The sequence below is a fragment of the Nuphar pumila genome, chromosome 2, assembly GCF_984573655.1.
Source record: "Nuphar pumila chromosome 2, dmNupPumi1.hap1.1, whole genome shotgun sequence".
Classification (NCBI taxonomy): Eukaryota; Viridiplantae; Streptophyta; class Magnoliopsida; order Nymphaeales; family Nymphaeaceae; genus Nuphar; species Nuphar pumila.
The window spans coordinates 85,138,378-85,282,556 of record NC_143250.1 but is presented as its reverse complement, the minus strand read 5'-3'; the positions used below and the strand labels follow the sequence as shown (position 1 = coordinate 85,282,556).

Genomic DNA, 144,179 nt, shown 5'->3' with positions numbered 1-144,179 from the left:
TTCCCATTTTTCAGGAATAGGACTCTTCTTTTTTTTATTCTTTTTTTAAGTTTAAATTATATTTTATTCCAACAAATATTTTAGAATTCCATTTAGATACTCCGTAAAATTTCTGAGTAAGGAGTCAAGTTATCAAAAATTTCAGATAAAAGATTATACATTATGAAATTTTGCACAATAGAGACATCGTTCACTGCTTAAGCAAAAAGTTCACGTATTCACAAAAATAAAGGTTCTGTACAAAAGAGAGGTTTTTTTTTTTAAATTACTGAAAAGGGTCTGAGTTTTTTCTGATTAACTCAAAAAATTACAGAACAATCCCTTTCAAGTTTGTATTAATATAGAAATTATACTTTTATTTTTTAAATTTTTTAGAAAAGTGGTTGTCTTGCATAATGCCTCATATTAATGAACTATGTTTATATTGCTTAAAAACTCCATGATCTGTGTGTTTTGTGTTAGAATTGCATGTTAAACTAGTTTAGAAAGTTTAAAACTAGTTGATCGAATTTTTGCAATGGTATTTTTAAAATATTATTTTATCGTTGAAAGTGTTTTGAAAAATCACCAATCAAGTAATAAAACCGACTTTCCATTGTCGTGGTGAGTACGGATTGATCCACAGAGAACGGGATACACTCAGATTAAATCGAACAATTACACTTTATTGATATCGAACTTGTTCAATTACAGAGAAAAATACAATGCACAGTAAATTGAACAAGTTATGAAAAGGAGAAAGCGACGAGATGACTCCAAAGCTTTACGGAATATGCTGAGAACTGCAACTTTGTATCACCTGCAAAACACAAAAATGAAGTTAATTAAACTACCTTGATGATTTAAAAATGGTTAAGCCTATGTTAATACTAAATGTAACTACGAATCTAATTTATACGGAAAACGAGAATTTACCTGAGCTAGCTCCCTAAACTAATTATTCTCACCCTGAAAACATCTTCGGACTAAAATTAAAATCATGATAAACTACTAAAAATCAAAATTAGAATGACTACGGAAATCAACTAAGTAAATGATTATTTTATCCTTGTTGTAGTGCAAAATGGATTCTGATAGGTTTTCGCAAACAGGGAATTTGAAGGGGCACCCGAAATCCAATTTTAAAGATTTTTCTTTCGTTCTCTTTCTGATAGACTCATGAATCTGTCAGACTTTACAGAATTAAAAAACTCATCCGAAATCTCTGGATATAAGTGTTTCAAGTTCGTAGAAAAGTTGAAAATCGTTCGTCCCAAAATTTTAAATCGCGAAAAACCTGATTTTGGAAAACGCTTAAAAGGCAAACCAAATCGACTCAAAATGAGCTAATTTTTGGTTTGCAGACAGTTAACATACTGATGAATAGAATAGAACAATAATTTTGGAAAAACTCAGAATATTACCATGAAATATAACTAGTGTAAATTAGTATAAAATTCTGGATTTGCATTCAATACACTATTCATTTGTCAAAATCCAATGTTGCATTAACTACTCAATACACTTGCAAAAACAGACTTGAACTATATCTAAGGTGAAGTCAATACTTACTAAAATATTCTATCAAGACACCTAATGACAATGGGTACTTACCAAAAGCGAAAATGAAAAAATCAAAAGGTAATTGATCTACTTAAGTCAAATCATTATATGGACATTAAACTAATGTTGAAGAAGACACACAAGACTTACCTAAAGGGACACAAGGCACAATTTGAACATCAACACCAATTCAAGACTTTCCCTAAAATACTTAATGAAAACATTATACTAGGCTAACTAATTCATTGAAAGAAAGTAAAGTTGATAAGTGACGAAATTGGAATCGAGGGAGACTCATAACCCACGTACCTTGAAGAGGTATGGATTCCTCAAAGGCAAACTCGACAACCCATAGGGGGTCCACTCTTTCCTCAATTACAACTCACGAATTTGGAATCCCCTCACTCACTCAAAAATGCCACTTAGCTTGAAATTCCAAAGAGACTCTTCTTTCAAAATCGAAAATACTAACCTTATATTAACTTAAACTAATTACCTACACTATATAATATCAAATATAGCTAATATCTAACCTACCATGCCATGCTAACATCGGCTAACATGTGACTAAAGTTAATTAATGCTAGCACACAACTAAGCTCATTTGTACACCCAATTCCATTAATTAGACCAAAGCTAAAACTAAAATGCTCACAAGCTAGCAGATATGCCAATGCAATCTATTACTAAAACAGAAAATCCACAACCTAATCTAAAGCCTAATATGCCAATCAAATAACATGTAAGTGCATCTAAAGACTAATACCCAAACTAAAGAGGTAGGAAACAACATTCATCAAATATATCACACTACCACTAAATTATCTTACTGATTATATTAAAAACTACCAAAACTAATGCTGGAGCAGAAATCAAACAGAAATTAATAATATAAATCATTTTGTGCAACACCCCCAAATCGCCTAACACGAAACCACATCTAAGCCATGCGAAAGTAGGACTGCACTAATACCCGATGAAAACTATCTTACTATAAACTAAGTACACTCACTAACTAGCAATCAAACACCTACCAAAATGATGCTGCAATGAAAGTTAACAGATAATCTCCTCTACCTAAACAACACACAACACTTAATTCAATTGACAGGAACTAAGCATAAGTAATATAAACACTAGAGCTAACCTAATTCGTATACCATATTCAACAAATTAAGAACTGGAAATCCAATTGAAACGCATACTGACTTCAGCAATTTAAGCTACTTGCTAATCAACTTAAAACTCAGTTAAATTACCTATATCAAGTATTGGACGCCTAACATCAAATGAACCAAAGTCGGCTAGAAGGACTCTAGCCGGTTTGAATGTGATTTAAGGAAACGACTCCAAATAAAATCCAAAATGCCAATAACACAGAAATTATAAGAGAAGTTGCATCTAGACTCGATCTACAGTGTGGGTCGACACACCAGCTACTTACACTAAGGTTGTAACAGTCTAAAAACACATACAACAGAAAATAAACAAAACACGCAAATGGGTTTTATGCTAAAAGAAATGAGAAAAGAAGACATACCGTATTTTGGGATGTCCGACGAATGAGGAGGTAGGGGGTGAGCAGAATTTGCCATGGGAATGCACACCCAGACCTCAATGATGCAGTCTAATCTCTCTTTGTTGCAGTTTGCAGGAAAGTGCAGGTGGAGCTACTTCGAAAATGGCGTGAAGGTTAGTGGCTATGGGGGATGCAGAGAGCCAGATGGTGGAAAGAACCGGCTAATCCCTCTTGTGGTAGACGACACCTCAAGAGAGAAGGGAGTATCCAGTAGCTACTCTTACCTGCAAAACAACAACATGGAGTATTAGGTTCAGCAAAGAGGGAAAGCAAGAAAGATGTGGAAGGAGGGAATGGAAGGAGACGATAGCGGCTATGGAGGGCTTGGCAAAGCCAAGCAACCCAAAGAAGAAAAGTGGGGCGACTTGTGAAGGAGGAAGACGATGGCTGGAGTGAGACTCAGTTGGGGGAGGCACATTCTCCAAGGCAAAAACGAGTTTAGGGTTTTTAAAACTTGTTTTTATAGCCCAAACCCCATTTTTCACTATTTCCTGAAAGAGGATTAAAAATAAAAGTATTGTTGGGCACCCTTTTTGGAGAGAGTATTTAGCAATTAAGTTCAAATTCGTGAATGGGGCTAATATGAGTTGGATTGGGTACGTTTCGGCCCAGATCCGAGGCTCAAATGGCCTTTTTGGATCCAATATGTCCCGGTTTGCCCTGAGGTCCGACCCGTTTCACTAAAAATGTGATATCTCTCTCGTTTTAAGTTTGATTCAAACAAAATTCAAACTGTAGCTCAATGACATCCAAATGCATCTAAGTGAGGGTTCTAAACCTATAAATGATGTATTTATGTAATAAAAATATATTATATTTTTTAGTAGAAAATGCATCATCACTAGTTACATTTATAAATATTAGTTGAAAAATATTTATTAATCTTAATATTTATTTATAATTAGGCTAATGGCAAACCGAATAGTGATGATTGAGTTGTCTAAAATTGAAAAACTCAATGGGATGAATTTTAACATGCGAAGGAGGAAGATAGAGTATTTATTAACTCATGATAAGGCTCTGCATGTACTGAATAATGTGAAACATTTACTAACTAATAAATCTAATAAAGAAGAGAAGAAAGCTTATAATAAGTTTATTGAGGAAGACCAACTTGCTCGAACAACTCTTCTAACATTCATGCAAGATGACCTCATTCGAGTATTTTAAATATTTTGACACCGCAAAGAAAATGAGGAAGGTAGTTAAAAAGAAATATGATATGATTTCAGAAACTCACATCCAACTCCTCTTGAAATAATACAACTTATGTAGGATGAAGGAGTCAGACAATGTAGTCGATCATGTGAATTGTATGTTAGTAATGGCTAAGGACTTAGTCATAACTGAAAATGATATTCCTGAGCAAATGCAAATATCCACATACTAAACAGCCTTCCTTCAGCTTGGAAGATGGTGTCAATTTTCATGAAACTGAAGCAGAAAAGTCTCTTTCTAATTAAGCTCCCTCTACAACTGATTCTTGAGCAATAACACATTAACAAAGACAAGAAAAGAGAAATCATGAACACACAAAAGTCCTCTGCAACTTCTCGTAGGCTCAAATCTAAGGGTTCATTCTTCAAAAAATTTAAGAAGAATAAGTTCAACAAGGGATGTACAATGCAAACTAAGAACTCTAAAACTACAACCAAGGGTGCATGCTTTTCTTGTGAAAAAGTTGGGCATTTCAAGAAAGATTGCCTAAATAGGTCCAAGAAAAAGAATCCAGAAAAATGAGTAACTGGAGAGCGTGGAGTAATCTGCACTGTATCTAAGTCACTGATCATAGATGACAATTTCCCAGGATGGTAGATTGATTCAAGGGTGACGTAACATGTAGCCAAGACAAAGGAAGAACTTGTGAAAATAAAGGAGCTGAAGCCTGGAGATCACAATGTGTATATGAAAAATAATACCTATAGTGATGTGGTCATAATAGTGACCTACATGCTCCAAATAGAAGGGACTAGTTATAACACCCCTAAAATTTCAACCTTAATTATTATTCAAATATTAAAATTTTGAGACCATTTTTTTTATTTTGATAAGTAAATCAGATCTTATAATGCAAAAACAATTTTAAAAATAGTTAAGACTTTGGGCAGGATTACACTAAAGATAACAATCAACACATTTCAAACTACATACAATGTAAGATTGAAATATGAAGAATTTTAATTTTATTTCAAATCAGAGTATAAAAATAATAGTTTAGTCTCTACATGATCAAGTGTTTAAAAAAAATCATGTCTATCAAGATCGTAAGGTAAGATTGGACCCTTAAGGATGCAACTCGACCAGTCCTTCACTCCAACTACTCGTCATACTTTGCCTACATTACATGTTCCTCATAAAATGGGGTTAAACCCACTAAAATGTGGTAGAGCAACCCAAACTCAAACTTAAAGAAAACATATCAAACATTCAAGGGTAAAGACATGATATATTATTCATCAATCATCAATTGATAGACAAGGGAACAACGTCCCATGAGTCATTCATTTCAAGCATTCAAACATAAAATATTTAAAAACATTCCATTACTTAATATTTCATTCAACCTTAACTCACATCATAAAGCATAATTCATATGCATTCGAAACATACAAGTCATTGCATAAATATATATATGAATCTAAAACATTCAAATCATTGCATCATTTTTATATGCATTTATAATTCTTATAAATAATATGTCAAATCATATTTGACCAACACACACATGCTTTCTAAGTAAATTAGTTAGATATTCATGATCCACATCAATCATGATACATAGGTGTGATATATTCACTCAGACAATCATAATGCAATCATTTGTAATGAAACTATGTAGGCGTGATATGTCATTTACCTAATAAGTTAAAACTAATCATTTATAGGCGTGGTATGCCATTCACTTATACGTTAACATGAGCATCACAACCATAACCTTATATCAAAATAAAAAATCGATAAAGGTCTAATTCTTACATTTGAGCTCAGTATATAATCATGCTATAACAGAAAACTCAAATCTATAGATTTATAACTGGCTATCTCAATCAACTCAAAAGATTATCATGATTTATCATAATATTTTATTTAATCATATAGATATTCACAAGATCCATGCCAAATTACCTGATTTGGAAAATGTACAACCTCATAAGGAGTTATCCCCCTAGATGGATGGTTTGTCTGGTCTTGGATAATGCATTTTCTTGCAGGAATATATCATCTTCGCGGGCTATCTGCCCTTGGATTATGCACTTTCTCATAGAGACTTATCGTTTTAGCCAAATTACTTGATCTAGTCATACACACCTTCGTAGATAATCATTTGGAAAAAATTCCTCAACGAGTACCATATCCAGTGAAAATCATTGTCATACATGCATTAATACAATTGACCACTTTCAAGGTCAATAGTCACCAACATGGGATAAGCATGTATACAATCAATATGCATCACATCATACATCACTTCATATAACATTTAAATAATAAAATTACACATTTAACCAATAAGGTTTTATACACCATAGTTCACTATTGATGTAACGCCCCAAATATTTAACTCAAAAATTTTGAAATATTTTTTTTTCTTAAATCACAGCGGAAATATTTTATTAATCCCTTGGTCAAATAATTTGGGCGGGTTACAAGTGATAACACAAACTCAAAATCATTAGGCGGATTTAAGCTTTGCATTGAAATATTACAAGTCATAAATAATACAATTAATGAATCTAAAGTCAAAGTTCCTCAGGACATCCACAGAAGATATGGTCTCATGGCACTGTCTGCAGCAACGATCGCAATTGCTCTGATATCTTTATCTGTTTCTTGAAAAATAATGATTCAAATGGAGTCAGACTACACCTCGTCTGAGTAAGAAGCATAATATCAATATGAATGTGTTCAGTGTCATGTGTACAAGTATATATGCAACACATTTGAATAATGATATGAACTGATAAAATTCATGTAAGTTCCATGAGATTCACCCAATACAAAGCAACTCGTTGTTTAGTATATAAAGGAAAACATTAATGAGAGATGTATCATATGAATGAAAGTTATAACGATTTGAATATAAAGGAAAAACATTATTAAGCTACACATCAAATGAAGGAAATCACCTTTATACTATAATAATTGCAATATTAAGGAAAGCATGAATAAGCTATGAATCACAATATCAAGCATTGTATGCATACTTGAAGACTCTCAAATGTGTTCTCACTTTATATTTCTCTTGTTAATTATCATGTGGGTACGCACAGGCATTCAACATCGTAGCGGACCAAGACCACATGGGGGTCTATTATTTAATAACCTGTATGATTAGCCGTACGAATATCCAAAGGGGACAGTTCATGACTGAAAGAGTATTCCCCAATGGCTAGAACTAGAATTAGGATGCACCCTGAAAACTTTTGCAGAAGACTTGGATCTACCACCTAGGACGCATTGGTAGTCCTGACCCCCTAACTCCGAGGACTGGGAACCGGGTGAGACGCCTAGCTCTCACAAAAACATAATTGTCCCACGAAGCTTGTACCATCTACTCTCTCCAAGATAGAACATGGGTCCGGTAACACACACCGCCTTTCAGATATGCCCAGAGCCATGAGAAACTGGTAACATATATCATTTTTAGGTATACCCAGAATCTTGGGAAACCGGTAACATATACCATCTTTCAGGTATACCCAGAATCCCACATTTAGGTTATGTGTGCATATTTTTCATTCTTGTTTGTTTTTGTGTGCAAGTCATTGCACCACAGGTGATTTCCAAAATCTCAACCGACACTCGGGATGATCTCAGTGTATGCACATTACCTATCGAATGCCCAATAGGCACCAACTATAATTTCTCAGAATTTTGGCTCAATTCTGAGCCAAGTACTTATACTTACAACATTTTAAAGTTTCATTTCTGAGATCGAGTGTATGTTTCGTACCCCACTGATCATGCATCATAAGGCATGTCTCAAGTACAATTTTTTATAAGTGCTTGTATGGCACTACAATTTTCCTGTAAGACTGCAAGCTCGGTTTTGAGCTTTCACATGATCATGGCATGGAAAACGTCCTTTATTATGCAATTTTTTGCAGAACAAACATAGATCAACCGACACAAGACATGTTATAATATTTACATGTAATCATGATGCAATTATATGCAAATCAATTAGCATCATAAGTGCCCATATGGCACCACAAGGATTTGGCATGCTCAGTTTCAATCGTGTACTATCGTGCCCTTGTATTTTTTCTTATTTGTGCAATTATAACAAAAATGTGCATTTAACAACAGGCAGTTCATGCATTGAAACATTGGTCGTAACCTTCATATGTCAATTACATATAAAACTATGCACGACATGAATACGTCATGGATATCTCATTCACTTGCCACATTTATCAACATATAACATTATTTTCATAAGCATATAATAAAATCATCATGTTATCTAAACATGTGCACTAAAGTGAGCTTTTACCATAGCCAATGTATCTATATAATAGTAAATCTCAGACCTACTCTGAGTATGTGCATAATAGTGAATCTCAGTAACACATATTTTATAAGCAAATCTTATGGCAACTTCAGGTTTATAGTAGATTTGCAATATGACCGTCATAATTTAGATAGTAGATTTGTATTCATCGCATATCTTTATAAGCTTCAGTATGGCTGTCATGATTTCAAGGGCAGACTCATGTTTGTAACAGATTGGCATATGTTGCCATATGACAGTCATATATTCAACGACAACTGCAAGTTCATAGCGGATTCGTATGTACTGCAACATGACTATCATGAGTTCCATGACAGGTTTAAGTTCATAGCGGAGATGCACTTGCTGTAACTTGACTACCATGAATCTGATGGCAAGCTTATGTTCACAGTGGAGTCGCATATGCAGAAGTATGACATTCACATATGCGATGGTTGGGACATGGTCCCAGCCGACTTTGTTTATACCACTACAACACACACACGTTATAGGCCACAGATCTGAAATTTTCAAGATTCACCGTAATACACGTCATGTAGGCAACTATTTTGAGATCTAGAAATGTTTTGTGGACTGATTCAATAATTTGCATGCAGATTGTGCGGTCGGATCTGCACAATCACGAGGTATACCAACTAACCTCTCATGTATATAGGTTATTCACATGTTGGGACATTTTTTTTCTAACAGATTCGTGTGTGCAGGTTGTGTGGTTCAAATCTACTTGTTCTCAAGATCCACCGTAGTACATGACATGTAAGTATGTTATTCACATGCTGGAAACAACCAATGATACCTAATTTAAAACTGTGACCGTTTGGAAATCCAAAGTTGATGAAGTATCTAATCTAGATAACAATCTGGTAATAAAAAAATGACTATAATCTAGGCGTTTGAAATCTCTTCCCCTTTCACATTTTTGACCGTTTGTTGGGTATGACAGACCCTTATCAGCTACAGTCGTAGCACTAGCAGTGTCATCCCTCCTCGGTCACCTTGATTCAACCCAGTAGCACAGGTCTGCTGTGAATAATAGGCACGACTGAGTAGGTGTACGGTTATAGGTAGCCGGTTGGGGGTATGCATCATCCAGCCGGTTCACATCCTTTTTTTTTTACTCACCTAATACCCACCCAACAAGCTTGTTAGGTGTGTTAAGGCCATGCATTTTGCTATCAGCCACTCCATGGCCCATGGGCGTCATACTTAACACTATATCTACCAACGGGAAATCACATTCAATAGATTTAAGTATAGAAACACATTAGGGTACATGTATATGCAAAACCAACTTTTCATTAATATGACCACACACTAGCGTGCAATGGACGTGAGTATGCATCATGGTGAAGGTTATATGGTATCACACCCTTTATATTTATTTATTTTTTTGTGATAGTTTATATGTGTGTGCAGGTCGTGTGACAAGACCTGTACATAACAAAAAGATTAGGCTATAATTTGCATGGAACAACGTGTTGTAATACTTTTTTTTTTAATACTAGCACTTGTAAATTCTTCATTTGGGTATAACTATGAAGATTAATTGTAAGGATGCTAGCATATGCAAAAAAAAAAATTGTAAGTTTGGTACCAACAATACAGCTCAAACTTATGCGTAAACATAAATTATGACTCAAGTAGATTAACTTAGCAACAAAAAATGACTAGATAGGCATGATACGGTCCTTGCACGACACGAGAGAAAGTTGAACACATGATCCAACTTTCACACCCTCCCCCTGTCAAGGTTGTGCCTAGCCCATGGTTGCTATCTGTGCCTAGATGGTTGCCACCCATGGCAAAAAGTAAATTCAGGAAGCAATATGGGGAACATGGATCAGAAAAAGATGTAAAATGAGAAGTATTTAAGAAGTCTTCATAGAAGGCAAGTTGAACATATGAAAGAATGATCATATTGGGGGCAAGGTTGGGAATAAGCTGATCTAGGACTCAGTTTGAGCACACACATTTAACAAATGATCCAAGTGCTCAAGCCTTAAAGGGATTAGCGGAAGCTCAACAGACTCACTAAAAGCTTGTAAAAGTCAACATAATGTTCTTATGGTACCTGTATGTCTTAAGTGTAATGGAGGTCATAGATTGCAAAGTTACTTATAGATGTACTAAGCTCATGAAACATCTGGGCTGAACTCAAACTCAGAAAAGCAAGCTCGATCTTGCTCAAGTTACCAAGCAGCTATGTCACATGGATATGGCTGCAGATACGATGATACAACCATTTAAAATAATTGCTTCCAATATCATTAGTATATAAGACGACACGGTACGAGGGCAAAAAATGGAGTATTCATGTGATGGAGCCATTTGGCTCATTTACACCCATATGCTGGAAAAAGGAAAGTCTGGAAGCATAAATTATATGATTCTTAGGTACTACAAAAATCCAGTTTGCAAAAATTTATCAAGCAGTACAAAGGTTCTTCAGCACTCCTCAAGCAAGATAGACCGACCCCTTACTACAAAAAATTTCAGCAACCACTAATTAACGATTTAACGTCCAATAACATGATGGTTCAAATAAAAATTCTAGACGTTCAAGCAACAACAAATTTCAAACTTTAGAGAAACCATGGCTGCATAACTTCATATTTTCCTATATTTTTTTTTAAACAATAGGCTGGATACGTGTACTCCATGCCACTAAATACACGCATAAAGATAAAATGCTCTTACCTCAATTTTGAAGAACCGTGCTTCGGGAGAACGGTGTCGCTCGTCTTTATTTCCGGTTGGAGCTTCTCTTCGTGAGAGGTCTAATGGTGGTCAGGAAAGTGTTTAGAGAGAGAGAGAAAAAAAAAAGAGAGATGGACGATGGAGTAAAAGTTGAACTCACGTTTTTTCTCTCAATGCCCCCTTCTTTTCCCTATTTCATCTCCCTAAAAGTAGCCTCTTTCAAAACTTTTTGAACTCTTGGAACATCCCACACATCCTCCACGATTTTGTGGTTTGAGTTCATTTACGTTAACATCCATTACCTCCTTGAATAGATTTTTCTCTAACTTCCTTTCTTTTCACTTTTGTGGTACCCCTCCATTACTTTTCGTGGGATTCCCTTAAAATGTTGGAAAAGCGAGAGGAGTAGCAACTCCTCTCATGTTTTTCGTGGACGGGTGGCTAAAAGATAGGGATGCTTTTAGCCTCCACGTTTTACCTTTTTCAAAAAGATAAAAATGCAACTTAATTCATGTAAAAAGAACCCAAGCACACAGGGGAGCTTAAACTAAGGACCATCCCCACAAGGGCAACATACCCCACCACTGTACCATATTGCATTTCATTGCAATTAGTGCAAAATTTATTTTATTTAAACTTGTCTGGGCCTATTTCCGATTTTTATGTAAAAATGAAAAATATTTTCCTTTATAGTACATGTGTGCGCACAGTGGGTTTTGAACCTACATCAAACCCCAGGGGGTAACAAGCCTTACCACTACACCACACTCTCTCTTGTTGTAAGTTTTGTCTAAATTAATTTAGATAAACTCTTGTTCAGCGTTCTTCCCTAAACGGATTCGCCTTTTCCAAGTGGATTTTTTCGACTTTTCTCTCACACCTATGAAACTTCTTTAATTGTTCTTCGGTTCTTGAATAAGGTTTCACAAGATATTTGAATCTATCGAGATCCAATTGCAATCGGGTTGGGATTTGGATCTCAAATCCGAGTTGGGTCTAAAATATACTTTAGATCTTCTAAACTCTCTAACTAGATTTTTGGATCTCGATTGAGATTCTATCATATTTGGATCCATTGAGATCCAATTGAATTCAAATTAGATTTTGGATCCATCCAAGGTCTGAATCCAATTGCCCTAACTGAATCCAATTATTGGATTCATTTGATCTTATTCGGATTTAAGATCCATTTGGATCAAATCCATATCATACTATCGTATTCATTTTAAAGAATTTTAACATTTATTTATTTTGATAATTACCAAAAATTTGTAGGTTTTACAATTGAACTTAAACATTTATCGCATTCATTCATAATTTCACATCACATGACATTTAAATTATATCATATAGAAGCATATTATCCTACACATCATATCATTGCCACAAGAAATATTGTATTTTATAAATTAAACCTCGCAGCATGCGTAAACAAAACATAAGTTCTATGATGCATACGTGAACATGCATATTTTATAATACGAAACAACTAAACCTCAACATAATAGCTCCTACATATTTCAAGTTTTTATACAGGATAAAAGTTATATATGCATATTTTACCACCTGAATCAATATGCAAAACAAGTATTTTATCCATAATGTGTCTCACACATAGTATATATATTAATATCATTCACACAAATTATGATTCATCTATGAGAGCATGGGATGTATCAGTCCATGCATAATGGTATTTGCATAATTCTATCATAAATATGATTCTATCACATGTGCTTTCATGCATGATTACACAATTATTATTTCATAATAGCATTCAATATGATCATGTCAAATACATCAATTTATGCAACATTCATTCACACAAATGTATGTTCAAACAAGTACCTGCAACAAACACACTCTATATTTCGCTATCTAAAATCATGACGAGCATGATCTCCTGAACCACATCAAGAAAAATATTTTTATTCTCATACATTCAAATTATGCTCAACATGATCTCCGAACTGCAATCACAACAGTCCTAGATATCCACAACTAAGTGAAGTGTGAAAGCATGAAGGTGTTGCATACAATAAAATAAATTATTATGCGATGTATTTTCATCACGTATACTTACCACAGGTGTTTACCCGATTTGTATTTCGCATTGCACTGCATTCAATGCACATTGACTTATAGTCATTTTGATACTTAGCATAAGTACCGCATTTTGATATTTTCTGCACTCAAATTAGTTAAACATATAGGCAATCATAGCATTACTAGAGATCCACAACTATATAGGATATGTACGTATAACTTGTATTTGCAATTCAGTTAAGTATTTAACGCAATAACATCATGCTTATACAATTAGTGCCTAAACATGCTCTCTATAAGTTCAGTTAAGGAAACTTACCTTAATAATGTGAAGAACAATGAATCAAAACCCAAAAGACTGAGGGGTTTTGAAATTCACAAAGACCGCTCAAGCTAACAAAGCATCAAATACTCGGTGTGCAATCGAAAATGCCAAAGGCTTCAAAACTGGGGGCATATATTGGATTGGCTAGAGTGTTTTGCATGCTGACTGGACTCTCCATGACGATTAGATGCAATACAAGGTGTCTGAGGCAATGAGCCAACAATATGGGGCTCTCCAGGATTGATGGCGGTACACAAGCCACCCAAACTCTTTTTTTTCTTTTTTTTCACAACAAAAGAATCGAGAGAAAGGGGAAGAGCTGAATGGCTCTTACAGAGCTGCCGAAAAAGAAGGGAAGGAATAGGGAGGTCGGCTGACCTTTAACCAGCCCCCGAACAGAGGAAATCAGGCAAGAAAAAAAATCAGAGGAAGACGAGAGGCCAAGTGGCCCTCATACCTACCGAAAGTACCAAGAAAGGAAGAGAGTGGGCAGCCCTCTGATCTGCTTAAAATAAAGGAAGTGCAGGGAGGAGAGGTGACTACCTCCTTCATGCTGAAAAAATAGAGGACACTGGCGGCAGGGAGACTGCGGCCCTAAAAGTGTAGGTGGTGATGGTGATAGCGATAGCGGCCTGCTAGCTGGGACCTCTGGTAGTCGACTGGCAATAGTTCGGTCGCTCAGTTCAGCAGGGGAGGTTGCAGTCGTGACATGAAAAAGAATTAGAGAAGGAGAAGGTGGTGGTGCCACCATAAAAAATCAAATGGAGAAGTGCAAGAGGGCACCCACTCTGGTTGTGTGGACTTTTGAGTGGTATGGCAAGGGGTGGCACCCATAGTAGTGCTGGTGGTGGAGCCTCATGATGGCATCAGTGCCACTACGAATGAAAAGGAAAACAAAAGAAGAAGAAACAGAAGGGGAAGGGTCGACCCCTCTCATTCTTGGGAGAACAAAATGGGAGAGAGAGAGGAGAGAAATCTTTACTTGGATAGATGATGATCGATAATGGGGTTCCCACCTGCAACGAGAGAGAAAACAAAGAAGAGGAGAGGGCGAGTGGCCCTCATACCTACCAAAAGTACCGAGAAAGGAAGAGGGCAGGCAGCCCTCTGGTCTGTCGAAAACAAAAGAAGAGCAAGGAGGAGAGGCGATTACCTCCTTCCTGCCAAAAAAATAGAGGACACGGGCAGCAGGGAGACTGTGACCCTAAAGGTGTTGGTGATGGCGGCAGCGGCCTGCTAGTTGGGACCTCTGGTAGTCGGCTGACAATAGTTCAGTCGCTCGGTTCAGCAGGGGAGGTTGCAGTTGTGGCTTGAAAAAGAACTAGAGAAGGAGAAGATGGTGATGGAGTCACGGTGGTGGTGCCACCATAAAAAATCAAATAGAGAGGGACAAGAGGGCACCCGCTGTGGTGGTGTGGACTCCTCGGTGGTGTGGCAAGGGGTGGCACCCATAGTGGTGCAGGTAGTGGAGCCTCACAATGGCATCGATGCCACTACGAATGAAAAGGAAAACAAAAGAAGAAGAAACAAAAGGGGAAGGGTCGACCCCTCTCGTTTTTGGGAGAACAAAATGGGAGAGAGAGGAGAGAAATCTTTACTTGGATAAATGATGATAGATAATGGGGTTTCCATATGCAACGAGAGAGAAAAAGAGAAGTGAAGAGAGAGAGAAGAACGAGAGGAGAGAGGAAGATGATGACGGCGGAGAGCATCGGTGCTCCACCTCTGCGTCACCCTTCATCGCGAGGGCTTGAGGGAGGGATCCGTAGGGGAAAAGGGAAAACAGAGAGGGAGAGAGGAAACCCTATCTCGTGCATGCAAGAGATTGAGAGAACAAATAAAAAAATAACAGAAAAACAACCTAAAATTTTTTAATTAAATATTTGGGGCTACTTAGGGTTTATAGCTTGCGAGTAAGGTTTCGGGTCCGGATTCAGTTTTCACCCAAACCGCAAAACAACAACACTAAAAAATGAAATTCCCAAAATGCATTATTAAATAAAAAATTTAAAATTAAATTTAGAAACGCTAAAAAGGACTTAAATTGTCTTTTTTTAAACTAAAAAATTTTTAAAGGTTTGCTTTAGTTTAAAAATAGCCAATTTAAGTCCTTTTTAGGGTTTCTATATTAAATTTTAATTTTTATTTAATAATTTCTTTTGATAATTTCTTTTTTTTTATGTTTTCAGGTAGTGAATAAACGACCTTGCGATGGCAGGAGGTTGTGATGGGGACTGAGCCAAGCATTTCTCAATTTTTAGACTTGTTTTAGATTGTGAGTATTTACAAGTGCTAAAGACTCTGATATTCGTTTAATTTGAGAAGATTATGTTATTATTTAATTTCAAGTGTAATGGACATTTAATTATTTATGGATGTTTAATTTTAAATTTGAAGTGTATTTGAAAAGGGTATGATAGGACTGTAATACACAAAAGCTTTTATCCTGTTTGAATTTTTGTTGTAATTTTATAAAACCATTTAAAAAAAATTTATATAATTTTACCAAGTTGTAACACCCCAAAAATTTTATCTTGAAAATTGTGTAACTTTTTTTTGAAATGGCTTTATAAAATTATAGCAAAATTTTGAATGGGATAAAAACTTTGGTGTATTACAATCCTATCATACCCTTTTCAAATACACTTCGAATTTAAAATTAAACATCCATAAATAATTAAATATCTATTACATTTAAAATTAAATAATAACATAGTCTTTTCAAATTAAACAAATAGCAGAGTCTTGAGAAGTTGTAAATGCTCTCAATTTAAAACAAGTCTAAAAATTAAGAAAGGTGTGGCTCAGTCACCATCGTAACCTCCCGTCATCGCATGGTCATCTATTCACTACCTGAAAACATTAAACAGTAGTAGAGTTACTTAGGGTTTATAGCTTGCGGGTAAGGTTTTGGGTCCGGGTCTGGTTTTCACCCAAACCACAAAACAGTAACAATAAAAAAAATGAAATTCTCAAAATAGATTATTAAATAAAAATTTAATTTAATTTAGAAACCTAAAAAGGACTTAAATTAACTATTTTTAAACTAAAGAAAACCTTTAAAATATTTAAGTTGGGTGGACCCATTGGGTCCAACCCGTATAGAGTTTGGGTCCATTTTAAAATCCATAAATTATATTTTTTCTAAAATTTATTTCTTTTCCCAAAATTAAATATTATATTTTGCTAAAACAAAACAATTATTCTAATTCTAGATAGTTTGTGGTTTTAGTACTTTAAAAATTCATAATTTGTTGATTCAAATATTTTTTCATGAATTATTTTATGACCAAAATACCCTTTTGATAGAATTTCTTCTGAAACTACCAAAATACATCTAGTTATGTTCAAAACACTTTGATAACACCTTGATGAGTCATAATTCACTAAAATAAATAGTTTTAATGATAGATTAAATATTTTAAATAGTACTTTTGATTAAAATAACCAAAATACCCCTTGGTTAAAAATTAAGATTTTTAACTTGCTAAATTTATCTAGTAAATTCCAAAATTTGATGATATCACACCAATATTTTATAAAACTCTTAAAAACATGTTTTTGATTAGAAGTAATATAATTGATTGTTAAATATCTGAAATAGTTTTAAAAATACCAATTTTACCCTTATTAACTAGAAATGAGTAATTGAGCATTTAAACACTAACAAATGAAATTTAAAAAATAGAAACACATTTCTAACTCGAAGATAAAGATAAATTCTTTATTTATTAATAATATCCAAAATTTACAAGTTTTACACTAGTCTACTAGTAACAAATATACTTTATGTACCTTTCATGAGAAAGAATCTTTTGAAAAAAACAAAGTATATAAAGTACATTTGTCATGAAAGGTACATAAAGTAAATACACTGAATGTTTATAATTGAAAGATTATTTCTCATAAAAGGTACATAAAGTACACTTGTCACTTTTTCAGCATCATGGTGATAAGGTTACAATTGAAAAAAATAAAAAAGTGAAGCTCATAAGTTGCTATGATGCTGACCATAGTCTATTTCGTTTGAATGTAACTCTTTTTATAAGTAATACAATGAATGTTTCTAGTTATATTAATTATGCACTTAATGTGATGCATATTTATGACACTTAAGGTTAGTACATGTAAATGTTAACAAAATGAAAAAAATAATTCATATGAGATTATTACATTCTCTTAAAAATATAAAATTTGAAAGATGTAAACCATGTGTATCAGGTAAAATGACTATACAACAATTTCCTAAGGGTAGTACAACATGTGACTTACTAGTTCTAGTACACACGGATATATGTGGGCCCTTAACAATAGAAGCACACGAAAAGAAATTATATTTCATCACATTTATAAATGACTACTCGAGGTATGGATACATCTACCTAATCTCTAAAAAATCTAAAGCTCTAAAAAAGTTTAAGGAATATAAACATGAAGCTGAAGGATTATTAAAAAGAAAAATCCAAGTTATTAGATCTGATAGAGGAGGTGAATATAACTCTGATGAGTTTAAGACCTTCTACAACGATAATAACATAAATCCTCATACAACTATGCCTTATACACCTTAACAGAATGATATAGCAGAAAGAAATAATATAACCCTAACAAATATGACAATATCCATATTGGCACGTGCAAATCTTTCTAAAAATTTTTGGAAAGAAGCAATATGCACTGCAATGTATATTCTAAATAAAGTTTCTTCTAAGGCTGCAGAGCTTATACCTCATGAGTTGTGGACTGACAGGAAGCCAGACTTGAGTCATCTGCAAAAGTAGGGGTCACCTGCTCATGTGTTGATTCTTAATCAGATGATGGACAAGTTAGATAGCAAGACTATCAAGTGCATCTTCATGAGGTACATAAAGGGATCAAAGGGATATCGACTATATAATCTTGAGAAATAATTTATACATAGCATAAAAGTAAAATTTTTAGAAACCAAAGAAAGTGGTTTTGATACTGAAGATGATGGAGTCCTTTTGGATATCATAAATAATTCTGAGGTACTTACTCAAGAGTTAGAGCATAACGATCCAATTTTGAATAATGAGCAAACTTCACAACTAGTAACTGCACAAAAATAGAACAAGAACTCCTTTATCTTATTTAAATGATTATTATACATTTTTTAGTGAGAAATTATGTTATTTCATGGACTTAGATGAAACTCTTGATAACTTGAGTCTTGATGATGCACTTGCTTATAATGAATCTGAACATTGAAAGAAAGCAATGAAAGATGAGTTGGACTCCATAGAAAATAATAAAGTTTAAGAACTAACTATATTGCTTAAAAGATATAAGGCAATTGGTAGTAAGTGGGTTCTAAAAAAAAACTTAAGGTAGATAGAACTATCAATAAGTTCAAGGCAAAATTAGTAGCAAAAGGCTATTTTCAACGAAAAAGGATTGATTATGAAAAAACTTATTCTCCTGTAGTAAAAAATGGATCTATTTGTATTGTTTTGGCATTGGTAACTTATTTTGATCTTGACTTATATCAAATAGATGTGAAAACAGCCTTCTTAAATGGTGAACTAAATAAAATAATTTTATGCAGCAACCAGAAGGTTTTGAAATTGATGGTTAAGAGAATAAAATATATAAGGTAAATAAATCATTGTATGAACTTAAGCAGTCACCAAGCCAGTGGTATTTGACATTTCATAATGCTATAACTAAATTGAGTTATGATGCAAATAGTCTCGACCACTATTATATACCAAAAATAGTGGAAATAAGTTTATTGTGTTATCCTTCTGGGTTGATGACATATTAATTATAGGAAATGACATAGACATGATAAATGAGACAAAATCATGGTTAAGTTCTTAATTTGAAATGAAGGATATACGTGAAGCCTCATATATCATGGAAATCAAAATACAAAAAAATAAAAAATCGAGATTGTTATGTCTAAGTCAAGAGAAATATCTTGATCACATTTTAAACAATTTTAAAATAAAAAGTATCAAGGCAAAATATATTTTTGTAGTAAAAGGCCTAAAGTTAACTAAGAATGATTATCCAAAAGAAGGACAAGAAAAGTTGAATGTTCTCTATGCTTAGGCAATTGAAAGTTTGATGTATGAAATATTTTGCACTAAACCTGATTTAAGCTTTGTTGTAAGTCTAGTAAATAGATATCAAAGTAATCATGAGCTCCCTCATTAGAAAACAATGAAAATAGTTTTTCGATCTCTAAAGAAAACTAAGGAACTCGAGCTATTCTATCAGCCAGATAGACTAAACCTTGTGGGTTATTCAGATGACGAATTTGGTAGTGATAGAGATGAAGCAAAGTTCACCTCTAGTTATGTATTTATGTTAGGAAGTGGGGCAATTGCATAGTTATGTAAGAAACAAAGGTATGTGACACAACATACTCATGAAGTTGAGTATATTACCTATACCATGACAATCACTTTTGGTGTGTGGATAAATCACTTCCTAAATGAGTTGAAATTGGATATTCTAAAAGATTCGGTTCAACTTTATTTTAATAATAAAATTGCTATAAGATTGATTAAAACAAGAGCAAATTGCTCTAAAAGTAAGCATATTGAAGTTAAATATCAATATATTCATGATATGCTTATGAAAGATAAAATAACAGTGGATTATATTCATTCAGGTGACATAATAGCATATCCACTAACTAAGGCAATCACTGAGGATGTTTTCACTAGACATGTGAGTCAGATGGGACTAAGGTATGTCTAAGTGATGAGTGAATAAGTTTACATAGACTGTGTAAATAAAATATCAATAAAATATCACTCAAGGTTTCAGTTGAAAACAAGCATGAAAACCCATGATATCTCTTATGACCAAGTGAGAGATGTAAGATCGTGTAACCATAAGAGGACTGTTGAGAGAGATGTAAGATCATGTAACCATAAGAGGACTGTTGAGAGACAATTCCAACGGTCACTCTTTCACAATGGTTGCAACTGTTCAAGCATATAATAGTTAAAGAATGAAACTAATTAAATTAAAATTACAAGATAATTAATATACATTAATATATAGTTATATGTATGAATCTCAACCCAGAGAAGAATTCAACCCTTTCCAGGTTTATATAAGGGCTCTAAGAAGCCAAGAATGATACACGTGTGAATTCATACGCAAGGAAAGAACTGTGCAAGAGTAACAAAGTTCTTTGGGTTTATAGAGAAACAAGCAAAGAGTATACCTCCCTAGCAATTATTTCATCGTAATATAATGCACTGATACTGATTGATTTGGTGTTATTTGATAAATTTGCAACCCATATAATGCTCTCTTCAGTCTACACACATTGCCTTCATTATCAACAATTCTTTGAGGTAGCTCCATATACACTTCTTTCATCAAGTCCTCATTAAGAAAGGCATTTTTCACATCCATTTGCCATAGTTCGCATCCTCTTGTTATAGCTACTACTAGCAAGGTCCTAATAGTAGTCATTTGGGCCACTGGTGCGAAGAATTTAGCAAAGTTTATCTCATATTACTCACTATATCCCTTTGCTACAAGACAAGCCTTATATCTTTCAAGAGACCCATCTGCCTTAGTTTTGATCTTATACACCCACCTGCAACCAACTACCTTTTTCCCTACTGGTGGTTCAACCAACTCCTATGCTTTTATTCTCTCCAAGTGCTCCGCCATTGCCTTTTGCTACTCTGGATTTGATGCAGCCTCAACATAGGATTTTCGTTCACTATAGGACTAAATCATAGCTAGAAATGCTTGATGAGAAGCAGAGAAGAAATTATAGGAAACAAATCTAGAGGGAGGAATAGAAGAACAGAAGATCTAGAACTCCTACGTACCTGAGGAACAAGAAGAGACAAAGGTTCTGACTCATGAGGATCGACTTGGAGGATCTCGAGACTTGGCTTGGGCAAGGGCTCTTCCACTGAATCATGTTGCTCCAGAAAGGGTTGTGCATGAACCTCTAATGGTCTTCTACCATATGTGACTCATTCCTTGTCATTTCTTCTCTCTGAAGTCCCTGTCAAAGGCACCAAAAAGGATAAGGTAGACTCCATAATCTTATTTGACTCATTTTGATTATAGAATGATACATGTTTCCAAAAATCTACGTGCCTTGATGTCCACACTTTCCTACTTCCAAAATCCAAACATTTATATTTTTTTTGTCCTTTAGAATATCCTATAAAACAACACTTGACTGCCTTAGGGGACAACTTATCTCTGAATTATTGAGGAATTAGAACAAAACATATATTCCCAAATACCCTCAGTATGCCATAATATGATTCTTTCCCAAACAGTCGCTTATGAGGAGAGATCTTCCCAATTACCTCAGAAGGCATTTGACTTATCAAGTGAGTAGTTGTTCTCACTACTTCTGCCCAGAACTCCTTAGGCATTCCACTGTGCTATGGTAGTCTTCAATATATGTTTGTTCTTCCTCTCTGCTACTCCATTCTGTTCTGGAGTATAAAGAGCAAGGACATGATTTTTTATGCACAATCCCTTTCTCAAGCATAAATTTTTGCACCTCATTACATATTCTTCCCCTAAATCAGAATCAGAGTTGCCAGTCGGGAAAGCGAGAGCGGGAAGCGATGCGATAAGCGGAAGCGGGAAGAGAGGCACTTGCAAAATTTTAGGAAGCAGGAAGCGCAAGATGACTTAGAAGCGAACCAGAAATCATCTCAGAAGCGAACTGGAAGCGAGGGAGAAATGAAAAAAGAGAAAAAAGTAAGAAATAAAAAAAAATAAGGAGAAGCGCGCTTCCCCACACATTTCGAAAGCACCACGTTTTGCGCTTCTAAAACGCACTTCGGGAAAGCGCGCTTCCCCATATTGAATGGCATTTCTGATAACTGTCAGAATGTAGGATTTTTATTTTCACTACAAACTGAGTCTCAACTTACACATAGAATCTTTTAAAAATATTAGCCAACTCACTCCGATTTTTCATAAAATGAACCCATGTATATCTGAAAAAATCATCTATAAATGTCTCAAAATACATGGATCCTCCTTTAGACAATACAGGATACTGGCCCCATATATCGAAGTGCACTATTTCAAAAGGACATACTGACTCAATTTCCTTAAGACCGAAAGGAGAACATGACTCTTAGATAACCTACAACTCTCACAACACTTTACATCATTAGAGACTCCATACTTAAAGAAAATCCAAGCAAAACAAAGGATAACAAAAACTGAAGTCTAGAACTTGACACATGACCGAGCTGTTGATGCCACAACACTGAGGAATTTAGAACTACAGCACCAGCTCTATTCCCATCATCTTTCCTTTGACTCTAATCCAACTGATCCAGAAAGTAGAGATGTCCTATAGTGGACTCTTAAGAGATACCCTAGCTCTTATTGATAGTTAGTTAGATCCCTCACATACTTGTCAATTACCAAACATGACATTGCACACGCAGTTCATACATCAAGTCAGTTTCAGCATGCACCCAATTCTGTTCATATGAGTACAATGTTGCATATAGTGCAATATATCATGAATTCCATCAATAATGGGATATTCTTACCCTCTAACTCTTCTTTAGATTTAATAGCATATACTGATTCTAATTAAGAAAGTGATCCAAATAATTGTCGCTCAAATCACCGATTTTTGTATTCTTTAATTTCATAAAAGTGTAAAAAGCAACAAAAGGTATCTCTATCGTCAACTGAAGCTGAGTATCAAAATATAGCTTCTACCACTTCGGAGCTCGTGTGGTTGAGACAACTATTGGAGGACATGGGAGTTCATTTGATGGAGCCATCCAAATTGTGTTGTGACAACAAGAGTGCAATCTACATCGTGGCCAATCATAAATTTCATAAAAGAACAAAACACAAAAATAGACTGCCATTATATTCGTGAAGAGTTCTTAAAGAAAACTATTTATCTACCCTATGTGAATTCAAAGCACCAATTGGTGGATTTCTTCACCAAGGCTCTTCTTCTCCTAGATTTCATTTTTTCCTTAGCAAACGTTCAATAGTGACACCATAAGTTTGAGGGGGAGTGTTAAATATTGTATTTTATATGTATATATGCTATATATATGTTATATATATATATATATATATATATATATATATATCATAATCACAGATATCGACGATATTTTCAAAATATCACAATATTAACACTGTAAATTAAGCAAACCATAATATAGGTAAAATATCATCAAATTGATAATATCGAGATATTATCAATTAGTTTTACTTTTTTTTATTTTTATTTTTTGTCTAAACATGATATTTTCTTACTTATTTTTGTTATTTTATATTTTTTAAGCCTTGATATTTTCTTGAGATTTATCACCAAACCTATAATATTGGGAGAAATAGCCTCGCCAAGATATAGTCAATACCGATATTTGTGACTATGATATGTATATTATATATACATATTTCTTTAGTAAACTATATATAGGTATAAATGTAAATTTTTTTTGTTTTCTTTTTCCTTTTTTTTGTATTTTCAATACGGCTAGTTTCTGGCTCTCTTGTATATATAATGGGATCTCCCCATTCTTTTAAAAATGTATTATTCTTGATGCACTTTCAAGTTAAGAAAATATTATTTTTATATTGTGAGTGTGTGCTTATCCCTCTGTGAGTACTTTGTTGCACTTGTGTTCTTCTCTATTGTGTACCATTCCATTACAGCAACTAAATGTTAACAATGCATCTTCTGCCAACAATGCTCAAGAAGACTATTATGACCTATGTCACATGGGTGCGGGTGCGGGGATGCGGCACTTCCAAAAAACCCGGTTGCGGGGGTGCGGCAAATATAATATATATATATATATATATATATATATATATATATATATATATATATATATATATATATATATATATATATATATATATATATATATATATATATATATATATATATATATATATATAGTCCAAAAGTTGGACATAAATGACCCTGGGTGCGTTGACTGCACCCAGGGTCAGGTTGACCGCATCGGGTGTGGGTGCGGCACCTAGTTGAAGAATCCCTATGACATATTAAAAAAAAATTCTTGGCAAAAAAAAAAATTTAAGTCCGAAAAAATGGACCAAAATGATCATGGGTGCGTTAACCGCACCCAGGGTCGGGTTGACTGCACCCGGTGCCGCACCCGCATCCACGTCGCGTCAACGCGGGTGCGGCACCCTGCTAGCCGAATCCTTGTGACATAGATTATGGCTCTTCTATATAGTCTTAATACTAAAGGCAAAGAGAGAGAGGTGACTATACTGTTGAAAGCAATTTATGGGTTGATATAACCCCTAAAAACTTGGTTTAATAAGTTAGTAAGAGCTCATTGTGAATTTTAGTTATAAAAGAATAACATGAATGGAACCTTAACGACACAAGCAACTGGCATAAAATTCTTTATCGTCCATGTTGACGACATTGTTGGAACCAAAGATGACAGTGGATAAATTCGGTTAGGAAAGGCACTGGAATCAAGCATTTGACATCAAAGATTTGGGAGACCCTTCACTATTTCCTCGGTATAAAAGTTCCAAAAAAGTTCCAAGGTGAAGGAGCAAAGTCATAAGTCATAACCCCTCCACACAACTATATCACTAATCTGCTCAAGAACAGGTACATTATAGAGCGAAGTTATGGATGACCCGATAAAGACAATCTATAACTTAGAATTAGACGAGAATTCCCTTGAAAATATCTGCATGTACAATAGTGGATAGATGGATTTCTTATCTAACCATAACCAGATACTGCCTACATAATTAACCCAGTAGCGACAAAAACATCTTGACTGCTTTCATACTCGGTCTGGCTCTTTCTTTCATGTTTGAGAAAGTATGAAATACCCTCAATATTCCTCTTACAACCTGGAAACATTAACAGGAGAAGTCAAGGGGCATGGAGCTCAGTTTTTGCCAAATCGTTCTCTCTTTGTTAAATTGCATAGTTATAGAGGAACAGTTTTTTTTTTCAAACTAATTTTTTCTATCAAGTATGACTCATTGCTACAAACACCTTTAACAACTTTGTTGTTAATACATTGAAGTTTTCGAAAAGAGAACATTAGAAACAAATTAAATGGGGTTTCTGGTACTTTAATCAAAGACCAATACTCTTTGATATATTTCTCATCTCTAAAGAAACACATGATTTTCTAGTTTCTATAAACAGCTTTTAGCTAATCAAAAGACTTATTTTGACATTTTTATTATGCCTTTAAACTGACTTCACCAAACTTGGCATGCTAATGGCCCGACAGTGAAAACAAGGGAAGATGGTGCCCCGACTCATCCTTTGATATTACAAACTTGCAAAAAGAAAAAAAATCAAGCACAAATTTGCTCAAGCTCAAATATGTTATATGATGAGTTTGCTTGCAAGCTTCAACAGGCTATAACCCAAGTTATTAACGAGTGAAGTGTTTACAACAGCTGCCTGCAAGTTAAAAAACTCAATATGCAGCAGTCCTACTTAATATTAAGTCCTGCAGTTCCAGCAATCATCTTTCATTTCCATCTATTTTTTCATGAGGAACATATTACCTGATATCCATCTCATGTCCTAAAAAGCTTAAAACCAGATTTCTTAAGATTGTGGATTATCATCCTCAATACAGCAAATTCACTATATGGAATAAGATGTCATACTATTTACACTATGCACAATCACAGGTGCATATGCTGACACTCACAGACTCACTATCAGCATGCATTGCATAAGTAATATCAGGTCTTACTATGTTATCAAATGCAATTATCTAACTTAACTACGCATCCCTAGGTGATCAAGCAACAGGCTTGTTGGCTAGAGTTGATATTAATAAAGACTAGTCAAGGTAATAGAATACCAGCATGTTACAATAGACAATCACTAACAAAACAGGCAAATCATTTCCTATATGATTGGTCTACTGCTAGATTATGAGGGGTAGTTACATCACAATTCCCAGCTTAAGAGACAAAAGGGTAAAAGTTGGAACCATGAACCTTGTATAATATCTTACAAAAAAAATTACAAATGAAAGAGCAAAACAGAAAGACAAAAGGTAGCTAACCCTATCTCAATTGTCATCTAGTTTACAGAAACACCTTCCCTGCTTAAACTTAAGAAATTCCAGAGATGATGCTTCACTCAAATTGGTTGAATTAATGGCTTAATATTCTTGTTACAGTTAAATTTGTCATTCATCATGTAATACTTAGGTTTAAATATGCACTCCGTACTGTTGGTCATGTAGTTAGACTGATTAGTGATACTGTTTTTATATGAAAGCATAGTGATAGATGACAAAAGTGTAGAAGCATCAACTGCATGAAACAAACTCTACATTATATCCTTGTCACACTCAATTTGTCATTCATCAAGTAATAACTGAACTATTTAAGTTGCACTCTATATTATTGGCCTTGTTGTTAGACTGATTATTGGCAGTATTCTGTATCAAAGCATAGTATAGAATTTATAGATGACAAGCATAGAACTATCAACTTCACAATGCAAACTATACAGCAAGCAATATAAATTATTCACCAACCCATGTGGACTTTTGTATGACTTGTTTTCCCATTTTCACCTGACGTATCCCATCTTTCTGATTTTGCATTGAAAAGGCAAACCCATAGATGACTTAGCTCTAGGTGACACTCCAATTGTACAATAGAGCCTTATGCTTTTGAAAACAAAGGTCTTTAAGAGATAAGCAAGTGCTTCAACCAATAAACCCACATAAGATGTGGATCATTTGTTGCTGTGTCCCTTAGGTAGAGGAGAACAGAGAAAGTGGAATTCCATGCCTGGGGATTTGGGCGGTGGGAAGGGACTAAGTGATCCTTTGTTACATCCTGTTTTTGTTGACAAATTATTCACTTTTTGGCCTGTATATATATATATATATATATATATATATATATATATATATATATATATATATATATATATATATACAACAACAACTATGCCTTCATCCCAAAACAATTGGGGTCGGCGATATGAACCAAAAAAGAAAATCATTCTGGGTCTGCCACATGAATCATTCTCCTCCAATCATTTCTATCCAATGCCATGTCCTCGGTGAGGTTCAAAGCATTCATATCCTTTCCTATCACCTCCATCCATGTCTTCCTAGGCCTACCCCGACCTCTTTTAACTAATATATTCTCCCATTTCTCCATCCTTCTAACTGGAGCATCATTAGGCCTTCGCCGAATATGTCCAAACCACCGTAAATGATTCTCTCTCATCTTATTTTCAATGGGTGCAACGCCTACCTTCTTTCATATCTCCTCGTTCCGAATCTTATCTTTTATTGTATTTCCACACATCCATCTCAGCATACGCCTGTATATATATATATATATATATATATATATATATATATATATATATATATATATATATATATATATATATAACTTATATTTTTATGTACAGCTTCTTCTAATAATGAAAGGGGACCTTCCCCCAGCTTGTTCATTGAGAAAAAAAAAGTGTTTAACCAAATACATGATCTTCAAGAACTTTCATCTTTGCATTCAAGTGTTCAAATGTTATGGAATGTCTACTACCACATCTACAACTGTACACAATCACCAACTAGTTATAACCATAGTCACAAATATTGGTATTGGCTATATCTCGACAAGGCTATTTCTCGTGATATTATAAGTTTGGTGATAAATCTCGAGAAAATCTCGGGGCTTACAAAATATAAAAAATAACAAAAATAAGTAAGAAAATATCATGTTTAGACAAAAAATACATAAATAATAAAATAAATAAGTACAAAGTGTAAAATAAAGAAGAAAAACATATTTAAAATGTAAAAAATAAATAAAAACAGTAAAACTAATTCATAATATCGCGATATTATCAAATTGGCGATATTTTCAAAATATCACAATATTTTACTTATATTATCGTTTGCTGAATTTACAGTGATAATATCGTGATATTTTGAAAATATCGCCTATATGTGACTGGTTATAACACACACTCATTTTATTTAGCAGATATCCCTTATAATAAGGAAATCTTCTTCCTGTACACGAGTTGAAGGCACAAATAAATTTGTTTTATTTACATTACATGACATCAGTGTATCAAACAGAAAGTATTAATTAATTTTCTGAAGAGTTCTAGATATTTTCCCAAAATTTGTAAAAGATGCATTTGAACTCCAAATTTCATTTGAATCAAACTGTATATGGCTATGCACCTTATATCACTTTATGAATAATTTTACAATCTCTATGAAAATCAAGATTCATCATCCATAATCAATGCCTCTGGCATCACAAAAATTTTACAAAGGAATCTAGAGAGAAGAAAGCTTGGTTTCTTGCGCATTGACAACAGCAAGATGTTGGCACTAATTAAAACATTAGTCTACTCACTGGAGCTTGACAATATGATGCCAATGGAATTAAGTCGCTTATCACATAACGAGGACAAGGGTAGGCAGCATGATATGGGTACAGGTGGTACAATATGAAAAACTTTTGACAATGAAAAATAATGATACAGTCAACTCCAAGAATGTGCATGATAACATGCATATGCACTTTTCACTAAATCTGTGAAACCTCAGTAGTATACGTCTTAGATTCTTCAAGACCATAGGTTAAGAAAAGGTGGTTTTTATGTCTAATAGGTTAAAGAATAAAGGATTTTGTGTCTAATAGTCCCAAACTCCCAGTAGGTGTACGCATATGTGTATGAGTTTGTGAAAGCTACAAAAAAAAACTGCTAGAAAGCATCAACTTAGTTTCTTGCATTGTCTCCGATATGATGTGCACCTAGCATGTATGGAAAGAAGAGTGTCATGTAGACACTCTTTCAACAACCTTCGAAGAGGATATAGTCCTGCCCAGCATTTTTCTGTAAAGATATTGATATGACCCATCCCATACATCATCGCAGATTATGTACTAGCATAAAGGTTCTGTTTCCAGTGAATTGCACTTGTATGACAAATGAATGATGTGCATGGATGTGTATATTACTATATGAGTTTAAGCTTATGTTTGAACAATATCTCACCAAACACATGCACCTAATCAACCAATGATTAGGAAAAAATGATGGACCATGATATGGAGGTGGAGAATCCAAAAGATAATCCTTCTGGTTTTCTTGGAGCAATAGTAAGACATAAAGGAAGTAATGGCCCGATGCATAAAAGCCAATCAGATCTGCCCTGTGTCAATGTCATTCCCCAGCTATCCTCTGTAATGAAATATGCGGAAAAGCAAAGAGTGCACTAAGCACTTACAACATTTACTAATGAACAAACAAAGAGGGGCTAATACCCAACCCACAAGAGACAACACAACATAAAAATATAAATGCCTCTTATTGAAAGAGAGAGAGCTCTCAAGAGTAAGAAATACAAGAGGGGAGCACCCCTATTTATACACAAGAGAAAGAGAGGGAGAGGGCCAAGAGGCCTTAAAAGGAGAGCCACCTAGGGGGCTCCCCATGTAGTCGTTGGGAGCCCCCAACGGTCACTAATGTGACCGTTGGAGGCCCCATCGACTACATGGTGGGGCCCCTTTTGAGTGAGCAAAAAACAAAAAATAAAAAATACATTTTACAAAAAATAAAGAGAAAAATAAACTAAGAAAAACAAGTACCCCTATCGGGTACATGTGAAATGACAGAAATACCCCTATCGGGTATTATATATATATATATATATATATATATATATGAATTACATATATTTTAACACCCTCCCTCAAGCTTTACGGGGATATAACCGAAAGCTTGTTAAGGAGAAACAAAAACCGAGGAGCCGCAAGAGCCTTAGTGAAGAAGTCCGCCAACTGGTACTCTGATGTGACGTAAGGTAGTGCTATAGTTCCTCTTAGGAATTCATCCCGAACGTAATAGCAGTCCATCTCAATATGTTTAGTACGCTCATGGAAGGTGTGATTGCTTGCAATATAGATTGCGCTTTTGTTGTCACAACGCATCTTCGAAGGAGTAGAGATGACAATGCCCATATCACTGAGGAGGCTTCTTAGCCACACAAGTTCCATGGTTGTAGTGGCCATAGCACGATATTCTGCTTCCGTCGAGGACAATGATACTTTGTGTTGCTTCTTGCATCTCCACGAAATCATAGAGTCACCTAAGAAAACACAAAAACCGGTAGTTGAGACACGGTCATTGGGATTTCCTCCCCAATCTGCATCAGTATAAGCAATTAAATCAAGTGACGAGGCAGAAGAAAGAAAAACTCCCTTAGTTATGGTATTTTTGATATATCTTACAATCCTTAAGACTACACTCATGTGCACGGTTGTAGGTGCATGTTGAAACTGACTGACAGAGTGGACAGCATGAGCAATGTCTGGCCGTGTGATGGATAGGTAGGTTAGAGACCCAACAAGTTGCCGGTAGGGAGTAGGATCCTCGAGAGGTGTTCCATCTTCCAACCTTAATTTTGCATTGATGACTTCTGGGGTTTCTGTCTTCTTGTCATCGGCGATACCCGATTTGGAACAGATGTCAGCAGCAAGTTTCATCTAAGAGAGAATGTACCCTCGAGGAGAGTACGCCACTTCAATTCCTAAAAAATATCTTAAGAAACCAAGGTCAGACATATCAAAATTTTCTTTCAAAACCTTTTTAATATCATTAATGCCTTGCTCATCACTTCCTGTGATGATCATATCATCAACATAAAGTAGTAAAATAACTACAGAAGACCCTGCACTTTTCACAAACAAAGCAGTGTCAGTATAACATAAACGAAAATTTAAACTTGTCATTACATTACTAAATCTATCATGCCAAGCCTTTGGAGCTTGTTTTAAACCATATAATGCCTTTTTAAGTTTAAGAATTTTATTTTTACCAATACATACTCCTGGTGGGGGATCCATGTAAACTTCTTCATTTAATTCGCCATTTAGGAATGCATTCTTAACATCAAGTTGATAGATAGGCCATTTCTTTACAGACGCAATAGCAATAAGAGTCCTAACACTAGTCATTCTAGCAACAGGTGCGAAGGTTTCTTCATAATCTATACCATATTCCTGAGCATATCCTTTAGCTACTAATCGTGCTTTATAGCGTTCTAATGAACCATCACTCTTGGTTTTAATTTTGAAGACCCATCTACATCCTATTGATTTCTTTCCAGTGGGTAACGAAGTTATTTCCCAAGTTTTTGCTTTTTCAAGGGCACTAAGCTCTAAGTTCATGGCTTCAACCCATTGGGGAATATTTTTGGCCTCATTATAGTATGAAGGTTCATGAAATGAATGTAATGCAATTAGACATGCTCTATATCTAGGAGTTAGGGACTCATAGGAAACAAACCTATTTGGAGGATTGGAGATCCGACTGGATCTCCTTAAAGATGTTTCTTCAATGTCGGATCCTTGAGAGTATTTTTCTAAGGCACTTATCTGAGTTTGTTGACCACGCCTAACATATGTTTGGATTGGTCTATTATTCTCATCTACAGCATTATCAAGAGGGATTTCCTCTAGGTCATTCAAAGACTCATTAGAGATTTCCTCTTCTTGAGGAGTCTCATCTTCTTGAGATAGAAGATCAAATAAAAAAGTATATTCACTTTCATCAATATCTTTAGTTTTCACAAAACCATTTTCATTTTCCAAAAATGTTACATCTTTGGATACATAGAGTTTGTTATTTTTCAAGTCAAAACATCTAAAACCCTTTTGATTTTCTCCATAACCCAAGAAAACGCATTCAATAGCTTTAGGAGATAATTTGTCCCGTTTATGAGTAAGGACAAAACATTTACATCCAAAAACTCTTAATCTATTGAAGTCAGGTGTTCTTTCAAATAGTTTTTCGTATGGAGATGTATTTTGTAAGGATGAAGATATCATTCTATTTATTAAATAAGTTGAGGTTAAGGCCGCTTCGGCCTAAAAATTCTTTGGAATTTCTTTGGAAATAAGGAGTGTCCTAGTGGTTTCCATGATATGTCTATGCTTTCTTTCGGCCAAGCCGTTTTGTTGAGGAGTCCTAGGACACGATCTTTGATGACAAATCCCATTTATTTCTAAATAGTTTTGAAATTCATTTGATAAATATTCTCCACCCGAATCGGATCTAAGAGTAGAGATATTACTTGAAAATTGATTTTTAACTATCATATGAAATTTTTTAAAAAACTCTAAGACTTCGGATTTTAAATTGAGAAAGTAGATCCATACATACCTAGTATAGTCATCGATGAAAGTGACATAATAGGAGTACCCTCCTTTAGACATGACAGGGGAAGGACCCCAAACGTCCGAATGGACTAACTCAAAAGGTCTTTTGGATACAAAAGTCCGGTTTGGAAAAGGAGTAGATTTCATTTTGCCAAAAATACAATTCTTGCACACAAAATGTTTCTCATTACAAAATTTCTTTCCAAATGGAAAGGAGTACATTTTTGAGAAACTTGGATGTCCAAGTCTTTGATGCCAAATATCAATATTTTTATCTTGGACATGGTTACAAAAAGAGTTAATGGGGAGTTTCAAGTTGCTCATGTAATAGAGATCTCCCCTTCTATGGCCTTGCCCAATCAGCTTCCCGGACCGGAGATCCTGTATAGAGCAATCCTTAGTTGAGAAGGAGATTTTACATCCATGATCGCATATTTGAGCAACAGAGAGGAGATTTAAATTAAGTTGAGGTACAACTCTCACGTTTGGCACAAAGAAGTCTTTTGAAAAGTTTAAGGTTCCAAGACTTTTAACTTGTAAAGATGTACCATCGGCAGTTGAAACATAGGAGTTTTTAAAGTTATTACATAAATCGGAAAGCTCATTTTCAAGGGGGGTCATATGAAAGGAAGCTCCAGAGTCAAGGATCCAAGACGACATACCTGGAGGAGAGGAGGAAGCTACGGCGGCACCCGAAGTTGATGGAATCTTGAGTAGAGTTTGTAGTGCCTCCGATAGTTGAGCAAGAGAAAAAGAGTCCGTTCCTTTGATTGCTTCCTCTTTCTTTTGAGTAGCTTCTTCAACGAAAGCAACTTTATTTTTTGGTGCTTCATTCAACTTAGGGCAATTAGGTCTTATATGACCCGGTTCTTGACAATGATGGCAAATGGCTTTTCTGTAGTTGCCATTATAGTTATTTTGTCTTCCAAAATGTGGAGGTTTGTAGGTTTTCATATGGTTGCCGGGTTTGGATACGGCCAAGATATCATTTCCTCCTTTAATCATGCCAAGACGGGTTTCTTCTTGGCATATTTCGGCTATGGCATCTTCCAAGGGAAGAGGCTTTGATCTATGTAGGAGGGAGGATCTCACTTGTTCATATTCGGGCCTAAGCCCATGTAAAAATTGGAAAAAGTGTTCTTTTTCCATTTGTTCTCTCCTTAATTCCACATCTATACTAGAAACCCATTTTGGTTCTAGTAAGGATAGCTCATCCCATAGAGGGCCAAGAGTGCTAAAGTAATCCCTAACACTCATTTCTCCTTGCTTGATAGTCCGGATTTTTTCTTGAAGAAAGAATTGATGAGCAAGGTCTTTTTGTGTAAACATACCTTTCATGAAGAACCATGCTTCATTTGCCATCCTAAATTTGGCAATGTTGGCGCAAATCTTGAGCTCCACATTATTCATGAACCAAGCAAGAATCTTGGCATGCTTACTCTCCCAATCTTCTATTTTAGATTGGTGATCTTCAATGGCCTTTATGCGGGCATCTCCTTCAAGAGCTTTTTCTTGATCGCCTTCCATCTTAGTTAGTTAGAGTTGTGGTTCCAGAATGGTGCCCATAACGTATCCCCAAAGCTTTTTCCCTTTGAGGTTGTTTTCCATGGCGGCGGCCCACATCATGTAGTTGGAACCATTGAGCTTGAAGGAGAGATCAATCTTTTGTTCTCCTTCCATAACAACCACTTACAAGAGAATATCAAGGAGAGAGAAACAAAGAAAACAAATATAGCTACACCACTAGCTATATTAAAAAGAAGAGCATACACAAGGCTCTGATACCATGTAATGAAATATGCGGAAAAGCAAAGAGTGCACTAAGCACTTACAACATTTACTAATTAACAAACAAAGAGGGGCTAATACCCAACCCACAAGAGACAACACAACATAAAAATATAAATGCCTCTTATTGAAAGAGAGAGAGCTCTCAAGAGTAAGAAATACAAGAGGGGAGCACCCCTATTTATACACAAGAGAAGGAGAGGGAGAGGGCCAAGAGGCCTTAAAAGGAGAGCCACCTAGGGGGCTCCCCATGTAGTCGTTGGGAGCCCCCAACGGTCACTAATGTGACCGTTGGAGGCCCCATCGACTACATGGTGGGGCCCCTTTTGAGTGAGCAAAAAACAAAAAATAAAAAATACATTTTACAAAAAATAAAGAGAAAAATAAACTAAGAAAAACAAGTACCCCTATCGGGTACTTGTGAAATGACAGAAATACCCCTATCGGGTATTATATATATATATATAAATATATATATATATATATATGAATTACATATATTTTAACATCCTCTTCCTTTTCGACAACTATGAGAGAAAATTACGTAAGCATTCAGCTAAGATAACTTCCAACATACCAAAGAGGAAACAGTCACTAGACCAGCTGCAAACAACAGAATGTTTTATTAATAGCCCATCAGTCAGTCAATATCTTAACCTTGAAGTTAAGATTTATCAACACCACCATAAGAAAATAGCCACATTAGAGAGAAGATAAAAGACAAAAGTAAAACCATAATATGACATAAAACAAATGGAGTTCATAACTGCTCGCCATAAACAATTTCCTGAGCAAATCTTCAGAGAGTACATTCTAAGAAGCAAAACAATTCTAGCAAACAGAAATTTAATACAACACGTCAGGCATTTGAGAAAAAATCTTCAAAGAGAAAAAGACCCTGCTCGAAACTACTGTTCAGGAATATGTATCCTATACCACTTATCACCTCCCAATAAATGGAATATCTCATAGCAGCATGGAATCCAAAATCCTTTAAAATCTGGGAAGCATGTTTTATGATATAATGGAGAAGATCAGTCTCAGGCTCAAACAAACCTACTGGGCCTACTCTGCCAGCTTCACCAGCCGATGAAGGGTACCCCTGGCCACTCTATTTCCAGGATCAATTTTCATCACCATCCTCAAGTCCTCAGCTCCAAGCCTGTATTTCTCAGTGCTTTCATACAGAAGCGCACGCTGAAGTAGTACCGCAACATTCTCGCCGTCGTGGTCCAGGACCTGCATTTTAACAACCTGACACACTAAGACTAATAGTATGGACACAAAGTCGCGGCCGAAGAGATTTGAACTATATAACACAAGCACACGTAAAACCTAACAACAACCAATACACAATACCTTGGAACAATCTGCAATAGCCTTCTTATACTCTCCCACTTCTTTATAACAAGAAGCTCTGCAAGACAGAACCTCCACATTGGATGAATCATCGCCCGCTTTCTCTAGAAGCGCCATTGCCCACGACAGCCATTTGATCGCATCGGCGAACTGGCCCTGCTTGTAGTTCTCTAATCCCTTTGACTTCGCCACCGAGGTAGTCACCCCTGAAGGTGGTTGTGGAAGCCCTTCAAGCTCAGTGGTCGTTCCCGTATCAACACTCCCTCCGAACTCCGATCCGAGGCCCCAATCATCAACATCCGAAGGCGGTTGCAGTTGGTTGGCAGCACCTTGAGCTGCTGAAGCAGAGGATGATGATGAAGACGATGAGAACAACATGTCCAGAGGATCAACACCTCCAGATTTACCCACCGGTACTTGTGAGTAGCCACCTTGAGTTGGAATTCCAAAAGAATCGGACGACTTTGGAGTAGAAAATGAAGGGAATGCTGGTGATGGATTGGTCACGGCAGGGACATGCTGGAATTCCCCAAATGCCGATACGAAATAGGAATTATTCGCAGAGGCACTCGATTGTTGCGAAGCAGAAGTAGGCCTTCTGGAGGCGAAATCCGCCAACGAACCGAATGGGTCACTCGCCGTCTTCGCAGAGGACGAAACACCAGCATTCTTCTTAAGCTGATCCATAGGCACAGAACCAGAATTGCCGGAAGGTCGCCAATTGCCCGTCCCTAACGAACCAAACGGATCTCCGCTCGACGTCTTCGCGAACGAAGAAGCACCATTATTCACTTGATGGGTCTCTGTCGCAAAAGCCCCCAAACTCTCAGCAGATCGCGAATTGGTCGACCCCAAAGGATTCGGTTTGGGAAGAGATCCTGCCAAATTCCCCATAGAAAAAGACCCTCTAGGAGCCGAATCCTTCAGAGGAGCACTGGAGCTCTTCCCCTGACCACCAAGCGAGGCGCCGACGAGATCGCTGAACAAATTTGGATTCGTATCCGCGACCGCCACCCGGCTCGCCGGCTTCGAAGCCAAAGAATGGATGGGTTTCTGCGACCAACTCTTGCCAAAGATGTCACCCACCATCGACGTTGGGCCCGAGAGGCTCCCGATCCCCGCATCCTTCGTTCCGAACTGCGCCAGCCGGACCGCAGGAGCAGGCTGGTGAGTCCAGGAGGGCTTGTTCGGCCCTGAATACGGCGAGGTTCTGGAATAAGAAAACGAAGAAGAAGAAGATGATGACGACGAGTACTGCGTCTTCTGATCGTTCAAGGAGTTGGAAGATTGCCGATTGGGGAGTCCGAAATCGAACTCGTAGTTCTTGAGGGACGCAGCGGAGGGCCCTCCTCCCATTTGGGCACCACCGTAGTTCATCCTTCCGGCGTTCGAATTCATGATGCTCACAATTTTGGATCCAAACGCTATAATTCTCAGACTTGGGGGGAGAGATTCATCGATTCACAAGAAAACATCCAAAGAAATTCACACTCTAAATCCATCCTAATTTATATATAGCGACAATCACAGAATCAAGAAAAGAAAACGAACGAATCTTGCAAAAAAAGGATGTTGAAGAAAAAGAGAGAGAGAGGCTCGATCCAGCTGTCTCTGTCCTTTCAAGACAAATCATCAGACACGAGAGCCGCGTCTTCGGCGGTCGGGTCGGGTCTGGTCTCATAAGACCCGGATTCGGAAATCTCGACTCTGGCCTCGGTGTGACGGGGTTGGAGTGGAGTCGTCATATTCTTGACTGAGTCGGTTCTTGCGTTGAGTCGTCCCTTGGTCTTAGCCGAGTTGGCTCTTTGTTTTCGGGATACAAGCCCACCCAGTGGACCAACTTAGGGGTGTCATCTGGTCAAGTTTTATCCGGACCTGATGCATACCAAACCCCATAGGGTCAAGGTTTGGTGATAAAGAAGGAGATTCAACTAAAATCCAGTTCTAACTCAAAGGTCTCATTAATATATGAAGCAGGGTACAGTTTGTGAAATACTCCAATCTTGACCAAATAGCTTTTTGAAAAAATCTACCTTTGAAAACAAGATGTTTCAAATTATTTTCAAGTCAAAATTAGGTTTAGTGCATTATTGACCTTGAAAACAACATCTTCGATGGTTTTGAACAAAAGATGAATTAAATTAGAGTCTTAGCTTTTAAGTGAGACAAAAATCAGTTTGATCCAATATTGGAATAAGGAGTTATGATAAAAAGAGTAACTTAACTGACCAAAATCCTAATTTTAGGTAAACCCTGTATTAAGTGTATTTTTACCAAAAAAGTATGAGCTCATCAAATTGTCTTAATTTGACACTCATATAAAGAGTTATGGTCAAAACAATGTCATAATATATCTGAAGTATGACCCGATTTAAAATATAAATATCTGAATTTCTTATATTCAATTGCTATTTTTTTTTTGTAAGCTCCGTCAACGCCCTTAGATTCTTATCTTCTTAGAAAACCTTAGAAGCCACTTAAAAAATTTACACCCTTTTTTCATAGATAAGTCTTTTTAATCTCTTATAGATTGCTTTCACCTTACATTTATTGAACTTGTGCAGTTTCAGGTTGCTTAACTCCTAAGCTAGGTAACTTCAACCAATAAGATTCAGCCTAATAGCAAAAACCAATTAGAAAGATATTTCAAAACTTTAAACGATTATGATATAACTCATCAACAAGTACATACTTATGTGTTATACAATCAAAGCTCAAGCTCTGTGGCACCATATCTTTAGTAAGGTTTTGTTTATTACAAATTTTTATTGTTTAGATTTTAATAGTAACAATATATTTTTAATAATTGTTCACTAACCTAGCATGTATAAAACACTTAGACATTATCAACACGGGACATTTTGGGCTTCATCAAATTCAGCAAATTTATAAAGCAAGGTTTCCTAAGTGGTTTAGAAACCATGTAAGATGAGAATTTTGTATTTTTTACAAATTTGATCATTTCTTAGTTCATATAGATTGATATTTTTAATTAGAAGTATAATTTTTTTAACAGATTCATCAACTACGTGAAGGCAATGGGAGTGAACAGGTTATCGATGAGCTTATATGGCTTTCTCAGTATCCTCACAAGCATGCACGAAAATATAACACTTTTCTAATTCTCACCCTAGAGAGAGAGAGACATGTGCACCCGAGAGTGGTATCTCACATTTGGCTCTAAGATAGCTTAGTCCAGCCCTCCGGTTGTATTCATATTTATTTAGTTGAGAACATGTAGATGAAATATTTTTTTATCTTGAAATATGTTCTCAGAGTTACCAGAGATCAACGGCTTCTTTTATTCTAAATTTGTATGAAGTAAAGCAGAGTTTTTCATTTTATGCAGCAACGCGGCAGCCCCATGGCTGCTGACAGCCACTCATCTCAATATTTCTCAACTCATCTCAATATTTCTCAAGACGAAGACCACGCCCATCTCGAGAAATGCCAAGATGGGTGGCTGCCAATGGCGCTGCATCATGCACTGCTGTTTAGGTTTCATATAAAACCAAGAGAAGAAGGATTGAAGTTTCAAAATAGTGTTGTTGTTACTGCACAAATATCTACATGTAGTTGGTGATGTTACTATGGAACTATCGTAGAGATCATCGAAATATAATATCATGTTGACATAAGTTTGTTTTATTTAAATATGAATGGATCGATATTGTCAGTCGATGTGCCAAGGGTATTAAACAAGATGATTTTGGTTTTACACTTGTGAATTTTAAATATAGATGCATGGAAAATGGATTTTTCATATTTACATCTCAGGTAAAATAAGTCTTTTATGTGCAAGATTACATTGACATCGACTGACAAATTGTTATTAGAATAAGACTTAAAAAAAATTTGAGATGGGTAGACAACATGATGATGAAGATGACTACATAGTGATACTAGCGATAATTATATTGAAAATGAGCTATACAACATTCAAATTCTAGAAACTATTGATGTTGATATTGACGTACCTTGGGTTAAGACAGATGTGCCCGAAATATTTATTGACGATGCAACCATTGCATTGACCCCATCGATTGTTTTACTGCATTATTCTTATGATATATCGCACATCATCATGCGTGCAATAAAGAGTAATGTATCATGTACGTGAAGTTGTACTTTTTAAATTACTTAATTTTTTATTGTTTATTGCCTAACATCTGTTTTGGTTAATTAATTATAGCTCACGAGGAAAGAAAGAAACGTGGCCCAACCCGTGCTCTTACCACGATAATATTGTCTCCAAGAATGAAACACCATGTCTCAATAAATAAGCATGGGCAACCTATAAGTCAGGAAGCACAATTTTTTATTTAATTTTTTAGAACGTTAGCAAGAAATCATGAAAGAACACTTAATTTTGTTAGTTGGAAGCAATTACCTCATAGTTATGTGTGGCATCTTGTGTTGTATGTATAATACATGTTCTTAGATTATGTAAAATATTTAAGTATGAATGTAATATTGATTTATTTGTATTTGATGCAGCAAAGTTATGATATTCCCGACTTCAGGGGAGGTTGGGTGATGAAGTTATGATATTCCTGACTTCACTATATTTTGTTAAGTGACTGAATTGCTCATCAGCTTTCATGTTCGAACAAGAGCAGTTTGGTAATGCAGCATTGTTTCATGTTTCCACAGGTGTCGACGATTACTGCTTGACAATGGATGGTTCAAAGAGATCTTGCCACCTACTGGGTAGCTTTGGCTCAGGGCAGAAGGTATACGATTTAGAAGGCAATATTGATGGCGTCTTCTATATAAGTTTCCACCCCAAGGGATTGCACAACTCAGGAACACCTAGAGTGAAGGTACCTACTCTTCAAGCAACATAAGAACATCTCAGTGCTTGTAAATACAATTGAGACGTTATATCATTATTAGTGGTCCAAGCACAGTGAAATGTGTTTAGCAGGTCTTGTTCCATGTGATTCGAGTAGTGTCAAGATTGTAGCTGTATTTTTTTATTAATATATGTAGAGAGCTTTTCTAGAGTGAAGGTACTCATAGGGGTGGCAAAACCTGACACGACCCGCCAACCCGACCCGCCAACCCGCCTCTTAGGCGGGTTCGGGTTGGGCTTAAGCCAACCCGTTTAATAAACGGGTCGACCCGCGTAACCCGTTTATTAAACAGGTCGGGTTCGGGTTGAGGGTATGCCAACCAGCCAACCTGGCTGACCCGTTTAATAAACGGGTTAGGCGGGTGGGTCAACCCGCCAACCCGTCTGCCAACCCGTCGACCCGCCAACCCGACCCGCGAACCTGACCCGTGAACTTGAGAACCCGTTTACACTACAACAAAGCAGTAGGTTAGCGACGACCACATTCCGTCGCTAATCCGTCGCTAACATGGTTAGCGACGGATTAGCGACAACGAGGCGACAGTATGCTTACGTCGCGAATATTTCGACGCTAACTGGCGAAGGAATTATTTCGTCGCCAGGTCCGTCGCTAATTGCGACGGAATAACGAGCGCTATATTCCGTCGCCAATCCGCCGGTACTCAACGTCGACCACCGCTTGGCGACGGCTTTACTTCCATTGCTATGCCGTCGCTATATTAATATGAATAGCGACGGATGGTTCGCGACGTAATCTTGGCGATAAATTGTAAATAATTAAACTTCTTAATTTTAAGGTGGAACGATTAATTGTTGTAGATTCTTGTTATATGAATTTTTTTGTGTGGTTTGTTTAATTATTTACAATTCAACAATTACAATTAAGAAAAATAAAAAAAATAGAACTTCTTCAACACAGTCCTCTAATCATCGCCAAGATTTTGTGCGTCTTCTTGTTCATTGTCTTTATCTGTCCCTTCAGCTCCACTACCCTTATTATCGCTAGCAGCCTACACAAGAAAAGAACAGTCAGTATTGATAAACAAAATATAATGAAATAAATTATACACTATATGTGATTCTATCATGTGCTCATGTGTGATCTAAGGCAATAAAAAAACTCTATATGTGATTCTATCATGCTCATATGTGCTCTAAGGCAGTCAAAAAATTGAATATGTGATTATAGCATGTTCATATGTGTTCTAAGGCATCTAAAAAAACTCTATATGTGATTCTACCATGCTCAGATGTGCTTTAAGGCAGGCAAAAAACTATATATGTGATTCGATCATGCTCGTATGTGTGCTAAGGCAGTAAAAAATTTGAATATGTGAATATAGCATGCTCATATGTGCTCTAAGGCAGGCAAAGCCAAAAAATTTATATGTGATTCTATCATAAATGATATATAACATGTTTATATATGTTCTAAGGCAGTCAAAAAACTCTATATGTTATTATAGCATGCTCATATGTGTGCTAAGGCAGTCAAAAAACTGAATATGTGATTATAATATGCTCATATGTGTTCATAGGCAGTCAAAAAACTGAATATGTGATTATAGCATGCTCATATGTGTTATAATGCAGTCAAAAAAACTTTATATGTGATTCTATCATGCTCATATGTGCTCTAAGGCAGACAAAAAGTTTTATATATATATATATATATATATATATATATATATATATATATATATATATATATATATATATATATATATATATATATATGTGTGTGTGTGTGTGTGTGTGTGATTCTATCATGCTCATATGTGTGCTAAGGCAGTAAAAAAATTGAATATGTGAATATAGCATGCTCATATGTGCTCTAAGGCAGGCAAAGCCAAAAATTTTATATGTGATTCTATCATAAATGATATATAACATGTTCATATGTGTTCTAAGGCAGTCAAAAAATTGAATATGTGATTATAGCATGTTCATATGTGTTCTAAGGCATCTAAAAAAACTCTATATGTGATTCTACCATGCTCAGATGTGCTTTAAGGCAGGCAAAAAACTATATATGTGATTCGATCATGCTCGTATGTGTGCTAAGGCAGTCAAAAAATTGAATATGTGAATATAGCATGCTCATATGTGCTCTAAGGCAGTCAAAAAACTGAATATGTGATTATACCTGAGAGGGACCTGGAATCGAAGATCCCCTATCCTGAACAGCGGCCTTGATCTCATTTCGGAGAAAGGGGGCGACGGTGTATTGAAAGTAGTTATTCAGTGATTCATTAATGATCTCGCGTACATCATCACCAGAAAGAATAGTCGGCTGCTTGGAGCTTATGTCGGCGCAAGAAGTCGGTGAGCCGTAACTGGAAGAACCAATAACTGGTGAAGTGTTCATATTACTCCCAAACCCGAACACGCGACCTTTTTTTGGTTCACCTGCTGCAGTCACCCATGCTGTAGGATCAAATGATGGATGCTGAGTAGCGTCTTCGCCATATCGCTCTACCATCTGTTGCTCATATGCCTCCTACAAAATAATGTTTAAAGTATTCATTAATAATTAATGATAACATTATGATAACTTGCATATATATTGCAATGATTATTAATAGAATTAATACATACCGTTGTCGTTCTCGCCTTCTCTGATACGAAGACTCCCGTGGTCTTCCGTTTATGTGTTTCTACAAACACATCCTTATATGGTACACTGCCTCCTTTTTCTGCTTCCTGCGAAGTTAAATGACAAAAGATTTAGTACACAAGTTTGCAACAATACTTATAAAATTAATATTATATATTGATGAGTTACCATTTTCTTTAGGTGGCTCCCAAATGTCTTAGATCCATCTGTGTGTAGATGGGCTTCGGGCATCTTCGATCGATTTTGTGAAGCCTTCGCAGAGCGATTTTTAAATGCATCTCCCGCCCACTTATCGCACATTTCATCCCAGTAATCTCTCCTGATAGTAATAGGACCATGGCCCTTCCACAGTAATGGATCATCTACTACGCCAGATATTTTTTTTGTTGCAGTCTTCATAGTGTGCAGCATGTCTGCAAATCGATTGGCAGCCACCTTCTGCCACACCTTCCTTGCATCATTTTCTTCCATCGTAGTTGCGAAGCGATTCGAAGCCTACAAATATTTTCAGAAAGTTAGTAGACATTGCTTAAATAAATTAAATATGAAACACATTAACTATGAGGAACAACTGTATACCATGAATGAGGACCACAATCTGTCTAACACCTCCTTTGGGTACTCTTTCCATTGAGCAACTGGTCCTGGTAGATGTTGAAGAAGTGAATTCCTAATCTCCCGTACTACTTCTTGTGGCTCAAACCTCGTGCTGCACATGAATTGTTACACAGTAAATATCAATATAAAATATTTAAAAGATATGCAATAATTTAAAACAAAATACTTACGGTCGATTATCGATATACACTATTCGAATGAGTCTTCTTGTGCCAGCCTGAGAAGACCCTGTTTCCTGTGTTGGCTGTTGACTTGTGTGATCAACTGGTGTAGGTGGGTCGTGTACAGGCGCAACATCATCTGTAAAAAAATACATTAGAAATTCTCAGAATGTGCATTTGAACTAATCAAGCATCTAATTAGTTATATGATATATCTATCACAGGAGCCCGTGAAGATGAAGGCTGAGCCTGACTACTACTGGATGAGCGACCACTATAACCTCCACGAACCATATTCTAACAAATAACATATGTCATACAATATATTCAAATAATTCACATCAAGTATTACAATGCAATCAAGTCATTCACATCAAGCATTGCAATGCATTCAAATAATTCAAATCATTGGCATCAAGTATTGCACTAATTCAAATCATTCGTTAATTGCATAAATTATAATACATTCAGATAATTCAAATAATTCACATCAAGTATTACAATGCAATCAAGTCATTCACATCAAGCATTGCAATGCATTCAAATAATTCAAATCATTGGCATCAAGTATTGCACTAATTCAAATCATTCGCTAATTGCATAAATTATAATACATTCAGATAATTCAAATAATTCACATCAAGTATTACAATGCAATCAAGTCATTCACATCAAGCATTGCAATGCATTCAAATAATCCAAATCATTGGCATCAAGTATTGCACTAATTCAAATCATTCGTTAATTGCATAAATTATAATACATTCAGATAATTGAAATCATTCACATCAAGTATTACAATGCATTCGAATCATTCGTATCAAGTATTACAATACATTCAAATAAAATTTATGATCATTCACACCAAGTATTGCAATACAACTCACATCAAGTATTACAATGCATTTAAATAGAGGTTTGTAGTATAAGATTTTGCTCACTAGCTTGAGAATTCTTCCTCGTCACTAGTTTGATTTTCTTCTTCTTCTTCATTGTTTGCCCATCCACTTGGTACATCATTTGGATCACATTCCTCTATGAATGTTTCATCGGCCAATGGAGATATGACATGCATATCATGCGCAACATCGTGACCATAAGCGAAGTCATAGACATCATCTGATTGATAGTAATCACTGTCTTCAGCTAACTCATCTTCCTGTAACTGATCATACTCGGGGTATAGTTTGGATTTCACCTTGCAAACTGCCCACCATTCATTTCTATCTGACTTTTTTATACTCAGATATGAAGTATAATAAACTTGTTGAGCTTGCGAGGCTAATATGAATGGTTCATATGTTCCAAACCTGGATTTATGATTCACCTCCACAATGCCTGAAGCTTTGTCGAGTCTTGTTGCAGTTGGATCAAACCAATGACACTTGAATATCATAACCCTGTTATTCATGCCTAAGTAAGTCAACTCCATTATTTCCTCTATAACACCGTAGTAATCATGTTCATTTTCACCGTAGCTGCTACCCTTGACACACACGCTACTATTTATCGTTGATTTGTTTATACCGTAGTCTTTTGTATGGAATCGATAACCATTTACGATATACCCGTTGTAGCATTGCACAACTTTGGTCGGACCATTTTCTAAATCACATATTCCTTGATCTTTAACATCACCATTGTGAACCTACGCACAAACATAAACAATGATTGTGATCACGATCAATTAAGTAACTTAGTGTTGTTTATAAGTACAAAATTTATGTTAGCTTCTTTATCAACTGTTTCAACCACTCCACAAACTTAGTTTCACGTTCTTTTTGTACTTCTGCATCAGTGAGATGTGAAACTTCGTTTTGCAACTCTAGATCAAATCGTCTGCAAACCACAAATACTTATATTACCGAGCCATGTATCCACATATAGAACATAAAAGGATTTATAATTGAGTTGCATATACATATACTTACTCGATGTATGGGTCGATCGCTGAGCAATTAAAAAGAATATAGATGTGTGTTGCATCTTGCTCTCGATCTGTCAATAGCCTTGATCGGCAACTACCAAATGCATGCCCAAGTGGTTGAAATATCGACAGCTTGTCAGCTACAGTTACTTGTTCTCCATCATCGTTACGGGGCGGGCATGTGTAACGTGTTGGAATATGAGGTTCGAAGTACATAGATGAGAAATTTGAAATCTCTTCTAAAGTGTACGTCTCACAAATAGAGCCTTCTACTCTTGCTTTATTACGAACCTTTTTTTTTAGGTCGAACATGCATCTGACAAGAATATACATTTCAAATTTTAAATATCTGTCACTAAAGAGACAAATATAAAAAAATATATACCTTTCAAATGGGTACATCCATCGATATTGCACAGAGCCACCAACCCTTATTTCATATGGCAGATGTATGATCAAATGTTCCATAACATCGAAAAATGCTGGCGGAAATATCTTTTCTAACAGACAAACAGTGGTGATGACAGAGTCCTCGAGATTCTTTACATCTGATACAACGACCTCCCGTGAGCACAATGTTCTGAAAAATCCGCTCAACTCAGACAATACCCCCCATATAGGTTTGTCTAACATATCATGGAATGCTAGGGGTATCAATCGTTGCATAAAGATATGACAATCATGGCTCTTCAACCCATATAACTGTCCATCGTCAATCTTCACAGCCCGAGCAATGTTAGAGACATATCCATCTGGAAATCTCAGTTGTCTCAACCATTGACATACATGTTTTATTTGATCAGGTCTGAGAACGTACTTCGCCTTTGGTTTCAGTACTTTGCCATTATACTCTTTGAGTTTTAATTCTGGTCTTTTACATATTAATTTTAAATCCATACGGGCCTTCAGATTATCCTTCGTTTTTCCTTTAATATTCATTACTGTATTGAACACATTATCAAACACATTTTTCTCTACATGCATCACATCCAAATTATGTTGTATCAATAGGGTCGGCCAATACGGTAGTTCCCAAAAAATAGATTTTTTCGTCCAATTGTGATCCTTCCCAAATCCACGGAAGGGTGTAGGACTGCGGGCATCTGTTAATACATCTGGAAAGTATCGCAATCTTCTTAGAATCTCTATGCCAGACAATCTTGAGGATGGACCTTCTGTTTCAGTTGTGCCTGCTTTAAATGCATTCTTTTGACGTCGGAACGGATGATCGCTGGGTAGAAATCGACGATGACAATCAAACCAGCAAGGCTTCCTTCCATGCCTCAATCTAAAAGCTTTGGAATCCTCCATGCAGTACGGACAAGCCAACCTCTCATGTGTGCTCCAACCAGATAACATACCATATGCAGGGAAGTCACTGATTGTCCATAGAACAGCGGCCTTCATGTTGAAATTTTGTTTTTTGTAGGCATCATACGTGGTAACACCGTCATCCCACAGTACTTTTAATTCATCAATCAATGGCCTTAGATATACATCAAGATTTTGGCCAGGTGAGGTCGGACCAAGGATCAACAGAGACAAGAAAAGATTTGGACGTTTCATACACAAGCTTGGTGGAAGGTTGTATGGAGTTACAAATACTGGCCAGCATGAGTATGGAGTTGATCTACCCCCAAATGGATTAAATCCATCTGTACATAGACCGAGTCTAACATTTCGCACTTCCATTGCGAAGTTCTGATGAGTACGATCAAAGTGCTTCCAAGCTTCAGCGTCAACAGGATGCGTGATCTTATTTTCATCGTGTCGAACTTTATTTGCATGCCATCTCATGTGTTTAGCTGTCTTTGAAGACATATACAATCGCTGCAATCTAGGAGTGATAGGAAAGTAGCGGAGCGACTTGTATGAAACTTCCTTTGATCTCGTGCTACCATTGCCTCTTGTCTTTGGCTTGAACCGAGGATGCCCACATGACGAGCATGATATGTCGTTTTCCTGCTCCTTGAAATACAACATGCAGTGATTTGGACAAGCATCAATCTTTTTGTAACCCATACCTAGAGCGTTGACCATAACTTTCGCACGATAGAAATTTTGTGGCAATTTCTCATCTTTAGGCAACATACTCTTCACAATCATGCACAAACGGTCAAAACATGATTGACTCAAATTATACTCGGACTTCAAATTCATTAGTTGAAGAACTGCAGACAAGATAGTGTGACTCTCACAACCGTTCCAAAGTGGCTCATCAGCATCTTTAAGTAAATCATAAAATCTACTAGCTGCATCGTTTGGTGATTCTTCATCTACGGCAGTTCTTACATCACTAGAACTCATAGCAGAACCCAGTTCTGTTCTTGCAGCATCAAATATCAAATTCGTATATGGATTATTGTGCACCACATTCACCCGTGCATCAAAATCGTTTCTAAATTCTTCTCCATGAAACATCCAGTTCTGATAATCACTCACAAAACCCTTCCTGTATAGGTGATGTCTAACGCCATGAGGTTCTACAAATCGATTATTCTTACAAATCTTGCAGGGACACCTAATCCGACCTGTGGGATCTATTGTACTAACACTCGCCGTTGCAAATTCAATAAAACTGTCAACATCATCCATATATTCATGCGATAACTCATTGTCCACTATCCTACGGTACATCCATTCACGGTTTGCAGTCATTATGTCGTATGATGTTACGAATATTATCCTAACGAATTAAGAAAAAAACAATCAGAATGCTACGATGAAGAAAATATCAAATTTATCATGCAATATACTATGTCAAACAATAACAAGAATTTTGATGCATGCATTGATAACTTAATATTTTCATGTGCAAACTATTAATGACACGATACAATCATTTGAAGCATGCTTTTATTATAAAATTTCACATGGAAGTCAAAATCAAATTGAAAGTAACTACATGCAAGCATGGATACAATTACATCAAACATTACAATACATCATAATCATTCATATCAAACAAATGGCAAACATGTACCTGCAGCAAACACACTTCAATATCTCACTAACTACTACCATGCTTAGCATGGACTCCGTACTCCAAAAATAAGAACACCTCCATATTCCTACATTAAAATCATGCTCAGCATGATCTCCGAACTCCAACAAAGCAATCCTAGATATCAACAACTAAGTGAGTGTGTGAACAATAAAGTGTTGCATTCAATAAATTAAATAACATGTGATACGTTTGCATCACTTACTCACCACGGGTATTTACCCGATTTGCATTATTTTTGTCATTTACTTACCACTGGTGGCCGAGCACGAGTTGGTTTCGTTGAAAAATCTGCACAAAAAAATGCAGTTTTAAAAAAAAAACTCGCCACAAAAAAAGGCAGTTGTTCCGGCAAGGGGTCGACTCCCCTGCTGTTCCGGTAGAGGGTCGACTCCCCTGCCTGTTCTGTCATGGGGTTAACCCCCTGCCTGTTCCGGCATGGGGTTAACCCCCTGCCGGAAAGGCAGGGGGTCGACCCCCCATGCCGAAAACGCAAGGGTTAAACCCCTGCGTTTCCGGCATGGAAGAGGGTTAAACCCCCCGCCTTTATGGCAGGGGGTTTAACCCTTGCTGGAAACGCAGGGGTTAAACCACCTGCGTTTCAGGCAGGGGGTCGACCCCCCTGCCGGAAATGCAGGGGGTTAAACCCCCGGCCGTGCCGTAAAGGCAGGGGGTTAAACCCCCTGCCGTAAAGGCATGGGGGGTCGACCCCCTACCGGAAAGGCAGGGGGGTTTAAACCCCCTGCCGTGCCGTCATCCCTTTACGGCAACGGCACGGCAGGGGGTCGACCCCCCTGCCGGAAACGCAGGGGGTTAAACCCTCTGTGTTTCCGGCAGGGAAGGGGGTTAAACCCCCTGCCGTAAAGGCACGGGGGGTCGACCCCTTGCCGGAAAGGCAGGGGGTTTAACCCCCTGCCGGAAAGCACGACAGGGGGTCAACCCCCCGTGCCTTTACGGCAGAGGGTCAACCCCCCATGCCGGAAAGCACGGCAAGGGGTTAAACCCCCTGCCTTTCCGGCAGGGAAGGGGGTTAAACCCTCTGCCGGAAAGGCAGTTCCGGCATGGGGGGTTGACCCCCTGCCGTGCCTTTACGGCAGGGGGTTAAACCCCCTGCGTTTCCGGCAAGGAAGGGGCGTACAGCGTGAAGAAGAAGAAGAAGAAGAAGAAGAAGAAGATGCAAGTGATTACCTGCGCGTCGCCGGGCGGTGGCGGGAGGTTGACGGGGAGCGGCAGCTGGCGAGCGGTGGACGGGGAGCGGCGGCGAGCGGACGGTGGCGAGAGCCGACGGGCGGCGGGAGGGAGCAATACAGCGAAATAGGGAAAAGAGAAAGAGGGATGGGATTAGGGATTTACGCGACATTTAGCGACGGCTTAGCGACGGAATGTTTCCGTCGCTAAGCCGTCGCTAAACCAAAATACCAAAAAAGCGACGGAATATATTCTGTCGCTACGCCTTCGCTAATTAGCGACGGATTAGTGACGACAGAGTTCCCTCTCTAAATCCATCGCTAAAATGGTGTTCTTGTAATAAAAAGTAGCGACAAAAAATGCAGTCGCTAATCCGTCGCTAAGTAGCGACAGATTAGCAATAAAAGTTGTTTCCTCGCTAATCCGTCGTGAATTAGCGACAGATTCTATCTCTAGCTAATCTGTCGCTAATTAGCGACGGAAAAAATCCGTCGCTAATTTCCGTCGCTAATTAACAATTTTCTTGTAGTGTTACCTGACCCAACCCATTTATTAAATGGGTTGGCGGGTCATGTCCGGTTACCCGTTTATTAAACGGGTCGGGTTCGTGTTTGCCACAGCCGACCCGTTTAATAAACGGGTCGGGTTCAGGTTGAGGTATGCTGACCCGCCAACCCGTCGGGTCGACCCGCCAACCCGTCAACCCGACACGATTGCCACCCCTAGGTACTCATCTCCAGAAATGAAAAGATGGATGGGTATCAGGCAGGTCCTTGCATGCCCACCATGTAGTGATGCTGCATATAAAGAATATATTTTATTTAAAAAACAAATAAATTTTTTTACTGGTGCAGTTTTAAACTGCGCTGGTAAACATTTTTTGCTGAAGGCCTTTAGTGACGTGGTTTCTGCTCCATAAAAAATTGTTTACTGGTGCAACTCTGCACCAGTAAAAGTTCTTTTCAATTTCGTGAATCATTTTTGCTGGCTTAGAACTGCGCCAGTAAAAGAACTTATAGATTTTGCGAAGCATCGTTGCTGGTGCAAAACTGCGCCAGCATTAAATTTTTGCTAGCACAAAACTGTGCCAGTAAAAACCAAAATTTCTAGCGGTGTAAAGTTGCGTCAGGAAAAGCATTAACGGCGATGCCTTTCCTGGCGCAACTGCTGACGCATTCTTGCGTCAACAAAGGTTTTTACTGGCGCTATTTCTGCACCAGCAAAAACCATTTTCCTTATAGTGTGGCCACAGTTGGTTTGGCGGCAAAAATTAACACATACTAACCTAACCGTGAGCTTGTATCTAATGGTCGGGTGTAATGCAAAACCTGTAAAGATTCAAGAGTAGACTCTATCAAACGACGCATGGTGCCCACTATTCAGGCAATGTTTTTCTCATATAGAAAACACTGAACCCTACACTATATCTGCATCGTTGCTTGGCAACTTAGGGAAGCCTTTTAGAACTAGAAAGCTTTCATGGAATAGTTTCTCCAGGACAAAATTTGCTGAACTTTGTTCATTTGTCTCTCTTAAGGCTAGAGCATCAAGTCCTAGAGAAGGAATGTCTTTTTTTCGCCAAAAAATTGGAATGACAAGAAACTGCATATACCAAAGGGGGCTCCCCTTGTCTGGCAGGAGCAGTTAGTGCACGTCACCTTGTGATGGGACGCTGAAAGTTCCAATCCCAATGGTATATGGTTGTATAACTGGTAAGGGTCTGCCTAACCCCAACTTTCTGTAAAAAAAAAAAATGTATACTTGAATACCTCTTCATCTGTTCAGTATGGACAAAATCTCTTCTGGAACCTCTGTTGTTTTTCCCTTACCTTCTAATTGTTAGTCAGATAGAGAAACAAAGTCGAGAATTTTGGATTTAAAAATCCATCAAAGAATAAAGGATCACAATGCATGTTCTCACTAATTCGTTGAAACAAAATGGAAAATATAACTTAATGTGAAAGCGTACCTAAATCCATAAGCTCTTATGTAGATTGTTGACAGGTATGATCTTCTGGAACCTGTATACATAGTCATTTTCCTTTTTCTAAACCTAATAAGAGAGGGACTGAATTCTTTTGTTGGTTATGGGGAAACTGAAGAGAGGGTCATTATATAAGGTTTTGAGGACCATAACCTAATGTAATTAGGTGTATGTCTCCAATTCAGCCCATTACAGAATTATAGAAAGAACAGGTCTCTTCACATGGTGTACCATACCATATAAGATATCACAAGGCGCAACTAAATTCGATCACATAGATCGGGCCTGAACCTAAGACAATTTTACAATATGTGGTTCAATGTATGTAGGCTCACACAAGTTTTCTAACAATCTCCCACTTGGGCCATATACGTAACCTTATGATCACACATTATAACCTTATGAGATAAAAAATAATGTCTTATCAATTGATATCTCTACCAATCTGGTCAATTTATCATGTCAACATAGAATGAAAGTGATCTTTATTACAAATAATGTAATTGGACACATCAATGATCATGTATATCGACATAATCAAATGACATGGATCAAGTATGGATGTGAAGCATGAAAATTACATGTAATGTGATCAAACATGCCTATTTCTAACTGATCCTTCCTAAAATCTTTAGTGAGATCACAACATAATGAGTACAGAATTGAAAGTTTAACTTTATACCAAAATGAAAAAAGGAACTTTATTATATCATAAAACGTCTAAATACAAACTCCCACTAAACCAGCATATCATAAAATGATAAAACACCCATTCGAGGATTATGCTTGTGAAAGACCTTGGGCGGCAAACCTTTAGTATGCAGATCCGCAATCATGGAGTTTATGCCAATATGTTATATCAATATCTAACCATTCTGCATTTTTTCTTTAACAACAAGGAACTTAATGTCAATATGCTTTGACTTCAAGAAACTCATGTTGTTATTGGAATACAACACTGCTGAATTATTATTATAAAATAACTTTAGTGGTCTTTCAACATTATCCAAAATCCGCAACCTTGTGACAAAATTATATAGCCATATCCCATGATTGGATGCCTCATAACAAGCTATGATTTCTGCTACCATGGTGGAAGAAACAATGAGTGTCTGCTTGGCACTCCTCCAGGAAACAACTACCCCAGCCAACAGAATAACATAACCTGATGTAGATCTATGATTATCTTAGCATCTCGCAAAGTCAGAATTAGAATACCCATTGATCTCCAATTGATCTGACTTCATGTATGTGAGCATATAACCTTCTGTTCTCTGCAAATACTGCATAACTCGTTTGGCTGCTTTCCAATGTTTCATACCTACGTTACTAAGATATCTGCCTAACATCCCAATAATGTACGCTAAATTTGGATGTGTACATACCTGAGCATACATAAGACTCCCTACAACAGATGCATAGGGAATCTGTTTCATAACCTTAATTTCAGATTGGTATTTGGGGTACTGAGCAAGACTAAACTTGTCTCCCTTAGCAACAGAAGTATCCCCTGGTTTGCAATCCTTCATACCATATTTTTTTCAGGATCCTTTCGATATAGCTCTTTTGTGATAATCCAACCCCGAGAATGGTCTTGATGTATTTGGATCTCTAATACAAAAGAGGTATCCACAAGATCTTTCATCTTAAATTTTTTTGTCAGAAATCTCTTGATTTCGTGCAATATGCCTATATCATTACTGACAGGCAATATGTCATCCACATACAAAACCAAAAAAATATATGTACTGCCACTAAACTTATGGTATATGCATTTATTGACCGCATTCATCTCAAAACCAAATAAGAGGACAACTTGATAAAATTTATGATACCACTGACGAGAAGCTTGCTTAAGTCAATAGATGGATTTCTTTAGTTTATAAACTATTTTCTTGGCATCGCCTAAGACAAAATATTATGGTTGAACCATGTATATTGTCTCATCAATGTCTTCATTAAGGAATGTAATTTTAACATATATTTGGTGCGGATCTAAATCATAATGAGCCACAAGTGCCATCATTATCCTAAAGGAGTCTTTCGTAGAAACCGAAGAGAAAGTCTCTACATAGTCAATGTCTTCCCTTTGAGTAAACACTTTGCAACAAGACATGCATTATATCTTTCTACATTATCCTTTGAATCTTATTTAGTTTTAAATATACATTTGCAACCAATGGGTTTCACACCTACAGGTAATGAGACAAGATACTACACGTCATTGTCTCTCATGGATTTAATCTCCTCAAGCATTGTTTTAATCTACTTTTGAGAGTTAGAACTTTGTGTAGCTTGATGAGAATTGATTTGATCATCTTTCCTTAAGCCAGTATCACCCTCATGTTCTTATAAAAAGACAATATAATCATTTAAAATTGCCCTTCTCCTCTCTCTACTAGATTTCCTTAATGACACTGGTTCTTTAGGTGTTTCTTGAGGTTGTTGAGTTTGAACTTTAGGAGTAAAGGCTTAATTTTGGATAGAGAGATCTAAAGCATTGCCTTGATCTGAATTTGTGAGAACGATGTCAGAAATAACAATCTGATCATTGTCAACCATAGTTGTAGAAAAAGACTCTTCTTCAAAAGCAATGTCTTTTACCTTGTCACTCTCCCCAAACTCATCACCCTCAAAGAAACAAGCATTTCCTATTAAAAAAAAAGACTTATTCAAAGGATCATAAAACTTATAGCGCTTGGATCTTTCAGAATACCCAACAAAATAACAACTAACTGTTCTAGAATCTAGTTTCTTTTCATATGGCTTGTAGGGCCTAGCCTCAGCTGGACATCCCCAAATATGAAAATGTTTCATACTAGGCATTCAGCCTACCCACAATTCATATGGGGTCTTGGTTACTATTTTAGAGGGTATCATGTTCAAAACATAAGTTACAGTCTTTAATGTTTCTCCTAGAGGAACTCAGGTAAAGTAAAATGAGAAATTATACTCCTTACCATATCCTTAAGAGTCTTGTTTTGTCTCTCAGCAATACCATTCATGCTAAGAGCACCTGACATGGTATACTGAGTGACAATCTCACATTTCTTTAGAAATTTAATAAAAGGCCCTTGGTGTTGTTCAACTGATCTATCACTGCCATAATACTTACCCCTATGATCAGATCTGATGGCTTTAATTCTTTTGCCAAGTTGGTTTTCAATTTCAACCTTAAATTATTTGAATACAACTAGGGATTAAGACTTTTCATGAATTAAATATAGGTACTCATAACAAGAATAGTTGTCTATGAATATAATAAAATATTATTGATCATTCCAAGAAGCTATAGAGAAGGGTCCACAAATATCTGTATGGATTAGTTTTAAGACGTTTGTTCTCCTTTTGGCACCTAATTTTCTCATGTTTGTTCGTTTCTCTTTTATACACTAAACACAAACCTTAAAGTCAGTGAAATCAAGAGAATCAAGAATCTCACTTGATACAAGCCTTTCAATTCTTTATTTAAAAATATGACATAAGCGTTTATGCCATAACAAAGTAAAATTCTTATTTGTTAATTTTCATTTTGTACCACAAGAACTTAAATGCAAGGTTTCATTAAATGAGACAATAGTATTAAGCAAATAAAGGTTATCAACCGCAAATAAAGAACCAAACTCAATAGGATTTGAATCAAGAAACTATTTAAATTCATTATTTCTAAATAAACAAAAATAATCGTATTTATTTAAAATAGAAATAGAAACAAAATTCTGCCTAAAAGATGATACAATAAATGTTTTTTTTAAATCTAAATAGTTTTTAGTATTTAAAAGCAACCTAAATGTCCCTATTGCCTCAACTTCAACTGTTTTGCCATCGCCTATATAGATAAATCTTTCAACATCAATTGGCGGTCGACAACCTAGGCAACCCTTCATAAACATACTTATGTGAGTGGTAGCACCAGAATCCATCCACCAAGTGTATTCGGGCACAAAAGTTAAATTAACTTCAGAATAAACCAAAGTAAGTAGTGTACTTGTCTTCTCACGCTAAGCATGATACTTGGCACAGTCCTTCTTCATGTGACCCTCCCCTTTGCAAAACAAATAACTAGGCTTTGGGTCCTGATGTCTTTTATGTATCTTCTATGATTGAGGGTGAACAACAACTTCCTTAGTCCTTTTCTTTTTCTTAAACTTGTCCTTAAAGGTTACTGCCAAATGAGCACTCTCACTCTTTTCTTGCTTCATCCTATCCTCTTCTTGTATACTATATGAAATGAGTTCATTAAGAGTTTATTTTTTCTTCTAGCAGTTATAACTGGCTGTATTGTGTAGGAAGGGATATCAAAACCAAGTGCACGAGTAAGTCCTCAGGCAACTCTAACTTTAGTGCCTTGAGTTTTGAAGCAAGATGAGACATCTCCATAATGTACACCCTAATATTTTTTTTACCCTTATACCTCATTGAGACAAGACTCAAAAGAAGAGTGCTTATCTCAGCCTTTTCATTTTTCGCAAAATGCTTTTTAATTTCTTTAAGAAAATGTTTGGCACTTACCTCTTCGGACATGGTACCCCTGAAGGATTCAGGAATTGCATGTTTCATGATCATGAGACTCATGCGATTAGATCGATCCCATCGCTCAGAGTTCATTTTATCCTCAATGAAACTCCTATCCGTAAGAGCAGGGGGTTGATCTTCTCATAGAGCAAGATTCAAATCTATGCATCCGAGAATAATCATAATATTATTTTTTCAGCTCTTAAAATTAAAACCGCTAAAAATAGGGATGGAATTAATGTTTGCAGATATCGTAGAAACAGAGATATTAACTGAATAAAGAACAAACAAGCTCACGATTAACATATATTTTCATATGCATTAACACAAAATAACATATTAAAACAGTGGTGAACCCCATCACAAAATACCCAACACAACATTGATATTTAGTCTTTAGACAAAAATGTCAACTTATAAGTGGTACTCTCAATACAGTAATCAAATATGGACAATCAGTTTTATCAAACAATGAGCCTTTCTTTAGACTGACTCGTTATTCACATAGAAAATTAAATAATTGTCCCATATTTATTACTGAAAGTATATATTTGGGTTCAGCCAAATAGTAATCTTTCTTTGAGCCAATCACTATTCATCTGAACTGTAAACATACAATCATCACAATATTCTAAAATGAACTAATCTACACAACAGAGGTTACTTTGGCAACATATTGATTCAATCAATCCAGTTTACAATATTGGAACCCAAAAATTTCAAATATTACCAACGTTCAAATATGTCAATACATGCATATGAAAGTAAATAAAGCACAATCATAGCATGCATGGGCCATAAATAACTGAAAATGGCCCTGCCAAAGTGAACCATAATATGCTCCAAAATAGCCTTATGAAATCCTTATTTATCAATTTTTTTTATATATATAAGGCATAGTGCACGGGTCCGGCCAATCGGGCCCTGGCCGGACCCACTTGTAGGTCCCATAAGCTTGTATGACCCAGAACGGGTCAGACCCAACACACTGAAAAATTGGGTGCATGCTCAAAACAGTTTGACCCGATAATCCAAAATCAGATGCAAGCCTGCGTAGTGGATCGGGTCTTGACCAGGCTCGATCCACATAATACTCGTATCTGACTCAGTTCAGCTCCTTAACCGAATGGGGCTGAACCGGGTCATCAGGCCTCATCCTTACAGATATGTATGTCGATTTGATCCCAGATTGGGCACCAAACCAGCTGGTATCCTAGTGGAGTCAAAACCCGATGAGACACAGGGCCAAATCGGTCCTATGCCCAATGCCTTACCCGACCCGACTCTATACAAGGCACCAAACTGGTTTGGATTAAAAAAGAAGCATATGCCCAACACACACTGGACTGAACCAATCCAGTGCAACATATCTAGACTGCCAAATAGCCAAATCGGATAGTCCTTGTTGAGCACACCGAAAGGTCACTTAATCGACTCTGTATAAAAGCCCAACCTGGTTTGCTAAAAAGTTGAACCGACCAACCGACAGAATCGACTGAATGCCGAATCGGTCCACTCGATAGAGTCGACTGAATGCCGAATTGGACCGCTCGATAAAGTCGACTGAATGTTGAATCGGCCCGCCTGACATAGCCGGTCGAATGTGTGTTGAACTGGCTTGCACCCAATGCCTTACCCGAATGACTTATCGAACGCTGAAACCCATTGATGGAGTGCTGAACCTGGCTGCGACTGTCACTGATCTTCGGAGGATGCTAGTGATGGATCAATCCAGCCCAGGATGCCGGCAAACACCCACAATCCGGTGAACGACCGAAACTAAAAGTTGATGGCTATCAAGAATGGCTCTGTATGGTGTGATCGTTGCAAAAAAATTTCTTTCCCTTTCTCGCCTTTTTCCCTTTTTGAAGAGAAAAAAGAAAGAAACAAGAGAGAAGAGAAAGAAAGAAAAGAAACTCTTTTGCAAGGTCTCACTTGACCTTTATTTGAAAAAAAAATGAAAATTTACTCACCTCCATTTTGAAAATTTTGCAGAAAAAATAGAGAGACGGGATTCACTCGTCGGTACGAGGTTCAACCATACCATGGGTAATTGAACCAAGGATTGAATTAATGTCTTTTGCTTTGCCTAAATTTGTCTAAGTGATTATTCTAAAATTCCTAAATGCACATTGAATCATGCTTGTGCAATGAAAAATGTAAAGATATATGCTTTTGAGAAGATGCTTCAAAAACCTTGGATTTTTTCAAGTTATTTTGAAATGAGTTTGGAAATATCTTTGAAGAAAATGGTTCAAAAACTGAACTTGATTTGAAAACTGAAATTTGAATCTAAACTTGAAATTTGGGATTTGAAAAGGAAACCTAAAATTCTGAAATTGAAATCATAATTGAGATCAAAGATTGGAAATAAAATAAGAATTTGAAGATTTGAAATTAAAAGTGGAATTTGGAAAAGAATGAAATTGAAAAATAAAGTGAATTCTTGAAAAATGGAAATTGGAAATAAGAGTTGAATTTGGAATTGATTTGAAATTGGAAATAGAATTTTAAAAATAAAAATTAAATAGAAATTCAAACTGGAACCTTGAATTGATTTTGAAATTGAATTTTAACTTTGAACTTGAAAATGAATTTGGAAATTGAAATTGAATTTAGAATCTGAAATTGAAATTGTAGTTAAAGTTGAAATTCAAAGAATAAACTTAGAAATTGAAAATTTAAAAATTTAGCATAAACCTTGGATTTGAGAATAAAAGATGAATTTGAACTTGTAAATAGAAGTTGAAAATGATTTTGGATTTAGAAAATGAAAACTATATTTGAAAATTTATCTCAAAAATCACTTGGAATTTGGAAGATGATTTGAAATAATTTGAAAAAGAATGCAATTTTATCCTAAATGATGAATGCTTTGAAATTTATTTAAAGATTGGAATTTAAAAGCATATTTTATTCTTTAAGAGAATTGAAATAAGATTACAATTATAATACATTCATGACTATGGTCACAAATATATTATAATATAATCTATATTTAAATTCTAATAAAGAATAAAATAAATTTTGGTGCCTTTATAGGATTTAAAATAAAATTAACTTTTGATATATCCATAACTATGGTCACAAATATATCTCAAGATACTTTATATTTTAAATTCTGATAGAGAAAGAAAATAATTTCAGAAAAATATGATGATTTTTAAAAAAGACCTAAGTGGAGGTCAAATGTTATTCCATAAAAGGTAAAAACCCTAAGTATTGTTTACATTTTGACTATGACCATAAATGTGAATCATTTACTTAAAATTATTTATCTCTTATTAGAAAGGTGCACGTGTCATTCGTGTTTCACCATTGTGGATTTTTGAAATAAAAGTGAAAATAAAATATGATAAAACAAGCAATCATGAGAATTATATGCTCATACATTATATTTTAAACTGAAAAGATAAAATTCTCATTAATATCTAATTATTACAGGCTTGAATTGAAATTGAAATTATAAAAAATCCTGAAAGAAAGTCTAAATCCTTCATATTTTCCCTGCAAAATGAATTAATACAAGGCAAAATGCAAAATGTAGAAGTAAACGGAAAATACCATGCTAAAACTGATGTGCATATGATCATGTTTATACTAATGAAGAAATGCATGTGGAATTACCTAAGTGTGATGCATGTATTTAACGAGAAAATGCATGTGAGGATGCATGTATTCATAGAGAAGTGCAATATATATATGCCTAAGGGCAATGCTTAGGCCTAATGAGAATGCACATGTACTGATATATAGAACATGGACATGATTGAATATATATACAATTGGATATGCACGGTACATAGGCTGGACTGAGTATATGTGTATAATGCATAGACTGGACTGATCACATATGTAACCTAAAACATATGTAGTGCTGGACTGAGAAGAGGGTAATGCACATGAAAAGACATGCATGTGATGAATCATAAGTAATTTCTAAAGAAGAAGATGCAGAAAACATAGTGCAATGTGATTCAAACAAAGAATGGATCAGAGGTATGACATGCCTATGCAATGGGATGCAGAAAATTACTATAGATACACAACAATTTGTAGGTGTAAGTTGAAGTGCAAATGATGCTGATGGGTAGGTGGGCCGACCAATACAACAAGTGCGACAATGAAGTGCTTGGGTGCAGATGCCTAGGTGACAGTGGTGTTGCTATGGAGAAAATGTGATAGTGAACAGGAGATAGAGGTGCTTATACAGTATATGGCAAAAGGTGCATAGATATTGCGTACAAAGATGTAAATGAGTATACAGCTAGTGAAGGTGTAGAGGCCACAACAATCATTAGGCTACTGTGCTTATGGATGCACAGTGAGCTATAACAGTCATTGGGCTGCTGTGCTCATGTTCATAATAGAACAAACCATAATGTGAACGAACATGCTTGGTGCTAAGTGAAAGAAATGCAAATGCAGCAAGTATACAAAGTGTTGTGTACATATGTAGTCATAGGGAGATGTGAAAATGTAGTGAAGGGTGTTGAATGGTTTAAGGCATTGCTGTGGATGTTGTAGCAGTGCAAATGAAAAGTGTTGTTGCTATGAAAGTGCTTGTGAAGGGGGGTGCAGGAAGTGATGTGAATACACAGCAATGTGCAGATATGAGTGCTGTGAAAACATCAAATAAGATATAGGAATGGCGGGGAATTGATTTCATTTAAACACCATGGCATAGACCCATCTTTGAAAAGATGTTCAGAGTTCAAAATGCTTTGCTCTCCACCATCAGAGTGAAGTTGAAACTCTCCAATCATACCAGAAGCATATCGCAAGATGGCTTCCTTTGGCCCAAAATTTTCAACAGTAACAGTCAAAAAGCCTGACAACACTAGATGAATCAGTAAATCTAATTAGTGGAAAAGATTTAGACATTGGTGGCCTATAGCCTTAGCTGTGGGATTGATCGATCTCCTTCAGTCAATTGGGGAAAACCAGAGGAAGAAAGAGAAATAGGGAGAAGAAGAAGAAGAAAGGAGAAGTAAAGGGGAAGAAGAAGAGAAGAGAGGCTGAGAGAGAAAGAAGAAGGCGATCGATTCAGGTGGAGAGGTGAAGAGGCGATGATGATCGATCGACCCCCACGGCTCTTCTTATAACAGAAGGCTGTTGGGGGGTTTTACAAATTGAGTCCTTCATTTTTCGAAATTTTCAGAAATAAGGTTGTGATTTACAAGGTTTTTCAAAATAGTGTAAAAGCTATATTTTTTGAAATTTTTTTATATTTTTTTAGAGAGATTCTAAAAATAAGAGGGAAATACAATGGATTTTAAGAAAATGGGGTCCAAACGAGGTTTTTGGAGTATTTTTGTAAAATATTTGTTTTAAAAAATTGAGTTTTTTTTACAAAAGAAGATTTTATGAAAACACAAGGTTAAATTTTAGAAATTAGGTTTCAGAAATGGGTCCGGATCTGATATTTTGAGAAAATATTGAGTTTGGATCTTGAATTGAGACTGGATTCAGATAAAATATCTGAGAAAATACAGAGAGTTTATTTTTTTGATTTTTTGAAAAATAGAAGATTCGGGCTCATAATTGGATTTGGATCTGAGATTGGGTCGGATATGGAAATTGGATTTGGATTTCGGATCTTCAACCAGTAAATCCGAGAAATGAATGGAAATTGATCAGAAGTTGACCCAATTATTCAGAAGTTGGGGGCCAGGGGCAAAAAGGGAATTTTTGACTTTTTTTGAAAAATTTATGGTGTTCACATATGGTCGTCGAATCGATTACCTCTTGCGATGGCCCAAAAAACAAAACGGCCCCAGATGCCGACAGACTCGAGTTTGGAAAGGGCGATCACCCTCCTGTCGTCTGGTAGATAGAGCAGATGGTGTCCAATCGATGAAGAGGTGAACCAAATGTTGACTGTCGTTGTCTCTCGCAAGACTCTTGGTAAGGGCAGAATCCAGCCCAGGATGCCATCTGACAGGCGGACTCTAGCGGACGACCGAACCCTTAAGCGATGACAGTCATGAATGGTTGGATGGGAGCCGACAGACATAGCATAGCCAGCGATGGCCAAAATCAACCACAGATGTCGGTGAATACGCATGTCTACTGTTGTCCCCGTCCGGTAATCGGTGAAAGAGAAGGGCTCGACGACCCTTCCGGTTTGGAGGTCTAAAAAGGGAAAGGGTCTAACAACCCTTCCGATCTGGAGGTCTGAAAAGGGGAAGGACCCGACGGCCCTTCCAATCTATATAATCCAGTATGCCTAAAGGGAAATGGTTGAATGACCCTTTCCACCCAACCGGCTGACACAAAAGAACCCAACCACCGATCGCACGAGATCGGCACCGCCAAAAAGAAAAATTCAGCAATAAAATCATATTTTTAATTATTCAACAGGAACATATGCTATGATACCAATTGTTGGATTTAAAAATCCACCAAAGAATAAAGTATCACAATGCATATTCTTGCTAAATCATTGAAACGAAAAGAGAAATATAACTTAATGTGGAAGTGTATATGAATCCATAAGCGCTCTGGTAGATCATTGACGAGTATGATCTTTTAGAACCTGTATATGTAGCCCTTTTTCTTTCTCTAAACCTAATGAGAGAGGGTCTTAATTCTCTTGTTGGTTATGAGGAGACTGAAGAGAGGGCCATTATATAAGGTTTGGGACCATAACCTAATGTAATTAGGAGTCTATCTCTAATTCAGCACATTACAAAATTCTAAACAGAACAGGTCTCTCCACATGGTGTACCATACCATATGAGATATCACAGAGCCCAACCGGATTCAATCACATAGACTGAACCTGAACCTAAGACAGTCTTACAATGTGTGGTTTAACATATGTAGGTCCACACAATTTTTCTAACTAGGAAGTGACAACAGATTCTCCAAATAGCAAAGTTATCGAGAAAGATGGCCTTACCATATCTCAACAAGGAAGTGAGATCAAGCCAGCTAGAGGTCAATACTGTTATGATAAAAATCAAGAGAATCAAATGAATTTAGCTAAAAAAATTTATTGTTTCCATGATTCACTAAATTAAATGCTAATTTATAGGAAATACCTTAACTATTTGTTAAAAAAGCTTATGTCCATTTCTTTATATATATTGTTTTAATGGAACCTCTCGAGATATTGAGAGAGAAAATCCTCTACCATGGATGTAGATGTTAAAACACAGAACCATGTTAATACTGGTTGTCTATTTCTTTTATAGTATTAGAGCATATCGGTTTTAAGTTGTGACTTATGTTTGCGAGCATACAACATGACGTCCAACTCTGAAAGCTTCAACAACACCAGTAACTCTACGGATACAACTTATTCTTCTTTTTTGTTGCAATATCCCAACAATCTTCAGCAACTTCTTTCTGTTAAGTTAACCATAGAAAATTACATGATATGGGAGTCACAATTTACTCCCATACTGATTTTCTTTGATTTAATGGGATTCGTCGATGGATCCAAACTAGCACCTCCTATGCTAAAGGAAGGAACAACTGAGATCAATAAAAAATATATTGATTGGCTCCGACGAGATCAGCTTTTGTTTAGCTGGATCAAATCATCATTGTCTAAAGAAATACACACTTAGATCAGTGGGCTAAAATCCTCTGCTAACATTTGGAATGCTTTAAAGTAGTCTTATGCTGCCCATTCATGATCTCAAATTATGCAATTGAAATGCCAATTACAAGACCTAAAAAAAGGGTCATCTTCTATGGATGTATATATCAGTAGAGCCAAAGCCATTGCTCATCAATTGGCTATTTCATCTAAGCCGATTGATGAGGATGACTTAATACTTCAGATCCTCAGAGGGTTACCAAATGAATAGCATGCCTTCCCCATCAACATAGAAATTTGGAAGGAACCCATTTCTCTACATGAGTTGCACGGTTTTTTGCTTATGCAAGAGGCCAATCAAAAGGAATGTGATGATCGGATGCCAACATGGTGACCAAATCAAATTTTGTTCAAAATTAGAATTATAGCAAAGGCCAAGGATAAACTAATTACCAAGGCAAAAATAGTCACTACCAAGGTAAAGAGAAACCAACATGTCAAATATGTGAGAAGGTGGGCCATATTGCTAAACATTGTTGGTCATATACCAACTTGTTAAAAGAAAAAGGTCAAGGTCCAAAAGCTTTTAATGTTGCTTCAGAAAGGACACAAGCTCAAAAGTATGGAGATGATAATTGGTAACCCGATTGAGGGGCCACACATCATGTCACCAATGATTTATATAATCTATCCGTACATGCAGAATATCAAGAAAATAATGAATTGAAGGTTAGAAATGGATCAGGTTTGGATATATCTAGCATTGGCTCCTCTAGAGTTAATCAAAAAATTGTCTTGAATGATGTTTTGCATGTTCCCAGTATTACTCACAATTTGCTATCAGTTCAGAGATTTGCTAGAGATAATGGTGTTTTCTTTGAATTTCACCCAAATGTTTATTATGTTAAGGATAAGGTAACGAGGATCACCCTTTGGCAAGGACCCAGTAGTGAAGGGCTCTACAAACTTGATTTGATAAAGCAAAGAAAAGAAAGTTGCAATGCTCAGAAAGACCCCGTGGATCATTGGCACAAGAGACTTGGTCATCATGTTCTTACCATAGTTAGACATGTTCTTGATTCAATAAGTTTGCCTTATGATCTTGTTTTTTCATATTCCTTATGTGAAGCATGTCAAAAAGCAAAAAGTCATAGACTATCATTTCAAAACTCAAGACGTAAAGTTGAAGCTCCTCTTGAGATAGTTTACTCAGACGTTTGGGGACCAACCCCTACTATTAGCTCCAATGGTTTTAGATATTACATTATATTTGTGGATGCTTTTTCAAAGTATGTTTAGTTTTATCTGTTGAAAAATAAATCAGACCTGCTTTAAGTCTTCCAGACTTTTAAATCCTTTGCTGAAAATATTACAGGCCATAAATTAAAATTCTTGCACTCTAATTAAGGAGGAGAATTTCAAGCTTTAAAATCATATCTTGTGGAAAATGGCATTGGGCATAGAATTTTCTGCACACACACTCCCAAACAAAATGGGATGGCTCAGAGGCGTCATAGACACATTGTGGAAACATGTTTGACTCTCATGGTTGAAGCAAATCTACCACAAAAATTCTGGTCTTGCTTTTTCTACTTGTGATCATCGCAAAATTTTTCCTCTCTTGTGGTTTCTCTCTCTTCCTTCTCTTTTTCCATTCTAGCCTCTATTTCCTCCTTTTTGAAGGGAGCAAATAGAAGACAGAAAAGAAGAGAGAAGAGGAATTCTTTTGTGGGGTCTCACTTGACCTTGATTTGAAAAATATTTAAGAAAACAACTTGCCTCCATTTTTTAAATATATTGCGGGAAAAATGGAGAGACGGGGCTCACTCGTCGGTACGAGGTTCGACCGTTCCTGGCGCCTTTACCAGGGGTAATCGAACCAAGGATCGAATTTATGCCTTTTTGCTTTTGCCTAAATATTATCTAAGGATTTATCCTAAGTCTAAATGCACAAAGAATCATGTGTGTGCAATGCAAGGATGTATGCTCTTTTAAAAGATGTTTTTGAAAAAATCCCAAGTGTTCTGATATGAACTTGATGATAAAGTGAAGAAATGGTTTCTGAAAGGTGAAATCTAACTTAGAACTTGAGATATATCAGAGAAATTCTAAGTTTTTGAAATAATCAGAGTTGGAAAAATAAATCTTTTGAATTTGAAAAGAATGATTGGAAGATGAGAGGAAAAGAAATGAAGCTTCAAAGTCAGAAATGGACTTTGAATTTGAATTTGAATTTTAAACTTGGATTTAGGAGAGGAAATGAATATTTGAAATGAAATTGAATTTTAGATTTAAGGTTGGAAATCAGGATGGAATTTGGACTTGAGCAATCCAAATGAAATTTAAAAATAGATTTAAGAAGTCCGGATGGGAGTTGAAAGTAGAATCAGATTTGAAATCCAGAAATTAGGATAAAATTCAAATCCACAGTCTGAATCCTAAGATGGAATTTGAATCTGAAATCTGAGATCCAAGATGGAATTTGATCCAAAATTTGGAATGGAATTTGGATCTGAAGTCTGAGATCCAAGATGAAATTGAATTCTGGATCCTAAATGGAATTTTGGATCTAAAGTCTGAGATCCAAAGTGGAATTGGATCTGAAGTCTGAGATCCAAAATGGAAGTTGAATTCTGGATCGTAAAATAGAATTGGATCTAAAGTCTGAGATCCAAGATGAGGTTGAATTCTGGATCTAGAATCTTAAATGGGGATTAGATCTGAAATCTAAAATCCAAAAATGGAGATTGTACTTGGAAATCTGGATCTAAGTTGGGATTTAGGATATAACTTTGGATTTGGATTCTGAAGGTCCAAATGGGACTTTTGAAGATGGATCTGGGTTTTTAAAAACCCCGATTGAATTTAAAATTTAGGAAGAGTCAAGTTTTGAGATTCAGAATCAATCTCAAGCTTTGATTTAGAATAAGAAAAACAAACTTGATTTTGAATCAGAAGATGAATTAGAAACTTTAAAGTAAAATTGAACTTTGAAGTTTGATTTTTTGTTTTGAATTGAAAATTTGAAGTTTGAATATAAGATAATTTTGAAATTTCAAAGTCAAATTGGACTTTAAAATTGAATTTTGAATCTTGAAATGAGACAGAATTGAATCTGAATCTATAAAAAAGATTTGATCTGAGGAATGAAAAAAATACTCAAAATCACTTGGAGTTTTGAAAAAGAATTTTGAAAATATGATGCAATTATATCCTAAATGATGAATGAATTTAAATAATTTTGAAATTGGTTTTGAAAATCATATTTCATTCTTTAAATGAATGTAAATAAGATTGAGGATATGATATATCCCTGACTATGGTCATTGGATACATTATATAACAATCATACTTAAATTCAGGTGAAGAATAAAATATATTTTGGTGATTTTATAGAGTTTAAAATGAAATTAACTCTCAATATATCCTGACTATAGCCATTGATATATATTTCGAGTTAATTTTAAATTAAACTCTGATAAAAGAAGATGAATATTTGAAAATATGATGATTTTTGAAGAGGATCCAGTGTTATTCCATAAAAGATAAAAATCCTAAGTTTTGTTTACATCCTGACTATGGCCATTGATGTAAATCGTCAACTTAGGATTAATTACCTTTTATAAAATGGTGCATGTGCCATTCGTGTTTCACCATTGTGAGAGTTTAAAAAATAAAGGCAAAAAGCATGAAAAACAAACCATTTATGACATTTACAATGCTCATTCATTCTATCTAAAAGTTGAAAATGTAAATTTCTCATTAAGTCCTAACTTATTACAACATATAAAATTGAATTTACAACTCCAAGTAATGATATTTTCTACATATTCCCTGCAAAACAACTGAATTAACATAAAAATAGAAAAAAAATGGCATATATCATATGGATATCTAAGAAAATGCTCATATACCAAGATATAATGATGGAAAGATGAAAAAAATAATATGTATGCTTATACATACGTATATATACATGCATATGTTATATATATATAGGTATATACATATATATATATAGATATATATATATAGGGCATGAGAGAGGAGATGAGCTAAGGGGCTGTAGCCATAACAGGAAAAACTATGACAATGCAGTGGTCATTACTATATTTATGTAGGAGACCAAGGCAATGCAAAGCATAGCTGTAAGTATATGAAGGGCTGCATGAAAAATCATGGGAAATGGATATATACAGAGGGAATGACATGCAGCAGGTAAGAAAAGTAATATGTGTATATATACAAGGGGACTGATATTTGACTAGCATGCACTAAATGATATACAGAGGATATATGTGCATAGGGAATGGGAATTGTGAGCTACAGTGAGTGTGAGAGTGTAAGTGGTGCGCTGGGCTGAAAGCAAGTGACTGCCATGGGTGCCATGGTTGTGGTGGACAAGTATAGCAGATAGTGATGCGAAGCGGTTGGGGTGGGATTACTAAAAGGGGCTACAGCATGTGCTCGGCACTGTTGTGGATGCCCAAAAGAGCATAAATACGAATGCAGAATGTGTTGTGCAGGGACATACACAGTGATGTAATTTCAACGTGCGACTGAACATGGTAAAATAGGGACATAATGACAAAGGAAGTAGCCTTGATGGGTGATTTGCACAGAATAACTGAAAGTAGTTATGAACAATATCCTTTTTGCATTTCCCTGCAGATCAGAAGGTAAAACAATGTAGTAATAGTGAAAGGTAAAGAAAATAAAAGATGGGGTGCCGGGAAAAGTGAGTGCACATGGAAATTATATGGAGGCAAGGTAAAAAATGCTAAGTAACATGAAAGGAGATTCGACTTCTCATGGTGTGAAGGTGAATGTTGGGCAAGAAGTAGATGTTATGCAACTTGTAAGCATATTGTTGAATGTGTGTGTGTGTGTGTTAGGTAAGTGGGAAGTGATGGTGCACACAGTAATGGTGCTGTGAAGGGGTAGTGAAGGCAACAAGTGATTTAACTTATGACAGGGGATTGGGTAAGAGACGCGGGGAGTGTGAATGTAAAAGGGGTGACAATGAAGTGCTAGGTGCGAGTGAAGGTGCACTGTTGCTACGAAGGCAACATATATAACTGACAAAGTGTGCATAAAAAAAAGTGAGGTTGAAAGTGTAAGTGTGATGGAATGTAATGCTACAATAAGTAGTGCTGGTAGTGAATACTGTAGGTAGATGTGAGACAATCTGGTAGATGCAACAGAAAGGTACAGCAGTGGATGCTGTGTGAATTGTAGCAAATGGTGCATTTTTGGATTTACAGTCAGTAAACAACATACTCTCAGCAAGTGTTAACAAAGTACGTATGCAGAACAAATGTTCACTGAATGCTAACAGGGTGCAGTGGTGGCTGGAGCTTGTTATAGGAGTAATTAGCAAATATTGTGATAGTAAAAGGGGGTTGTGAGGAGATATACATGTTTGCAAGGGGTACATATGAAGATTAGGAAATATTGAATGATACATGACTCATGTGTGAGGGAACGTAACCTGCATGTGGCACTTGTCCAGACAAATTATAATATGAAGAAAAAGAAAACAAACCAGAGATTTTTCTAATTATCTGAATCCAAGTCTCGGGGCTCTCAGCCTGTGGACTTAGAGCATAGTGATTATTCTCCTTGTACTTGATTCTGGGCATATTGTCAATGCCAACAGTGCCACTTAATATCATCGATTTCGTGACAGCATATCTAGCAGGGTTCGTGTAACAGCAGGAATTGACTTATATTGTGCATGTGCAGTGGCTATTTAGCAGGTACATATGAATGTGGTTGTTGTTGTAGCTACAGTGGGTGATGAAGAAGTGAACATTGCTATTTTGCAGACTGAAGATGGTGGAATGGGGTATATGCATGGCATGGAGATAGTGTATAGGGAGGTTGTGGAGGTTAGCGGATGGTGTATGTGGTGACACAGAGGTTAATGATAATATGGGATGGGCACAAAACTAAGAAACTAACCATTCAAAGCTATTAGGAAAGTAAAACAAATAAATCAATTCACAAAGAGGCAAACATAAAATCGAGATCACAATGAGAAACGATAGGCAACACATTAAATAATAAAATAGCAACTGAAAGAGACAATATTTGAAAGCAAAAACAAATTACCCAGACCATGTGACATGAATATCAGCTCAGGTTGAAGTAAAACCCGATTTCAGTCATACAAGAAGAGTGATCAGAAGAACATACAGATTCCTCAAATAGTGTTTAAACAAGGAAAGATGAAGAGCCGAAAGACTGACCAACGAACAAGCAAAATAGTGAGGAAAACAACAAACTTTAGTCCAATCGACAGAGAAGTACATCTAGAACACTGGGCAGACTGTAAAGCGATTACTCTGTGAATTGCCATTCTCTGCGACACATAGGGCAATGTGGTTGGGATGTCTGCGAGTTCACCCACTTCAAGATGCAATGGAGGTGGAATGCATGGTTGCAAGCACCCCCTATTAGAGGACAATCATCACCAGGAAATTTACAATCAGGACAACAACCTTCAAACGCCATTCTGCATGTACCATAAGTTTTATCTTGGGCATCCCAGGTCCATGAAGCTACAGCATGCCACTTTGTTTTATAAATGTATGGAGCATTTTAACTTTCATTTTTTTTACCTGAATTTTCCCTCTCTTCGTCTTGTGCTCTGAGAGAGGGAAAACCCTCAAACGACCTTGGCTCGTAGGATTCCTGGCAAGACAAGGAGTCCGAACACCTGTTACCTTAGAATCAAAAAGTCTCAGAACGCAGTTATATAGTAAAGAAATAATATGTTATGATGATCCACTGTAACTTTTAATGGTGAGGAATAGGCATTTACGAATAATAGAAGAGAAATTTTCATATTGGTAATGAATAGATAAACTAACTCCAAATATCAGATCTAGAGTTTAAATGACAAATCCATTAATCAACTGGTTTCGGACATTTAGATTAACCTCAAACTGATCGGCGAGTGGAGTTCTAACGTTAGTCCTTCAAAATTCAAACAAGTTAGTTAGCCGATCAGATGCAGGGATGGATTTTGATATGAAAATCGATTGATGCACAAACACCATAACAAAAATTTTAACATCGGGTGATTTCACCGGTGGATCCAAATTAATTTCACAAGGAATTGATGGTGCGATCTAGGATGGACCAGAGCAGCAGATCTCTTGGCAAGGCACTTCTGGTTTTTCTACAGAACATGCGATAATCTGCATACTGATTGTCGTTCTCACTGTGTGACCATCAAAATTCCTGCCTCTATGTGAAAGGGGTGATACCCTCATGAACCTTTTACAAAATTTTACCACATTCAGGGAGGATCGGGTGCAGTCAGTAATGTATCACCAAAGAAGCATCAGATCTAAACTTCTTATACTTATATTAACAAAAGTAAATGGAGAAACATGAAGTAATAAAAGAGAAATCAAAGGCAATTCAAACAAACAGGGGATCGACTGTAAGGTGAAACAGGGGAATGAAAATAGGGAATCAGAACAACTCCTAAACAGGGAGCAGGGCATAATTCAAAACAAGAATTACACAGAAATTTAAACAAATTAAGATAGAACACCGAACAGAATATTGAAAATAACTCAAGCAACAAAACAAAACAAAAAAAAAGAAGAAAAACATGTTGGAATCACTTGATTCTTGTAGCTGTAGCACTTGGTGGGTCAGTACTGCGATAAGCAGACCGACACCATCAATGATGCATCAATGGAAGCCCCACAACAGGTAAACAAAGGGGGAAATCAGAAAAGGGAGAAGAAAACTTACCCGATTTGCAGAGGTTCTGAAGAAAGGGGGAAAGGAGACTTCTTCTGTTGGTCTTTGAGAGGAAGACTTCAGAGGAAAGGGAGGGATTTGAGAAGAAGAGAAACATGGATAAAAAAAACGGCGATGAAATGGATGATGGCGAATGCGTGGAGTGGGATGGAATCGATCAGAGGATGTACAGTGGAGAGGTGAAGAATGGATGGGGAAGGATTCACGAAGTGGGAAGGGTGAGAACGAATGAGATAAAGGGGCTTTTGAATACTCTTTTTAAAGGGGAAGAGGAAGGTTCAGGAAGATGATTCAGTTGAAGATGAGCGGAGGAAGAAGAAGGTGCGATGGAGGGAGAGAGATGGGGTTTGAGAGCGGGAAAGGGGCCGTTACAAATTTTCCCAATTTTTCAAAAAAGGTACTCCCTTAAAAAAGGTTTTTTTTTCATAAAGTGGTTTCCAAACGAGGTTTTTAGCAAAACAAGTTTCAAAAGAGTTTAAACTGTATATTTTCTGATTTTTTTGGATTTTTTTGTTATTTTCTTTTGGCATTTTCTACATTTTTTTGTATTTTTGAAGACAAAAACTCTAAAAACTAGGGAATTTAAACTAATTTTGCAAAATTTCAAAACATTTACAAAAGAAGAGTTTTTCTGAAAAATCAGTGTTATCTTAGGAAAATTTCTTCAGAAAATGGGTTTGGATCCAGGTTTTGAGAAAATGTTTGAGTTTTGAAACTCAAATCGAGAAATACAACGTGATGGATCCAAACGGATGTTGGATGGACTGTCCGAGCTATTTAAAAACTATTTTTGGTATTTTCTGTAATTTTAATTTAAAAGTTGGACAACGAGGCTCAGATTTGGATCTTGACAATAGATCCGGATCCAAAATCGAATCAGATATATAAAATGAATTTAATTTCAGTAAAACTTGAGAAATAAATTGGAATTTAAATTTAAAAGTGACTTAATTGCTCAGAAAATGAAATCCGAGGCAAAAAGGGAATATTTAAAAGATTTTGAAAAAATTGAGGTGTTCACAGATGCCCCTCTTTGCTACTAAGCCGATAAAAAACCGAACTTAGTGGCAAAGATAATACTCTAAATTTTGAAAATGCCCCAGTCAGCAAATCTGAACTGGGTGTGGAAGAATTTATTCGAAAGACATGGCTTTTCAGGCTTAAAACTTTATTCTGAATGGCTTTGGGGAGACGAAATCCTCGAAAAATGATATAACTGGATAATAGAAATGAGGAAATCGTGATGGGACTTTGGGTGAAGATCCCGAAATGATGAAAGATAAGAATTTTGATCAAGTCTCATGGGTTAGACAAGATTATCCTTTTGGGATGAATCAGGTTTAGCCCTTAACCTGGATGGGACGAAGATATCTCAAAATAACGTGAATGGGGATGGAAATATATGATGACCTTGATGAGACATTTTTTGAAAAATGCTTTATGAGATGAAGCTTAAGTGGAAATCCTATCATAGATGGATATACAAAGTATGGGTTCCTCGATAGGAAGAACCATGATGGGACTTGGAAGAAAGCACCTTGTTAAAACGAGGAACCTCGTCATAACGAGACTCAGGTTTAACCCAAACCTGAAAAAGGAAGATACCTCAAGGGGCGAGGTTCAGGCTTAACCCTTAACCTGAAGGGGACAACCATACAGATTCCTCGAACGAAGAAACCATGATGGGACCTTCGGAATTTGGACGAACAAATCCGAAAAGGAGTTCGCGAAAGGAGAAAAAAACGAGGTTCCCTAAAGCTTGAAAAAGGGATGATTTTGGGCGTCTTATTGTTGAGACTGAAATAGCTTTTGAATTTAATGACCTCTCGCAGAAAATACAGGTTTTGACCCTTAACATGAGTGGGAACGACCATACGAAATCCTCGAATGAAGAAACCATGATAGGACAGGAAGAGATACTTCTCTTGAAGGAGGCAACTCTTTTGGAAGATATAAGCAACGCTAGGTTGCATCAAAATGGATATTGAGTATTTATTTCATTCTTGGAATATTTTAAAAAATTTTGCCAATAAGATAAAATTGTAGTTGACTCAGACGCTTGAAAATGTGCACGTATGTGCAAAAGATATTCCCTCTTTTACGTAGAGTATTTCCTCCAATGAGGTTAACTTCTCAGTCTTAAGAGTCAAATTCAAAGTTTTAGTGTTGATGATTTTCTTTAAGGAAGCTATTCATTTCCTTGATATGAGAAGAGAAGAAATATTCTCAACTTCATAAAAGTAAGTAGTGAAAAGATATTGATAAAAGAATTTCACATAAGAAAAGATGACTTCTGGCAATTTCGGCAGTTTGATATCTGGGTGTTTTTCCCATGATAATCCTTTTGCACTCTTTTTGAGTCATTGAACTTTCTCGGGTTTTTACATCATCCTTCATTTGGATGTGTCATGACTCTTCTCTCTTTTTTTTCGGGGAAGAGTATGTCACAAACTCCTTCATCTTGGAGATGTTCTGATCCTTCTTTCATCTCAGGCATTATATTGATGATATAGGCTCAAAGGGTCTTTAGATGATAGTAGAAATCAAATATATTTTAGGGTTTGTCGGTAGGTTCATCACACTCGCCTTCATCTCGACGGTGATCTGAACTTTCCCTGGAAGGATCCTTCACACACTCCTTCATCTCGGAGATGATCCAAATCTTCTTTAGCCCCGGGGGTCTGCTCACCTATTCGTCTTCATCTTGACGACAATTGAGAGATCCCTTTTGCAGATATTTGATTGCAGCTTAACTGGATTGAGGAGACATTGGTCGAGTGGATTCTTTTTATCGCTCAAGATATTTCCACTCCCTAATTGCCAGAAAGCCATCTTTAAACATGCGTCATAGCCATGATCAATATCAATTCGCTTCTGGCTTTTCAACATCATTGAATATTTCTTTTGCTAATCATACCGAGGATATTTCTTTCATCCTTTTGGTTGATCAATAGGAAAAAGATTTGAATTTTATCCCTTTTTCACAAAGAGTTTCACCCTTTTGGAAAGAAATACCAGAGATAATCTGAGGTGATTCTTTTGTGCAGTAAGAAGTTTGGAATCAACAAATATTTTTAGCAAATTGGCAAAGTTTTCAAGAATTCTTTGTGGAATAAACACTCAACATAAATTTTGATGTGACCTTGAGTTGCATCTTTGATTTTGGAAATTTCGACCAGCAAAAACTGGGATCTTTTATTTAACGGCCAGCGAAGGAGCTGAGACTCTTGATTTAACGACCAATGAAAATTGTGACCTTTCATTTAATGACCAGCGAAGGAGCTGGAGCCTTTCATCTAACGACCAGTGAAAACTGGGACCTTTCATTTAACGACCAGCGAAGGAGCTGGAACCTTTCATTTAACGACCAGTGGAAACTGATACCTTTCATTTAATGATCAGTGAAGAAGCTGAAACCTTTCATTTAACGACCAGTGGAAACTGAGACCTTTCATTTAACGACCAGTGGAAACTGGGACCTTTCATTTAACGACCAGCGAAGGAGCTGGAACCTTTCATTTAATGACCAGTGGAAACTGATACCTTTCATTTAACGATCAGTGAAGGAGCTGAAACCTTTCATTTAACGACCAGTGGAAACTGAGACCTTTCATTTAACGACCAGTGGAAACTGGGACCTTTCATTTAACGACCAGTAGAAACTGAGACCTTTTATTTAACGACCAGCGAAGGAGCTAGAACCTTTCATTTAACGACCAGTGGAAACTGTGACCTTTCATTTAACGACCAGCGAAGGAGCTGAAACCTTTCATTTAATGACCAGTTGAAATTGAGACCTTTCATTTAACGACCAGCGAAGGAGCTGAAACCTTTCATTTAACGACCAGTGGAAACTGGGACCTTTCATTTAACGACCAGCGAAGGAGCTGAAACCTTTCATTTAACGACTAGTGAAAATTGGGACCTTTCATTTAACGACCAGCGAAGGAGCTGGAACCTTTCATTTAACGACTAGTGAGAACTAGGACCTTTCATTTAATGACCAACGAAGGAGTTGGGACCTTTCATTTAATGACCAACGAAGTAGCTGGGACATTTCATTTAACGACCAACGAAGTAGCTGGGACATTTCATTTAACGACCAACGAAGTAGCTGAGACATTTCATTTAATGACCTTTGATTTAATGATTTGATCTAAGATTGAGACTTTTTGAGAGACAAATAGCACAGAGACTGAGTTTTGTGAATGAACTTGATCTTTAGATTTGAAAATTTAGCAAAATAACCAGTGCGGGCACCGGATTTTCCAACTGAGAGTCGGGAAGGAGACCGGCATTTTAAGACATTTAGATATTGAAGCAGGATTGATTGTCGGGGTTTCAGGATTATCCCTTATCCTGAAGGGGAAAAATAGAATAGACATTTGATGAGAATTTATGAAAAATGATTCAGGTTTATCCCTTAACCTGAAAGGGAAAAGAAATATTTTTGTGAAGAGACTTGAATTTAGAAGGGATATGACAAGATTTATGATTCATGATTTAAGATTTATAATTTATGATTTAGATGGACCGGCAGATTTAGTTGTATGCGGTCCAATTTTTAGGATTAACCCCTTATCCTGAACGGGGATATAGAAAGAATAAACTTTGAGGAGACAGAATGAAGATAGAATTTGATGAAAGATTAATAAAAATGGAGAAAATTTTGAGAAAATTGATTTATTTTGTAAAAGAATTCTCAGAAGTAGCATTGTTGCTCCTATGAGTGATCTCAAGATTATCCCTTATCCTGAGTGGGAAAAGAATAAAATTTATAAAAGTGGAGAAAATTGAATAAATTTATGAAAATTGGATTTTGAAAAGAATTCTCACAGGTAGCCTTGTGGATTCTGTGAGGGGTCTCAGGATTATCCATTATTCTGAATGGGAAAAGAATAGAATTTAATGAAGAGAAATTGATATAAATTTAGAAAATCAAATAAAGACGGATAAAACTTGTGTTTGCAAAAGAATTCTCATAGGTACCATTATTGCTCCTATAAGGGGTTTCAGGATTATCCCTTATCCTGAAGGGGAACACCTCGGACAACGAGGGTCAGGTTTATCCCTTAATCTGAGGGAAAAAAAGAATACCTCATGGGAAAGAGGCATCAGGTTTATCCCTTATCCTAAAAGGGTAAAGATTTGATAAAATTTAATAGAATTGAGGAAAAAATGATAAAACTTGATAAAATTGATAAAACTTGATAAAAAAATGAATGAAACTGATAAAGATATCAAAATTAACTGAAAATTTATAAGATTTAAGAAAAAGGAGTTTTTCTGATCATGCCTGCATATGGGATCTTTAATGTGAAAGAGAAAATGTTCTTTTGAAACACAAGTGAGAAATCATTTTTGGGAAGAAGATCCACTGTAAGAAGAATGATCAGTGTGAGGGTTGATCCTTTAAATCAAACATGAGAGATCATCATGAGGGTCAATTTTTGAAGGCAATGGTTTAAAATCTACTTTTTGAAAGAGAATATCAACAACAGATCTGATTTCTGAAAATAACCATTTGAAACTGATAATAAGATCAACATAAGGGTTGATCTTTGAATATAATGATTTGAAACCCATTTTGGAAGATAAGACTAACACAAGGGTTGATCTTTGAATATAATGATTTGAAACCCATTTTGGAAGATAAGACCAACATAAGGGTTGATCTTTGAATATAATGATTTGAAACTCATTTTGGAAGATAAGACCAACACAAGGGTTGAATTTTCAATGCAATGGTTCGAAAACTTATTTTTGAAAAATATGATCAACACGAGGGTTGATCTTTCAATGCAATGGTTCGAAAACTTATTTTTGAAAAATATGATCAACACGAGGGTTGATCCTTCAATGTAATGGTTTGAAACCTATTTTGAAAAATATGATCAACACGAGGGTTGATTTTTGACAGAGGTTGGACCAAAGAATATTTGAACTCTTTGGTTATCATAACGAAGACTTTCAAAATTTCATGATTTTTGAAAAAACCTCATAGGTAATATCATTTTTCTCATGAATGATGTCAGAATTTGTCCCGCATTCTGAAAAAGAACAGGAATTTAAATGCCCTAGTATGGCAAAAGAAAGAAGTAAAAAGATCTAAAGAAAATTGACATTTCATTGATAAGCAAAGGTTCGATAACAAAACTAAATATTTACAAGAACTTCGAAAGGAAAGGATTTGAAAAGATTGGTCTGACTTGCCCCTACAAGATGACTAACAAAAGAAATGACAGTGCATAAAACTTGGGCATCCTCAATTCTTGGAGTGATCCGGAAATGGTTCTTTCAGGAATGTTGGGTGCGCTTCTTCCTTGTCCTCTATCAGCTCACTTCTGTCAATGTAGTCTTGTATCATATGTTTGAGGATGAAGCAGTGCTCTGTATCATGCCCCGTTGCCCTGTGGTATTTGCAGAACTGGTCTTTGAATTTTCCCAAGATTACGGGAGGATCCGCTATTTTAGGGAGTTTGATCATCCCATGCTTTAACAGGTAATCCAGAACTGTTTCCAAAGTTTGATCTAATGGAGTGAAGACTCGATCTTTCTCCCACTTTATGTACTTGGGCTTCTCTTGAAGATCTCCCTTTTACTGGAGGCCAATTGGAAGTGGTTTGTCATTGTTCTTATAGGATCTTTCCTTCTACACCTTGTTCTGATCTATTCTCGAGTCACTGCCACTGTTGTTTTTTGTTTCCTTTGCTGCTACTGCCAGACTATTGCTGGAGGCATCAACTGAATGAGCGAATTACGCCTTTTTCTTCTGATCTTGGATATTCTTGACCAGAGGCGTGCCCTCGTAAAGCCCGCTTTCTATTCCTGCTTCGAGTCATTCGGCTCGCTCAATCAACTTGATGAAGGATTTCGCTGGGGAAGTGGCGATGAGGCTCCTTATGGGCTGAGAGAAATTGTTGAGGATTATCTGCAATGCGTGCTCCTCTGGAATGGGTACCTTCATCTTATTACAGGTGCTTCTCCACCTATGAATGAAATCTCCTACTCTTTCAGTCTCACCTTGCTTCAGGTTGTAAAGATGATTTAATGTAGGTGAAGCTTCCGTGTTGAATAGGAAGCGCTCGATAAACAAATTTACTACCTTATCGAACTCTCGTAGTTCGATAGGATTGATGTGGTTGGCATACCACCTGGCTGCTACACCCTCTAGACTGCGGGGAAAACAGATGAACAGAGCCCTGTTGTCTTTTCTGAAATGGCAACATTCTGCATAAAAGGTGGCTAAGTAGACTTTAGGGTTGCCAGTCCCCTCAAATTTGAGAAACTTGCGAGGAAGATTTTCCAGGTTATCATCCCCATCTAGGCCATCATAAAAATCCTCGCCAGTGTAGGTCTGCTTGCCCTTACTCTTGGCTTGAATGTCCTTGATTGCTCGATTCATCTCCTTCATTTGCTTACTCATCGGGTCCTCTGCTGGAGTCCCATACTTGGGCTTGTTGATGGATTCGGGCTCTTCTGCAGCGGACTGTCTTGGAGGATTCTGTTTGTAGACAATCTGCTCTTCCTCTTCTGATTTTTCCTTGACTGACTCTGATTCCTTGAAAGTAGTATCTGGTTGTGCCTTCTTTCTGATGATTCTGACTTGCTTTTTTACAGGCTTCTTCCTCAGTTTGCTTTTAGGAATTGCCTCTTTCAGATTGGCCTCGGCTTGCTTCGACATCATCCTCGCCATCATCTTTTGGAACATACCATACATAGCGGGGTCAATGTCATCTCCTTTGTTTTGACCCTGTCCCCTGACCAACTTAGGAGAGTTCATCCCTTCTGCCTCACTGTCGCTGTGTTGAGAAATTGTTTCTTTTCCAACTCTTGTCTGAACCATTTTCGGATATCAGCACTCTCTCTGTAGAGGAAAGTGAAGGTTTTTTTAGACCGAAGAAACTTTTGGAGAAGTTTTGACAAGAGGAAGGATTAGGTTGAAATCTGTTAAAAAATCGTATCCCATTACTAGGGATTGAGTCGCCACGAAATTTGTGACAATTGCGTTGTTTACTCTACGAGGGAGAGTAACCAACTAAAATACAGAAAAAAATGCTTATTTTGAAAAGTATATCTCTTGACGGGAAGAGATTTTATTTATGAAAATATAAATAAGAATATAAAATCAGAAGAAAAATAAGAGAAAAAATAAAATTTGAAAATAAATGGTAAAGATTTAAAATTTGAAGAACTTGCAGGCAGGATCAGAAGAATTTTGAAGAAATTTAGAAGAAGAGAAGGGAAAATACACCTGGGTTTCAAAAACAAATAGGAAATTTTGAATAATATATACCCAGGGTTTTAGAGAATATAAGGAAGATAAAATATCAAACAATCACAGATATACAAACAAGGATGCACAAACAACACTCCCTAAAGCTGACTCTAAATGCAATATTTTAAAATGGCTGATAGGACCTTAATCCTAACTCTAAGATTTAGATCATCTGATTCCAATCAAGGTATGTCGATATACTTAAGCCGAAGCTTGAAGTACGTGGCATAAGATATTCCTCCGGTTCTAATTTAATGGCTTCCAAACATCTTGGAGCACCTACTGATATACCTCGGACTATGGCCCTTAGGTACGTGGTAGGGGGGCGCGAACCCAAATAAGTGGCCCAATTGTGAGGCTCTCTCCCGAATTATGGTTCAGTGAGACAACCCACCAACGTGAACACCGAGACAATATAGGTAGGGATGTTTTCAAAAAACATGTTCAACATGCAGATAAAACCAGAAAGCTCTAATGCAAGTCCTAAAGAGATAAAATTTAAATGAAAAGAAGCATATACTTGCATACATTGTTTGCATTCAATCCCTAGAATTGAGGAGAGTTGTATTTCAAACCTAAATGTAATATGAACATAGAATAATCTCCTCAATATGGTCCTATCAAACCATACTTAGATCCTATATGCAATGATGTCAGCTTTAGGACAGAGTCTAGGCTCCTAAGGTTCGCATGGAAATGAAACTGACATTTGTTAGAATAAAGACTTAGATAACATTAAAGCAAAGCAAAGGCATAGATTCAACCGGACGAAGACGAGTCCCATCATGGTCGCCAAACTTGTAATCATCGCAAAATTTTTCCTCTCTTGTGGTGTCTCTCTCTTCCTTCTCTTTTTCCTTTCTAGCCTCTATTTCCTCTTTTTTTGAAGGGAGCAAATAGAAGAAAGAAAAGAAGAAAGAAGAGAGAAGAGGAATTCTTTTGCGGTGTCTCACTTGACCTTGATTTGAAAAATATTTAAGAAAACAACTCACCTCCGTTTTTTAAATATATTGTGGGAAAAATGGAGAGACGGGGCTCACTCGTCGGTATGAGGTTCGACCGTTCCTGGCGCCTTTACCAGGGGTAATCGAACCAAGGATCGAATTTATGCCTTTTTGCTTTTGCCTAAATATTATCTAAGGATTTATCTTAAGTCTAAATGCACAAAGAATCATGCTTGTGCAATGCAAGGATGCATGCTCTTTTAAAAGATGTTTTTGAAAAATTCCCAAGTGTTCTGATATGAACTTGATGATAAAGTGAAGAAATGGTTTCTGAAAGGTAAAATCTAACTTAGAACTTGAGATAGATCAGAGAAATTCTAAGTTTTTGAAATAATCAGAGTTGAAAAAATAAATCTTTTGAATTTGAAAAGAATGATTGGAATATGAGAGGAAAAGAAATGAAGCTTCAAAGTCAGAAATGGACTTTGAATTTGAATTTGAATTTTAAACTTAGATTTAGGAGAGAAAATGAATATTTGAAATGGAATTGAATTTTAGATTTAAGGTTGAAAATCAGGATGGAATTTGGACTTGAGCAATCCAAATGAAATTTAAAAATAGATTTAAGAAGTCCGGATGGGATTTGAAAGTGAAATCGGATTTGAAATCCAGAAATCAGGATAGAATTCAAATCCACAGTCTGAATCCTAAGATAAAATTTGAATCTGAAGTCTGAGATCCAAGATGGAATTTGATCCAAAATTTGGAATGAAATTTGGATCTGAAGTCTGAGATCCAAGATGAAATTGAATTCTGGATTCTAAATGGAATTTTGGATCTGAAGTCTGAGATCCAAAGTGGAATTGGATCTGAAGTCTGAGATCCAAAATGGAAGTTGAATTTTGGATCCTAAAATGGAATTGGATCTAAAGTCTGAGATCCAAGATGAGGTTGAATTCTGGATCTAGAATCTTAAATAGGGATTAGATATGAAATTTAAGATCCAAAATGGAGATTGTACTTGGAAATCTGGATCTAAGTTGGGATTTAGGATATAACTTTGGATTTGGATTCTGAAGGTCCAAATGGGACTTTTGAAGATGGATCTGGGTTTTTAAAAACCCCGATTGAATTTAAAATTTAGGAAGAGTCAAGTTTTGAGATTCAGAATCAATCTCAAACTTTGATTTAGAATAAGAAAAACAAACTTGATTTTGAATCAGAAGATGAATTAGAAACTTCAAAGTTAAATTGAACTTTGAAGTTTGAATTTTTGTTTTGAATTGGAAATGTGAAGTTTGAATATAAGATGATTTTTAAATTTCAAAGTCACATTGGACTTTGAAATTGAATTTTGAATCTTTAAATGAGATAGAATTGAATCTGAATCTATAAATAAGATTTGATCTGAGGAATGAAAAAAATACTCAAAATCACTTGGAGTTTTGAAAAAGAATTTTGAAAATATGATGCAATTCTATCCTAAATGATGAATGAATTTAAATAATTTTGAAATTGGTTTTGAAAATCATATTTCATTATTTAAATGAATGTAAATAAGATTGAGGATATGATATATCCCTGACTATGGTCATTGGATATATTATATAACAATCATACTTAAATTCAGGTGAAGAATAAAATATATTTTGGTGCTTTTATAGAGTTTAAAATGAAATTAACTCTCAATATATCTTGACTACGACCATTGATATATACTTCGAGTTAATTTTAAATTAAACTCTGATAAAAGAAGATGAATATTTGAAAATATGATGATTTTTGAAGAGGATCCAGTGTTATTCCATAAAAGATAAAAATCCTAAGTTTTGTTTATATCCTGACTATGGCCATTGATGTAAATCGTCAACTTAGGATTAATTACCTTTTATAAAACGGTGCACGTGTCATTCGTGTTTCATCATTGTGAGAGTTTGAAAAATAAAGGCAAAAAGCATGAAAAACAAATCATTTATGACATTTACAATGCTCATTCATTCTATCTAAAAGCTGAAAATGTAAATTTCTCATTAAGTCCTAACTTATTACAACATATAAAATTGAATTTACAACTCCAAGTAATGATATTTTTCACATATTCCCTACAAAACAACTGGATTAACATGAAAATAGAAGAAAAATGACATATATCATATGGATATCTAAAAAAATGCTCATATATCAAGATATAAATGATGAAAAGATGAAAAAAATGATATACATGCTTATACATATGTATATATACATGCATATGTTATATATATAGGTATATACATATATACATATATATATATATATAGATAGATAGATATATAGGGCATGAGAGAGGAGATGAGCTAAGGGGCTGTAGCCATAACAGGAAAAACCATGACAATGCAGTGGTCATTACTATATTTATGTAGGAGACCAAGGCAGTGCAAAGCATAGCTGTAAGTATATGAAGGGCTGCGTGAAAAATCATGGGAAATGGATATATACAGAGGGAATGACATGCAGCAGGTAAGAAAAGTAATATGTGTATATATACAAGGGGACTGATATTTGACTAGCATGCACTAAATGATATACAGGGTATATATGTGCACAGGGAATGGGAATTGTGAGCTACAGTGAGTGTGAGAGTGTAAGTGGTGCGCTGGGCTGAAAGCAAGTGACTGCCATGGGTGCCATGGTTGTGGTGGACAGGTGTAGCAGATAGTAGCACCGATGATTTACCTACGGTATCAAAATTGTAGCTTTGTAGGCTAGATGAGACAACGATTTATACATGTGAATGATACATATTATAATGATTTATACATGTGAATGATACATTATTAAACAGAATTCACAAGCCATTCCTGTGTTCCATAGCTTCTTGGATGAAGTCATTTTCATGAATGGTGATCCAAAAAAATATTAACAATTCTATTTTTGTGGCTCACAATTCATCAAAATGGCTTCATCCAAAAACTCTTTCTTTGTGAACGAAATCGATACTAGAAAACACATAATATCTTATAAATCGATATACATATCGCATAATATATTACAAATCGATACAGAAATTCAGCATAATAGCTTACAAATCGACTCTACAAAACACATAAAATCTTATAAATCGATGTACATATGGCAAAATATATTACAAATCGATATGAAAATTCAGCATAATAGCTTACAAATCTATATTAACAAACAAAATAAACATATGCCTTTTTCACCATGACACCCTGTGCATTTTTTGCCCAAGAATACCTTCTAACACTGAAGCCAAGTTTTAGGGCATAATCATTGTAAAATTTGTATGCAGCTTCCTTATTATTAAACTGCATTCCCTCTACTGGAATAGAGTCAAGTGTATTATCATGTAGACTTGAGGTGCCTACACCTTTGTCAAGTGCACTCTCATGATCGTCTACCTCATTATCGAATTGCATTTCGTTTGCTGGAATATTCAAGTCAAGAGTGAATCCAATGCCTCCACCCTTTTTATCATGTGCATCATTAGTGCACATATTCACTTTTTCAGGTGCGTCGATAGTATGGATGTCCGTTGCTCCATGACTTTCCAATGATTGAGATACATCATCTTCACTGCAACTAGTTGATATGCTCAACACTGTCATGAGAAAAATATCAATTTGCGTTAGCCAACGCATACATTTACTATGATTTATTCAGGATGCATATAACAACGACTACTGATTAGTTAAGCAAGTCAAAGAAACGATTGGATGAATCATAGTATCAAAGCAACAACATAATAACTTACAATTAGATAATAACAAACAAAACCATATCTCACAAATCGACACTAGAAAACTCATAATACCTTACAAATCGATATACAACAATTCAACATAATATATTACAAATCGATATGCGACAATTCAACATAATATCTTACAAATCGATATACAACAATTCAGCATAATATATTACAAATCGATATTAACAACCAAAACAATATCTCACAAATCGACACTAGAAAATATATAATATCTTACAAATCGATATACGGCAATTCAACATAATATATTACAAATCGATATTAACAACCAAAACAATATCTTATAAATCGACACTAGAAAAAACATAATATCTTATAAATTGATATACGACAATTCAGCATAATATATTATAAATCGATATTAACAAACAAAACAATATCTTACAAATCAACACTAGAATACACATAATATCTTACAAATCGATATACAGCAATTCAGCATAATATATTACAAATCGATAATAACAAACAAAACAATATCTCACAAATCGACATTAGAAAACACATAATATCTTACAAATCGATATACGAAAATTCAACATAATATCTTACAAATCGATATACAGAAATTCAACATAATATATTACAAATCAATATTAACAACCAAAACTATCTCACAAATTGACACTAGAAAACACATAATATTTTACAAATTGATATATGGCAATTCAACATAATATATTACAAATCGATAATAACAAAAAAATAATATCTCACAAATCGACACTAGAAAACACATAATATCTTACAAATCGATATACGACAATTCAACATAATATCTTACAAATCGATATTAACAATCAAAACAATATCTCTCAAATCGATATATATGTTACTACAACCGTGATTTGCATTACATTGCATATACTGAGTGAATGGACGATACTGGATGGGGTAGAGGCTCTTGCTCGCATTTGTAACCAAGCATTCTTGTCAACAGATCCCACCGCCTTACAAATATCTTCAAGTTTCCAACCGTCGAAATGATAAAATCTACTTGCAATAACAAAATAACGCTTTAATGACACTCCCAACGACATATGTTCTTCAACAATAGCATGATGACATGGAAAGGTACTCACGTCGCTTTAATGGCACTTGTTGGAATGTTTGTGCATCATTGCTTTTTTCCATACTGCTTAACGAAAACGAAGAAAAAAAGACTGTAAAAAGAGATGGCCGAAAAATCTCCCTTTGATGCCCACCAATGATCGAACTAGTCGTTCGATTTATAGTTATCTCCACTAGGTAAGAACGAGAAGGCGACCATGTGTTGTAGCACAAGCTAAAAACAAAGGCGAAATGTGTAAATCTATATACGGGGAGTGAGAGGACATTTTCGTCTAACACATATCTATCTTACGGGAGAACATTTCTGTCAAAAGCATATCTACCTTTTTTATATGTTATTTTATTATAAAGTCATTATGGGCAACATTGGCATATGAATTATTGCGAGTCCCAAGATATTCCTCCGTACACACTGACACAAGCGAATTTGTGTTCCGGGAAGAACACACAACACCCTCTCAATCGGCAGGTGTTGTAGGTTTGGCGGGTAGATTTTTTTTAATTTTAATCATCGTTTAAATTAACCAACCAAAACTAGGCGAGTTTCAACCCACAGGTCCCCCCTTGACCCATTTTTGGGCTTCCTTTTTTTGTTCTACCTGTTAGAACTTAAAGCCCCTCATTGGGATGTTGGGCGGTCCAACGAGTCCCAAGGACGAGAGGTAAGGGGGTAGACCTCTCTTGATTTTTTTGGTTTTGCTTGTTGAAGCTGCCCTGGTGGAACCTCCTTGAAGACGCTGGAGAAGCTGGAAGGACGCCCTCCCTCCCACTTTCTCCTCCTCTCTTGTGGTACCTGAGTGGATGCTACCGTTGGAAGCCTCTACCCGAAAGTCGCCTGGTTGTGCGACCAATGGTCCGGCCGTGTGCTGAGTTGGAGTTGAGGAATCGATTCTTGGCCAACGATTATCGTCGAAGCTAAGCAAATCCTTCTCTTTGTCGATGCCCTCTTTTTCTGAATTTGTTTTATTTTTTTAGTTTGTTGTTCATAAATGTGATCATATCGGACTTTTGAAGCAATTTATTTACTATATGTGTGAATTTCAGTTTATTATAAATCCTTGTTTATATAAGAACTATTTCCAGATTGATTTTAAGACTTGTTTTGCATTGCCTTAGACTGATTTTGCGTATGCCCATGCACTGAATAATTTGATGAATTAATTTTGAATTTCTATACTGCTCTTGTTCGTGTTTCTATTGGGAATTGAGCATAGCTGTGTTTCACGAATTTTTTGTGTTAAAAAATCCAATATATCTCTTGCCGAAACTCTGTTTTTGAGATGCTCACCAAGTGTTCGGTGAAACATCTCAAAGAGTTTGAATATGTTAGAATATGTTCAAATTTTCTGCTGCATTTTTAATATACATTTAAATCATAATTGTATACGTTGAATTTATATTTTGGATTTGTTTTAGAACACGAATATACATTTAGAAATCAACCTATAGTCATTTTTTTTGTTTGGACCTTGTTCGCGTGTGAGCAGTCGTTGCACATTTAGGGCATGTTTGATGGCTTGTCTAGGTTTGGACAAAATGAACAAAAAGAATGGAACTGAACAATGGTTCTATTTTGTAATAACTGTTCCAAGTCCAACGTTTGTTTGGATAGTACCCAAATGGTATGTTCTAAATGTCTATTGTTTGATGACAATATGCGGACAACTTGGACAATCATGAATAATGGGTCAAATTACTTCATTTTGGATTGTATGACACAATCCGTTCACCATTTTACATATTTTAACAAGTTTATTATGATTTTTTGCTCGAATATTGATCAAATTACGCAATTATATCTAAAATCATGAATTTTTGCCCTAAATATGGATTTGGAATTGGATTTTTGCCCCGAATATGAATCTCAAATGAGTTTTTTGCCTCGAATATGATTTTTTGCTCTAAATATAGATCTCAAATTGGATTTTTGCCTCAAATATGGATCTTGAATTGAATTTTTGTCTCGAATATGAATCTCGAATGAGATTTTTGTCCTAAATATAAATTTTTGCTTTGGATGGGGATCTCAAATTGGATTTTTTCCTTGAATATGGATCTCAAATTGGATTTTTGCCCCGAATATGGATCTTGAATTTGATATTTGCCACAAATATAGATGTCTAATTGGAGTTTGCCCCGAATATGGATTTTTGACCCAAATATGGATATCAAATTGGTTTTTGGCCCAAAATATGGTTTTTCAAAAACTATTCTACATTGTGCTCATTTATCAAAAAAAAAAAGTGAAGAAGATTTTTACAAGGTCAACAATTTTGGATTACCTCAAAGTCTTAAAAAAGGTAGAGAAAATTGAAAGAATCTTTCAATTCATAGCATTTGTGGAGGCACCCGCAAGGTTCTTGTTAGTTGTTTTATCCTGTTTGCTAAATGCACTCTGCCTGCACATGCCAAATTTATGAAGCAATATACACTATGTTTCCAGGCATCTTAAATGTGAAAATGAATTTTTAAGGAAAGAAAACTAACAAAAAATGGCAATATAGTTGCAACTTTGTTAGTTCAAAGATTCCAAACCCACACAAACATGTCACAATTATTAGAGAAGAAAGCAAAACATTCCAATGATAAAACTAATATAATACAAGAAAACAAATATTATAAAGCTTTTAGTAGTTAGAATTTAGATTCATAATTTCAAACCGAAAAAGATATATATAGTGATCCTGATTAACTGTGACCAATTAGTTCTCACCAACATAAAAGTTTTGATTGGAATGCAGCACATTAGGACTCAAGACCCTTTGATATCTGGTGTGCAGCCCTCTTCTAGAATACCTTACCACTTCTAGCAGCTTAAAATGCACTCTGAATGAAGCACTGAAACCACCAATTTGAAAGATTAAATTAGCAAATATCATGACATTCATCACTCAGACCATTAAAAACCATTTCTTGGATAATCATAACGATAAATTTTCAAGAGAAAAAGTAGGATGATGAAACCAGGTCAGAAGTTCTGGCTGCACATTCATACTAGCTATCATATATTTGATGTTATAAGCCTGAAGCATTTTCACCCTTTATGCCAGTGTGGTCTCAAGTGACTAAACTGTGATCTCAGGTGATTAGTTATTTTTTTTATAGAATAATTACTTCCAGTATTTTAACAATGGTTTCTCTATCATAGGTATAAAACTCAGAGTAACAGTGGTTTTGTGAGGCCCGTTCTCATGCTTGTCCTTCACAGAACATATAATCTATCCACCACAATGTTAATGTTGAATCCACTGCAAGGTTTCATGTCAGTTTTTATGTTTCTATGGTCTACAAAACTAGGATCCTGTAGCTTTCCAATAACTGGAAAATTTTCTTATGATTGCATAATGAAAATTACAGTGCTAATATCCTAATATTTCTCCTCTAAACAGAATCATTTCGTCCACATTATAAACTTTATTAAGTCAACTGAATTCTTTTTGACATTCAATTTGGATATTTTAATTGGGTTCTCTTTTTCTAAGTACAAATTACTGCACAAAGTTTCAAGTTTGATGATTCAGTCAATCCAAGAATTCAGCAGAACTCCTATGTCTTTCAAAAAGGAAGCTGTTCAACTTGTTCTCACAGTTATGGGTGTTATGAAGCCAGGACTTGATGCTCAACTAACATTTGAGGCCGATTATCCAAATACTCCTCAGGCCACGTGGAATGCAGCCATCCATGCTAACAGTTCATCTAAAACCACACATTGTAAAGAAATCATGTACATGGAACCATTGGAACAAAACAGCAGCAACAAGTGCCAAGATGAATTCAGCATCATATTCAATTCTGTGGAGCTAGCATGCTTCTATTCATTGCACTTTCTAACATTTTGGAAGTTCCCAAATTCAGTACAGACAATGTTCTTAACGAGCCAAGTTACAGAATCTCTAGCTTGCTATTGTCTTCCAAATAGGTAGTGTTGATGTCAGCAACTACTAAATATTTCAAAATCATGTCTACAAGACAACGTGGTCTACCCATGATTAGCTTTGGATTCTTATATTCTACTATGGTTTTGTTGGATTAAATAACTTTGAATTGGCAATGGGGCATAGGGCAGAGATACTGGTGACTGGACTCCCGATGAGCAAGATGGACCAAAGCTAGACTATCCAGGCCTGGTTGCTCAAGTTCTGACTTGACTTGGTCAACTCATATATATATGTGTGTGTGTGTGTGTGTGTGTGTGTGTGTGTGTGTGTGTGTGTGTATGTTATCTGTGTCCTTTGTGGAAATTGCTAAGACAATTCTCATCAGCATGAAGTCTGTAACAGTATGAAGCAAGCATAGAATATATACAAAGCACAGGTACAGGCCTGCAAAATCCAGAATATGTTACACAATTTTGGACATAAGAATTCCTATTACTGATAAAAGATGACAACTAACATGGCACCGACAGCCAAGGAACTTATAGTGCCCTTTATTAAGAAATAAAGCAAAATTTTCACCAGATAACAAAGACTTCTACTATAGCAAATGGTTGCAGAAGCCATAATGAATATGTTTATATTCCAAGATAGAACATAACATGCTGAATTACCTTTTTGCATCCATGTTTTGCCATGACTTTCAAAAGGTTTATTGTGCCAATTAAATTGTTATAGTAGAGTAAAGGTTTCTGCACACTTTCGCCCACAGCTTTCAATCCAGCAACGTGAATGACAGCATCAAAACTGCAGAAAAATGAATAGCACTAATAAGAATGACAGCTGCCCATGAAGAATATCATGTTATCAACCTAGATTGCATCTCCAAATTTCTAACAATTTTACATGCATATTAAAACTTATGTACATTAACAGGCAAGCTAAAACATGGTTAGGATCTGGATCAGCCGATTCTTATAGTATTGGTAGAAAATCGATATGAAACTGGCCTGATTCAGCTAGTTTTTATATAAATAGAAAAAATGGTCAAAAAGTTGTTTAATATTTTTTTATTTTTATGACGTCATTTTGTGGTTAAAAGTTGGCCGGTTCAGTTCTATTCAGCCCTGAGAATCACCCAATTCGCTGAATCAATTTGAAAATGGATCCAGGGTTCGAGACGGTTCATACAACATTGGTTAATACATATAATCAACTCAATCTTGCCTTGAAGAAGAAAACGGGTTCTCCAGTGCTGCTTTGTCCCGCACATCAAACTGCAAAAGAAAGATAAAGAGTTTGATCACTGAAGCTTGTAAGATAGTAGAGAAAGAAGGAAAATATTGCCAAAATTCTGGACAATCATGTCAAACCCATAACTCTAACATCTTCACAGATTTCATCATTACAGGTGTCATGAGCTTGAAAAGCTAATCAACCAAAAAACTAACAGAAATGAAAATTTGAATCCCAGAAAATGTACAAGCACGATATCACTATACCCTAGTCAAATAGAATGCTGACAAGCAAACTGGAAAAAATAACAAAACACTGTTCTGAAACTCCGAAACAAACCAGAACTTGCAGAGATAATGATCAGCCGCTTGATGAACTTAACATTCAAGAGAATCTTGAACGTTAAAGAATAACAAAAATAGTCTTTGTATTTTCCAATGAAAAAGGAAGTTACACAGAATTATTAAACTGCAACACGGCCATTAAAATTTTCAAAGTCAGTTAACAAAATCAGATAAGTGAAGAAACACTCTTACGGAACTTATACTAGAAGATGAAATTACACAACGACAAACAAAATCAACCGTGTAAGCAAAAACAGAAAGCCAATGGAACAGTCTTTTGCAACTTCTAATGAAAGAGAATTTTATGCAGAAATACTGTTCCGCGGCTTGATGAACTAAAATTTTAAGTAATATCTAGTTCCTTTACTAGGATAAATCCCAGAACTAGATTAAACAGGACGCACTCCGTGAAAACTTCAGCTGAATCAAATACTACAATATAATTACATGAAATTCTGTATAGAAAGGCGAAAACGCCAAGTGTGCGTTCTCATCCAGAAACATCAAATAAAAAGCCCCAACTACACAATCTCACCCAACAGTACCAAAACGTCAAACCACAAGAAATCTAGAACCCGTGCATCTGTCTAACTCCGATCAAAGAACACATCCGAAAGAAACTCCAAGGGATCAAACCCTCACTAAATCATTTCAAAGTAAAGCCAAATGCTAATTACACAAATTACAAAAGCAGCAGCAGCAGAACTGAGGTAACAAAAAAAACTAAGAGAAGAAAAGAGTTCATCACCATCGCAAAAGTAGCATAAGGAGAATGAGAAGAACAGCAAGCAACAAAGAAAGGGAAGAACATACTGAGAAGGATCGATTGGGCAAGGAACCCTGCAATCTTCGGTCTTAGGGTTGTTATTCTTGCAAAACCTGAGAAAAAAACAAATCATTGGGTAAATAATAAAAGGAAATGATTTCTTCACACAATGAGAGAGAGCAGGCTGCAGCTGCGAGCCTGGAGTCTGTTGGTTCATGGCTGAGAGCCTGAGAGAGAGAGAGACGAACCACAGTCGCCAACGCCGAAGGAGTGGTTGTGATTCGAAGGAGCCTTCCCGCTCCCAATGGTTGGCCTCCCACCAGCGACTTACAGAGCTCGGGTGGGGTTCACCCCCACCCTTCGTTGGGTGATCTAGCGGTAGGGCACCCCTGAGTCACGCTCTGCAGTCAGCAGTGCGAGTGAGCGAACCAGTTTGAATCCAAACTGGTTCTTTCCATTGACAATGTATCAATCTGGACCATTCCGACCCGAAATGAGGCAAGAGCTTAAGCTTACCCAAGGTGCAACGGGGAAGACCCACACCTCGATTTAGTACCTGAGTTTGTGGGCAGATATAATGCAGAGCTTCTTGAATCCAATCGAGGGAGTCGTCTTTAGAGCTGCATCATGTGCTAGAGCATCGAAAGACACTATTGGCTTCATCACGATTAAGGAGTTTGGCCCATGTGCGGAACTGCAAACAGACCCTGAGAACCAGGGACTTGGCGGATATAAGATTGGAACAGGATGAAACAATTGATGCAGATCCGATTTTCATCAACCTTTTGAACTCAAAAATTCTACCCAAACCCAAGTAGGGGAAACCAAATTAGGATCCAATTTAAATAATCGTTCCATAAAATTCATCCAAGATACTCCTAAAGATCCAAAACCAATTAAAAAAGATTTGAACTCAAATTCATGTCTTGAATCCAATTATCTTACATTGGATCATCATAAACCCATTTTGATTTAACTTGAGCCTAAACCCAAGTTCATTTGATCTAATCCCAAATAGACCTTCCCAAGATTTACCTATACACAAACCTATTTTGGATCGAACCCTACCTGACTTTATCTCACATGAACCAAGCTTGCCCCAAGCCTTTAACTTATTTGGAGCACATCAACAATAGTTTGTAGAACATAAGATGATAAAGCTAGATGTCCATATCCTCTATTCATGGCTCTCTTTACATTGGATTAAGCCTACATTAGAACCATTTGATTTGTGTCAACAAAAATGTCCAAAAGACTATGGATGGTTTGAAAAGAATACTCTAGGCATTGACACATATTTTAGACTAACTCCAATAAGTTTCTTTTATTTAGAGAAAATAAAATGTTTGGTTTCATATTGTAGACCTATAACCCATAAGGTAGAGCGAGATTGAAAAAAGTGTAACTCTTCTCCAACCCGAGGAGAATGATTCAAGAGTGAAACAAAGGATACATTTGGATTCAATTGATACTTTAAATTTTTATTATTTTAATCTTTTATATTTGAATTATGTACGACGGACATTGAATTTTTGTATTAGATTCAATATCCAAATTTTATTAGATTAAGATAAAATTTATCTATTTAGAGGGTTACCAAGGTAATAAGTTTATTTGGTTTAAAACTAGTTTTTTTTTTATTTGCAATTATTTTCTTACATTTTTTAAAATATTTTTTGTTTTTTCTAGATAATCGTAGTTGGGTAAAAAATTGATGTAAATCGAGGCCCTTTGATTTGTGTCAAAGAAACTCAAAACCGCCATCTCGGTTCATTGGTGCCGCCCTTGCTTTATCATGGTTGGGTGGGTGAACGTGCACTCAGCCCATAGTTTTATGTCACAAGGAGGTGGGCCTATTAAGTGACCCAGTTCTCGATGAAGCTTCCTTCATGATCATTAAAAATATATTTAGTTCAAAAGCCCTAATTACCAGAGAAGAATAAAAAATGAAATCGACCGTTTCAAAACAAGCCATCTATTGAACTTGGTCATGTTTTTGTGAGATGCAGTACATTCTTCTATGCAGCAATAACGCAGTCTTCCGAGGAGCCATCTTTACATGGATACGAGTAACACCCCCATAGCATGCTGAGCTAATTTGCATTGAAAACTATGATAAAGATAGGCCGATTTGTGGGTTGCTTGTTATTTATGCATAATTTCATTGGTAGCGACCTTAGTTTGTTTTTTTAATTTACATTTAATCTTCTTCATAATTTAGCTTCATTGGGGTCTTCCATTAGTTACAAAGGCCCAATTACAAGGCAAAGCTTGGTTCAATTTTCAATGTAATTCACTTTTTTTTTTTATCTAGCCTAAAGGAAAAGCTTCACATTGCACTCCGGTTGCTAAAACTCTTGAGGTCTCCCTCTGCCCATCGTAGGGTATACCTAGCTTCTATATTCCTTCAAAGAAATGTTTTTTTGGAAATTTGAACTTGTGACATCCTGTCAAGTTGGTGGCATTTACAAGTTGCTCCTGTCTGAAAGTGAAACCCTTGTGGGTTGTTAGACATTCTTTTTTTCGATAGAGAAAGATGGGATTAAGCAGGCCCATACAATTATACTATTGGGATTCCAACTTGCAACATCCCAACACAAGGTGACGCACGCTAACTGCTCCTGCCAGACAAGCCAAGCGCCCCTGTTGGTGGGTTGTTGGACAGGGTTCTCAATGAGTTGGGTTTGCACTGGGTACCCAACCCGAACTTGAATTTTCACATAAAAAGTGTTGACCCGAATAATATGCATGTCGATTTGAACCCTATCCGAGCAATATGTAGTTCGGGTTTGGGTTATGAATTTTGTCGGGTATTCAACCTATGTATTTTAAGTAAAAGTAAACTTTTGAAATTATTCCGATTCACTTTTTCAAATTTCATTTTCGTGACCCGACAAAACCTGAACCGAACCCGACACCTGCTTATTATAGAGTTTTTCTGCATGCATCCTGTGGGATTAAGCTCTAGCTCAAATTCGCTGTACTTTGTTGAAGATGACTATGAGAGAGAGCATAACCTACTGGCATTGAGGGTGCGGCCAACCACCATATTTAATCGTGTATTAAGGCGTATAAGTTGTGGGTAGGTTCCGTTCTACCAAATATATTCCCAATGAAAGAATTAGGTTGACTCAAGAGAACGAGACAGAGCTCACCCAAACTAACCTGACTCGTGTCCCCTGTCAAACTGAATTTGGACCTTCCAATGGATCATGCTCCTCGAGCCGACATCATGGACTTAAAATAGCAAGTCCTGAAGAATAGCTGTCATACGCGGTCCCGCTTCGCATCATTAGTCAACCCAGAAAATATTTGTGTTTTTTTAATTGAATGAGTCCACCACTAGGCACCCCCAAGAGGTTTGGTGCTAAGGATGCACAACCAGCAAAACCAGCTTGGCTCTGTTCGGTTAAGCTCTGCTCATAGCTCGTCTATGCCTTGAAATGAGCTGAGTTTGTAGATGACTTTGAGGCTTGAACCAGCAAACAAGCGGAGCTTGATCGGCCTATTGAGCTCGAGTAGGCTCAATAGCCTTTTATATTGGCATTTCAGATTCGCCCCGCCCAACCCCTTTACCCCTTTTTGGCACTGTCAGCGGCGGAGTTTCAACTTCCAATTCTTTCTCCTCCTCGCCCCCTTCTACTGCTTCGTTCTCTGTGCTTCCCGAGGCTATTGCCCACCACCACAGTCCCGCTGCAGTGCACGCTACAGTTGCAACAGTTGCCCACCACCACAATCCTGGAGGTCCCTATGTGCCTCCCGACTGTCCCACCACCACCACCACCATTGACAACATTCCCTTCTCCTTCCTCCCACTTTAGGCACAAAGCATTGCAAGTTGCAGCGTTTTTTTTTTCTTTTTTTTGGGGTTTTAGGGTTAGGTTTGATTTTGATTATAGGGCAAACACATGTATGTTTCTCGAGGGTCCTCACGAGGAAGGTTTGCTATAGGCTATATCAGACCTTGTACATGCCAAGCTCGACTTGAGCTTAACTCATGTGCATTCCTATTTGGTGCAGTGGAGGCAGCTTGGCCGCTAGACAGGTGGTCAAGCTTTCATTCTCATGAGTATCAAATCTCTTGCATTAACTAGGGCAAGGGATAAGCCCTAGCTCAGTCAAGCCCGATGACTTTTTAAAGGACTAGAGGTGCATCACTAAGTTTACACTGTTGAGAAAATGCACACACTTAGCCAATCTGACTAGGTCTTTGATCTCCAAGGTAGTTTTCCCATCCTTTAAAAAAAAAAAGTCTCGCCTATGAGGCCAAGATTCCAAAGTTTTTAAAGCTAAGAAAAACCCAGGGTGCGGCCCACGGCCACTCTGCCTTATTCAAAAGTTTAAAATACCAACCGAAAGCGTAATCACTCGGTAAGGGCGGCTCCTTTATACGCCTATGCAGAGCTCCGCCCTCCCCCCACCCCTACTTTCTTACTTTCTGTATCTCCAAAATACCCCTCGTTCTTATCCCTCTCTGACTCGATTCGACCTCTCATCGGTACGCGTCCGTATCGGTTCATTTACTTTTTTAATTTACTCACTAAATTAATTTCGGATTAGGATTATATAAATAGCCCTAGCCCTCTCGTTTTCCATTTGATTAATGAGTGGAGGCTGAGCAAAAAATAAATAAACAAACAAATTAAACAAAAAACCAGAAGCTTCGACTCTGAGCATTATTCCGGCTTCTCGTCGGATTTCGTGTTTCGTTCTTTCCTTGAAGATTTCTTTCTGAAGGATTCGATCCGATCGTTTCTCAAGGCGACAGATTGTTTTTTTATTTTTTTTTTGATTTTTTTATGTAAATCTTGCGGAAGGAGATCGGTTTCTCGGACGATGGATTTTGAATTTTTGATTTTTCCTTCATCGATTGTGTTTGGATGGTGCGGATGGAGAATCGTGCTGTGATCGTCGAGCTCTTTGAGGTGCGTAATCTTTTTTCGCTTTCGATATCTCGTGGATTTTGTAAATCTTAGGGTTTTTATTGAGTATGTTCGGGAATTAGGTATTTTGGGTTTTAGAAATTTTCTTTGAGGTGTTTGGGGAAGGTGAGATCTGAATTTTAGTTGAATGCAGCTGGGAGTTGGACGGGAATGGGCTGCTTGTTTGGTTTATATGTGAAAGTTTTGGGATTTGGATGTGATCGTTGATTGCGATGCTGTGTGATGATGAAGAGTGCGGGAAAGCGAAGTGTTTCGGGAGATTTGGATGATCGGATCAAGAATTTATGGTTGCAAGAATGATTCTTTTTCCGTCTGTTCTGGTCGGCTCTGAGAGCGGGATGCTTGTGTTTTATGATGAAACAGAGAGTTGGAAATTATAAAATACCTTAGTTAATCTACCAAGTTATAGCGATGGGACTCGAAGCGGTGTTGCCCGCTCAAGGGGATCGCTTGATGGAATTTCTAGTTTTATTTTTCTAGCTCTGAAAGGTTTCTTCTCTTGCGATTGAAGTATCGACTTTGATCATCAGGCTCCTCAGTTGATATGTTTTGATGACGCAAGCTTGCCTTTTTTCCATTTGTGCATGTCCTTATTTGGTTGATCGACGTTATGTTGTTGGTGGCGATATTTCTGTTATCAATAGTATTTATTTTTTTGTCAAGTTTTTCATTTATCGGCATCATCCTTTTCCGCTACTCTTTCTCAACTGGTTGTGAGGATGACCCTTGTTTGAAGTTGCCTATCTCAATGCTGCCTATGTCTCTGATATAGATGCATTGTGCTTGCTGTTATTGCTGTCTTGTTGATGCTTTTGATTGGCATTGTCGTGACAAATTCTTCATACAATTATGCAATATAAGAGTAGTTGAGACGTTTTTCAGTTAGGATTGCAATATAAGAGTAGTTGAGTCATTTTTCAGTTAGGATTGGAACCAGTGTTGTGAAAAGGGTTGAGGCATAACGAGGCGCTCCACCAAAATATGAGGTACGCCTCGAGGCGCAAAGCGTAAGCCTCAATTTTTTTTGTAAACTTAAAAAGATTATAAAAATTATCTAAAATTATAAATAAATAAGAAATGCTTTATTGATGAAACAACAAAAAAAAAAATAAAAAATCTTAAATAATTATGGAAAAAATATGAGATTAACATGTAAAAGTAACATTAATGCAACAACTTGATCTATGTAAGTATCTAAGAAATAAAATATGATCATTCATTCAATAAAAAATTAACACTAACAACAAAATGCATATTAGCACTAACATATAAATGGCCATAGCTCTATGATATGAATTAGGGCTTAGGCTCTTGTTGTGTCTCGTCATCATTAATATTTAAGTCTTCAATATCATCATCTGAAGAATCCATATAAGTAGGTTCTTATTCATCTTCATTCTCTGACTCTTCATCATCTACACTTTCTTCATCCACGTCTTCAATTACTTCTTTTGCTTTTCTTTTTCCTTCAATAAAAAATCATATATTAAATATTTATGTTTTGTAATTAAAAAAATACATTTATATTCATAGCTAGGTAAAAGGAATATAACTTTACCTCGATCTCTTAAAGACATGTCTTGCCTAGAACCACTTTGTGAAACATGAGGTGAAGTGACTTTTTCAATAGGCACATGCTCAATGACATTTATGTCGAAGTTCGGATCCAACCATGAATCCTCCAACCAATTGGGATCACTTGGCAACACTGAATCTTTCTTCTCCACAATCCACTCATCGTCTGAGTCTATATGATCTAGACATATAGGGTCTTTGGTAGCCCTCCTCTTCATATTTCTCTCTCTTAATTTCATATTGTACATTACAAAAACCAATGCATTCATCTTCTCTTGTTCAAGTCTATTCCTTCGTTTTGTATGCACCTATAATTTCAAATCATTGATAATCAAATATAAGATAATTAAGCTTATAAAAGTGTATTTTAAAAATAAAATACAAAGTCACAAACTAATGAGAAAGTACTCCAATTCCTCTCACAGCCCCGATGCACTGCATGTCAAACTTAAAATTCGAATTGCAAAATTCATCAACTCAGGATTTTCGTGCCCAAATGAACTCCACCAGTCAGTTGCATTAAAAAAAACAATAAAAATTTGATAAAAACATTAAGAATGTCATACTTAACAAAAACATAAAAAAATATTGACAAATAACAACATAATTGAAACTTACCAGGACTTTTTAATTTTCTTGTTGTAACAGTTGTCTTTCTACCAAACAACCCCTTTGCTTTTTTAAATGCATCAATTTGTGTTGTAATTTTCAACCGAATATTTGCATCAGAAACCAATTTTTCAACACAATCATAAAAGCCACTCATAACTTCTCCATCCGGGTTGAAGTTGTCAGCATAATGAAAATGTGGATTTAAATAATAGGCAGAGCTGCATGCAAAGACTTATGAAGTTGCAAGTCCCATCATCTATCAATGACAACCCAAATAGTTTATATTTTCTTTCAACCTTGTAAATGTTTGAAGCAGTTTTCTCATTTGCTGTATCCATTGCCTCATACAAAAATCCCATAGCAGGTTCATCTGCATCAACTAATCGCAACACTTTCACAAAAGGCAGTGTAACTTTAATTGCATATGATATGGCAACCCAAAACTTATGATCATTAAGAACAATATAAGAAATGTTCTTAGCATCATATTTCTTATAGTAATTAGATAATCTAAAATTTGAAGATAAGAACATCGATTTTAACTCTTTCTTGTAACATCTAATATTATGAAGTGTGAAATATGTTGTGGCAAAATGAGTGACGGCTGAACGTAGAAGTTCTTTCTTCTTTGTGAACTTTCTCATTAAATTTAATACCCATGCATGACTATAAATGTATCTTGTAATTTTTTTTGCCTTTTCCACTGTATCTTTAAAAATTGATATCTTTCTAATATCTTCTAACATAAGATCCAAGCAATGCGCTGCATATGGTGTCCAAAAACATGTTTTTTCTACTGTTAACATATTCCCAACCACATAATTTGGTGCATCATCGATAATGAATTGCACCACATTACTTTCACCAACTTCTTTAACAACTTTTTCAAACAACTTACACAAATTTGCACCAGTTTTTTCCATGTTGCTGATGTCAACGGACTTCAAAAATACTGTCCTAGATGAGCTATTCACAAAAAAATTAATTAAGTTTCTTCATTTTTCATTTGTCCAACCATCTGTCATAATGCTGCAACCAACCTTTGGCCATTCCTTTTTTAACTATTTTAAAATTTCGTGAGTACAATCTACCTCATCCTTCAAAATTTAAATTTACGTTCTTATCTCGTGATAATAAGGCGGTTTGAACCCTCGCCCATAATTTGCAATAACTTCTACTATTGCACCAAAATATGGACTGTTGCAAAGACTAAATGATAACATATTTGTATAAAAAAATCTACCAATAGTATGACATATATTTTTTCTTTCATCCTTTTTGAAAGCAGTATTTATTGTGGTTTATCGTTCTTCTTTGTTTACAAAGAGGTTCATAGGACTACCTGGGCTTGTTTTTGCATCACTACATGATCCACTGGTTTCTTTATTCACATTATCGCCTGGTGATGATCCAAAATAAACACTCATCCCAATATCAACTTGTTTTGTTCTTCTTCTTGTTTCTTTTGCTTTTGATCCTTTAGATGATTTTGAAAAAATCTTTTCACATCAGGTGGAACCGCTTCGCAGATGCTTACACCATGTTTTGTGCCAGCTAAGTGATGCTTTAACCTATAGATGTCTCCTGTAGTCTGTTTATTACTGCAATTTCAAATTGCATGTCCTACGAGTTTGAGATCTTTAGTAGGATTTGGAACTTTAACTCCATGATCCCATCCTACATCTTTTCCTATTGTTCAACTGCAAAAATACATATAACAAAATATATATTAACACAAAAAATTAGATTCATATTCAATAAGAATCAATATATATATATATATATAAATAAATTGAAAACTAATGTAAACACAAACACATGAAGTCAGTGAGAACGTACATGTCTTCACCCTCACAATATCCTATAATGATGCATTAAAAACATAATGTCATAATTAGAAAATGCATCTCAGTTTTCTTTCTTTCTTTTTTTAAGTGAGTCAACTGAGAAAGTAAAGAAACCATACCTGACTTAATGTAGAGAAAAACAGGGTGTGGCAGGGAGTTAAACCTCTGCAAATAACAACATAATGCATTAACAATATTTGCATCCTATGTCACTTAAAGAGAAAACAGGAAAGACTACAGACTGGATTCCTTCGAATCGCAGGGGTCGAGGTCCCTGCCTGACTTAATATCGAATGGCAGGGGCCGAGGCCCCTGCTTGACGGAGCTTCGAACGGCACGGGCCTTGGCCCCTGTCTGCCTGAATCATTGAATGGCAGGGGCCTGACAGAAACAATAAATGGCAGGGGCCAAGGCCCTTGCCTGCTTAAAACAACAGATGGTAGGGGCCTCGCCCCTTGCCTGACGGAAACAATATATGGCAGGAGCCTCGACCCCTGCCTGCCAGAATCATTGAATGGTAGGGGCCTCAGCCCCTGCCTGACGAAAACAATAAATGGCAGGGGCCAAGGCCCCTGTCTACTTAAAACAACAGAAACAATAAATGGCAGGGGTTTTGGCCACTGCCTGACAGGGACCACAATCGGCAGGGGCCAAGGGCCCTGCTTGCCGGAATAAAGCGCACGACAGGGGTCGTGCCCCTGCCTGATGGAGAGATTGAAGAGAGCGAAGCAGACACGAAGGAAAAAGAATGAAGGGGTCGGGGTTACCTGGGGTCTGGCAAGGGTTGCCGGCGTCGCGGCTGCTTCGAGCGAGGAGGAGACCGAGAAGGGCGAGACTCTGAGAGACGAGAGAGAGAGGTGGGAGAGAACGAGACGAGAGGTGAGAGACTGTGATAGACGAGAGAGAGGGGCTGTGAGAGATGAGAGAGAGGGAGAGACTGTGAGAGACGAGAGAGAGGGGCTGCGAGAGAGAGGGAGAGACTGCGAGAGACGAGAGAGAGAGGGGGATTGCGATAGACAAATTAGGGCCCCCAACCCTCATTAGGGTCGGGGGTAACATTTTAATTTTGGTCAAATGAGGGCTTTGACCCTCATTTGACCAACAACATGAGGCGCGGCACGCCTCACCTCGTCGAGGCACGCCTCACCTCGTCGAGGCACGCCTCACCTCGTCGAGGCACGCCTCACCTCGTCGAGGCACGCCTCACCTCGTCGAGGCACGCCTCACCTCGAGGCGTACGCCTCAAGGCGTATGAGGCGTACGTCTCGGTGCTTTTTGCGCCTTGAGGCGCGTTTTTAATAACACTGATTGTGACTGAGGATGTAATTGTGTAGTAACACATGGATGAGCTTGGGATACAGAACAAGGCAGCCTAGTTGTGGCATGTACTTGAGAATTGGGTGACCGTACTTGCAAGATAATTTGTAGAGGCTTGCAAAATAAGAAACATGAAGACTACTGTATAACTAGTGGTAAATTGCACTGCATTCATCGCATGCAAAATTAGACGTCTTTGAATGCACACAATTATGTGCAAGCCAGTGTAATTCTCTATCCTGAGTTACTATCTGAGAACTAGGTGAGCCATGTGAGCAGTAGTGGAATAGTAGAACAAGCCCATCCGATTTGTCACTCTTTATATTTTTAATAGCTGACAATATGTAACAGAACTTCTTGATTAAACTAATCATCAGGGACTGCTATTTAGCTAGGATTCAGTCACATATTTCTGATACAAATGGTAAATTTTGTGCAGCCAAGCATGAACTCAGTGGAATGCACCACTTGTAGCTGCTTTTCTTTCCTCTGAAAGTTTTGGAAGGTGTTACATGTCTTTTTTGTCCATTTCATAAATCATTTATGGTTGATTCTGTTTTTCTATTAGAAGCCGAGAACCTACATATGTTATATGCATCATGTCATATTTCTCTTTCGATTTAGCTCATCAAATTTACGTGATGCACTTACCATATATTTTTTCCTCTTTCTTGATGGTTCATGAGCTTTATCCTGTATCTGACATTAAAAACCAATTTTTGCAAGTCAAGTTTACTGCATTGCTTGTGCTAATCTGGATTTTTTTTGCAGCAAGTATAATCTACAGTTCTTATTGCATGAACTTCACTGAGGGTGCTGATCATTGATAGAGATGCAGAAGCATGGATCTCGAAACCAAAATATTAATCCATTGCGCATATTTTCACGTTATTCTGTTCACCGTTCAGGTAATAGATCTCCTCGGGTAGTGACTGATAGGAAGTCTTCTCCTACCATCCTTCCAGAGAAATGTGACAAGGTCAAATCTATGAGATCGATTGAAGGAAATGTGCTTAATGAAGATCCGGATAAACTGAAGGTGCATGATCACAGAATTGACATAGGAGATGAACACTCAGACTTGTTAGGTTATGTGGTGATCTCAGGGAAGCTAGTCTTGGATAAGAAAACTAGCAATGCAATTGCTGATGTGCAAAATGCAAAGGATAGTACAGAGCAGAATGGAATTGATGCTAAGCTGACAAGCAAGGCATTCGTTTGGGGGGCTCACACCCTGTATCTTGATGACATAATTTCTGTAAGTTTCCTGTAAATGCATATATGCACTCTATGCTTGAATATAGCATTCTTTCTTTTCTTTAGCTTAGTTGAGCAGGCATGAGCTTCTTTTCCTCCTTTTGGTAGGTGTCCTACAATAGTGGACTCAGACATTTTACGGTACATGCATATCCGGTAAAAAGGAAACCGTGTGGTCTTTCTTGCTTTTTTAAGCCTAAGAGGAGCAGAAAGGACCTCAGGTTCTTGGCTTCTACTTCAGAAGAGGCCGTTAAGTGGGTTAGTGGATTTGCAGATCAGCAGTGCTATGTGAATTGCTTGCGTCATCCAGTATCTTCCAAGAGGCAAGGATCTGACATGGTTTCTAGTGATTTCTTTCTTGAGCCATATATTATGCGCAAGAAGTCCCCAACAGTGCTTGTCATACTGAATCCACGCTCTGGACATGGTCGTTCAAGCAAGGTTTTCTACAACAAAGTAGAGCCTATATTTAAGGTCAGTTGCTTCGAGAATTCTTCTGTGTATCTTATGTTTTTTGGGATTCTTCGGTTTCTCTAACCTACAGGCCTTCTACCTTCCAGATTATAAAGTAGGAGCTCTGGAACTGTCCATGCAAATAGTTTTATGTTGCTTTATAAATTTATTTTCCTGGTATTCCAGTCCCTACTGCGTCACACTAGTGTTTCTTTAAGGAAAATAAGAGTGTTTTGCATATACTTCGACATAGTATGGGAATGCCCAGATGGAAATGTCTGGTCATAATTCATTATCCATTCAATTGTTACAATTCCATTCTTTCCAGTGGCTAAGTTTCCTGATGTATTCTTCTGTTTGCATCCAGTGTAAGTTGTCTCCTATTCATGGGTTCCTTGCTTAACTCATTTTGCTTCGCTTTAGAGTAACTTTTGAAACTCTCCATTTTCCCATGTTTCCTTCATCAGTGTTGTACTGGATGGCTTCAAGTCTTGTGATGTCTCTCAGTCTCTTCAATGCCCTCTAAGATTCACCACCAGTCTGGCCAGGCTAAACATTGCAAGCTTGAGAGAATTCAAATGCAAATAGATGTAGGATTACTCCTCTCCTCTCTTCTGCACAATTAGCATCTTTTTATTGCACTAGTATCCTTTCTGCTTTGGATTGTAGCCTGTTTAATTAAACCCTTTTAATGACCATCACCAATGCAAGGTCTACTTGATGGCATGTTACCAGTTTTTGTTTTGCAGGAAGAAATCCTATAGTGGGAGCGATGCATAACCTGTCTTTGCCATTAACATGCTCAGAATAGTATTCTTCTTTTGTATTTTGAGCAAACAAAAGCAAGTTGTCTTGTTAATCTACATGTTTTGTGAATCAATCTATGAATGGTTATCATATCAAATTCTTCAGATGAACATTTAGATTATTGTGACAAGAAACTGTTTTCTCTGTAATTTAACCATTTATCCAGTTGAAATTTATAGAAACCAAACTAATTGCAAGTTTATTCATGTATATTTACGAAGATGCTTATGATTGTGTACCAATATGCTGGCAGCTTGCAGGTTTCAATATGGAAGTAGTCAAAACCACATCAACTGGTCATGCAAGGAAGCTTGCTTCTACTGCCGACTTTAACACTTGCCCAGATGGTAACCATTGATGTTCCTTTCAGATCTCCATCAATATAACCGATGAAAATACACGTGCATTCACATGCACTGGACCAGCTGAAAGAAGGGTTCAGCTCTAATGCATTATCTGTCTTGTTTGCTGGCAGGAATTATATGCGTTGGAGGAGATGGAATTGTCAATGAGGTTAGGTTTGGTTTCACTGTTTGGACGTGTTTTGCATCTTTGCATGTTCAGTACCACATGAGCCATTTCTTCTTGCTGTTTCAATGTTTTTTTTTGCCACGGACCATTTATTGCTCAATGTCAACGCTGTAGGCTTTTTAATTTATAACATGTGATATTGAATTTTATAAGTTTATTTTATTGCATAGATAGTCTTTTATTAGGAGGGATGAACACTAGCATATGTCTTCTGGAAACAGTAACCAATAGATGCAAACCTGATAGAAGAAAGTTCCTTTACAAGAAAAGATGACCTGTTAGAGCGACTGTATAATCTGTCTGAGGTTGGTATTTGTCAATTGCTCCTGAGACATGTTTTTGGCTGGACCCATGTCCGGAGGGGATAGATTTGAAAAATGGATTTAACTTCTTATATCAACAGCCTTCTAATAAACATAGGTCAGTTGCGGCCTGTTCAATTAGATGAGGTTCATGGGACCTGTCTTTTTCACAGTTTCACTCTGAGCTTATTCAGTGGTTATCACTCGTCCGGCTCCTTTCAGAGATGTCTTTATCCGGAGATGAAGACTATTGTTTGGAAATGCTCTTGAGATGGTGCATTCAGCATTAAATCCTGCTATTTAACTCTTCTGGAATCAGCAAACACAGACAAAGAATACCATATGGAATACTTGCCCAACCCTAGTTCTGTAACATTTGTGTGGGTTGCATCTTTAGAGAAGATCCCTGCCCAGTTGTTCCTTAAAAGGTGAGGTTTCCGATTGGCCTCTTGCTGCTACATGTGCGGTGCGGAAGAGAAATCTGCAGTCCATCTTTTGTGGACATGCTCAACCTTCACTCAACTGCAGCACCTAGCTTGGCTAGATGGTAACATTCAAAAGTGGGACACCACCTCCACAAGACAAACCCTCTTGGCTCCATGGGACTGTAGAAGAGTCAAGATATTTTGAACAAGTTTGACAATGGTGGCTTTTCTTGCGGTTGTAACGCCCCAAAATTTTAAACTTAAATTTTTGAAAATACTTAGAAAACCTTTTATTTTTCAGAGTTTTTATCAACGGAACGATTTTTTTGAAAAACAAAACAAGTTCAAAACTTTGAGCACGTTAGCGTAAAAATCCATCATCGAAACTATTATTATCAAAAACATTTTAGCAAGACAATTAATGAGCCAAATATACTTTAATGATAAACTTTCAGTTATACAAAATTTAGGGTTTCCCTTTATACAAAACTCAAAACCAAAACAGGTATCCCAGACACAAAACTGTGAGCAGAGGAGTAAGATCTCGAGCCTGTGAAAATCTCTATAAAGAAAGTATGTGTAACAAAACACAATACTTGAAAATAAGAAGTGTGCACAGAGGCACAAGGAGAACTCTCACAAGTGCACAAAGGCACGGATACATATGCACAAAGGCATAGAAAAACAAAGAACCTCTTTATTGAATGAACACCAAAAGGCTTACAAAAAGCATAAAGAGACTAAAGGGGGATAACCCTTATTTATACAATGTGGGAGTCGGGGGGGGGGGGGCTCTAGCATATACGTTGGAGCCTCTCCAACGGTTATAAATATAACCGTTGGAGGGAGCCCCAACTTATATGTTGTGGGCCCTCTCATGGCTAAACAAAGAAATTAATTAAAAAATAAAAATATACAAAAAATAAACAAAATTACAAACATATTCTCGAAAAAAAATGTGTAAAAAGACAGTTTTACCCTTATCCAGTATTTATACATATATGGTTAGATATATATACATATATATATATATATCTATATATATAAATATATATAAAAGGGACAAATCCTTATTACAATTTAACACCCTCCTTAAACTTAGGGTGAAATAATTGAAAGTTTGCCAAGAAGGAAGTTGAATCTTGGAGAACAGAGCGCCTTGATGAAGTAGTCTGTCAGTTGATATTCAGATGTTACATAAGGAAGATCTATAACTTTTCTTAGATATTCTTCACGAACACAGTGGCAATCCATCTCAATATGCTTCGTGCGCTCATGAAATGTGTGATTTTTGGCAACGTATATTGCACATTTATTATCACAACATAGTTTTGTGGGCTTTTGAACTTGTATATTCATATCTTTCAGCAATCTTTGAATTCAAATAATTTCTATGGTAGTGGTTTTCATGGCTCTATACTTAGCTTCGGTGGATGAGAGACACTTTCTGTTGTTTCTTGCATCTTTAAGAAACTAAGGATTCTCCTAAAAAGATGCAAAAACCAGTGGTGGAGTGACGGTTATTTGGGTTACCTCCCCAATCAGAGTCAGTATAAGCAATTAAGTTTAATTTAAAGGAAAAATATAGAAATACCCCCTTGTTTATAGTTCCCTTGATGTATCTGATAATTTGGAGAATGACGCTCATATGAACTATAGTAGGGGCATGTTGAAACTGACTAACAACAGTCACTGCATGAGAGATATCAGGTCTGGTAATGCTGAGATATGTTAATGATCCAATCAGTTGCCTGTAAGCGGTGGGATATTTTAGAAGAATCCCATCATCAATCTTCATCTTTGAACCCACTATTTCAGGAGTTTCACAGACCTTGTCATATGTGATTTCTAATATGTAAATAACCTCACAAGCAAGTTTAGTTTGAGATAAAAATAGCCTCTGTGAGAATAGGCAACCTCAATTCCCAAAAAATATCTCAAAAATCCTAAATCTCACATTTCAAATTTTGTTGTCAACGTGGCTTTAATGCTCTTGATTCCTTTGGTATCATCACCTGTTATTAACATGTCATCAACATATAATAGTAATATTATGATTCCTGCATTAGATTTCTTGACAAACAATGCAGTGTCAGTATAACATGAAGAAAAACCATTTTCTATCGTTACATTGTTAAATCTATTGTACCAAGCCTTGAGAGCTTGCTTTAAATTATAAAGTGCTTTTCGTAGACGGAAAACTTTACCTTTAGGAATCGCCATAACTGGTGGAGCATCCATATAGACTTCTTCATTAAGTTCCCCATTTAAAAAGGCATTTTTGACATCCATTTGAAAAATATTCTATTTTTTAATTGAGGCGATGGTGATAAGACATCTGACAGTGACCATACGTGCTACCAGAGTAAATGTCTCATCATAGTCAATTCTATATTCTTGACTATACCCTTTTGCTACTAAGCGCGTTTTATATCTTTTAAGAGATCCATCACTCTTGGTTTTGACTTTAAATACCCGTCTGCATCCTATAGTTTTCTTTCCATTGGGAAGATTTTGAAATTCCCATGTGTTAGCTTTCCTAAGAGCTTTGAGTTTATTTTCCGTAACTTCTTTCCATTCGATACATTTTTTGGCTTCCTCAAAATTTTTAGGTTCAAAATATGAGTGAATGTCTCTAAGATAAACTCTATATTTAGGTGAGAATAAATCAAAGGATACGAATCTAGAGGGAGTTTTTTTAGTTCTTTCAGTTCTTCTGGGATTTATGTCATATTCAGAGATAGGCTCACTATGTTCACTATATTGTTCAATTGCGCTTCTAAATGTACCTCTATCTCTATGTGTGTAAGTGATAGGATCACTAGATGTCTTCTTCTTGATGATGATTGACAGATGGGTTGGAATCATTGTTGCTTTCATCTAGTTCATTATCACTGATATCATCATCACTAGAAATATCATCATTTCTAGATAATAAGTCAAACAGGAAGGAATAATCGACATTTTTTATATGAGGTTCATTTTTTTTTAAGCCAATATCATTTTTCTAAAAAGGTCACATTCCTTGAGACATATAATTTATCATTTTTAGTATCATAACATCAAAACCCATTTTGTGTTTCAGAATAACCAAGAAAAGCACAAGGAATGACTTTCGGTGAAAGTTTATCTTTTTTATCCGTAAGTATAAAACATTTACATCCAAAAATTCTCAACCTGTTATAGTCAGGTTCTTTTTGATATAGTATTTCAAAAGGAGAAATTTTTGTTTAAAGTTTTGGATTGAACAGATGCAAGAGTCGCCTCGACCCAGAAACTCTTTGGAATATTTTGAGATATGAGTAAGGTTCTAATGGTTTCAATGATATGCCTATGCTTTTTTTCGGCCAATCCATTTTGTTGAGGGGTTTTAGGACATGATTTTTGGTGAACAATACCGTAGTCTTCAAGATACCTCTTAAATTCATTAGAGAGATACTCACCTCCGGAGTCGGTCCTAAAAATCTTTAGGTTATTAAATTGATTTTTAATCATCATATAATATGATTTAAAACACAAAAAAATTCTATGTTTGTGTTTAAGGAAATATATCCAACAATATCTAGAGTAATCATCCACAAAAGTTATATAATATGAAAAGCCTCCTTTTGATATAACGGGTGCCGAACCCCAAACATCCGAATGAACAATTTCAAAAGGTTTAGTGGTAAACATAAATCTTTGTTCAAGAAGCATATTTCTGATTTTTCTAAGAATACAATCATTACAAGAGAAAATATTTTTACAAAGATTTTTGGCAAAATGTAAGTAGGATAACTTGCTAATGTTGGGATGTCCAAGTCTTTTGTGCCAAACATTTATATCTTTATGTTGGGCAACATTACAAAAAGAGTTTTTTGGTATTTGAAGAGAGTCCACGTAGTATATGTCTCCCTTCCTAGAGTCTTTCCCAATCAACCTTCCAGACCGACGATCCTGTATCAAGCATTTATTAGATGAAAATTTTATATCACATCCATGATCCGAGAGTTGAGAGATGAAAAGTATAAATTTAATTTTGGTATAAATCTATTTTTGGGGATAAAGAAATTTTGTCTTTCAAAGTTTTCAATGCCTTTAATTTCAAGAGAAGTGCCATCTGCGGTTGAGACAAAAGATGGTGATGCATTTTTTGAGTATTCGGAAAAAGAAAAAGCATTTGAAGATGTGTGAAATGAGGCACCCAAATCCAAGATCTAGGAGGTCTTACTGGGAGGAGAAAAAGTAAATATGGCGGCTCCGAAAATGGCTCCCTTGAGAAGAGGTTGAAGTGCCTCCACAATTTAGTTTAGAGAGAGCCTCATTTGTGGAAGTAGATGAACTTTCTTCTTTTTGAGGTTGGGATGTGGTAGCCATAGCTAATAACTTCTTCCATTTGGGACATACCGGTTTGATGTGCCCAGTTGTTTGCAAAAATGGCATACGATTTTGCTATAATCCTTTTTTTTTCTTGTCCACCATTAGCTCCTTGATTTTGATTTTTAAAATGAGGAGGTTTGTAGGTTCTCAAGTAATTTTTTGGTCTAGAAACGACATTTACTCCATTTTCTTCTTGATTAGAAGATATTGCAAGGACACTTGGATTGTGTTTGCTTATGCCCATGCGAGTTTCTTCCCCACTCAACTTGGTAATAACATCTTCAAGGGAGGGAAAAGTGAATGGAGATAGGAGAGAAGATCTAATTTGCTCAAATTTGGGTCTTAGCCCATTCAAAAAGTAAAAAAAATGATCTTCTAGTTGCTTGTGTCAAAGTTCTATGCTTCTTCGCTCCATTTTGGTTCAAGCATAACAAGCTCATCCCAAACGGATGAGAGTTCAATGAAATACTCTGTAATAGTCATTTTGCCTTGAAGAAGGATCAAGACCCTTTTTTAAAGATAGTATTTATGAGACAAGTCCCTTGATGTATACATTTTCTCAAGGTGTTTTCATGCTTGAGATGCTTTCTTGAACTTTATAATGTTTATGTTAATTCTAGTTTCAACGGATGAAAAGATCCATGATAGAATCTTAAAAATTTTCATTTCCCACTCCTTATGTCTCTTGCTATATTCTTCAAGAGCTTTAGTTTTTTCTTCTCCTTAAGTATCTTAATCTCACCTTTCTCTACCAAGGTGATTTTCGGTTCCGATTCCGAAATTGAGCCTTGGACATAACCCCAAAGCCCTTTTCCTTTGATATGTGCTTCCATGTTGCCGACCCAAATGTGATAGTTTGAGCCATTAAGTTTGAAGCCAAGAGAAAAATGAGAATTTTTTTCACCCATTTGAGAAGAGAATAGAAGGATAAAGTTGCGTACCACAATAAGTCTTTAGAACTTGTTGTGGTATACTTCTCACAAATTTGATTGTAAAGAGGTCTCCATGCCAATCACCAAGACAATAAGTTGAAGGCATGACTTTCGAGATACCTGATAATGTGAAGAGTCACACAATCCTCTTTCTTTAAGCACCTTGCTCTGATAGCATGTGAAAATCTCTATAAAGAAAGTATGTGGTGTAACAAAACACAATACTTGAAAATAAGAAGTGTGCACAAAAGAACAAGGAGAACTCTCACAAGTGCACAAAGACACAAATACATATGCACAAAGGCATAGAAAAATAAAGAACCTCTTTATTGAATGAACACCAAAAGGCTTACAAAAAGCATAAAGAGACTAAAGTGGGATAACCCCTATTTATAGGGTGTGGGAGTCACGGGGGGCTCCAGCATATTCGTTGGAGCCTCTCCAACGGTTATAAATATAACTGTTGGAGGGAGCCCCAACGTATATGTTGTGGGCCCCCTCATGGCTAAACAAAGAAATTAATTAAAAAAAAAGACAATAAAAATATACAAAAAACAAACAAAATTACAAACATATTCTCGAAAAAGAATGTGTAAAAAGATAGCTTTACCCTTATCGGGTATTTATACATATATGGTTTTATATATATATATATATAAAGGGACAAATCCTTATTACAATTTACTGGCATGAGCAATTAACTACACAAAAAATAATCTATTTCTAGCATGTATAATTGATTCCTCAAGCGGATAGTAGTTAACCAGATCAATTAACATAATATGAGTATAAACAATAAAGAATTCATCCATCTCAAAATGCACAACCAATTCATACTGTGAACAGGATAATCTTTGTTTCGACATTAGCTAGCCTGTGGGTACGCACAGATGTGAAACGTAGAAACAACCGAGATTGATATGAGAGTTTATTATGCTATGTATTTTATGATACCCCAGATAGCTAGTTGAGTCTGCTCTTAAAGGGACGGTCAGTGACTAAGAGAGGATTCTTCAAAGGCATTCGTGACTACGAATGCATCCTACTTCTGCAGAAGTCTATAGGATCTACCACCTAGGATAATTTTTGGTAGTCCCGTCCCCTAACTCTGATGACTGAGGACACCGAGTCATTTGCCCGAGGGTTGGTTGTTAACAACCTGTCCATAGGAGTTTTTGTATCATCCATCATCTCCCTTGATGAAAACGAGAGGTGAATGGGCGCGTCAGGGGTTATTTAACTGACACCCCCTCCTATATGCTCTAGTCTTTTAGACCCACTTGAGCATCTTGCCTGTGAAGGCGAATCATCATCATTTTATGTGATTTCAACAAGGTGCTCATTACACATTTCGAGGTTGCCATTGACCTCTCATCCTACTCACCGTAGTACAAACATACCATACTTGTCTGAATGTACAACTACAATGATAGGGGCATGGGTTTCTCAAAGGATAACCCAACACAGAGTTTCACAAGTACATGCTGAAAGAACTTCAAATATTAACATGCTTAGACTTGCTAAACAGGAAACAACATGCATGGTTTAGAATCTCTATGAATTTGAAAGGCTTCTCCCAAGTGTACCAACTTGTGGGAAAGCTAGTTGCAACCCACAACACTCTCTAGCTTTGCTTCGCAAGACTGCGTACTTGAGAAGCCATAATCCATGTAAGGAAACCTCCTCTCGAGACTGTAGCGCTTGTACGCAAATTCATGTCTTTTTCGAAAAGAGCGAAAATGGTATGCACTCTTGCGCGCCCTGCGAGACTTGCATTTAAGAAGTAACAAATACCCAAAAATGTAAGTATGTGCTCTAAGTGTGGCGATAAGGAAAAACAAGAGCAGAAATGTGAAAGCAACAACCTATGCACATAAAGTGCGACGACAAAGCAAGTACGAAATAGTAAAAGCAAATACAAGCCTGTGCACTCTAGCGTGGTGCCAAAATAAAAAAGGAAAGAAAAAAAATATTAAAGAACAAAAGGAAACTGCGAAAGCAAAAACCTGTGCACATAAAGCACGACGGCAAAGTAAAGACAAGAACAGTAAAGACAGAAAGCAGTAAAGAAAGAAAAGTAAATGCGAAAGTAAAAGCCTGGGCACATCAAGCGTGGCGGCAACAGAAAACAGTAAAGACAGAAAAGTAAAAAGGACAAGGATCGCAAAACCGCGTCCTTAAGTTAAAGGCGTACGTATATAGATATACGTATGCATATATATATATTGTCCTTTGTCGTTTCTTTTCTATTTTAAATTTTAATTTTAATTATTTTATTTTAGTTCGTCCATTGTCCTTTGCACAACTTTTCCTTACCTTGGGGAGTTGTGGCGTTGCGTACGTCTCCGAGTGTAAGTAATGTACTTCTCGGGCCGTGGGGAGCGAGCGGGCTCTGTTGCGCAAGCTGCGAAAAGCCAAAACATGAGTACACGTGCAAAAGCTCGAAAAGAAGCATACAAGGGGTGGGGGCAAAGGCGGGCTCAGCTGCCTGGTCGAGCCTGACCCTTAATTGAAAACAACAAGGGCCGAGGGGTGGGCTCAGATGTGAGCCTGTCCTCGGCCTGTCATGGGAAAAACGAAGAGCTTTGCCCCTGCCTGCCTAAAAAAGCAAAGAGGCAGGGGCTTCCCCTGCCTGTTATGAGTAAAGAGGGTGGCAGCCCTGCCTGCTGAAAAAGCAAAGAGGCTGCTTGACAGAATAAAAGGAGGCAGGGGCTTTGCCCTTGCCTGCTGGAAATGCAAAGAGGAAGGAGCGAAGCCCTTGCCTGATGAGAGAAAAAGGAGGCCTGACGAAAGGAAAAGGGGAGGGAGAGGCAGGGGCACGACCCCTGCCCCGCCTGCCTGACAGAAGGTGAGAGGGGGTAGGGGCACAACCCCTGCCCCGACTAATAGAGGGAGACAAAGGGGTAGGGGGCACAACCCCTGCCCGTCGTCCAGACAGAAGGAGACGCAACCCCTGCCCATCGACCTGATTGGAGTAGAGGAAGGGGCAGAGGCGCAACCCTACCCCAACATCTTGACAAAGGAGGGGAAAGGGGATGAGAGAAGGGGGTGAGGCAGGAGGGCCGACGCCCTCCTGCCGACGCTATCTCAGAAGACAGAGGGACGGGACTGCCTATTGGCTGAAAAAGGGTGTCATCGCCCTTGCCCCTGCCTGTCGGCCGAAAAAATGGAGACAATTAGGGGCATCGCCACTGCTTGTCGGCCGACAAAAGAAATAGGCAGGGTCATCGCCCCTGCTGACCGAAAAAATGGAGACAGGCAAGGGCGCTGCCCCTACCTATTGGCCAGAGCCCCTGCCTGTCAGCCGAAAAAAGAAAGAATGAGAAAGGGGGGTCTTACCTGAGAGGAGACCTTTGAGGGGGTCGCCTGCGTGGGCAACGACGATCATTAGAGGATAAGGTGTGAGGGAGGTAAGGAGATGGCCGGACAGGGGGGAGAGCTTGCCGTCGTCGACGGTTGGAACACGACGAGCAGGAGAGAGAGAGAGGAGAGGGTCGAGGGTTTGCCGGCGTCGGGTGCTGGACGAGGGGTGGGGCGACGACGTCGGATTGGGGTGGTCGGAACACGGCGAGCAGGGGAGTGGCCGAGAGAGAGAGAGAGAGAGAGAGAGAGAGAGAGAGAGAGAGAGCATGGGTGTTTGGGGAATGAGGAGAGAGAAATGGCAGAGGGAGCAGGGTTTCTTGAATGAGAAACCCTCGCCCCCTGCGTGTTTTAAATAAGCACGGGGAGGCGACAAGGTACCCGGGTTTGGGTCCGGGTTGGATCCGACCCGGGTCCCAATTTTTTTTTTTCTAAAAATCACGGGCCTCACACGGTGGTGGCAGATCTGGTGCAGGAGGAACAAGTGATTATTCAAAGAGGAAGAAACAAATTTGTTAAGGGGAGCACATATGGAAAGGCCAAGATATCAATTGGATGCATCACATTTTCTGAGGGTTTCACCTCCACCTCCACATGATATGTTTAGATTTCTATGTTTTTGGTTTCCTTCTTTTCCCCCTTTGGTTTGCTTTCTGGTTCCCACAGTGACATCTTGTGGCTGTTGGGCTCCTTTTAAGGAAAAGATTCTTCTTTTCCTTAAAAAAGAAAAAAAACTCTTGAGACACATTAGAGGATATGTTTGTAATGTGCAATCTAACAGCATTGACACCATTGTCACCAGCTACTAGATGTTTGAGGAATTCATGCACTGCAAGTTTAATACCAGTGTTGACAATATCTACTCCACTACGGAGTAAGACATAAGTAGATCTAAATGTCAAATGCTTCATGGAGTCTAATGCTACAATTGACTTTGTAACTGTCAAGATTCAAATTGAGAGGTGGAACATCAGAAGTTCACCACACTGACATAAATCCCATCCCACATGTTGCAATAATGTGGCAGCGCTGTATGAATCGTAAAGGATAGCATGAGTTTGAGTCTCATTGTGGTGTCTGAGGGCATCACCGGTGCATATGCTGTTTCAGAGTAAATAACCAAAAATTAAAAACTAAACTAGTTTTATACCTATGTCCTATGTAGTCAAAAGCACCAACTAGTCCCCCTAGTCGGCCTTGGTGTAAGTAAAACACCTAGGCTTTGCAATTCCTTGGTGGGTACCTTAAAAGATATTAATTTTGCCGACTAGGCATCTACTAGGGCACCTAATCGATGACTAAGTTTCCCTCACCTAGGCAAGAGGACATTTTAATCATTATCTATCTATCTATCTATCTATCTATATATATCTGTGTGTGTGCTATGTTTTTTTGTGAAACGTTGAAAGCATGCACAATTAATGTGTGTTACTTTGTTTCTGTTGAATTTTTATTTTAAAGGCTGAAAGTGAGATATATGTGTGATTTTTTGTGAATTTTTCTATAACAGCCTAAAAGCATGTTTAGTATATCAAACATCAAACCTTTAGCTATTTCTGTTCTATGACGGGCTGGAACCTGAACTGAACAAAAAATGTGTTCTAAATCACACTGCATCTTCCAAATATGGGGCCCTTTTTAGTACAGCATCACTTTGAGTGTGATATCACTATTCAAGTTTTGGGGTTACTTCTCACTGTTTCTTCTGTTATGCCTTTTCCCATTTGCAAATCTATAATTGTTGAGCTCTTTGAAATCAAGGCTGTTCTTATTTCAGAGCTTCTCGACTCAAGCTTTATAACTTCTTTACTAAATAAAAAATTTCTTCTTTTTTCATTATTATTATTTTTCATTTCTTTCTTTTTATTCTTCTTCCTTTTTCAGTTTTTCCTTTTCTTAAAATTTTCCTTGCAAAAATTACATTATAAGCACAAAAATATGTGAGATGCTACATCATTCTTGAAGGCATCATGGATCAAGATCAACAGATTACATCATACAATTGATCTACAAACTGTTTCTGACATCCGCATTTTTTTTTCAGTGCTACCTATGTTCTGATTTGTGATGCATATATTTGGGTGTTTCCTTTGTGGAAATAAGGTCTAGGCCTTATTAAGTTTATTTTCTGGAAATCCATTGCCAACAGGTGATATGGAGTTATCAGATCTGATATGTGGATAGTTACATTATTTCAATAACATAACAGAAAGCTGTTCATAGTGCTGGATATTGAGGACTATTTGTTATCATGTGCTCTATCTTCACAATACAAGTAAAGAAACTCCTTGACAATAAGTTGTGTATTGTTTTTTTTTTCCTTGATATAAAGAAACTATCTTGATGGCATCGCTAGGCATAGGCAGTGAATGTAAGTTCTGGAGTGCAGTTTGAGATGAGCAATGGAATGTTGTTTCAACTTATGTGGCACGTAGTGGAAACATAATCTTGAATGATATGTGTTAGAGTTTCCTTGTTCTCATACGGTTTCCCTTAAATTAGTTCAGTGTTCTGGACATTCTGGTGATTATCCTTATTTTGACAACTGAAGTGATTACTTGATGCTCTGATGCCTCATGGTAATAGAAATAATGAAAATGTTCTGCAATTTTATCTTTTCCTGACATGGCTATGTCAAATAATATAATATGGGGACAAGATTTTTCATTGAGAATTGCTATGATACTGATGCAGCCATTAGCATTGGTTTAAGGTTTTCTTTTTCCCCAACTTTTTTGGAATGTTGGTGCATGAAGTCGTTCATCCTGGTACACTCATGTAACAGAAGTCCATACTCCATAGTGTTTGACAGTAACAGGTTTGAAATTGTGATAATTTCTTGGATTTAGTTGAATAAGATGAATATAATGTTTATTTGATGGTTTCTATTTATGAGCTTAAATGTGTGGACACTGTCTTGAGCTGTTGATTAAAACTGATGTTTTAGGAATTTTTGCAGGTTTTGAATGGTTTGCTTAGTCGAAATGACCAGAAAGAAGCTATTTCAATTCCAATAGGCATCATCCCTGCTGGTTCGGATAATTCACTTGTTTGGACTGTTCTAGGAGTCAGAGACCCTGTGTCTGCTGCAATAGCTATAGTAAAGGTATCTATGTTTTTCTAGCAGATTAGTTAGATTCTTATCTTACTAATTTGGTTTAATAGATACCCTCTCTATGGAAGTTGGTTCAGTTCATTCCTACGTTTCTTTGTGCTCGTTTCCTTCTATTTTCAAATCATGTGCCACTATAAGTTTTTTAGCCTTTCAACCTAGCATGTTTGGATGCTGGATGTGTTTGTAGTTTACTATATTGGATTCTCCCAAATCACAAAATTCAAGAAAATTTTCAAGACTAGCGGAATTTCACATCTTCACTAAAACCAATTGTTATCTACTTCAAATATTTTGTTATGAAGAGAATGGAAACCATGCAATATTTCATAGGTCATATATGAAGAGCCCTTCATTATAACAAAAAATGTGAATGATTCTGGATTTGCAAACCAAGGGCCAGTTGGCAAGAATAGAAGCCCGAGAATGTCCAAAGATTTCATGGTTCATCTAGAGTTTTGAGCAGATTGAGTTCAGCAATTTGTTTAAACAGGCAACAATAGAAGTGATTAGGGAGTCCAAATGTGAGGTTCATATGCATAGGAAAGACTTGCGTCCTAGGAGGGAGGAAGAAAAGTGCATTGGCACCATTTGCAAGTGAGAAAGTTTGAAAAGCTATCTATGATTTAGAAAGCACATAATCAATGTATTGGACAAGATCAGAAATTGGATATCTTGAGAGTTATAAATTATCAAGAAGGAAGCTAAAGGTTCTCACTTGTTAGTAATATGTGAAACACATGATAAACAATAGACCAAATTTGTTGATATAGAAAGGCAAAAAGTATTTCTATAAGCTTGCTGAAACTAGAGAATCTATAAGTTTTATCATGTAAGGCATATTGAGGATATTGAAAACCCAAAGGCTTTTATATAAAAGAGCTAGATGGAAGTAGTTCTCTCACATGTAACATAGGTTAGTAAGGACAACATCATCAAGGAACTGCTACATGTAGTCAATATTTTTTGTTGTGGAATTTTAAACATAGTCACCCATATCGCCGGCATTTTGAAAATCTTGCGATATTATCGGTATTTCAAGGTCAGCCCATATTTTTTTGAGATTTTAAAAATATTTCCGGAGCATATATCATGATATTTTCCTGAGATTTTCAAAAACATCTTTTTTTAATATATTTTAAGCATCACTTTTTGTTTCTTTTATATTTTAAAACTTATCTAATTTTTTATTTATATTTTTGCAATAAAATTGCTATCAACCTATTATTTCTTATCTTTTTATTATTCTTTATATTTTTTTAAAATTTAAAACTTCTTATATTTTCTCGAGATTTTTATGAGATTTTTTTTTGAAAAAAAACTTCCAAGAAAATCTTGCGAGAATGACATTGATTACTATGATTTTAAACTATTAGATGATAAAAACAATGCATCATGCCATGCTCATGTTGCTCTCACTTGTTATATGAAGGTTTCATCTCGATGAGTTGAAAACGATAAGAGGATAAGTTTTTTCCTACCCTTTAAATAGTATTCGGGGGAGAGAGAGAGATGGCTCTAATGGCGAGAATTGTTGGGAATGACAGCTGGATAAATTAGGCAACAAATTCAAAGAATGGAAGAAATCCTCATCCTCCTTTATTTGTTGCAGGTTGAGGGTTCCTTCTCCTTCCCCTTCTTCCAACTCCAATTCATATTTTTCATGGAGAAAGATCTGATCAACGATAGAACAAGATCCATTTTGCATCATACCTAAGAGATTCCTTGGTTCGGACCGAATAAGCAATGTCACTCTATCATTATCAAACAGAGCAGAAAGAAGCAACATCGCCATCAACCGGAAGCTGTGCATAAATAGGAGAGCTTGTAAAAGTAAGTGATTAGGATTGCCGACGAGGAAGCAGTTGCCTAACCGTGAGGAAGGATCAACGACGAGTGATTGAAGCTCAGTCGATTGGGAATGAGAGAGAACGAGGGAGGAATGCACCACGGGGAATCCCCTTTCATAACCACAAGCAATTAACCCAAGTTCTTGCATTACTGAGCACTTGAGGCACCCATCAAATGACCTATCTTGTCGTAACGGATCCTTGGTTGTGAATGAAAGGACGCAACTCTATAATCATGGAACCAACGATTGCCACATGGCCTCCAAGGCCTACGTAGTAGTTCCTAAAACTTCTGTCAGATTGTTGTCTAACCATGGAAGTAACCGTACTAACTTTAAACCTCACATTCCTATACTTCTACCAATGGTTTGCGTTGAAGGTCTTTTTTCGGCCCAAGCAAGTGCAGTCTTCAGGTGAAATGAGTGAGACCAACAGATCCTACTCATGCGAGTAGTCGAACAGCAGGCTTCGAGATCCTGTATCCTTAGAGACAGGATCGAAGGGTGACTGCGTAGCCGATACACCTGTTGTACCCCAGGGAGGCCGAAGTTGAGGCACAACCAAGTAGGTGGGGATCACAGGGGGAGGACCCCTGTGACTCAGTCAACAAAAAAGCCTTGGCCCAAAGGTTTGGTCAATCAAGCTGAAGCGAAGCCCCCGAGCGTAAGCTAAAAAAAAATTAACAAATTTTTTGATAGTGCAACCCTTTGTTGGGAATTCTCGAAAGGAGAATGCCCAACAAAGAGCCCTTACACACTTGTTTTTCCCGAAAGGAATGCCCTAAAAAGCGCCCTTGCACCTTTATTGAATTGCTTCCCTTAAAAAAAGGTATGGCTTTGTTCCCTTTTTCAAAGGTTTGCTTTCTTTTTAAAAGGGTATCTTCTTCTTTTGTAAAGTAAGAATGTGGTGACTTCTTTCCTTTGTTTGGCTTGAGAAGCTCCTGTTCTTGATCCGTTGCCACGAGGGGTGGCCTCCATGGGTGGCCTCCATGCTGGTAGTGGCTGATGGCAAGGAAGGGATGAAAACTTTCAAACAAATGTTGGGCACTATACAAGGTGAAAACAATTGGTGGAATAATTCAATCAATGGACAAAACTGAGCTAGTATCAATCTCAATGTTAAAGATTGACGGGTAATGAGACCACAATTGTGTTGCCCATGAGCCTTGAAGAAATAGATGATTAATGCTTTTAATGCCAGGTTGGGAACAACAAACACACTTGGAAGCAAGATGGATACCTAGCTGTTGGATATTGGCATCAAGTGGCAGCTGGTTCTGGTACCCAACCTGATCATAATATCATAATTGATAGATAAAGAAATTGGATCAAATAGACCAATTTTTTTATATTTTCTAATAAGATTCAATAGGTATGGTATCAGTGGCAGAATCCAACTTTTTTTCATGAATGTCTTATTGAGTCATTTACATTTGTATCTGTTGCTCGAATTGTAGTACAAAATTCTCCTTCTCTCTCCCTCCATCCATACATTCCATTTATATATGTGTGTGTGTGTGTGTGTGTGTGTTTGGGGTTGGATAAAATAAAAGGTCATCGATTCGGCATTAGATAAAAAGGAAGGGGCAAGGTACCCATTTTTCCAGTCAATGGTTCAAATCATTTTATTGATATGAGTGTTCTATATCAAATAAATTCTCAACTAAATTTAAATTATTTATGCATTTTGAAACCATCTTATCTTGTACTAACGTAGTGGTAGAAAGAATACCGTGTTGTGCTTAGACTTTAAATAGTTCAGTTTTAACCATGTTAACTAAATGGTCTCACATTATTGGTTAATAGATACAAATATGCAAGCATACGTTTCATGCTTATTTGAGTAATAGTAATGAGATTCCCCAATATCATGCTAAGAATAGCTAGGATATCCAGAAGAAGATGTCATCCGTTCGATGAGAAATAGAAAGGAATATCGAAAATTCTAGTGGCTGAAGCTGATGCAGCTAAGAAAAGCAACGACTAACCGATTAGAATCACGACAACTATTATATGGTTTGGTAGAAAGTCTGAGGATGGAAGCTCCAACCAACTCGATCAAATTATCTCCTCCCCGGTTGCACCCCTAACGCAAAAAATGCTGAACGAGCGAAACAAGTAAGAGGCTGCATTTGAGGGGTAGAGCCGAGCTCCCCGGTTCATTCGCGAGTGCGATTGTAGCTAAGCAAGAGAGACCCCTTTACGGCAATTTGTGCCGCTCTTCGCCTCTCTTCGAGCTCCTCGGCCTTGCAATTCGATACTATGGTTGTAGTTCCGCAACAAGGAAAAAAGACGAGACACCTGTAATTGGGGTCTTTGTCGGGCATAAAGCCAATGCCCATAGTGCGAGCTCCTGTATTGCAAGGGTACTTGCATACACGCCATGTCATACTTCGACGATGGCTCCATACCGGGGGAACATGATTGTAAATAGTTTTTCTTCTGGCTTTTTCTCAACCGCCCCACCTTCCACACAGGATAGAAGGGAGAAGGTTGTGAAGGTGGCCTCGTTAGCCACACCTTCGGTCGGATGAATAGAGGACCGACCTGAGTTTTCATGAGTGGTTGGCGGGTCTTGGAGTGCCCGTCAAGGGCGCTAGCCAATACCCCAGGGTGATCATTGCCACCTGCACCTCACATCTCGGCACAGTGGAACGTGTAACCTGCCTGCTGTCCCTTTCAACTACACTTGTTCTGGTCCACAACGTACTAAAATTTCATGACTTAAAAAAACCTTTTTTATATCCAAAAAACATAACCCAAGGCATGGTTCCTATCAAATAATCTATGATGAATGCATCTATGAGGTCAGATTGAGAAGATGCAGCTTGCACCAGGAATTGAAAAAGAAGTTTTCTCTACGTATTTCTGTTTGACAAGCAGATCAGCTTGGCCAATAGGAATAGGATTCAACAAACCTCTACCACATCTTACTTTTCATACCAAGTTTTTTTGTTGATCAGACCTCATAAATATGATATGCATGCATATTTTAGTGGAAAACAAGTTCTACACTGTCACATGGATCAAGTAATTATGACACACACACACACACACACACACACACACACACACACACACACACACATATATATATATATATATATATTTGTATTCTTTGTTGCATGCCAAATGTCAATTGGTTGCTTCAATTAACTGGGTGTTTTCTATAATATCAGAATTCAAAGTATGCTGCTATACTGTGTAGTGGCAAGAAACAGAGAAATGACCAGAAGATATACAATTTGTGGTTGAAATGCATATGTGAAGATAAATGTCTATGAAATGATGGGCAAATATAGGTAAAATTATATGAACGTTTAGGGTTACCACTAATAAGAAGAAAATTCTGAGTTGCACCTTGAGAATCTGCCCAATTCATTTTGATAAAAAGTTTCCTTTGCTTTTCAAAATGACAAAAGAGAAGAAGAGATAAATAATCAAGAAATGTTGCCTGAGATGGTTTGGTCTGGTCACTTTTAGACCTTGAACAACAATGATAAAAAGGGTGACATAATACATGTTGGAGGAAGTATGAAAAGGAGACCAGTAAAGACTTGTTGCTATAAGCCACATTAATTGTGTAGTGACTCAAGGTTCAGCATTAAGTAGGAATAAGCCAGAACTATGGACTGGTAATGCTGAACCCAATTAGCTGGACAAGACCTGCTAATGTTGATTATGCGAGCACATGGCCAAATGGTCCCCCAAAAAAACTATAAAAGTGTGCAACAATCTTACACATATTCTGATGGACAGCAGATGCTATAAACCAGTTTGGCTGTTTCAAATCCAATTCACTAAGCCTAAACACAATGAATACAAGCAGTGCTGAATCCTAAGGTGGTTTTCATATCTTTGATGGAACAGTCTCACAATGATGCGAGCATTGATGCATATTGTGAAGTATCAAAGAACAAAAAGGAGTAGAGAAGGCAAAAGCAGGAAATAAGGACAAATGTGTGTAATTATTATGTTAGCAAAAGGTTGGGGATCTTAACAAATATGTTAACAATTTTGCTCCCTTTATCCTGTCATAAAGGTTTAGAGTTTTATGTATTTTAATACTTAAAGCGAATAGCATGAAGCTCAGGCATGGCTTCAGCTTATAGAGAGCCATGCTCAAGCACCCATGCTTGAGCCCATGGTGAGATTGAGCTGGATTCAATCTTGCCATTACCTTTTGCAACTGAACTTGAACAGCTAACACTTGATTTGGCTGTCAGTGACATGATATAGCACTCTCCAAGCATAATTCAATGTGATTTCACTTTTTTTTTTGTATATTAATTGCTATTTTTCATTTGGGGTCTCTGTCCTCCTTTAGTTGTGCTTTTGCATTTGCTTATTTCCTTAAGCTTACGTTTTTACCATCAGATTCTTTGACTATTATCTTCATTATTGCTTGTAATCATTAAACAGACTTTCATAGATTCTTTAACATCGTTTGGTTTCTTGGCAATATAAGAATAACAATTAATGTTATAATCAGCAACCCTTTGAAAACTCATCTCCTTCAAACCCATACGGTTAGTTGGTATGCCATTGTTTCTGATGGTCTTTCCATTATGAGAAACACTTGAAAAATAGGGAACTATCCTTTTCCATATTGTTGGTAATCTTCCTATTCTGAAGTGTCCCATTAGATTGCTGCTCTTCAAAACCGATGAGTATGCTTTCCTTAAATTGATTTTTGCACTTCTCTTTCTTTGCTATGTACAGGGGGGGCTGACCGCTACAGATGTTTTTGCTGTAGAGTGGATACAGACTGGTGCAATACACTTTGGCATGACTGTTTCATATTATGGGTTTGTTAGTGATGGTAATTTCACTAATGGTCCTTTATTTCTGGGAAAATTCAACGTACATTAAGCATGCATATGATGCAATTTGAGATTGCAAACTTTTGTTGAACATTTGATTCTTGTTAAATAAATACTGGATGCTACTAAAGGCCTTCTATTGCTTTGTTTTGTTGCATATGGTTCTCTATTGGTACATAAAAGAGTACATGTTAGCCAGATTCTCCTCTTGACATGGGTCATATTTGCTTTCTGCATTTTGTAGACGTAATAGAATTGGAATTGCCTACTTAGGTGCAGTCTTGCCACTAATGCAAATGTGCAAATGGCTACCAGCTACGTCACATGGATAAGGCTGCAGATACGGGGATACAGCCTTTTTTGTGAATTTTTCAATATGACTGGTATATAAGGGGACATGATGCGGGGGCCAAAATCTATCTGTGTGACATAGGTTTCCAGCTATTATGTGACATTTGTAATAGTCTTTGATTTTCTTATCCTAAATTTTCTACAGATGGTAGATAGCCAATTTCCTCAATTTCAAACGGATGTTAAATAAATATTTTCATGTGAGGACAACAGTGAGGCATGTGCATGAGCATCTATAATAACACAATGCAGGTGCCGTTTTTGTATGAGTTTCACTTTTTGGTAATGAGTGTCATCTTGGATAGATGTCATGTCCATTAGCACTCTGAGTTCATCATTTTTTCCTTTTTTTGTGCCAGCACCACTACATCTATAATGGATTCTCCAAAAGCTGCTATTTCCCAGTAGACAGACAGTGTTTCAGGCCCATCTCATCTTTCACCGAGTTCGAACCAAGTGTGTCTGTCACTATAGCTAGGCATTGCTGTGGGCAGCATGCGTTGATAATTGAATACATGCCTCATCCATCAACATCTAGTCAACCTAAAGGTGGTCTGGTCATCTAGGAATATGTCTCATATGTTAGTTCCTGAAGTATCTGGGATATAGACTTGCTTCATTGCTGTTATGTTTGTGCTTGTGAAATATATAGTGGAAATGGTTGCATCTGAAGCAAGCTAATGTTGATAAAATAGACTGGTAGAACATACACCAGTGTTTGACATCAGCTCACACATTTTCTGCTATTGTATATGTTATAATTAACTGACAAGTTTTGCTTAATGTGGATCCTATTATCCATTAATCATCATCTGTTGAAACGATTGAAAGATCCTTGGTGTTGGTGTTCATAATATCATTGAGGAGCATTCATTTTGAAAAACCTTTGCATGCTAGGTTTGGCATTTGAAAATTTTCTGCTATTGATTATTTCCTTGTTTGTGAGCGTGTTATTTGACATGCCTACAAATATATTATTTCTATGGGTGGTACCAAAAGATGATCACTTTTTCTCATTTTTAGTCATCCATGCGAGTTGAACTAGAAATGCTTAAGTGATGTTTGCATTCATGCAATATCCTGTTACAGTTTCTGTCGTGCTTGTCTTGATGCATGATGTCCAAGGCTTGATCTGAGCCAAACGCTCTGTAGTGGAAAACTGTAATTTCTTCTTTTTTTCACATCTGACCCTTCAGATGCGATCTACATGTTTGGTTTAGTAGAAACCGGCTCTTGGATCATGCTTTTCTACCATATAGTTTAGATTTTCAAGGGATCGAAAAATCAATGTCTTACTATGTGCTGAATTTTTTACCCGTAAAAAAATATATTTTTACAGTAAAAAAATACAATCCAAGTGTCTTTATTCCTGACCATATTGAACACATCAATGGGGTCATATTTGGTCAATGCAACCTGCCTCTTTGACTTTCAGCTAGGGGTTCCAAACTCACAACTACAGCAAATATTTTCCTATATGTATATATAATAGGATTGGGAGTATATTTGAACCAGCTTAGGTGTGAACTGCATATGGATGGGCCACTTTCGGTGTGTTTTTTGTAAATCTGGCACCACAGATGTGTTTAGCATGGTCCATTTGTTAAGAATTGACACTTGGATCGTGTTTTTTGACAAAAAAAATATAATTTTTGAGCCTTGATTATTTATGAAAAAATTGGGCAGTTGATTTTAAAACATATAAAAAGCTACTCAGAATTGGACAACCCAAGAGTCAATTCCTATGAAATCAAGCATGTAGATCACATATGTACTATCAGATTTCAAACAAACAAAAATCTTGAAAACCTTCATTGGTACCTAGTTTGCACCCACACCCTATATATATATATCAGGTTAACATTTGGTGCTATTGAAGGCACAAAATTATATGGAACTATTGAGCTGAAAATCATAAGTTTTAGATTTCTTCTAAAACTTATGATTTTTAGCTCAATAGTTTCATATAATTATGTGCCTTCAATAGCACCAAATATATATATATATATATATATATATATATATATATATATATATATATATATATATATATATATATATATATATATATATATATATATATATATATATTGGTGGGTCCTAATTACTACCAGTCTTATTTCCTAATCATTCGCTATCCCAACCACTTCAAAAAACATGGTTGCAAGTGCTTTTTGCTTAAATCTGAGTCTATAGACGTGTTTATCATTGCTTATACCAAAAATCATGCTTTCTGTAGATTCAAGTTGACTGGATTTTTTTAATAATCAAGTTTTAGTTGCAATATGAGCTGTTCATGTTTTATCACTCCAAAAACACATCTAAACATGAAAAATTCCTCATCTTGTGCATGTTCTCTATTAAGTAAGCTACGTAGAATGCATCTATAAGTTAGATTAAGCTTCTGCTTCTGTTTTTGCAAGCTGTTCAGGATGGTTGAGAGATTTGTTAGTATGTGAAAGACAGGTTGAAGATGAAATTTAAACCTGCTGCCTTGTTTTTGCAAGGAGATCCCACTATGCCAGACACTTTTTACGTCAAATCAACTGTACAGCGATATACATATGTAATTTATTTAATTTTCAACAAGTTTAAACTATAGTTTAAACACTGCCTCGAGCTTGGCTTATTTGCCTAAAGCCTTTTATTTGGTTAAGTTTGGGCTTGCCTTGTTGCTTCTTGTGTTCCCGTTTGAAACTGCACTCATTTTTCTTGGGTGAGGTATGCTGTTGTAAAGGCTTTTATTGATTTTTCTTGTTGCAGTGCTAGAGCTCTCTGAGAAGTATCAAAAGCGTTTTGGTCCTCTTCGCTACCTTGTAGCGGGAGTGCTCAAATTTTTCTGTTTGCCAAAGTACAGTTTTGAGGTGGAATATCTTCCTGTGTCAAAAACTACACCAGATGCTGAAGGGACCGTGCCAGCGCATGGAGAGCACCGAGATTCATCAATCTTGTATCCAGATATCATGAGAAGGCCTATCCCTAGGGCGTCAAGCTTATCAAGTATCGACTCCATTTTGACTCCGAGTCAAATGTCAGGGGATCTAGACACAACTTCCAGTACTCTTGCAGGCAGTGAACCTTCAGATATTGTCCGTGGTATAGACCCCAAAACTAAGCGCATGTCTTCTGGTAGAAGCAATACAACCCATGAACCAGAAGAAGTTCTGCATCCCCAGCTGCAACTGTCAGCAACCCCTAACTGGCCACGAACAAGGTCAAAATCAAGGACAGATAAAGGTTGGACTGGTTTGACTTCCACAAATGATTCTCGGGGTTCCTGGGGGAATACAGCAGGAAATGACAAAGAAGATATTTCATCAACAATTTCAGATCCAGGACCAATCTGGGATGCAGAACCAAAGTGGGACAGTGAACCCAACTGCTTTCCCGAGGACCCAGTTCAGCTGCTTGCGTTGGGTGGTGATATAGAAACAGGAATGAAACATGAAGTTCCAAAACAAGAAGAGAAGTGGGTTTCTCAGAAAGGGGAGTTTCTCGGTGTGTTGCTCTGTAACCACTCATGCAAGACCGTGCAGAACTTGAATTCACAGGTGCTGGCTCCAAAGGCAGAACATGATGACCAGGCATTGGACTTATTGCTAGTTCATGGGAGTGGCAGGATAAGGTTATTGAGATTCTTTTTGCTAATGCAATTCGGCAAACACCTTTCGCTGCCCTTTGTGGAGTATGTGCAGGTACGTCTATATGCATTTTTAGATAAAATTTTCATGAAATGCAATTATCTGCGCATCGAAATTGCTCCTATATGATTATCCTGACCTCGCGTTATCTGAGAAATTGTGAAAACTGCTGTTAACTATCTGGAGATCCAATGGTGATGCAGGTAAAGTCATTGCGGCTTACACCTGGAAAAAATGCCAATAATGGATGCGGCATTGATGGTGAGCTTCTTCCCATGAATGGGCATGTTGTTGTGTCGTTGCTCCCTGAACAATGCAGACTGATCGGCCGCCCCGCTCGGGACCATGTGTAGCCATCTTCTTTCGAGTCTTTGCTTCTGAAGAGGTGTGCTCTGCTTCCACTTCCGATAACCATTTGGTTGTGGCAGTGGAACGTCCAGAGCATCATGTACCTCTTTCCTTTTTCTCTTTTCTCAGTGCTCATGTAAATTAATGCGTTTCTCTGCCCTCACAAGAGTTAATTATTTTTCCCTTTGTATTTCCCTTCACTTTTTGTAGTCCACCGATTCGAGTAGTATCTCATACACATTTTTTTTTGCCTTGTGTTCTTTAGTTCTGGGTACTATCATGTGAGGATTTCTTACGACTTAGGACAATAATTTCATATTTGTTGCAAACATGGAATATAAGAAAAATACTCCGACTTAACCTTCTGCGGATTCTGTTGTGTCCTGGCCAAGGTTCAAATTATCATTCTTGCCAATCTCCTTGGCCAACACAATTAGCGGAGAAGGATCACAAATGCAATGTGCCGCCGCACATGATCATCCTCCATCTTTTTTTTACAGCCGGTCAGACTGGGCCCCAACAGCAGGTGAAAAGATCATATGATTGCAAATATTTGTGCATTAAGCACCTGATCACCCTCCATCTTGGGGACAGGCCTGTCTGGTGTGGGACCCAAGACCTGATTGAGGGCTATCGGGTGCTTTATGCACAATTTTTTTGTGCAATCATATTGCACCCGATCCGGACTCCTGGGGAAAAAGTGCTGACTCCTTCATCTCAGGTTAGGCTCCCGCTGGGTGTGGAGGTGCCTTTAGCTGGTGGGCTCCGTAAGGGCTTAAGTATTGGTGACCCCACCTGGGGCTTAACTCGCAGAGGGGTGTGCCCATTAACTGATCTGATTCTCAGCGAGGGTTCCTCAACATGAAAAAACAAAATATATACAAATATTGCTACCAGGGAATTTGGGTTCAGGATAGTTTCTATTTTTCTTATTGTGTACGTAGCTCATCTATGAAAATTTCTCATCTGCCATTTTCTTTTGAATTTAAAAAAAACAAGGATAAAATTCGGCTTTCATCGTCTTAATCAAGGGCGGCTCAAGAGAAGTTGAGGCTCTAGGCGAATCCTCCATTTTTTTTATACATAAAATTTTTATTATTTATCAAAGGAATTGCACCTGTTTTTCTTAAATTCTTAATATCCTTCATATTTACTAATTGGGTTCATATATAGGACGTCCCTTCAAAATAGGATCCCTATCTGGATCCTACTAAAGTATATACTCTACTTGGATACATAATTACAATTTAGAATTTAGCTCTTGTCGGAATTTGAGTTAATCTAGAATTGGACTGCATTTCAGATACTAGAATATTGAAATGGAATTAATCCATCCTATTGGTGGTCAGATTAAGATATGGTTTTCTTTACTAGGTAAATGCTAAACATACTCAGTTTGAGATCCAATCCAAACCTTTGGCAACGAGAGCAAATAAAAAACCGACACTCTAACGCCTAAACAAATATTGTTTCATTAAATAATTTGAGGCAATGAACTGCAAGACCATGCAAAAATTTTTGGAAAATGACTGTACAAGTAATTTGATGAGATTTTCCAAAAATCCTACAATTTTCGTTATTCTCTCGATATCTAAAGTCATAAATATCCGACAACGTTAGGGCACCCTTCACAACTGTGAATTTAGGCCTTTTTGTGATAAAATTGTACCACCCATCGGCTAGGTCCAACACTTACTTAGATCCAGAATTACATGTGTTTTATGCAAATTTAGACCAAACGAACTCGCATAAATTTATTTGCAAAATCTCGGTGAAACTGAAACCACAAAAATGATAAATATTACAATCTTTCGCATATAATAAAAAATTGTGTACAATTTTTTGCGAAACACCTCTCGCAAATAATATATTGTTTCACATATATCCTGAAATTACATAAATTTATGTGTGAAACTCCATTTAAAGGGAACCAACAAAATCACAAATATGCTACTTACATATTTGCGATTTTTTTATTATATACAATTTTTCTTAATAGTTGCGATTTTGTCGAATCATATATATACTCGTTTTTGTTCTAAGGTTTTTTCTTCTCGTTTGTGTCTGCAAAGAACTTCTCTGTATAATCCTTACGATGATTCTTGCATTCTGAGGAGGTCACAGTATCATCCTTATAATCGACTTCTACATCTACAAGTTTGAAAGGTAAGTTTCATACAATATATACCTGCATATTCCCATGCGTAGTATTTCTGAGGAGGTTGCGGTATCATCTTTGTGATCGACTTCCGTTCAGTGTTTAATATGTTTATGATTTTTACATAGAAATATATATTGGTGTACATGATTTATGATTGTTTGCTTATCCTTTAATTAATGTTTGTTGTTCTTGTGTTGGAGTAATGTAGCTAGGGTTCACTGTGCAGAAGTATTAAAAGGACTAAAGTACACTATCATAGTTATTGTAGGCAGACAATGATGGCATATGAAAGGGCTAAAGTACACATAGTTCTGATTACACTAATTAAAAATTAATAATGGTCTCCAAAACATTACCTTTAAGGATTTTGTGACTTTGATGTCTCATAAAATTGAATATATAACTTTAACCCTCCGATATAGTTGTTCTTCAAATAATCAAGAATGTTGATAGATGTTGAGGATGATGATGATGTAGAATCAATGATATTTAGTGGTGATGTTTACTTGAAAGTATATAAAGTTAATGAAAAAGCAGTTAAAAAAGGAGTAGTTAATCAATGATATGATATGAATCCTATAGAGAATGTGCATCTATCTTAAGCACCATCTATTGGTCCGAGTCTTTTGCCAATTATCTAACTATCCTAAACAGTGGATGATATTGATGTTCTACATGATCAACATATCACTGCAAAGGATAGGGAACCATGTGAGCAAAGAAGTTCCAGTGATCTTCATCGCAATAATTTGAATGACATGCAGCCTTTTGAGTCATACGTCACTGCTAGGTATAAGTTATAATTTTGATGTAATTCATGGTTGAGATGAGGTGTGAAGATGAATGTGATATTTTGATGGTTAATTTTGAAAGTTAAAAAATAAAGTGATAGATAAAATGAATTTTAATGTAGTTGGTGCAGCCGAACAATCAATTAGTGATAACAACGATCATATTGATAATGCAGAATCAGATGATATCGATGATGATAAGCATACCATGACATTGAAGAATGCAGACCCTTGGTTCTCGTTCAATGAGTTCTCATATAATGAAGAATAATTGAAAATCATTCAAGCAGAGACATCTAATTTGTATGAGTAATTGCATAATAAAAAGTTTAATGATTGTGAACAATTCCAATGGTTATCAATACACTCAAATGATCGAGACCTTGCTTTGGGCAAAAGGTTTAATGATCTTGAGCATTGCTGTGAGTTTTTAAAAGATCACGTGATTAAAAATAACTATAAAGAAATTTTTTTAAAGAGATGCAATAATAGAATCCCTCCCGTATGCACGAGGAAGAACACTCATATAATGGTTGATTGTCTCTAGAAGATCTATTGCACAAAAGTACGCATAGCAAGTTTCTTTCAAGTTAAGAGGTATGATAGGGAACATACATGTAGTGGATCATTAGACAACATTGTAGTAGAGAAAGTGGCTTGCAAGTGAATTTCAAGTGTTATTTACAAATGCATGTATGATAACCCAAAAACTCTAAGAGAAATCATGAATGACATTAGTTGCGTGGAAGGTATGAAGGTTACTTACAAACAAGCATGTCGTGAAAGAGAACACACTAAGACTGCAATATATGGTTTATTTGAACAATCCTTCAAGATACTTCTTACCTATTTGGATCATCTGATGAATGCTAACTGAGGATCACTAGAATATATTAAGACCGATCAGAAAGATCAATTTAAGTACATGTTCTTATCCTTTTGGCCAAGCATCAATGAGTTTTTGAAAGGATTCCCTCCAGTTCTTATGGTAGATGACATATTCCTAAAAGAAAGATACACGAGTATATTGTTGTTGACCCATAGTATTGACTCATGTGCTAAGATATTTCTGATAACATTTGCAGTTATTGATAAGCCAAAGATTCATTGACATGATTTTTAGAGGTATTAAAACACAAATTCATACACTTCAATAAGTTTAGAGAGAGGAAACTATTGACAATTATCTTATATAGACATTTAGGTTTAAAGTATGTTATTCCCCACACATGACCTACATGTCATATTAGATTTTACATGATGCATTTGATGAAGAACTTTTCAAAAAAATTTGGTTTATCACTCAATGCACTTTAGTAAAGTGCAACTCGATTAACCACGAAACAACAATGCAATTATTTTCTTGACAAAGTTAAGGAACAAAGCACAAACACATACAATTATATTGTCACTGATGTAGATCCAAAATATTGGCTAATTGTTACTTTCAAGCGAAAATATATGAATGCTTAACATCATGGATTCTCACCATATATGACAAACTCCTAGTTTCACTTATTGAAAAGTTTTGTCTCATGCTGATAAAAATTTTTTAGAAAAGAAAGATTGTGTGGCAGCATATAATAGACATTGTGGTGCCTAAGGTCAAAGAAAAACTAGAAGAACTGAAGAAAAAAGCATAATAAATATGTGTGAAGTAGTGCATTGCCTTCAACAATAGTATGAAGTCTGCGACTGATCTCATGGTTATAATGTTGATCTTTAGAGGTGCTTGTTCTCTTGTGAAGAGTGGCATGTTAACAAGATTCCTTGCGAACATACAATCACATGCATTTTGTATAAGGGCAACCTACCAGATGATTACTACAACAAATGGTTTAAAGTTGAATCGTGTTGAGTTGCATATAATCAATATCTATTCTTTTCAATGGCAAATAATGTTCTACACATTGCTTCGGCACATAATATTAATCCTTGTGATGAGATATTTTCGGTAGCAATTATAGTTATTGATAAGGAGTCCAAAGATTCATGGGCATGATTTTTAGATGTATTAAAACATGAATTCATACATTTCAATGAGTTTAGAGAGATAAGAGTATTGACAATTATTTCAGATAGATATCCAGGTTTAAAGTATGTTGTTTCTCACACATAATCTACATGTCATGTTGGATTTTGCATGAAGCATTTGATGAAGAACTTTTCAAAGCAATTTGGTTTACTTTTTAGTGCACTTTGGTGGAGTGCAGCTCAAGCAGCCACAAACAACAATGCAATTATTTTCTTGGCAAAATTAAGGAACAAATCACATACACATATAATTATATTATCACTGACATTGATCCAAAATATTGGGCTAATTGTGACTTTCAAGTGAAAAGATACGGCAGCTTAACATCTAATATAGCAGAGAACTTCAATTCATGGATTCTCACCATACATGATAATCCTCTAATTTTACTTATTGAAAAACTTCATCTTATGCCGATAAAACTTTTTGAGAAAAAAAATATTGCGGGACAACATATGACAGGCATTGTAGTGTCGAAGGTAAAAAAAAAGCTAGAAAAACTGAAGAAAAAAGCAACAAACACGTGTGCAAGTAGTACATTGCCTCCAACAATGGTACGAAGCCCACAATCGATTTCACGTTTACAATGTTGATCTTCAGAGGCACTTGTTTTTTTATGAAGAGTGATATGTTACCAGGATTCCTTACGAATATACGATCACATGCATTTTGTATAAGGGCAACCTACCAGAGAATTACTGCAACAAGTGGTTCAAATTTGAATCGTATCGAGTTGCATATAATTAATATACATTCTTTCTAATGATAAATAATGTCCCATACATCGCTTCACTTACTCTTATAGCTGTTAATCCACCAAAAGTGGTTTGCAAAGCAGGGCAACATAAGGTTAATAGACGATGAACATAATCCAAGAATGTTGTGCCATATAAGTATAGTGTATGTAGTGGGGTTGACTACAAGCGGTGGCACCACAAGTTATAGTATGCATATATATCTAATGTTGTTTAATGAATTGCTTTTTTGTATGTATATCTAATATTTTTTAATTAACTGCTTCTTTATGTGTATATCTAATGTTTTTTAATTAACTGCTTCTTTATGTGTATATCTAGTTTGATATGCATGATCGTACACGTTCTTACAAAAGAAAGGGGTTCAAAGAGCCCCAAGTTTCGAAGAGAAAGGAATAATTGGTCATACATGAAGAATAAGCAATATCCTGAATCATGTCTATATATTTGATATTAATCGTATACAATTTATTTTGTTGTTAAGAACAAGTTAATGCACCCCAAAGCTAAAAAAGTATGAGTTTGGCAAAGAAACTCTCTTGACAAGTGACATAAGTGTTAGTTTTACATATTAATTAATTAATTAATTTATTTTGTTATATTTATACATAATTTTGTTTATTCTTTGTTACCACACTAGATTTACTATGTAACATCTAGCAAGATTCATAGAAGAATCTAAGTGGCTCACAACGGGGATAGAGAAAGAGACAACTTGTTGAAGACCCTTTACCTTACCCTATATTTCTCTATAAGTTATAAAAGCGATGTTTATATTGTTTTACTACCGATTAATAAAAACTAACTGGTAAACCTTGTCTGTTCACAACAAATGGTCACAACAGCGAGGTGAGCCAATTGATTGCTTTGAGAGCAACAACTTGATGTATCATTTTCTTGATACTGACAAGTTATATTTTTACACAACTTTGCATACTTATAAATACATTTTTGCATAATCTAGATTTATGTTGCAACTCTTAATTCCTTTGAGTTCTTTGAGAAATGAACATGAAGAAAAAGAACTTCAAGCTGTACAATTTTACACCAAACACATATTTAGCAGATAAAAACCTCAAACAAATAGTATGATAACATAACTTACTCGATAATGTATTTTTTATGTTTTTGTTATCTCCTTTTTGTGTATGTTTCTTATCTCCTTTTTGTGCATATATGTTATAGGTTCATTTTTTTTTGGCACAATTTGGGTTCAATTATTACAAAGATTGGATGGTGTAGAGAATGAAGGGTATTCCTCAACAAAAGAATGAGTAATTATTTTGCATTTGTTTGTTAACTTATTTTGTACCTGTATATATTTTTCACTTGGTATTTTTTCATTTTACAAGTATGATTGTGGCATATTTGTCATATAATATATGCAATACTTGGGTAAAAACTGGAGATTAAACTTCACGTAGGTATATGTTTATATGTTAGTTGTTTACTAGTTTGAGATGTTCATTATAGTTAGTTGTTTGCTAATAAAAGGATATTTTCAGCAAGATGTCACATATATAAAGAATCGTATAATCAAGTTCTACAAGCACACGAAGGAAATGGCTTCCAAGGATACGAAAGACAATAAAAAGGTGAATATATTAATTAAAGAGGTGCTCAAAGAGTCTATCCAGCTAGCTGAGCTATGAACAATTATGCATATTTATAATAGAACAAGTTAAATTTACATTTAATTGGATGAATCAAATTAAACTTTGACTATAACTTTGTAATAAAGCCCTTGAATTGAAATCAACTTTATAATTGTTAAACCTCAAGTTATCTGATTTTGTGCAAACCAACTGTATTTAGTTCCATGTTAATCATATTGACTTGTCTATATATGGAAAACATTTTTTTAAAACTGTTCAAGTTTTTTTAATCAATAGGATTTTTGCAAATATACTTCACTAGATTTTAGAATATATATGTGAACAAGTATGATATATGCAAATGAGTTAGAAATATTTGCTAAAATTAGTAGTCGAAAGGGAAGCAGTTTGGGAATAGCTAGTTGAGGAGAAAAGACAAAAAAACCCCTAGATTATCTGAAAATAAGTAGGTTGAAAATCATAACGGGTTTATATATGATTCAAGAAATTCACAAAAAATAAGAAATATCGCATATTTATCATAGTTTCACAAATATTTAAGATATTTGCGATATCTGGAGATTCACAAATAACTTTATGAGAGAGAGTGCAATATATGCAAAAACGTCAGCTATTTACGAAATTAGTGGTAAGTCTTTCACATAAAAATTCATGTGATTTCAGGCATTTTGCAAAACAATATGTTATTTGCAAAAACCTCTCTAAAATAACTTTATATGGGAGGTGTTTTGCAAATATTTTATTATATGCGAAAGAGTATGATATTTATGATTTTAGTGGTTTCAGTTTTATCAAGATTTCATAAATAAATTTATGCGAGTTTGTGAGGTCTAAATTCACATAAAAAACCTGTGATTCTGGATTTAAATGGGCATTGGACCTAGTATAATTTTATCACAAAAGACCTAAATTCGCAGTTGCAAAAGGTAAAAGTGTCATAACGATGTCAGGTATTTACGATTTTGAACATCGAAAAAATATCAAAATTTGTAGGGTTTTTACGAAATCACATCGAATTATCCGTACAGTACAATCATTTTCTGCACATTTTTTATAAAAACAAAAAAAAATGGAAAGAAAGTAGTTTTGTCTAACTTGGACTTTTGGTTGGTCGTGGGGGATCCTTCTTTAACCATGTATTTTATCTTTTCTCTTTAAATATTAAAATATTACAAAATTTAAAACACACTCAATTTTTTTTTTCATTCTCTCATTTTTTTATTATTTTGTGACCCACTCTGATTTGCTAAAAAGTTTTGAAAGGAAAAAGGGAGGCCCCCTCCAAAATAGGAGGCCCTAGATGGTGGCCTCAAATATCAAAGAGGTAGCCGACCCAAGTCTTAATCCAAGTTACCATCATAGAGGTGATAATCGTAATCCCTGAAATTGTGGATTACATGAATTAGTATTTCACTCCATTTAGAATTGAAGGGAAACCGCCTCCCCTCCTCCCAGAAAATGATGCAGTATTCTGCAAAAGGTTCAACAAATCTGTTGCATTTAGATATAATAAGACTGTTGATCAATGCTTCGACTTAGTTTGATGGATTGCCAAAGGTTAGGGCAGGCATGGCAACCATAGGGTCCAAAACTCTTTGGCGTTTGCACAGTGTACTTGGAGTAAGGCTCTATTAAGAACTTTGTCGTCTGCTCATCCGGTAGGGGCAACTTGTGAATGTCACCAAGTTGATGGGACGTCACAAATTCGAAACCCATGACTGGTGTCCCACCAGAGAGTACTGTTAGGTGTAAGAAGGGAGGGGAGAGAGAATTCATAAGAAGAAACGTAGGTTGTTTTTCCTTTTTGAAAAAAGTTTGGTTTTGATGACATGGAATAGTCCCATATTGACGGTGTTTGAGTCCGTTGTAGGCTTTATAACCTACATGTAAACTCTTACACTTGTTCCTAAGAACAAGAGGTTGGGATGACTACCACACACACACGCACGTGTGCCCGCCCGAGCCAGGCCGGGCCGGGCTCGAGTTTAGGTTTCGGTAATTGGCCCTTTAAGGCCATATCAAATCAAGACCAAAGTATCTTTTTGCTCAAAGTTTCTGTAAATATTCGGATGCTTTAATGGGTATGAGAAATGATAACGAATCACGACTCATCATAGTCCGTGTTTGTTAAAGAGTCTTGTCTCTTTAGATTCTGTAACGGATCTAGACTCTTCTAAGTCCGTTAACGGGCCTCGACGCCTCAGATTTTGTAACAGGCTCCTTCCACGTTTCATAACCGTTCATGGGTTATAAAAGCGTGGTTAGGGTTGAGGTTAATCAGATCCTAGATGCACAAAATTCTGAAGAAAGGCTCTGCGGTTTTCTCTTTCCCTGTTGCTCTCTCTTTTTCTTTTGAGTTATCCCGAAAGGGTCTTTTTCTGCAACATCAGTTCGTAGAGGTTGTTTTCGAAGGACGATCCGTCGGAGTGCATTGTTCTGATCATCGAGGCTATTGTATCCTGAGGGAAGGACGCCGGACCCTGTTTGCACTGTATGTGGGGGTGAATATTCTCTAAGAGGAGTACTTTCGTATGCCTTAGCCTTTTACACAGTATTAACATATTTTTCTTGTTGTTATTGTGTTTTGTGCATCTGTTTGTGCATATGCTGTTGTCTGGATTTTGGTTTTATGCGGAAACCATCATGCTTGCTCCCTGTTCTTGTTTCGATCAACTGTCGATCATGATTTCAATACTGCTGTATTTTCTGCTTTATGTCATGATGTTGATTGTGAAACTGCGTGATCCAAAAAATGATCCAACAATCTTAGAGAAGATTTTAAGCATTTCGACTTCTTCTGCGTTTTTACCAAAAGTAGACATGTCTGGTATGCCGGAAAAGTTTGTCGGTCAGAATTTCAAGCGTTGGCAACAACGCATGAAAATCTGGTTTACTACGATAGGCTTGTTGTCTGTTCTGGAACTCGACTGCCCTTCAGTTTTTGATACTGACCCTGCTGCGATCACTGTGGCTGTAGAGTGGAAAGAAAATGACAATATATGCTATGGTTGCATACTGTTGGCTCTGTCCAACATGTTGTTCGATGTGTACTGTTCCTCGTCTACCATTACTAAGGGCCTATGAGATCAAACTTGACAAAAAGTATAATACCGAAGACCAAGGTCTTGAAAAGTACTCGGTTGCCAAGTTTCTAAAATATCAGATGGTTGAGGGCAAGTCGGTCACTGAGCAGGCACACGAGTTTCTGTTGTTGCTTCATAGTTTGGCTGAGGCTGATATGAAACTTCCTGAGAAGTTTCAAGTTATGACCATCGTGGAGAAATTTTCTAAGCCTTGGGTAGACTTTGGTATGTCTCTCAAGCACCGTAGGGAGAAGATCTCTCTGGATGATCTTATGGTAGCCATTGCCATTGAAAAATAGCATAGAAGCCAGAAACAGGTCGTGATGCCAACTGAACAGCCTAAGGTGAACATGATGACCGAATCTTTTAAAGGCAAGGGACAAAAACCAAAATCTGTAATGAAAAACCAGTTTAAACCTAAGGCCAAAATCCAGAAAAAGGCAAAGAACAAACCGTGCTGGAACTGTAGGCAGGTTGGACACTGGGCTAAGGAATGTCCTTCTAAGAAGGCCAAAGCTCATGGGACCACAGATGGAACGCCTCAAGTCAACATGGTGACTAAGGTCGTTGGGACCAGTACTGGGTATGTTTCTGTTAACCCACAAATCTATCATGTTTATGAGCCAACTGAGCGGCTGATTGACACTGAGGCTAATATACACGTTTGTGCTGATAAGTCTGTCTTTGTCTCATACTAGGCTGTTGCAGGCAGATTCGTGACTATGGGCAATTCAACGACTGCAAAGGTGTTAGGGATTGGACGCATGGATTTGAAGTTTCCTTCAGGACGAGTTCTATCTTTACACAGAGTGCACCATGTGTCTGTAGTTAGAAGGAACATTCTAAGTGGTTCATGTCTTGTTAGAGAGGGTTATGAATTTAACTTTAAATGTAATAAAGTTGTTATTTTACATTCTGGAACATTTATTGGCAAGGGGTATTTAGATGATGGTTTGTTTAAACTTCGTGTTGAACATGTTTGCAGTGATAAATTAGAAAATGATGTTTCTTTTGATTCATTATCTAATGTTGCATATAAAATAGAATCATCTGATTTGTAGCATAATATATTAGATCATGTGAATTTAAATTCTGTGAAACGCATGATGAACTTGAAAATGATTCCTGAGCATTCCATTGATAAAACTAAAAAATATGAAATTTGTGTGCAAGCAAAACAACGTAGGAAACCATTCCATACGATTGTTAGAGATTCTGAAATATTGGATCTAGTGCGCACAGATATCTGTGAGTTTAATGAAGTGTTAACCAAAAATCATAAAAAGTATTTTATCACTTTTATAGATGATGGCACTAAATATTGTTATGTGTATCTGCTAAAATCAAAAGATGAAGCTTTTGATAAGTTTCTTATTTTTAAGAATGAAGTAGAAACACAATCTGGTAGAAAACTGAAAAGATTGAGGTCTGATAGAGGAGGAGAATATACCTCTAATAAACTCGATGAATATTGCAAATCTGTTGACATAGTTCATGAGTTTACTACTCCATATTCTCCTCAATCTAATGGGATTGCAGAAAGAAAGAATAGAACCCTAACTAACATGATAAATGTTCTACTTAGAAGTTCTAGATTACCTACCTATATGTGGGAGGATGCTCTGAATACGACTTGCCATATTCTGAATAGAGTTCCTCAGAAACATAAGGACAATAACCCTTTTGAACTCTGAAAAAATAAGAAATCTAGCTTAAAATACCTTAAAATGTGGGGGTGCCTTGCAAAGGTACTTGTCCTAGAGCACAACAGAAAGAAGCTGAGTCCTAGAACCATAGATGCTGCCTTTTTGGGTTATGTAGAGAACAACTATGCCTATAAATTCTTAGTAATTAAGTCTGAGATATCTAGCATAGATGTAAACTCTATTGTTGAGCTTCAAGAAGCTATATTCTTTGAGGATGTATTTCCCATGAAAGTTGGTGTACCTCATAATCTTTCGTCTTTAGATATACCTTCAACTTCTGGTTCCATTTCCGAACATATGAAAATGATGACAAATGTGGGGGTAGAACCATCTTGTTCCCATCCTACACCCATTGAGTCTGAGGAACTGATTGAACCTAGAAGGAGCAAGAGACCACAGATTACCAAGGATTTGGGAAGTGACTTTATCACTTACCTTATCGAGGATGATCCTCCCACTTTCTGAGATCAATGGCTTCACCTGAAGCAAGGCATTGGAAAACAACCATAAAGAGTGAAATGGACTCCATTGTCTCTAATGGCACTTGAAAACTGGTTGACCTCCCTCGTGGTAGTTTCACAATTGGGTGCAAATGGATTTTTAAGAAGAAGTTGAAACCAGATGGATCCATTGACAAGTACAAGGCGAGACTGGTTGCTAAGGAGTTCAATCAAAAGGAGGAAATCAATTATTTTGATACCTATTCTCCGGTTACTCAGATGACCACAATTAAAGTGCTTATTGCACTGACTTTCATTATGATCTTTCAGTCTATCAAATGGACATGAAGACCACTTTCTTGCATGGCGAACTTGAAGAAGAGATCTATATGGATCAACCTGAGGGTTTTGTGGCTCCTGGTAATGAAAATAAAGTTTGTAGACTTGTTAAGTCATTATACGGACTAAAACAAGCCCCTAAACAATGGCATGAGAAGTTTGATAATGTTATTTTATCATTTGACTTTGTTGTCAATGAATCTGATAAATGTGTTTATTGCAAAGTTAAAAGTGATGGTTGTATTATTTTATGTCTGTATGTAGATGATATTCTTTTGTTTAGTTCCAATATAGGAATTGTGAATGAGATAAAGTTGTTTCTTAGTAGTAAGTTTGATATGAAAGATATGGGTGTTGCAAATGTGATCTTAGGCTTAAAGTTGTCTCGTTCGGCTGAGGGGATAGCCATTTCTCAATCTCACTTTGTTGAGAAACTACTTGAGAAATTTGACTATAACCAAGGGAGATCTGTAGCAACTCCATATGACCCTTCTATTCCTCTTCATAAGAATACGACTGGTGTTCTTGTGTCTCAATTAAGGTATTCTCGGATTATTGGAAGTTTGATGTATCTAACAAATTGCACGAGACCAGATATTTCATTCTTCGTGACAAAATTAAGTAAATATACAAGTTGTCCAAATCACACTCATTGGAAGGCATTGGACAAGGTACTTAGGTACTTGAAAGGAACTATTTCCTTGAGTCTGCATTACAAGAGATTTCCTGCAGTTCTTGAGGAATATAGTGATGTGAGCTGGATAGCCATGAACTCTGGGAGTTATGGCATGACAGAGTATGTATTTACCTTGGGTGGCAGCGCAGTCGCCTGAAGATCAGTAAAGCAGACCATCTTGTCTTGGTCTACTTTTGAGGCTGAAATCTGTGCTTTAGATATCACAGGATTAGAAGCTGAATGGTTAAAGGGACTTCTTGAGGAAGTTCCTTTAATGAGCAAACAAATTCCTGCAATTTCTGTGCATTGTGACAATATGGCCATAATTGCAAAGATTAAAAAAACAAAATATAACAAAAAACAGAGAAGACACATCCAAGTCAGAATAAAATCTGTAAGAGAATTTGTGTCTCAGTTAGTGGTTGTTGTGGACTATGTTGGATCCAAAGAGAACACAACTGATCCATTAACGAAAGGACTAGATAAGTCATTAGTCCTGAAATCCAGAGAGGAGATGAGACTGAAACCCATCAGTAGTTCATCTACAGTAGCAACCCAACCTATCTGAGTGGAGATCCCACAAAGTAGGTTCAATGTGGTAATAACAAGCTGTAGGGTGAACTGGATAACACCTTATTTATGAGATACTATGTATCTATATCTATTCTTCTGATTACTCTGGAAAGGTGTTGTAGCTGCAAGTTAAGGAAGAGTTAAAACTCTGAATGGGTTTAAAGCCTTCTAGGCGAGATGTTAGCAGTGCATCTCTGCACCTATGTGAGTGTGACTGTGTGGCTGTAGTTTAAGGAATTGGGTTATTCCTAAAGTCACTCATGAAATAGGATTCAGGCACATGACCTTTATCGCGCCGCCCCTAAAGATTATAAACAGAACCTTTATCGTGTTGTTGCTAATTGACACTCCTACACCAAAGGTTCAAGTTTAAGAATTCAGTTCACTTCGTTCCTGTTGGGGTAAAGTTAGTCAACTAAGGTAGTAGTTCAAACTGGAAGGTACCATTGTTGAAAGCATGATATGTCCTATTGCAGATTGTCTCATCTTGCATCTTGGTTTCTTCCTGTTTCATTCTTTGAATTTGTGGGAGAATGTTAGGTGTAAGAAGGGAGAGGAGAGAGAATTCATAAGAAGAAACGTATGTTGTTTTTCCTTTTTGGAAAAAGTTGGTTTTGATGACG

At 36.6% G+C, this 144,179-nt stretch overlaps 2 protein-coding genes, 1 long non-coding RNA gene and 1 pseudogene across 4 annotated transcripts; 1 reads left to right on the top strand and 3 right to left on the bottom strand.

The window, feature by feature from the left end:
• Positions 1-35,417: 35,417 nt before the first annotated feature.
• LOC149845913 (uncharacterized) lies at positions 35,418-37,654 on the bottom strand. Its single transcript, XM_089996077.1, has 2 exons — positions 36,052-37,654; positions 35,418-35,931 (listed from the first exon to the last, which is right to left on the bottom strand). The coding sequence occupies exons 1-2, from the start codon at positions 37,447-37,449 to the stop codon at positions 35,758-35,760; spliced, it is 1,572 nt and encodes a 523-aa protein (XP_089852203.1). The 5' UTR covers positions 37,450-37,654; the 3' UTR covers positions 35,418-35,757.
• Positions 37,655-70,811: 33,157 nt separating this feature from the next.
• On the bottom strand, positions 70,812-72,169 carry LOC149845912 (anaphase-promoting complex subunit 11 pseudogene; annotated as a pseudogene).
• A 16,704-nt stretch (positions 72,170-88,873) lies between these two features.
• On the bottom strand, positions 88,874-92,939 carry LOC149845911 (uncharacterized). The gene is made up of 5 exons (XR_016430484.1): positions 92,786-92,939; positions 92,585-92,650; positions 91,419-91,468; positions 90,866-90,998; positions 88,874-89,154 (listed from the first exon to the last, which is right to left on the bottom strand). It is a non-coding gene; the product is annotated as an uncharacterized LOC149845911 (long non-coding RNA).
• A 4,192-nt stretch (positions 92,940-97,131) lies between these two features.
• On the top strand, positions 97,132-129,749 carry LOC149845910 (sphingoid long-chain bases kinase 1-like). 2 transcript variants are annotated; one of them, XM_089996072.1, is made up of 10 exons: positions 97,303-97,462; positions 97,614-97,969; positions 103,603-104,089; positions 104,197-104,562; positions 105,602-105,695; positions 105,824-105,861; positions 118,217-118,363; positions 124,941-125,040; positions 128,156-129,087; positions 129,237-129,749. In XM_089996072.1, exons 3-10 carry the CDS (start codon positions 103,664-103,666, stop codon positions 129,384-129,386), a joined length of 2,253 nt encoding a protein of 750 aa, XP_089852198.1. In that variant the 5' UTR covers positions 97,303-97,462; positions 97,614-97,969; positions 103,603-103,663; the 3' UTR covers positions 129,387-129,749. The 2 variants fall into 2 exon arrangements, with proteins under 2 accessions (XP_089852196.1, XP_089852198.1); XM_089996070.1 differs by lacking the exon at positions 97,614-97,969 and having other exon boundaries at positions 97,132-97,462.
• The last annotated feature ends 14,430 nt before the right edge of the window (positions 129,750-144,179 follow it).

Bases quoted from the DNA above. Each gene is read 5' to 3' on its own strand.
- LOC149845913 (XM_089996077.1), bottom strand. From the start codon at position 37,449: ATGAATTCGAACGCCGGAAGGATGAACTACGGTGGTGCCCAAATGGGA. The intron at 35,932-36,051 runs GTATTGTGTATT...GTTAAAATGCAG, and splicing joins CTATTGCAGATTGTTCCAAG to GTCCTGGACCACGACGGCGA.
- LOC149845910 (XM_089996070.1), top strand. From the start codon at position 103,664: ATGCAGAAGCATGGATCTCGAAACCAAAATATTAATCCATTGCGCATA. The intron at 104,090-104,196 runs GTAAGTTTCCTG...TCCTTTTGGTAG, and splicing joins ATCTTGATGACATAATTTCT to GTGTCCTACAATAGTGGACT. The intron at 105,862-118,216 runs GTTAGGTTTGGT...GAATTTTTGCAG, and splicing joins GAGATGGAATTGTCAATGAG to GTTTTGAATGGTTTGCTTAG.